The sequence below is a fragment of the Dermacentor albipictus genome, chromosome 2 (assembly GCF_038994185.2).
Source record: "Dermacentor albipictus isolate Rhodes 1998 colony chromosome 2, USDA_Dalb.pri_finalv2, whole genome shotgun sequence".
NCBI lineage: Eukaryota > Metazoa > Arthropoda > Arachnida > Ixodida > Ixodidae > Dermacentor > Dermacentor albipictus.
The window spans coordinates 207,952,589-208,082,664 of NC_091822.1; the positions used below are offsets into that span (position 1 = coordinate 207,952,589).

General features: G+C 48.7%; 2 protein-coding genes across 2 annotated transcripts in view; both read right to left on the reverse strand.

The window, feature by feature from the left end:
• Positions 1–226: 226 nt before the first annotated feature.
• Positions 227–96,446, reverse strand: LOC139056417 (uncharacterized). Its single transcript, XM_070534634.1, has 8 exons — positions 96,357–96,446; positions 90,754–90,819; positions 69,956–70,028; positions 69,781–69,875; positions 42,223–42,324; positions 17,114–17,155; positions 16,878–16,931; positions 227–411 (listed from the first exon to the last, which is right to left on the reverse strand). The coding sequence occupies exons 2-8, from the start codon at positions 90,811–90,813 to the stop codon at positions 304–306; spliced, it is 534 nt and encodes a 177-aa protein (XP_070390735.1). The 5' UTR covers positions 90,814–90,819; positions 96,357–96,446; the 3' UTR covers positions 227–303.
• An 18,293-nt stretch (positions 96,447–114,739) lies between these two features.
• Positions 114,740–130,076, reverse strand: part of LOC139055657 (uncharacterized) — a 287,082-nt gene continuing 271,745 nt past the window's right edge. Inside the window, exon 4 of the mRNA XM_070533187.1 lies at positions 114,740–115,331. Within this exon, the coding sequence (XP_070389288.1) occupies positions 114,771–115,331 (561 nt within the window). The 3' untranslated portion in view covers positions 114,740–114,770. The remainder of the gene's footprint in view (positions 115,332–130,076) is intronic.

Genomic DNA, 130,076 nt, shown 5'->3' on the forward strand with positions numbered 1-130,076 from the left:
AAGATATTTGGCAAAACGAGAAAAATAGAGCCCTGGTGGTGCAAGCCCACCGCCCCGTTTCAAAGGGGACGCTCATAGCATCCATCCGTGCTTGTGCGAAGTGGTTTTTAAAGAGAAATGGAAGAGATAAGTGCAGTGCCGTAACTGTCTCTCACAGGATGACACCTCAACAGCACTGCACGGGGAAGGGGTACGGGGAGAAAAATGATTCAAAACTGGCACAATGGTCAGTCAATGGCTACTGCAGAAGATAACAAAGTTCTCTTCTGTCAGTAGGCCTTTATTCACCTGAAATGCGTCCGACTACTGGTAGGTGCTTGTGTACACTTGCTGCGCATTCTTCTTAGCGGCTTCTGCTTCAAGCTCCTGAACAGTGGTGTAGTACGAGTAGATACTGAGCAGTATGGCTGCCTGGACAAAAAAAAAAAGAAAAAGAGGGCAAATGAGAGCGCTGCTGGTTTTAAGACGTTAATACTTCACGTTGCCTCGCCTCTGCATGCGAAACGGAAACCTCATTTGGCCCTTACTGAATCAATGAAACGTGTCGCCTTAAAATAGTATGCGCCTACAGGGTGGCGTCCCAGCTGTTACGCGCCAAGAAAGAGGCCTTTCCTGAGGTACTTTACGTAAGCATTCTGAAGAGGTGTCCAGTATCTTTTGTGTTGCTCTTGATTATTTTGTAATGACGAGTTAACTTTGTAATTATTTTATTTAGACAATATAAGAACACTGGGCTTTAGAGTACGCTTGAAGACGCCAATTTTGTCAGTTCTCGGGGTGCCCTCTTGCGTGGTTATTTTTTCTGCGTTGAAAGCAAAACACATCAAGTCTATGCAACTTCCCGTTTGCGTGCAGTGCTTCTTTCAGCACATGGAAAAAGTAAGTGATTCAGTTCGCGTAATCGACAATTCCAACCATAAATACGACTTGTTGCTTTTTGTAGAGGTGGCTGCTACATTCGTGCCTATGGTTGACTTTGCCTCACGCGGCAAATCAGTAGCGTGCGCCGCGATTATCCACAACTGCTTATGCTAGGCACGCATACCATGCGTAGCAGGGCGTGTACCATGACTACTTTTACTTTTGATAAAAAAAATATTTATATTTGCTGCCCGAGTCCCAGGAAAAAATGAAATCATTCTTAGTTCTGCGAGGAAAAATGTGAAAGCACCCGATCAGCCAGAAGTGCTTTTTCCAAATTTTGCCGAGGAAGCCCGCGAATACACGCGAAGTGCCTCGGGCGGCCAGTCGTGCGGCAATGTTGCGTGCATTGGCCGGCTTCCCTCACGCTAGGAAACACACTTTCATGCAGCACGTATCGAGCAACAGAAAGCTGTATCGGGAGTTTGTCATGTTGCTCTACAATCTTCTCATTGACACTTTTCATCTAATTGTAATATTTCAGAAGTTGATTAATTAATCGTGTAATTAGGCGGAATGCAAACAATAATCTGAGCATCTCCAAGCGACGGCAAACACCACCTTGGTTCTGTCCAGCTACGCGGCATTTGTATATTTTTAAATCTTGATGCATGCCAGTTGAGAAACCCTGTATAAACCCGCAGACCCCAGTAACGGCACAGGAAACCATTTTTATAAACACCAGTGCGGTCGACGTCGGGAAGAAAAGTTGACGGTTGCTTTGGCGTGTGCACGCTCAAGAAGACGGAAGCCAGCGTGCTCACGGTGACGTAACCTGACCTTTTCGCTTCCTATTGTTTTCTCCCACCCAAGGTCGTGCCGTTCGAGTGCCTTAATAAATATATACCTTAATTAATACGAGAAGTCGTGGGTTCGAGTGGCTTAATTAACTGTGCCTTAATTCACTTCGCCTTAATTAATACCAACGGTTTCGTCTCTGCACCTTCACTATGTCCATTGGCATCCAACTTTGAGATATGACCGGTTCTCCCCAAGCGGGTTTGACTACGACCAAAGGTCGTGGGCTCGAGTGCAACTCGTATGTTAAGTGACTGCGCCTTAATTAACTTTGCCTTAACACCACAGGTCGTGCTGACGCTTCTTCACCTCGGCTTCACGCTTTGAAGAAATTTATGGCCTAATTCACCCTAATTAACACCACAGGGCTCGAGTCCCTACAAATTTTGGTGCCATAACACCGGACATCGGATTCTTCATCCCTCGGGCCGTCTAAGGCTTACGCCTGAATAAAAAAAGTCACCGTTTCGCCCGAAAGGCGAAGCATGGATTGCAATAGCAAATTAGTGACAGCTGTACGAAGTGAGGATAGTAGTTATGTCAGCCGTACAAACTTGTAAGCATATGCATACTAACTGAATGAATAAGCATGGTTTCACGCGTGCACAAGCAAACATGAACACCTCTCACTCGGTGAACACGGAAACTCGCCGTCAGAATGCTGGAGCGAGGAAGCGTGGCAGCAGCAGTGAGCGAATTGACCTTCGTGCTGCATCAGCGCGAACTGAGCCGCGAAAACAGGCGGACTCTGTCCCTCTCTTGCGATTCCTGTCCATGGACGCACACAGTATTTTCACTACCGCATGTCTGTTTTGTCGATCTCCAAACCACGAGCACGCGGAGATCTCGACATAGTTGTCGCGGTGGTACAGTCGTTTGTAATTATGAAATAAAGAAATGACGCAACGAGATGTTTCATATTACGTTAATTCAATGGATTTAATTTGGGAAATGGTAAAAAAATCGAGGATGACTTAAACAAAAGGATTTTTTAAATATCGCTAATTTAACAATAGGCCTAGCTTTAGCACGTGTGATATTTTAGTGCCTCTTAGGGCAAATATATTTGCCTCCAATTTCAAAGAGTTTCATGTCAACAACCTGAAAAAGATTCAAAACCGTGCTCTTCACAAATAAAGAAATCTGGACTTTGGCCAAAATTGTGCAGTGTTCCATTTTAGATATCTTTCTCCTCATCATAGCGGTTATACATCGTAATAATTAGAATCAATGATATTGACCCATACTCTGTCAATAAACATTCGTAAAGTCGTAGCCACAATAACTTTTTTGGTGGGGGAGCGAACCAAAACGCAGATTCGGCGAAATTCGGAAAAAATGCTTCTGACAGGTCTGGCGCTTCCATATTTATTTCGTGGAGACGGTTCATTTTTCCTCGCAAAACTCAAATTAATTTCGTCTTGGTATTCAGCCAGCAAAACATCTTTTTATCGGAATTTAGAAGCGTCATCGGACGGCCGAACTTCTCTGAACGCACTAATCAGGCAATGCTTCGCAACCAGAAGTGCCCCACGCATGAAGTCCACTGGCTCACTTGGCGGCCGTCTGAGTGCGCATGCGTGCCGTCATCCTTAGAGTCTCGGCGACCTCAAAAGTTATACTCCAACGTAGCGCGGTGCAGCTCCACTGCGTGTGTGTGTGTATAAATAAAGTGAGCGTCTGCCGGGATCCGGTAGTTGAAAATAAAAATAAAAAATTAATAAATAAACGATGCTTTATTTCCTACGTTTCGGTCGGGGTCCGGCATTCGTCAGGAAATACATGTAACGGTCAGGTGTTGTATTTGAATACGTTGACAAAGTGGAAGCTTGGTCGAGTTGGTGATTCAATATGTACGTACATGTATGAACAGCGCAAAACACGAGGATAGAACACTACACAGGCGCTGACTTCAACTAAGCTTTATTTGTGACACCGCCAGCACTATGTACTTCAGACATGAGCAAAAGTAGAAAAAGACTTGTATGATGTCACATATTATGGAACCCTATCGCATCACAGCCAGATAATCGCGTTTTTGGTGAGGGCAGTGGACAGCATGCTAATCCACAGTTCACCCTACCGCTCTATCTTGTCAATCTCTTTGATTTCACGGGTAAACTGTTCGCGGTGTCTGGAGATTACAAGGCATTTTTCATATTCAGGGACACGAGGGCAGTCTCTGTAGTGAATGCAAAGCTGACCTTGAATGGCCGTGTGAACGTGATAAAAATTATCTCTCAGTCTCTCATTTAGGCATCTGCCCGTTGTGAAAGTCAAGGTTTTGAGCTCGCTGTCTCAGATGCTAGGATGTTAAGGCCCAGGATCCGGAGTGTGCCAACCTCCAGGATAGGGCATCCGGCTAGAGTACGGTGATGGGGGCCGTGGGGAGAGTACATGCTGAGGGGCGTATGAGAAGTATACCTGAGACTGTTCCGGGGAACAGGAGAGACAAATGCTTTCTGCGTGTTGTGCTATGTTTGCGGCGGTTTGTAAGGTTTACTCTATATCGCCGTGACTGGCGTGGGTGGCCCAGAGTGATGTCGTCTGCATAGAGGGTGTGGTGAAGGTGAGGGATATTGTGAAGAACGTGGGCTAAGAATGAGTGTGACATTGAAGAAGGGAAAGGACAGAACCTTGTAGAGTGCCCACTCCTCTAAGAGTGTGTGGAGGGCACGCATGGGCACGCATCTGAACCTCGGCCGTGCGTCCCGAGAGAAACGCTTCTATGCAGGTCTCCTACAATGCATTGAGGGGAAGAGAAAGCCGCCAAGATCGCTCGGTGTTGTACGCGATCAAAGGCGTTGGATAAGTCCAGGGCCAAGAAGGCTTTAGTATGAGCGCGGATGAGAGGATCAAGGATGTCGTGCGTCAATTGAAGCAGGGCATCTTGGGCGCAGACACACAAGCCCATCATGCTGTGCGAATATTGGTTGTGGTCGTGCATATGTTGGTAGAGTATGTAACATGCTGGAGCACTTTCCCGATAGACGATGTGAGTGATATGGGCGGAGGTTTGATACGGTGTGGGGTTTGTTTGGTTTGGTGATGAAGACAATTTTGGCTTGGCTCCAGGACTGCGGCAGGGTACCTTGTCTCCAGCATTGATTAAAATATTCTGTAATCTGTGTGATCGATTGATCATCCACGTTACGGAGCATAGGGTTTGTGATTTTGTCTTTCCCGGTGCAGAGCTTGTGCGAATGTTTTAGAGGACCGAAATATCGGTGTCCAGATCCTCGATCGGGGCTTCTGTGTAGGGGGAGAGGGGAGGAGGTGCCAGGTGCCATGCGTGCTGTCCGGAGTTGGTCGAGAAAGGTGTCGGGGGAGAGCTGGTCATGACCTGGCGTGGGGTGTATGTTGGCTGCAAAGATCGGAGGTGTGTTACGTTTTGTGGAGATGATTTCGATGAGGACATGCGGGGTGGAGGAGGTGATTGTGTGTTACTTGTAGGTAATAGTGCGATGTGAGAGTGGGGACAACCAAGGGGCGTCGGTGGTGTCTGAGTGTACGGCATGGTAACTGGGAAGCGTGGCTTGATGTTGTGTGTCCTGTAACGAAAGGAGCTTAGGTATGGCAGGGAGGGTAGGTATTAAGAGTTGCAGCGGCGCTTCCTTGCCCCGAACGCCGCGGCAGTTCTATTGAATTAGTGATAAGTGCGTAGAATTATCCAGACCCCCGATATTGGAGCGTGGATGGCGCGAGTATAGGTTATCGTGGTGGTAGTGGAAGCGGGATAGGAGGAGTAGGTGGGTGTGGGATAGAGTAGGAGATCGCTCATGGTGAAGAGCTGGTAATTATTGTATCCAGCCTCAGAAGGCGGATCTCAAATTATGTAAGCAGTTTTCGAGAGTTAGGATTAGGCGTGTGAAAAGTGTGTCTATCTGTTGCTCAAGGTGAGAACATAGCTGCTCGGCGAGTGTTGTGAATTTGGCTTTGAGGTGCGCCTGCAGAGCTATCAATTTAGCGTTAAGTTTGGCTTCCAAGTCTTTGTGATCAGCCTGATAATCGTCGTGTGAGTCCGAAGTGCATCTGTTTTTATGGGGTGGGGACGATTCTACAGCAGGTGGGAGGATTAGTTCTAGGGAGATATGTTGGGGAAGGGAGGGCGGGGGAACAGTGTCGTGAAGCCGTTTACATCCACACGCAGAGCCCGGAGCTCCTGGTCACGGGGTAAGCGGGGTGTTGCTTGCTAGTTTTGTGGTCACGTTGGGCGTCCTCTGCTTGGAGCGTCCTGTAAGTTGGCCGGGAGTTGGTTCCGGGAGGTCGGATCCTCCACTGCGTTGTGAGTGGTGGTTGTTACGATTGGCGGTTCGAAGACGTGGGATCCTCTTTCTTCGTGGAGGAGTGAGTGAACATGAGGCTGGGTCAGATATTCAGGACGATTTAGAAACACGTTTATGTTTACATATGCACAAGGAAATGCTAATACAGAAAAGTTGATGATACAATTTTAGTCGACGATCCCTGTTCCCGCCGTCCATTGCTCCTTTTTTCCCTTGCGTGATCATTGTTCAGTCGCTTCCTCAATTCGGAGTCAGGAGACCGATGACATCAGGTTCCACCAATTCGAGGTCGTTTGCCCTTTTCCACCAAGGGGAAACTTGGTCGGAAACGCACGAACTTCACTGGGCACAAACAGGGAAAGGAGGGGAACGTATGCTGACTCCGATCGTATTCTGACAAATGATGGCCGGATGATCGCACTGACCGCAGCTCCGGCTTGGACACGCCAATTTGTGACAGCTACATCATTGCCAATTGCTCAAACCTCTCCTGAACGAGGTGTTCCCGCGCTGGTCATAAAGCATCAGTGTCGAGAACCATTCGGACGAGGCCGTCGGCCCGTTCCCCATAATCGTGCGAGCCGTGACCTAGGGGTGTCGCGGAGTGAACGGCCGATCACAACAGCCCGTACACCGCCAGGAAGAGGGCCCGAAAGGGGGCAGCTCATCGGTGCCCTTTGAAGAGGTCTTGGCCGCTCAGTAGGCACAGCTCCGGCTTGAAGTTTCAAGCTCGCCGGGAGGATCGAACGGCCGATCACAATAGCCCGTCCACCGCCAGGAAGAGGGCTTGCAAAGGGGCAGCTCACCAGTGCCCCTTGAAGAGGCCTTGGCCGCTCAGCTCCGGCTCGAAGTTCCGGGATCGCCGGGAGGATCACGTACCATGGCTATCTTGGAGGAAGGGTTGGCTGCGGGTCGTAGGCTCGGAACTGGTATTTTAGCGATCAACTCCGCACAGCGCCCGAGCAGCGACAAGGCTGGCGCCCAAACCCCCTCCGACATATGCCAGGCAATCGTACCGTCTCCGTTAATTAATCCCGAGGTTAGAACCAGCGAGCGCCAGAAATGCAGCCAAAGAGGAGTACCGCACAAACGAACCTAAACAAATTAATTAGTAATCTAAATTTCAGACCCTAAACAAACTTCAAACGGTAGTGTGACTATACGTTTTAGTAAATGTCGTTTCTGTCGTCTCTCAAAGAAGACGCAACTCGCGCAGCTCTGAGGCAAGCGATAAACAATTGGAGATCGTTCAGAACAGAACAGACAAAAAACTCTATGCTTCCTATCGACGCATAAACACCTAGCAAACGACATAGCTCACGAGTCGGTTACTCTATGCCACCATTGTCCCACCCCCCAAGACCGCTGTCAATTTGGTCACGGAATGGCGAGGTTGAAATTGAAACCCTTTCCACGAGCTGTCCAATTCTAGGAGAGAACGCTTTCCGCTAACCAAACAGGTACCCGCGGGGTGCCGCCAGAGGAGGCAAGCCGTGCCAACTCACCTGGGAAGAGGGTCCGCCGCCTATCCCCGACCAGACACCGTGGGTTGCCACCAGAGGAGGCAAGCCCGTGAAAACTCACCTGGGAGCAGGGATCAGCCACGTATCCCCGACGAGACTCAGTGCATGTCACGTGACGTTGACGTGAGCAAGATCCCGCCTACAATTTTAGTGTGCCTATTTAAGGGGCCCCGCAATGTACTTTTTCAATTCATTCATTCTCTTCTTCTTAACCTTCACCAACCCTTGAATGAACAGTACAAGTTTCGCACTGGAAATCGTCTCGTCCTCGCCTGGTCGCCATGGTCTACCGGTCGCCTGCAGCCCGCCGACAACGCCACGCCACTCAATAGTAACGTCGGTCGAGGTTCGAGAAACGGCGTCGCAACAACTGGTTGGCAGCGGAGGGATACGCTACCCTGGAGACCACAACTTTGGACGACATCTAAGAGATCGCCTCCTCTTCGGCCTGGTGACAACGTTCGGAAGGAAGGTGTCAGGATTCATGACTGCATATGGCGAGTGCACGGCTTTTCTTCACTAAGATATGACTTGGCTTTACGTATTCTTTTTTGGCGAAGTACAGAGCAGTGATTTTTCTTTAACCGGGGACGGAAGTTTGGGTACGTCGAGGTTGTTACAGATTGAAGAGTTAGCAGCACTAAGGGCAGCCACGAACTTGAAGGCACTAAAGAAGCCGGAATTGTTTAGCTTGGACATACAATTGGGCCGTCAAATTGCTGAATCAAAGAGAAAGCCGGAGTACATTGAGGCGGTCGATGCGAGTGGGGCAGACGACGATGAACTGAAGGAATGCCTAGAGAGCATTGCGGATAAGAAAGAGCGTAAGCGCCTAGAAGAAAAAAAAGAGCTCGGACTGGCAGCACGCGACACTCTCGAAATGAGGCGCCTAGATATTGAATTTCTGAAAGCTCAAAATACGGAAAGACGTAGCACAGAGGCACGAGATAGCGATCGCAGAATGATAGACTTGACGGCACCCTACGCAGTAGGAGGAGACATAGATCTTTTTCTGGTACAGTTTGAGCGCGCGTGTGAGAAGGCAAAATTCTCGAGAAACATGTGGCCGCAACGCCGGCTTACGTTGCTGCCACGTGAGGTAGCTGATATGATTGCCCGCATGGGGAAAGAAGAAGCATAGGACTTCGATAAAGTCAAAGCGAATGTGCTTAAAAAGGTTCAGCAGAAGCATTCAGGTGGAAATTCAGGGAGGTCGAGAAGACAAAAGTTAGTCATACTGAGATTTCGCATACACCTTGGAGGTAAACCTGCAAGAATAGCTCAGAAAAGTGGGTGCACTCGGCGACGCTGAAAAGACAATACAGCGCGTTGCATTAGAGCAGTTCCACCGTCGACCGCCAGAAAACATGAAGTGTTGGGCTCAGGATAGGCCAGGCGCGGACACTATCACGAGAGCGGCCGATCTCGCTGAGGACTACGTAACTCGCTGTGCGTTCGAAGGCGACGAAGATCCTAAGAAGATCAATAAATACAGACCCGGCAAGCCAGAGCGATGGTCAAAAACGAGTCAGTATAAATCCAAAAAAAGGTCAGATTCGGTGAAAATTAGTGATGAGAACAGCAAGGGAAAGGAGGAGCCGCCCCAACAGAGGGAAGAAAGAAAAAAAAAGAGCTTTCGAGGCAAAGAAACCAGTGGTTTGCTACAACTGACAGCAAATGGGGTATATCTCTGCGGGGGGCAAAATCTCGAACTAGTGTTGATGTCACTAACTAGTAACGAAGAAAATCTTGAATTGCTAGAACCGTACATTCTAGACCTCGTGGTAGATGGCAAACCGTGTCGGGTGCTTCGCGACTCGGCAGCCAAAATAGACGTGGTGCATCCGTCGTACGTAGATGAAGGGCAGTTCACGGGAGAATGTGCTTTGATAAGGCAAGCCGTAGAGGCCTCCAGTATTTGTCTCCCTGTGGCAAAGATTCGTATCGAAGGCCCTTTTGGAGTACTGGACACTGAAGCCGTCGTCTCGGCACATCTCCAGCCATAGTATCCATAATTGTTTTCTAACAAATATGATGATTTGCTGCGACGCAGGGGAATCGGGAGTAGTGACGGAATAGTACAAGCCCTAACTCATTCCAAGGCAAAGGAGATCACGGCCAAGGCAGTGTACGAATGTCCAGTGGCGGAGGAAACAGGTTTGACGGAGGATTCGTCAACCACCACCAAACAGGACAGCCCTATAGGGGATATTGCGGAAAGTACACTAGCTAATGAAGAGGTCAGGAAAGCACCGGAGTCTGAAATGTCTCGAGAGGCAGAATGCAGAATAAAGTTATTGAACGTAAGCCCTGCCACATTGATTGCTGAACAGGAAAAAAGATACCACCGTGCGGAACCTAAGGCCAGACGCAAAATTAGGTGTGGCCAAACAGAACATAAATTTCCTCAGGAGGGCAGGCGTCCTGTATAGAAAGTACGCCAATCTAAAGTGAGTGAAATTCGACCAACTCGTGGTGCCGCATCCCTATCGTGAGCAGCTCCTGCACCTGGTCCACGGGGGCTTTTGGACAGGGCATCTGGGCATTCGGAAAACAACGGACCGCTCACTGCAGGAGTTTTACTGGCCCGTCTGCGACACATGTCAATGCATAGGCAAGCCCGGAGATAAGGCTGAAGCGCCAATGAAACTTGTTCCCATTATAACGGAGCCGTTTCACAGGCTCATAATAGACACAGTAGGACCGCTTCCTGCAACGCAGTCTGGCTACCGCCATATTGTCACAGTACTATGCCCCGCAACGAAATTCCCAGAGGCGGTGCCCCTCAAAGAACTAAGCTCGGTGGAGATCGTCAACGCGCTTTTGTCTATCTTCGCGCGATTAGGGTTTCCCGCAGAAATCCAGTCAGATCAAGGATTTGTCTTTACGAGCGCACTGACCTCGACATTTCTGGAAACGTGCGGTATTAAAATTATCAGTGTATCATCTGCAGTCAAACGCGGTAGAGAAAGCCCACGCAGTCATGAAACGGCTTTTGCGAGCCCTTTGTAATGAGCACAAAGCCGACTGGGAGGTTTGCTTGCCTGCAGCAATGTTCGCGCTTCGAACTGCACTGAATGAGTCAACAGGGTTTTCACCTTCAGAGGTTCTTTACGGTCGCTGCCTTCGGTCCCCTCTTCGCGTTGTTCGCCGACGTGCTATAGCTGTTAGACAGACTGCACACATCTCAAGAATTAGCAGGGCAGAAAAATGCGCAGGACCCAAAGCAATGCTAAGCGATACTATGAGAGGACGGCTAGAACGCGACGCTTTGAAGTTGGGGAAAAGGCAATGATTCGTAAACCCTCGTTGAAAAACAAACTAGGTTCAATGGCAACGACCGCTTGACATTATTCAGAAGTTATCTGAAAAAAGCTACGTAATCAAGGTACCGGGAGAACGAAGGGCACTACAAGTGTACCACAGCAATCTGCTTAAACCCTACCGGCAGAGGGAGGCCATTGTGAACATGTCCCTTAACCAACCTGAGGAGATGTCTGTCGACTTTTCGGTATTAACATCAATAACTGGGGCACAAGACATTCACGAGACCATTGACAAGCCAGCAGAGCAGGCAGAGTTGAATCCCGATCAAAGGGCTGAAATGAGGGAACTTTTGTTTGAATTTAAAGACATATTTTCAGACACACCTGGCAGGACCACTGCGATCATTCACGATATCGGGTTAACCTCATCTGACCCAGTTCGTCCGAAAGCTTATCGCGTTTCATCTCGTCCACGTCAAGTCATGGCCGCTGAAGTAAACAAGACGTTAGAGCTAGGTGTAATCGAACCAGGAGAGAGTGATTATACGTCGCCTCTTGGTTGAGGTCGTAGGAAAGGAGCCGCGACCGTGTATCGACTACCGCCAGCTCAACTTAATCACGAAGGACCAGATCTACCCAATACCACATATCGAGGAAAGGCTTTAGAAAGTGAGCAATGCTAATTTATTCTCTATGCTTGATTTAGTCAGAGGGTACTGGCAGGTTCCGTTGAGCAAGAGGGCAAGCAGGCTTGCGGCGTTTATTTCCACGATGGGAACCTTTCGGCCTAAAGTCCTGATCTTTGGATTGAAGAATGCTCCCTATTATTTCTCTAGCCTTATGGACCAGGTGCTATGGATAATGGAGGACTTTGCACTTTTGTGTCTCGATGACATGGGAACCTTTTCTTCATCATGGGCGTACCATATGCAACACCTGTGAACCGTGTTGTGTCGTCTACAAGAGGCCAACTTAACTGTCAAGGCTCCCAAATGCCAATTATGGATCGCGGAGGTAGCTTATCTAGGTCATGCAATATGGTAAGGCCATCGTCGGCCTTTCGAGGTTAAACTGACCACAATAGACAACTTCCACGCACGAAGCGGGACATCAGGTAATTTCTTGGCTTGGCAGGTTATTAACAAAGATATATCCCGCGTTATTCCGAGATTGCAAATTCTTTAAGAATGCTCTCAGAAAAACAACCGCAAATGGTAAAGTGAGATGAAGAAAAAGAAAAGGCTTTTAGTATGCTGAAGAAAGTACTAACGAGTCGGCCAGTGTTGAACGCGCCTGACTACTCTAAGCCATTCATTCTTCAGTGTGATGCCAGCGACCGGGGTATGGGGGTGGTGCTTTGTCAAAAGAGAGATGACGAAAACGAACACCCCGTACTGTACGCCAGTGGAAAGCTTTCACTTTGTGAGGAAGCATACAGTGCATCAGAAAAGGAATGCGCCTGCGTAGTATGGGTGGTGCAGAAGCTAGCTTGCTATATTGCTGGTTCAAGGTTCACTATAGAGACTGACCACTGTCCCCTCACATGGCTGCAGTCCGTGTATACGAAAAACGGCCTTCTTTCGCGCTGGAGCTTGGCTCTTCAACAGTACAACTTCGATATTCGCTACAAGAAGGGTAAACTTAACGGCAATGTCGATGGTTTGAGTCGTTGCCCCTAAAGTAACGAAAGCCTCATGCTCACTCTGGTTTCCGTGGCATCTTTACGTTGATATCTTTGTTCACACGTTCTTTAATTATCGGGAAGTTGTAGTTGATTGTTAGCTGATTTTAGTAACCACATGTTAGCGCTTTCAAGAAATGGCTGTTTTTAGTGCTTAGTGGGGGGGGGGGGGGGAGGGGCGGAGGATGCGCGAAAAGGGATGGGAAAGCAGTAGCGGGTTCTCTTTTTTTTAAAGCCTGGTGTGTATTGGGGGAGGGTGGACTTGTGCTCGCTTACTTTGTGGTTGTGGGTCCGGCACTGTTCTGGAGTGATGGTTTGACCAAACAGGAGACGAAAAGTTGTGAGACCGGTTAGCAAGTCCAGTTTCACCGGACCGGACCAGGCAAAAAAGACACAAGAGCGCCAAGAGGCCTGATAAACGACTTCCAGGAATCTACCAGCTACGAACGAAGGGTTCATTACCCCTGAGGGAAATTCTGCTGCTGAAACGCCGATCCCTCGACCAGTGGCTGCTGGCCCCTACGCGTCGGTATGTTCCTCTCCCGCCGGAGATGCTGTTACGGTTGGCGTGCAACACCCCGGGCAAAAAATTATGCTCGAAAGACCCTGCTCAACTGAAACGGAGGATGGATTCCTAATTTGCTATGGTTGTCTCGTATGGTTGTCCGTGTGGCAGGCGCCCCGCTGTGACGACAGGCCCCTTTGTGTGTATGACCAAGGGGATAACCCTTTCCACGAACTGTCCAACTCTAGGGGAGAACGCTTTCCGCGAACGAAACATGACCCGTGGGTTGCCGCCAGAGGAGGAAAGCCCGTGCAAACTCACCTGGGAGCAGGGATGAGCCGGCTATCCCCGATCAGACTCAGTGCATGTCACGTGACGTTGAGGTGAGCAAGATCCCGCCTACAATTTTAGTGGGCCTATTTAAGGGGCCCCACAATGTACTTTTTCAATTCATTAATTTTTTTCTTTTTATCTTTCACCAACCCTTGATAAAACCGTGCAAGTTCCGCACTAGAAATCGTCTCGTCCTTTCCTGGTCGCCATGGTCTACCGGACGCCTGCAGGCCGCCGACAACGCCACGCTACCCAATAGTAACGTCGGTCGAGATTCGAGAAACGGCGTCGCAACAGCTCTGCTGACCGCGTTACCTTTAAGCTAAATTAATTCGTAGAGTGGCTTGTAAGACCTAAAAAACAAAGGCTACACTCTATCTGCGCGCAAAACCTTCGCACTACACAACAAGGCCATTGCAAGGAGCCATGAATGCACATAACGTCGTGAATGCACACAACATTTATTTTATGTAGCGGAATTGGGGGGGGGGGAGGGTTGTACTGCGCTTTGTTTACACCCGAGCGCTCCCGATTAACTGATTGGTGTCAATTCTCGTACATCACGTATAGATTACAAAGCGTAAGAAGAAACACTGACCTGTACGGCGCCGGTTACATTGCAGACTTGAACTTTTATTGTATGCGAGGGGCCTCTTACGGCGCTTGTCTGCAGGCAGAGTGACTCGACATGTGTGAAGTGATTTTTAAAGAGAAATGGAAGAGATAAGTGCAGTGCCGTAACTGTCTCTCACAGGAGGACACCTCAACAGCACTGCACGGGGAAAGGGGTGTGGGGAGAAAAAGATGGAGATAGTGACCGGAAGTAAAAAGGAGAGACAGACCGGAATAGAAAAAAAGAAAAGACTACAATGTAGCTAAGCGTTTGCGGGGCCTACAGCCGCGCTCTGAGCTGTGTTGCTTCGCAGAATTCCATCAATGCCGAAAATGCACGCTTGGTAATGGAACTGTGAGCATTGGGGAAGAGTAGGCACTGCAGGGTGGTGGATGGCAAGCCACATCGGCGGTAGGAGGCGTACAGAGCCTCCCTCTCGGTCCCGAAGGCCGGGCAGTGAAGCAGAAGGTGTTCCAGTGTCTCCACGTCATCGCAGTTACCACACACGGGGCTGCCGGTTCCCGTGAGCCCGTGTGTGCGCGCCGCTGTTTTGTAGCAGCCGATACGCAGGCGGAGAAGGAAGGCGCAGTCAGCCCGAGAGAGGCCCGCACGCGGGAGCAGGCGCGGGGGCGTTCCCGCCGCGACGCGCCGATCGGGATGTTGCGCAGTGAGGCTGCGCAGAACCGCTGTCTTGGCCGCGTCGAAGCTCGTCACCAAGTGGGTGAGGGGAAAGCACTCACCGTGCGCCGCCTTGGCGAGGGAGTCAGCCTCCTCGTTGCCTGGCAATCCGATGTGTGCGGGTATCCATTGAAGCGCCAGGTCGCAGCCTTGATTCACGATGTGTCGCAGCTTGCAGCCAACTCGAACAACCAGGGGCACTCCGCCGTAGTCCCTGGCCAGCATGCAAAGCGCCGCACGAGAGTCTGTGAGAATGGCCGCTGACACAATGTTCGGATGTTCCAAAAGTAGGTCGGCAGCGAGATCAATGGCGGCGAGTTCGGCCACTGTCGATGACGCGGCAAAGCGCAGTCGGCACTGGCGCGTTTCCGAGATGTCCGGTGCCGTGCAAGCCGCAGCACCAGACCCGTCCGGCGTCACCGAGCCATCGGTGTAGACGAAAAGTCGTCCTGCCAGTCGCTCGTGCAGTAGGGAGGCGGTCTCCTGTCTCATGGCGCACACCGCAGTTCGGCGCTTTGATGCGACGCCAGGCACCGCGATGTTCACGTCGAGCAGACTGGAGTAGTACGGCAGGGAGACGAACTGTGGCGACGACCCGATGAGCTTTGAGAACTCGGTGGCGCACTTGCCCATTCCCGTGTTCGGCAGGGAGTGGAGTCTGCAAACGAGCCGCTGGCCCTGTGGTGAGCGCTGCAGGCGCTCAATGTGGTGGAGCGCCTGCTTTCGTGCACGAAGCGATGGCGGCCAGTTGCCCACTTCCGCGAGTGTCACCCCTACTTGGGAGGAGCGAGGGAGGCCGTATAGTTCTCGCACCGCAGTACGGTGCGCCATGTCAATGGCGTTCCAATTCGCCGATCGAGCGTTGGTGGTGGGGAGGGCGTAGAGTGCCCTCGGTGTGGCCACAGAGTTGTAAACGCGCAGTGCGAGTTGCGGCGTGCATCCGTACCAGCCGCACTTGCTCGTATTCCACAGCATATTATATGGCCAACGTTAAACGCAGCCTCTCCTCCTACAACACATATCTGCGTTTCCTTAGGGAGGTCAAGGATCGCGCTTAGAGATACTTGAGGCACGTAAGCCGCCTGATCCTGGAGACGCGCACGCTTTCGCGTCTCCTCCATCACCTCTATCCCCGCCATATTGAAGCGTTCTCCGCGCCACCTATAGGTGCTGAAAAGTGAGAACAGTGACCGTTCATCGTTTGCTTGAGATGTAATGCTAGTCGCTCATCAGTGACATCACTTATGTTAGAGACATTTCAAAACACCTAGATTTTGTGCATGTAAGCACGATTGCATCACTCTTGGTAATGCCGATGTGAGTGACTCCAACGTGGACGTAATGCTACCAGAAAAAAAAAAGTCAGAGCCATTCCACTCTTAGAAGATGGATGACCAGCGTAGTTGTATATAAATATAAAGAAAATGGAATAAAACAACAACAAAATATAACACAAACACGCTCGTTCTGTTTATTTGTATTGACGTCCATCTCGCGAGCACAGTAATTATGCCCTTGCGGTCGCTATGATAGACGGCCATGGGCTCTTTGACGACACTGGAGACGTTAGCGAACGGCAGGCCTATGCGCGACCGGTGGCGCGTCGTGGAGACGTTGGTCTTGATGCAACCTTCAAGGCCGAATCTTTCCAAGAGAAGCGCCAAGAACCTCTTTCCGTCGGGGGGAGACATCTTCGTTAAAGTCAACCACAATGACGACGTGATTGGGGAGCCCACCGGGAAGATCCAGCCAAATGCGCCGGTCACAAAGTCGCCTCGTTCCGGCGTGGCGAGTCTGCCGTCACGGCGCACGCGTCGGCACCGGCCGCGCTGTCCTTCTTTGCGCAGATCACAGCTCATCAAACCACCACCGGGTTTGACACACGTGGCCTGAAACGCACCTGGGACACGTACGCCTTTGCCTAAGCTATTGTAGCTCTATAGAGACGCCGCCATCGTTTTTGACTGCGCGCACATCACGAAACGCTGGAATCTATAGCCTAATGCTTCGAACTGTCTCTGTGGCGGCATTGAATTGACCTTCAGCGGACAAAGACTGGAGTCGAATGTCCCTATTGAAAGCCATATGCTGCACAAATCTCATATCCAGTAATCCGGTATGAAACATAGGTTCCCATATAAAAACCCGTTTTCCCTATCCCACATGATGTCGTTGAGTGAGGGAGCTATGACGAATATGTTTTTTTTTCAGTGGTGCAATACCTCTGGTCTTCCCCGTCAGAAAAGGAGCACGCGAATTGAAAACTGACTTACCTCCAAGAATATCCACACGTAGATTGGCACCACCTCAGCTGAATAGTGTGCGTCCTGCAAGAGGGCAATCAGTGTCTCCCATTTTGTGCGCACAGTGGTCCTTCCTTCGTCGGTAAAAATTGATGAGTGCCACACATGCAAAGTGGACACGTACGTTGCTTTAAATTTAGCGTTGTATTATTTTCTTATTGCCTAAGACATTTTTTTCGCAGTTAGCGTTGCCACTAGCCACTTACTGTTGCAATCTCGTCTTCAGTGTAGCTTTTTGACGGCCCTGCCTTTAGTGAACAACAATAACCGTTGTTAACAATCAAAGTCTGCGTACCTTTTCCCACAATATACGGATAAAATAAATGACATCACTCAAGAAAGGAAAATATTGTCATCCGTCCAACAGTAGCATCAACTACAAAGAAAATTCCCAGCAAAGAAAGCTTCGCAGTTGGAAAGTTGGTCCTGGTTCGTGGATCGAACACAATTAGCGCTTTTCCAGGATGGCCATCTCGGCCAAGTGGCAGACGGCAGAGCAAAGCCGAATTAATCAACAGCTCAGGGACGCTCAATGTCTCGAGTGTTCTCGGCAATAAAAGGACAGCACGCCGTATTGCAACAAAAGAAAATCTTTGTTTCGTCTTTGATAGCGATAGCAAAATATTAGACAAGCATACGATGGTTCGTAGATTTAACGGCCGCCTGAATTGCAGCAAAAAATTTCGTTACTAATTAGGCGTGGTGTCACGCGCGCACAGGCAAACATGGAACAGATCGAGGAACACACAACTGTCAGCGCAGGCAGAGGGGTCCTGCCACGGAGTGAAACATACGGAGTAGCCTGTCTCGCAATTCCCAGCGGTAACAGGCGGCGCCCATTGCACCGGGCCTCCTCCGCTCACCTCCCTTCGGACTCCTTTTAATTCCTCGCTGTTCGCGCCAAATAAGTCTGTGGAAACGAGCTTTGGCGAGCTTCAGCCATGGCGCGCTTTCGATGCTTTCTCGGCTTGAAGCGGTGCATCATTGCGGGAATTTTTCCCATTGCGACTGCAGTGCACTAGCGGAGATAAATGCGATGCGCCGCGCAGACACGTTGGCGTGTGATGGTGTTTGAGAGTGCGAAGGGCATTGTGCGTGTGTGCCAGCCTGCTACTCAACTCACCACCGTTGCTTGAATAAAATTGCATTTGTTTTAAGCAGAGCTACAACCTAGAGCAAGTGTGCTGCTGTTTGTGAGGGCTCGCGGTGTATGCCCTTACCAATTTCGGGGCACTGCTGCCACCAGTCGATGAAGAACCAAGCGGTGAAGTGCGTGGTATGAAGACACCTGCTGAAGGCTTCAGTTGTAGCCATAGACGTTAGCCTAGTGGCATGCTGAAGCCACGACGTAAACCGAAACGTGCCCTAAATTGAAGGTCATGACCATCGGCAAAATACAAAACACGCTCAAATAAGCAAAGCTATATATCAATTTTCTCTTAGAGGTGTACTGAATGCACACATGCGTAAGGCAGTTTACAGCTTCTCATTTGTTTTTATTGACAAAAGTAACTTTAGTGAAATCATACCAACGTGCAAAATCGAATATCTTAACAACTTTCCTTCTAAAACCTCCGGCTCGCTTGAAAAAAGGATCTTTGAAAGAGACTGATGCGGCTCGCTAGGCAGGCCGGCCGTTTGCACGCACAGAACAACTATTTCTTCGGTTTCGTCGCTGAAATCCTTGAGGCTGATAAAAATAAGGTAATCCGCAGCAAGGACTCTTTCGGCTTCGACGAAACACCACGATTATGCGCCGCAAGCAAGAAACTTGAGCACAGTACCAAGCGAAAGAGCCGCCGTGAATATAGCTGTCGTAGTCGCTTTCGTTTATTTGAACAGTGTTGTCAGCCCAAGTAACGGCTTCTGGAGTTACAGTAGTTATCATAGCATTTGCGATAGCGTACTTAAGCAGCAGCATGCGGTGTCGTCTGTGTAGTTATAAAAATACAAATTAGTGTAACAGGACACCCAAGGAATCCAGAGCGCTGCATGTGCTTGTAATTATTCTGTTGCACAACCACAAATAACTCATGACGATTGATTGGTTTTGGAAATTTCTTGTCCAACACGGCAATTGCACTTGGTGGCAAAAGAATTCTCTAACGTACTGCACGTCAGATGCTTTGTTTCACAACACTGTGTGGTTGCACTTCCGAGTGGCGTTGCACAGTACCACGCTGCGAGAAGACAACGTTTGTGAAAAGAAAGCAGTTGACGCTCTTTGGCAGCTCGGTGACTTGACAGCACTCAAAGGCTTCACACTGGTATGCAAATCATGGTCAGGTGATGCAAACCGTGTGACCACTGTTGGTTCATGCTCCTTTACGCAAGGCATTAGGAAAATGGTAAGCACCTGTTGTGTCTGAACACGGCCAAGGGCATTAAGTACATGTTTACCACGAGGCAACCCCACCCATTGGCGCCTATCCAGAAGTCAGCGCAGGGCTCACACCGACTGTTGATGGGTCCACAAAATAACCCTCCTCTTGCACCTGACAGCCTCAACTAATGATGAATAGGGCCAACGTCGAATGCTACTGTGGGAACAGCTTCGACCTCGGATTCCCAGATTGCTATGCACTTGCTAAATATGCGGGCGCATATTAGGCAACATCGGAGGCGGAGTTCGGCGGGACGGTGCGATATCATGGGTGGGATATTGTGACCGATTCGACGATTGTGGTTGGCCGCGATACAATGATCAGATTCCCTGGTCTAGCCACCTAGGCAAGGCAACGGTATTAAAAGCGGGTACCTTTCGTGCAGGGAGAGAAGGAACTGATCTGTCTTGATGTGAACTGAGACGTTTAATATACTCCTGCTGGAGTGGGCTTCCGTATCTGAAGCCAGCGTGAATGATGTAAAACAAATCCTTTTTCTTCATTCCTACTATGTGACGTATTCGTCGATTGGCTTGGTGGCAGAGACTGTTGAAGCTTGGGCAAGGTGGTGTGACATTCTTTTACAACAGCACAAAAGGCTAGGACGAGGTGAGTGCACCTAACAGTGCTGAACTTACAACTGCTTTTATTGAGGCCAATTCCACTGCTTAAATACGGTGACAACCAATCTTAAATGAATATACACAAAGACACAAAATTGGCGAGAATCACAGTACCTGAGCACAAGGTTACAGTGACACATAAACAGCTGTACACGTGTTTCCTATTTATCTTCAAGAAAACGCAGTTCATTTTCTGACAGAGCTACAGATTCAAAAACAAATGCGTGAGCGCAGCCTCAATAGCTCTTTCAGAAAAATAACTGTGTTTTCTTGAAGATAAATAGGAAACACGTACAGAGCTGTTCATGTGTCATTGTAGCCCTGTGCTCAGTTACTGCCATTCCCGCCAACTTTGCGTGTCTTTGTGTATTTTCATGTGAGATTGGTTGCCACCGTATTTAAGCAGTAGAAATCGCCTTAATAAAACCAGTTCTAAGTTCAGCGCTGTGTATGTGCACTCGTCTCGTCCTAGTCCTTGCGCTGTTGTATAGGAAAGAGCTTGGTGGATTCCTGTCCCAAACGCCACCATGAGCCGCAACTAACTGGTTGGCAATGGTGAGAGCAAGAAGGCAGTCCTCACGATCTGGGATCGACGACTTGGGAACCTTCGCAAGCTCGAGGTAGACCGCAGAGAGAAGAGCGACTTCTGTGGATACGGGATGAGCAGAGCTGCTCTTCGTTGCACAGGGAGGCACAACCGCCGCGGTAACGGCGTGGAGTCTTCGACAACTTGAGGAAACCTAGCTGCAGCAGTCAGCCCTCACGATCTGGGATAGGCGCACATCGGAACGCGGCTCCGGGAGACATGAGCTTCGGAAGCTAGAGGTTGGGCGAGTGCTTGAGCGACTACGTTTTACCAGACGATAAAGACAGGGTTCTGCCGGGCAGTTAGCTGGCATTGATCGCCATCGGATGTGCGGTCAATACAGGGCAAGCTGTAGTCGGCTCTGGAAAAAACATGGATATCCCAGTGTTAAAAAAAGAAGAGATGCTGCTGTTGGTAACAGAGCTCGGTATGGAAATTAACCATGGGTTGAGGAAGCACGAAATTTTTACTGCGATTGACGAAGTGGGTTTCGATGAGGACGAGCTCACGGATGCTTGGGAAAAGATGTTTTGCGAGAAGGAAGATAAGGAGAGGCAGGAAAAGAGGGAACTAAGGCCGGCAGAAATTGAGCTCGCGAAAGTAAGACTAGAGCAAGCGAAATTAGCGAGTGGTGCGGATGCGGCGCTGGCACAAACGAAAAGAGTGAAAATGACTAGTTTGCTTCAGTCGTACAAAACAGGCGAAGACATGGATCTCTACCTGATTAAATTTGAACGGAATGATAAGAAGCAATCATTTAACCAATGCACGTGGCCTTAGCGGTTGCTTGTGTTGTTGCCGGGAAAAGCCTCACAAGTCGTGGCCCGACTGAGCGCAGCCGAAGCAGGCGTATACAGTTCAGTGAAGTTGAGTTTGCTCGCAAAATACAAGCTTCCCACAGAGGAATTTCTGAGGACATTTTGTCAGGAAATAAAATAAAAAAGCCGGCAGATCACACAGCCTGTGCGAACAGATGTTATGCGAAACAGTGTGCTGGGAGCCTACCAAGTTAACAAAATGTTGTCTCCGTCATGCTAGAGTTCTGCGCATTCGCAGTGCACTACCGTTCCTTCTTTCCCTTCCTACTTCAAGGGATAAAAGCCATCAGACGCCCCTAAATAAATGTCTTCTTCTATGTTCGAGCTGTCTGTGCCTCGTAACTGTTCGGGCCGGCCGCGTGCCGTGGCTATGCTACAGTGGCGACGAGCCAGGATATCCTCCATTCGATGGAAGAAGACCCGGAATCGGCAACCGCGAAGGCAGTCTCGCCGACGACAAGCATGGCGCATTATATACTCCATTCATTCAACGAAGATACAGATAAGTGTAAGCCGTATGTGATTAAGGCAGATGCATACTTTGAAGCTAACGGAATCAGCGATTCGGCCAAAAAGGGAGCACTGCTTGTGGCAGCAATTAGCACGCAAACCATGCAAGTATTAGCCGGCAAGGTCGGCTTCCTTCCTTGCATAGCCCGGTACCCGCTCGGTACCGTGGATCACGTGGAAACATTCTTTTTACACGTTTCCCCAGGCGACCGGATGCGAGGCACTACGAAAGAACTTCATTGTCAACTGCTTTCTTTCTAAGGGACGATCTAAGAAAGATAGCGAGGGACGATCTACGAAAGATCGCGCCTCACGCTCAAGAAAGCCAAGGAAATCGGACGAACCGTACAGCAAGTTCACAAAGAACTTCGTCTTCAACAGCTCGTCTGTTCAGCGCGTCTCGACGCAACGCCAAGATGGCGTCGCCAGCCATCATGTTCCTCGCCCGGGCGCGCAAGATGGCTCGACCCGGTGGCTCCAAGATGGCGTTCGGCAGCATGGCAAAAAGTCGCGACCTGGGGAGGCCGGCCAACATGGTGCGCGGCCCGCACTCTGCGAAACCAGTCGAGACATCGCAGTCCATTGCTACCGATGTGGTTCATCTCAACACATCACATCCGATCCAGGCTGTCCGGCGAAGCACGTTTCCTGCCGTGCGTGCGGAAAAGTGGGACATTACGCTTCAGTTTGCCGTTCAAGGAGCCGAACGCATTGACAGTCCCTTGCTCGAATGCAGCTTGTTTCCGCTACCGCTGGTAGAGAATCAGCCACTACAGTCCCGTCTGTGCTTACAATTCAAGCTTTGGGCATTGACATTCAAGGGTCTTCGCTCAGATGTCAACAAGTGTCAGGAGTTCCAGCTGACCCAAACGTTCAGCTTCCGTCTCTTCCACGCAACGCTCCAACAGAGGTCACTCATCTATTCTCAGGACAATTGGGACTTGTAAAGGGCTTCATCCACGACGTTCGTCTCCGAGCATCATTGCAACCCGTCTCGGCGAAACTGCGTCCTCCAGCTCTGGTTCTCCGCGAGCAAGTCCCTGCCGAGCTGCAACGGCTGGAATTAGCTGATGTCATCGAGCGAGTCAGTGCATCCGAGTGGATTTCTCCGCTTGTCGTCGTTCGGAAGGACAATTCCATTCGACTTTGCGTCAATCTTCGAGACCCCAACAAGGCTATCATCATCGACGCTTTTCCGCTATCGAGAGCTGACGAACTGTTGCATCGACTCGCTGGTGCTACTGTCTTTAGTAAGGGGGACTTGTAGTCCGCTTATCATCAGGTTTAATTAATTAATTATGGGGTTTTACGTGCCAAAACCACTTTCTGATTATGAGGCACGCCGTAGTGGAGGACTCCGGAAATTTCGACCACCTGGGGTTCCTTAACGTGCACCTAAATCTAAATACACGGATGTTTTTGCATTTCGCCCTCATCGGAATGCGGCCGCCGTGGCCGGGATTCGATCCCGCGACCTCGTGATCAGCAGCCCAACACCATAGCCACTGAGCAACCATGGCGGGTCAGGTTTTATTGTCCGAGAAAGTCGTGACCTTACTACTTTTATCACTCATGACTGTCTATTTCGCTTCAAGCGTGTGTGTTTCGGTTTAGCATCTGCGCCATCCACTTTCCAGCATACCATGTCATCTGTTTTAAAATACTCTCCAGGCACCTTCTGCTACCTTGATGGTGTTCTTGTATGGGGTCACACTCAACGTGATCATGACAGAAATTTGCAAACCGTCCTGTCTAGAATAAGTAATGTGGGCATGTAGCTTAACCACAATTGCATATTCAGTGTGCCAGAATTAACTTTCCTGAGACGTAAAATTTCTGCAAACGGCATTTCGCCGATGGAAAGCAAAAGTCAGGTAACCATGGACGCATCACAGCCTAAGGACAAAAAGGCTCTATTCTGTTCCTCACGGGATATTATGCTAAATTTGTCCCGCAGTACGCCGACGTAGTGGAACCGCTAAAGAAACTCCTAACACAAGGACAAGCCTTTGTCTGTGATCGGGATACTGAATACAGCTTTCAGGCGATTAAAGACGTACTTGCATCACGCCCAGTGGTACGCATGTTTCAACCGCATCTTCCTGTTGCTGTGACGGTTGATGCTTCTGACGTTGGCATAGGAGCCGTCCTACAGCAAAAATGCGGAAATGAGCTCTTTACAGTAGCTTTTGCTTCACGTAGTTATCTTCCGCAGAACGACGGTACTCCATCGGTGATCGTGTGTAGCATTGGCATGTGTGTTTGCGTGTGAACACTGCCATGTTTACTTGTGGGGTCGGCAGTTCACTCTACGAACTGATCACCAAGCTCTAGTCGCATTGCTATCTTCAAAGGGTCCTGGACAGCTACCACTAAGAATTTCAAGGTGTAGTGCAAGATTACTATGTTACAATTTCATCATTGAGTACTGTAAAGGTGACCAAAATGTCATAGCGGACGCATTGTCACGCTTACCTGTCCCTCCCGAATGTGTACCAGCACTAGATGAGGAAATAGTGTCTTTGGTTTCATCTTGTATCACAATGGAAGAATTCCAAGCAGCTGCACAAGCAGATCCAGTGTGCCAAGCATTAAAAGACAAAATAGTAAAATGATGGAGAACTGCGGCGGACCTTCCGCCAGAGTTACAGGCATATGCTGCTGTACAGTCCGAATTTTCCTACGTGGATAATCGGCTTCTCCGAGGTGAACGTATCGTTCCTCCTGCTTGCTTACGTCAGACACCCCTGTATATTGCTCATGAAGGTCACTTAGGCATCACGAAAACCAAGCTCAGGTTGAGAGGCATGTACTGGTGGCTTTACATGGGTAGGTAAGTTGAGGAACTTGTGGGAAACTGCTTTGTGTGCCAACAAGCAAATAAATCTGCCAAACCATCTTTTGCTCCATTACAACCTGTCGAATGGCCGTTAAGACAATGGGAAAAGTTAGCCATAGACATAATAGGCCCTGTTGATCGTGCTCCACAGTATGCATGTTTTGCTTTGGTCATGGTTGACTATCATACCAAGTGGCCCGAAGTTGCTTTTATGCCTTCCGTCACATCCGATGCCATCATGCGCAGTCTCATGTCCATATTTAGTAGAGAAGGATTTCCTGATGCTATAGTATCCGACAACGGACCACAGTTTGTTTCTGCACAGTTCGAAAACTTCCTGAAAGAAAGAAGCATTAAACATTTCTTGCCTTCTCTTTACTACCCACAGGCCAATGGCCAGGTAGAAAGATTTAACCGTGTCCTTAAAGAGTTCATACAGATTGCTATTTTGGAACAGCGAGACCTCAGGATTGCGGTCTTAGACTACTTAGAAATTTACATGTTTACTCCACATATGACTACTGGTGTGTCCCCAGCTATGCTGCTCCATAGTCGACAACCACGAACTCGTCTGGACGTCGCAAACATGCCTCCGATTCATACTCACTTTGCTTCGCCAAAGTTGCGCCAGGAAGTGCACAGTATAGTACGTCAAAAACAGGAAAATACTAAAAAGTATGTGGATCGTCGTCACGCAACCAAAGGTCCTCAATTTCAGTCAGGCGATCTGCTTAGGGTACGTACTTCACGGAAATCCGGTCCTAAATACTCCGGTCCGTTCAAGATTTATCGCAAAGTAGGTCGAAGTACTTTCCAGCTTGAAAAGGGCAAGCGTTGGAATGATTCTAAACTGGTGAAGTACTCGGTACGTCAGGGTGAAACAACAAATGAAAGGAGTCATTTCAATGACGACACATCCTTTGACGATAGTTTTCCACCTGTTCTTCCAGTTCCTAGTGATACCCGTTTTCCTGCGGCAGCCACGCCTTTGCAACCGCCTGTTTCACCACCGCCATCGGGTTCACCCCCGTACAGAAAAGTCTCCTGAACGTCCGTACGACACTCCACCCCAAGAAACTGCTCGTGAAAACACTCGGGACACTGACACACCTTCCATTCCCTGTAAGAGTAACACTTCCGCTGTTCCTCCTCTACAACCTGAACCAGTCCTCCGTAGGTTTACACGTAATAGACAACCTCCGGTACGGTTTAAGGATTGTTTCCAAGTAGCTTTCTGCCTTAGGTTACTATCTACAGAGGTTTCAACCCTATGATGCGAATTCGGCTCTTAACGCCAAAACGTCTTTCCTTGCATGTTAGGTAAATAGTGCATAGGTAGTATCCTTCAAATGGGGGATTTTCTGGCAACACGAAGGGTGCAAGGGGCACACTGTACTTACTGCTATATGGCAGATTTATCAGTGGGTCCTAGTGGTAGGAACATCTTCCTTGATTTCATACATTTCTTGTACGTTACATTTCTTGCAGCATAAGCATGTAGTATGCAAATTTTCACTACGGTAATAGCCGCCATACGAATTTGTCTTTCATGCCAAAAAGTTTTGAACATTACTTAGGTCTTTAGTATCCTTACAGGGGGACTATCGCAACTTCTTGGGGAGTGTAAAATGATTTATACGCACAATCTCCAATCCACGACTGCCTCAGAGCTGTCTCGTGTCAGGCTCAGGGCGAATGAGCCACCCATCAGTGCTGTCCCAGAGGGCACACAGGTGTTCGCATTGTCTACTTGTACTCAGTGAACTCTTTTTCATGTGTGATCTGTGTGTGCAAGTGTACATCTGAAACTGAAACGGGTACTGAAACTCTCCAGAACTGTATTGCAATCATGTTTATTTTCAGGCTTCATGTGCGTTTCTCTTAAAATGGGGAAGCCAAAGATGTCATCACCAAGCACGCGTGTTACAGTGCTAACATGTGTTCTTATGTAACTCATGCCTTGCTTTTGTTGCGAAGAGAGCGAGTAGCGCGTTTTCCTCTCAAGGGAGAGGTGATGTGGTATCCTGTGTAGGCTTCCGGTTTCGGTTTTGTGTTGTTCACGTCAGGGCGCCACTCAGCGCCAAACACTGTAAGTTGCCTGCTGCGTTTCCCCTCGCTGAAATAAAATCAATCTTTGCCTGGTCTCCGACTCGAGCAGTCTGGCTCTTTTTCTGCGGTGCTGCGCGCCCCGGCCGTTTAGGCCTCATGCCGCAGGTCCTGCGTCCGGCCGCGCCGTCGAAGCTACTACACTGCAATGTTCGCAACGCCCTGGAGCGGATGCTCAGGTATCGTATTGTGTGCGGTGTTCGGTGAAAGGCCCCACAGAAGCAACTACTCGCAAAGGCCAATCTAACGCTAGCGGAGGCTGAAGCGCTCGCAATTTCAGCTGAAACTGCCGAGAATGACCCTATGAAAATGTCATCCGAGCCAAAGGCTCTATTGAAATTGCAGGCGGCTCGAAAAACGCCCTCTGAGGAAAACAGAAAGGCTAAAGAACATCTAGAATGCGGATGGTGTGGCAGCTCAAAACACGATGATGTCAGTTGCGGATGGGCAAATGCACGTTGCTATCGCTGTGGGCGACGGGAACACCTTGCTAAAAATGTCAAAGCCACTCTAACCGCGGAAGGTTAGCTGCCAGAGCGATGCACGCAAATGTACTGGCTATAACGGAAACAACGCCAATGGAAGATGGCAGTGACGAAATCCATATTGTAGAAATTGGTTTCGGAGCGCAATAATGTTCTAGAGCCAGCAATCCGCCGCTTATTTATATGGGATGGCGTTCAAGTAGCGATGGAAGTCGACACCGGGTTGCCAGTATGTGTCATTTCTCTGGAACTGTACATGAAGCATCGAAACCATTGGCCTGCCTTGAAGCCGTCACGTGTGAAGTTGTCTTGCTACGCAGGGCGGTTACCGGTGCTGGGCGACCTGACATTACGTGTGGGCTTCAAGGATGTGCACGTGGACTGTCCCCTCACAATGCTCGACTGCGAAGGGCCAAGCCTATGCGGAAGGGACCTGCTGATGCTACTGGACAACGCTGGTGCTCCAGTGCTACATGTGGCTCCGGCCTGCGGAGCCGCAGAAACAAGCGAAAGGGACACCTGCAAGGTTAAGGCCATTTTCACAGACTACCAGGACATCTTCACCACGGAACTCGGCCTAATGGAGGGTCCTCCAGCAAGCCTGCACTTCAAAGATGGAGAAATACCAAAGTTTTGTAAGACGAGATCTCTTCCTTATGCTCTACGCAACAGGGTAGCTTTGGTGCTGGACCGACTCGTTTCCCTTGGCGTCTTATCGCCAGTCAGCCATTCAGATTGGGCAACGCCCATAGTGCCGGTGCTAAAGAAAGATGGCGCGGTACGGATTTGTGGCGATCTTAAAGTTACATTGGACCCTGTTTGCGCAGTCGAACAGTATGCTATTCCTGTAATGGAGATATATTCGCAGTTTTAAGTGACGGTGAATGTTTCAACGCCATCGACTTGCGAGACACTTACAGTCAGGTGCCTCTAGACGAAGCCGCACGCACACTTTGCGCAATCAATACGCACAAAGGCTTGTTTTGCTATAATCGGCTTCCGCTCTGACTATCGTCTGCACCATCAATTTTCCAGTGAAAAACCGACACGATTGGTGGTTTACCCGGCGTTTAAGGCTACCTTGATGATGTAATCGTGTCCTAGAAGAAAGGCGACAACGGAGAGCGATTGAAAGTCGTCTTAGAGGGTTTTCGGGATCATGGGGTTAAGTTACAGTATGAGAAATGCAAATTTCGACAACTGGCAGTTATATACCTCGGACATTGCATTGACGGCGAGGGCCTCCATCCAATAGAAAACAACGTGGAAGCTATTATGCGCACACCTTATCCGCGGAACGCGACTGAACTGCGGTAATTTATCGGAATTTTGACTTTCTACGCGAAATTTCCGCCAAACATGTCAACGTACCTAGCACCGCTGTATCAACTATTGCAAAAGAACGCGCAGTGGCAATGAAAAGCACCGCAGAAAGCTGCCTTCGATGTAGCAAAAGAAAGTCTGAAGAATGCTCCAACTCTACATTTCGACCATACAAATGAACTCAAGCTAGAGTGCGACGCGTCGTCGCTCGGGGTTGGAGCAGTTCTGTTTCACTCTATCAACAACGTACATAGACCTATTGGTTTTCGCACAAGAACACTGACCCAAGCAGGGCGGAACTACTCCCAGTTAGAACGTGAAGCGTCGGCACTGGTTTTCAGTATAACAAAATTCCGGGACTATCTTCTAGGACGTGAATTTACGTTGGTCACGGATGATCAAGCATTTGTCAGCCTGCTGAGCCCTGTCCGCCAGACACCGATCATGGCGGCTGCGCGAATTCAACGGTGGGCACTGTACCTCGGAGGCTACAAATACAAGACATAAAAACTGTTTACAGCGCAAACACATGAAACCACAAGTTTGCGCTGTAAACAGTTTTTATGTCAAGTATGCACCAACTCGCCCAGAAAGAAGTTTTAATGAACTACAAATACAAGCTTCAGTATGCTCCTGGGAAACAACTACTCAACTCGGATGCTCTCAGCAGACTACCACAGCAGAACACCGGAGACGGAGGTCAATGTGAGTCCCCGGAATACGTCATCGCACTCGAAAGCTTAGATGAAGGTGTGGTCTCAACGCGTGAACTGAAAGACCTAACGGCCGTCGACTCAACATTGCGTAAGGTTCAACATCACTTAATGCGCGGTTGGCCACCAAGAAAGACAAACATAAAGCCCGATTTAGCACCTTATGAGCTTAGGCTAGAATTGTCCTTGGCCCACGACCTCCTATACTGGGGAAATAGCGTCGTCATACCAAGTGACGCCAGAGAGCGTTTCCTGCAACTTCGTAACGAAACTCGCCAAGGATCATCAGCTATGAAAGCCGTGGCACGCTCCCTATTTCGGTGGCCAAGACTTGGCCGCGATATAGAGCAGCGCGCGGCCAACTGTGGAAATTGCATAGCAAATTTACTTATGCCCCCGGCTGCACCTCCCCTAAACTAGCCGAAGACGGAAGAACGGTGGTCTCGGATCGATATCGACTTCGCAATGCCCATAACCGGGAAGATGTTCCTAGTTGCAGTGGACGCGCACTCTAAATGGATCGAAGCGATTCCTATGAAGCATGCAAACGTGGAAAGCACAATAAGGGCTCTGAGGAGCATATTTGCCCGTTTTGGTGTGCCACGTACAATAGTATCAGACAACGGCACACAGTTCACGAGTAAGGAATTTGCCACATTTACAGCAAAAAAAAACATCACGCATCTGTGCACGGCATCCTTTCATCCACAGTCAAACGGAGCTGCTGAAAGGGCGGTGCGAGCGATAAAGGAGGGTATTCAAAAAATGAAGGGAGGCGATCTCGACGAGAAATCGGTACGGCTACTGTTCAATTATAGACGTACACCTCTGAAGACTGGACCTTCAGAGATGCTCCTCGGTTATCAAATAAGGTCTTGTCTAGACACCTGATTCCCTGTGAACGTTGCAGGTCCAACTGAGGGGAGCCATGACTGCCGCCAGACAGCAGCGTGTACGTCCGCAATTACGGACCGGGAGAGAAGTGGATCGCCGGTCGTCAAATCGGCGACGGGAGCACGGACGGTAACCGCTGAGACTCCTCCCACTGCCATCGTCAAGCGGCACGTCGATCAGGTGCGCCGTCGCTCGGATTCATCACCAGGGTTTCCGGTCACCGATACGAGTGCTCGTAGTCCAGGGCCGCTATTTTGGAGCAATGCCTTCTCCGATTCTATGCTTTTTCAGGCTTTTCACGCTTGGCCAGAGGTCAGAACGACGGTCTGCACACATTATCAACGGGATCAGGCGGCCGTGTGTGGTGGATGATAAGAATAGCATAGAATAAGGCATAAGGCATCGCTACAAAATAACGGCCCGGGGTCCAATCAGACGCCAGGTACCAGCACGGCCGCCAATGAACCCTTGGAAGCGGCCGTCCGAGACACGGCCCAAATTGCGGGCATTGGACCTCGCACCCCTCCTCTCCCAGCTACCTCGAGCTTCGCCGCAAGTCCTGCGCCGGTCAACGAGGCAGCGCAAGCGAGTGTCCCATTTTTGAGGAGAGGCCAGTGTTGGGTCGCCGGCATTGTAGAGTTCTGCGCATGCGCAGTACACTTCCGTTTCTTCTTTCCGCTCCCACTTCAGGGGATAAAAGCTACCACATGCCCCTAAATAAACGACTTCTTCTATGTTCGAGCTGTCTGTGCCTAGTAACTGTTCGGGCCACGTGCCATTGCTATGCTTCACGAAACGACCATGAAAGCACTGAGACGTAGGCGGCTGTTTGATGACCTACATGACATGCATGTCAAGACATTCATGTCATGACCTGTCATTCATGATCGTCGTACACTTTTGTCATGCTATGCAAATTTTGGTACATACCCAGACGTAGGTGGCTGTTTCGTGACCTACATGACACGCATGTCATGACATTCATGTCATAACCTATCATTTCCGTTCGTCATACACTTTTGTCATACTATGCCAATTTTCATACCTACCAAGTTAGCGAAACGATCTGCTAGCATCAAGACGGAAGCGGCTGTTTTATGACCGACATGACACGTCATGATATTCATGTCATGACCGATCATTTATGTTCGTCATACACTCTTGCCATACTATGCCAATTTTTGTAGATTCCAAATTAACGAAACGACCATGAGAGCTCCAAGAAGTCGGCGGCTAGATAGATAGATACTGTCAACGTGGCAAATGTTCGCCAAGGAATGCCTCGCATTGAAAAGCCTAATGAAAGCTTTGTTGAGTTGGCATGTAGCCTGAAGAATAATTTTTTCTGAGTGGGTGATAGGGGCAGGGGCGGATAACCTCAGTAAGCTTTCAGATTTAATCTGCTTAGAGCAGTTTTACGAGACCCTGACGGACAACAGCCCGGCACAGTTGCTTACTGGGTATGGTTTTGGGCTGCTAAGCACGAGCCGCATTTCGATGGGGGCGAAATGCGAAAACATCCGCGTACTTCGATTTAGGTGCACGTTAAAAAACCCCAAGTGCTCCAAATTTGCGGAGTCCCCCACAACGGCGTTCCTCATAATCAGTTCGTGGTTTTGTCACGTAAAACTACATAATTTAATTTAAGTTGACAGATATCGTGCGCTTTTGGGTTAAGAACAGGCAGGAATGTGACCGATTAGTAGCCGTGGCTTCAGACCCGGCACCACACACCACAAGCCGGCCACAATCTGACGCCTCGAGCGCAGCAAACAAAAGAACGGCACGACACTCGCCGGCGCGCACCGAAGGCAAAGCGGAATCGCCCGAAAGGCATAGAAAGGAACCCGGAAATAATTCGCAAGAATTGAGAGTTCAGCTGGCATGCTATAATTGTAAGGAAACGGGTCGCCCGAAACTGCCCAAAGAAAAGGCCAGTATTCGCTTGCATAAGCAATCGTCCGACTAGCATCGATCTTCTAAAGCCATACATGACGGATCCAATGGTAAATGGCAAAGAGTGTAGGGTACTCAGCGACACCGCGGCCACCATGGCCGTCGTCCATCCGAAGTATGTGAATAGTGAAAACTACGTGCTCGAATGCGCGTGAATAATGCAGGCCGTCAGCAAAGACTCGGTGTGCCTACCGATGGCAAAGGTACAGGCTGAGGGATCTTTTGGAGATGTTGAGGCAGTAGCAGCAGTCTTGGATGGGCTATCGAAAGGACGCCCTTTTCTCGAACAGCTCAGAGTCGCTAACGAAGAAAAGAGGATGCGCATTTGCTGAAGGCTTTGACGAGGTTCAAAGCACGCGAACTAGCGCGGCAGGTAAGATGAACAAAATGCACAAAGAGAGAATGAAACAGCGGAAACGTAGTTCAGCGGGAGTAGAAAATTTTGCGGATTTCTCCGACGGAAATTCGGGAGGAGGGTCAGGAGAGGAGCCGTCAACGGTAAGTAAAGGAAGGCACTCGGAAATGAGCGCCACAAACAGTGCTAAGAGAAAGAGGCGTCGCAAATTCAGGAATGCGGCAGAGAAGGCAACGCGGCCTAATTAATCGAAAGCCACTAAACCATTTGGGGAGCGCAAGGAAAGAGTTGAAAAGGCGCGCTTGTCGTTGGGAATGTTTCGAGTTAGAGCGCGTCCGAGCCGTCAGACGAGGAAGAAAAAGCGACGTTCGGCGTGGAGGAGGACAAAAGCAAGGGGGCAATTATGATCCCCCTCGTTTGGTTCTTTTTGGGGTGCAACCTGAGCGCGGGCGACGCGAATGTGCATTAGCAGCGCAATAAGGCACGCCGACAGTGCGCCACCTGTCGGCGCTCTGTAGTGACAACGTGGCCTTCCCTGCTTGACAAGGTTGAGAAGAAGAGCTTTCAGATCATACCCGCCTCGAGTACGGCGTAAAGAGACGACGCAACTGTCGGCTACTCGTAATGGATAATGGCAATACGAGGCTTTTGGAAACTGTTTGTTTGTTTCTGTAATTTTAGTGTTAAGTTATACGTTTAGGTAGACAGATCGTTGCGATAAGCAAGTTTTGAGCTTCGTTTAGATTGTTAAATTTAGAAGCCCATGGATATTCTGGAAGATACGGTTTTCGCAGACATAATTTTTTGAAACTTTGCTTTCTCGATACGTTGTTCTTTCGTTTTAAGCAGATACATTATTTTTTGTGAGAAAGGCTTGCACCGCGAAGTCTAGGCTGTTGGTGAGAAAGGCGCGCTTGAGTCTCAGTCCACTTTCTGTAGGTGGTCGCTAGATTTTTTTTTTCTTTGGAAGAAAGACGCCTTACCTGGCGGAGTCGTTGTTTAACCGCGCGATTTAGAAAGTGTAGTGCTCTTCCATTAAGGCTTGCCTTGCTCGGACGCAGAGAAGCAAAGTGTTGGTGCCTGTCTCGCACGTGTATTCATAAGCGTTTTAGTATCGCTTTAGCGTTTTAGTTTCGAGCGACGCAACGTTTCTTTAAATTATTTTTTAGTGCGGCTTCTTAGGGGACAAGATCAAAAAATATTAGTGCGTGAGTCGCACGAAAGTTGCAGATTTGCGGAGCCTTTGTCGGAATATGTGGATTATGTCGTGAGGAAAGCCTTATCTTCACGGCCTGTGCTTGTCTCTCCAGACGTAGAATTCGTTCTCCAGTGTGACGTCATCAACCATGGTCTAGGCGTCGTCCTTGCCCAACTTAACGAACGTGGTGAAGAGCATTCACCTCAGTCGAAAACTGAGCAAAGAGGCGTTTAGCAATAAGACTGGTTTGACTTCACCGTGGAAAGCCTTGCGCACACTGAACGAAGACAACAAGAAAGGGACACAAAGACCAACGCCGACTGACAACTGAATTTTTATTCCTAAAAACGGCACATATATACCGTCGACACCAATCGCATAATCACCATGCATGGGAAAGAGAGCATCCGTTCCACGTGATCATAACACTCTTAAAATGCAACTTAATCGACACACTACCGTCTAATATTGGGCAAGTTGATTTCACTATCATACAAAGCGACAGACGGATGGCTAACGCTAACACACGTTCCTTGTAGTCTAGATAGGGGGTAAGCTTCTACAATTTCTTTTGTTGTCTCATTAGGACTAAATACAATATAGCGGTTTGGTCAAACAGTGACACATGCTCAATGAACATTGCGCGAAGTGCTTGCCAAATGCGTATAGGGCCCTCCCTTCAACCTGGCCGAGTACTCTCTTTACACTAGACTAGTAGACTAGACAGTATAGACTGTCTAGAATGCGCCGCTTGTAGCAAACAACGCATAGGTGAGACTGGACAACGAATTCATACAAGACTCGACGGTCACCGCATGGACACAAAACACAATTTACCCAAAGCAGTAGCCAGCCACTTTAATGAACATGGTCATATATTTGACAAAGCAAGGCTCTATATACTACAAACAAATTTCCGTTCCCCTCGCGAAAGGAAATATACGGAATCATACCTCATATACAAGTTTACTTGCCTACACTCGATGGGAATTAATTTGGTGAAAAACTTAGAATCTTTAAAAGCGGTAACTGAAATCTGAAATTCTCATATCATCAACAAAACACAAAACATATTATGCCACCAGCTAACCTTAATTCTTAACCTCACCTACTCTTCCATTTCGAAAAATTTTTCCTGCCTACTACTAAATTTATTATACTCTTTCAGGTGTTTAGGTTTATATCAACTGTAGGATCCTATTCTCCCATGTACACTTGCCCCCGCCCGCTTCTGCGCACGTCACCCTCCTATTTATTATTCCGCTTTCGGTTCCCTCCCCCTCTCTTTTCCCTTTTTTATATATTTTTTGAAACACCCTCACCAACACATTCCGAAGTCAATATGCCTTTTTCGGCGCCTCAACCCAGGGTATCGCCATTTCTGGATCCCACCGCAACGACACCTACGTTAAGCGACTGGGGCAATGCCCCTTGGAAGACCATGCCGCTGCCTTTCAGTCACCCCATACATTGCACAGCAGACTCCTCGTCGCCATCTTAACTACTTCAAGATTACTCGACGTATTGCTGCTATGCTACTCAAGTCACCCTTTCAACTCATGTGTTTTTTTGTCTTTTTTGTTACTCGCGCACTGACCGCCTGACCGGCTCTTCTAATGCCACAAGAACATGCCGCCAACGACACCCCTGAATGCTGCCTAACCTCTCGCCTCCCCAACGCGCTCCCAGGCCCCCGTCTTTCTTAAATCTTTTCTCTTTCTTGCTCTTTCTCTCCTTTTCTTCTTCTTTTTATGTTGGTGTCGCCCTCGTTTTTCTTTTTTTCTCTGCTTTTCTTTCTTTTATTTTCTCCCCGCGTTTCCACTCTCCCGCTCTTGTCCCCTCGTCTTGAGAACGAAGCTCACAGACGTCGGTCGACAGCGCTCATTACCTCTGAAGTCTCTCCCTTTAAAACCAGCCGCCAGCGACAACACCCGCACGTGACGTCACTGCACTAACCGTTTAAAACTAACATGCCGAGGATGACGAGGCCGCCTTTGACGAAGATAGGTCCACCTGTCGAAACGTTGGCCAGCCTGTCTGAGGCACCTTATCCCTGTTTACAAACTTTGTACCACAGTGTGCCGTTCCATCTGTCAGCCCCTTTCTTGATTGAAGAGAAATTGTAGAAGCTTGGCACATATCTAGACCACAGGGAGCATGTGTTAGCCATCCATCTGTCGCTTTGTATGATAGTGAAATTAACTTGCTCAATATTAGACGACGGTTGGTGTCAATTCTTAAGCATTTGATGAGTGTCGTTATAACGTGAAACGGATGCTCTGTTGCCCATGCATGGTGATCATGCGATGGGTCTCGACACTGTATATGTGCCGTTTTTAGGAATAAAAATTCAGTTGTAGTTTGCGCTGGTCTTTTTGTTCTTTCTTGTCTTCGTTCAGTGCGCGCAAAACTTTCCACAATGGAGGCGTTTAGCACCTTTAGGAAAGAGTGTGCATTCAAAAGCTAGGACGCTATATTGAAGGCATGAAATTCAAGATCGAGAGCGACCATTGCTTTCTTGCATGGCTGAAGCAAATGTCGGGGAAAAGATGAGAGGCTGCTGAGATAGTTTCATTTGGCAGAAATACAACTTCAAGGTCTAGCATAGAAAAGACAGCATAATAATTAATAATGCAGGTGGGCTGAGAGCGGAATTGTAGGCGAAATTTTCAGGGTATTTTTACAATGAATCTCTAAGGGCTAGTTTCCCCAGGGTCGTGTCCGTGTGTTAACACAAAACTATCATCATCAGGATTGGCTCAAGCGTTTTATTCCACAGCTGGATCGTTGGCGGCCCTCGATGCTGCAGCGCGAACGCGCTCGTGCCACTGCTCCCGGGTCCGTAGTCGTCAACATATATTAATTAATCAATCAAAATAATTAGCTGTTAAGGGCTAGTTCCCCCAACATCATGTCCGTGTGTGGACATAAAACTCCCCATACGTGCGCCGATCCCGAAGATTGTGCAATGCCGGCCCAACCCACAGCGGAGGTGAAGCAGGCTTAAAAACACTCTCTGTAAGTGCGCCGATCCCGAAGATTGTGCAATGCCGGCCCAACCAACAGCGGAGGTGAAGCAGGCTTAAAACACTCTCTGTAAGTGTGCCGATCCCGAAGATACCATAATAGCGCGCGGAACCGCGGCGGAGGTGAAGCAGGCTGAAAGACACTCCCCATACGTGCGCCGATCCCGAAGATTGTGCAATGCCGGCCCAACCCACAGCGGAGGTGAAGCAGGCTTAAAAACACTCTCTGTAAGTGCGCCGATCCCGAAGATACTATAATAGCGCGCGGAACCGCGGCGGAGGTGAAGCAGGCTGAAAGACACTCCCCATACGTGCGCCGATCCCGAAGATTGTGCAATGCCGGCCCAACCCACAGCGGAGGTGAAGCAGGCTTAAAAACACTCTCTGTAAGTGCGCCGATCCCGAAGATACTATAATAGCGCGCGGAACCGCGGCGGAGGTGAAGCAGGCTGAAAGACACTCCCCATACGTGCGCCGATCCCGAAGATTGTGCAATGCCGGCCCAACCCACAGCGGAGGTGAAGCAGGCTTAAAAACACTCTCTGTAAGTGCGCCGATCCCGAAGATACTATAATAGCGCGCGGAACCGCGGCGGAGGTGAAGCGGGCTGAAAGACACTCCCCATACGTGCGCCGATCCCGAAGATTGTGCAATGCCGGCCCAACCAACAGCGGAGGTGAAGCAGGCTTAAAAACACTCTCTGTAAGTGCGCCGATCCCGAAGATACTATAATAGCGCGCGGAACCGCGGCGGAGGTGAAGCAGGCTGAAAGACACTCCCCATACGTGCGCCGATCCCGAAGATTGTGCAATGCCGGCCCAACCCACAGCGGAGGTGAAGCAGGCTTAAAAACACTCTCTGTAAGTGCGCCGATCCCGAAGATACTATAATAGCGCGCGGAACCGCGGCGGAGGTGAAGCAGGCTGAAAGACACTCCCCATACGTGCGCCGATCCCGAAGATTGTGCAATGCCGGCCCAACCCACAGCGGAGGTGAAGCAGGCTTAAAAACACTCTCTGTAAGTGCGCCGATCCCGAAGATACTATAATAGCGCGCGGAACCGCGGCGGAGGTGAAGCAGGCTTAAAAGCACTCCCCATACGTGCGCCGATCCCGAAGATTGTGCAATGCCGGCCCAAGACACAGCGGAGGTGAAGCAGGCTTAAAACACTCTCTGTAAGTGCGCCGATCCCGAAGATTGTGCAATGCCGGCCCAACCAACAGCGGAGGTGAAGCAGGCTTAAAAACACTCTCTGTAAGTGCGCCGATCCCGAAGATACTATAATAGCGGCGCGCGGAACCGCGGCGGAGGTGAAGCGGGCTGAAAGACACTCCCCATACGTGCGCCGATCCCGAAGATTGTGCAATGCCGGCCCAACCCACAGCGGAGGTGAAGCAGGCTTAAAAACACTCTCTGTAAGTGCGCCGATCCCGAAGATACTATAATAGCGCGCGGAACCGCGGCGGAGGTGAAGCAGGCTGAAAGACACTCCCCATACGTGCGCCGATCCCGAAGATTGTGCAATGCCGGCCCAACCCACAGCGGAGGTGAAGCAGGCTTAAAAACACTCTCTGTAAGTGCGCCGATCCCGAAGATACTATAATAGCGCGCGGAACCGCGGCGGAGGTGAAGCAGGCTGAAAGACACTCCCCATACGTGCGCCGATCCCGAAGATTGTGCAATGCCGGCCCAACCCACAGCGGAGGTGAAGCAGGCTTAAAAACACTCTCTGTAAGTGCGCCGATCCCGAAGATACTATAATAGCGCGCGGAACCGCGGCGGAGGTGAAGCAGGCTGAAAGACACTCCCCATACATGCGCCGATCCCGAAGATTGTGCAATGCCGGCCCAACCCACAGCGGAGGTGAAGCAGGCTTAAAAACACTCTCTGTAAGTGCGCCGATCCCGAAGGTACTATAATAGCGCGCGGAACCGCGGCGGAGGTGAAGCAGGCTTAAAAGCACTCCCCATACGTGCGCCGATCCCGAAGATTGTGCAATGCCGGCCCAAGACACAGCGGAGGTGAAGCAGGCTTAAAACACTCTCTGTAAGTGCGCCGATCCCGAAGATTGTGCAATGCCGGCCCAACCAACAGCGGAGGTGAAGCAGGCTTAAAAACACTCTCTGTAAGTGCGCCGATGCCGAAGATACTATAATAGCGCGCGGAACTGCGGCGGAGGTGAAGCAGGCTTAAAAGCACTCCCCATACGTGCGCCGATCCCGAAGATTGTGCAATGCCGGCCCAACCAACAGCGGAGGTGAAGCAGGCTTAAAACACTCTCTGTAAGTGCGCCGATCCCGAAGATACTATAATAGCGCGCGGAACCGCGGCGGAGGTGAAGCAGGCTGAAAGACACTCTCCATACGTGCGCCGATCCCGAAGATTGTGCAATGCCGGCCCAACCAACAGCGGAGGTGAAGCAGGCTTAAAAACACTCTCTGTAAGTGCGCCGATCCCGAAGATACTATAATAGCGGCGCGCGGAACCGCGGCGGAGGTGAAGCGGGCTGAAAGACACTCCCCATACGTGCGCCGATCCCGAAGATTGTGCAATGCCGGCCCAACCCACAGCGGAGGTGAAGCAGGCTTAAAAACACTCTCTGTAAGTGCGCCGATCCCGAAGATACTATAATAGCGCGCGGAACCGCGGCGGAGGTGAAGCAGGCTGAAAGACACTCCCCATACGTGCGCCGATCCCGAAGATTGTGCAATGCCGGCCCAAGACACAGCGGAGGTGAAGCAGGCTTAAAAACACTCTCTGTAAGTGCGCCGATCCCGAAGATACTATAATAGCGCGCGGAACCGCGGCGGAGGTGAAGCACGCTTAAAAACACTCCCCATACGTGCGCCGATCCCGAAGATTGTGCAATGCCGGCCCAAGACAGAGCGGAGGTGAAGCAGGCTTAAAAACACTCTCTGTAAGTGCGCCGATCCCGAAGATACTATAATAGCGCGCGGAACCGCGGCGGAGGTGAAGCAGGCTTAAAGACACTCTCCACACGTGCGCCGATCCCGAAGGTAGGACAATGCCGGCCCAACCCACAGCGGAGGTGAAGCAGGCTTAAAACACTCTCTGTAAGTGCGCCGATCCCGAAGATTGTGCAATGCCGGCCCAACCAACAGCGGAGGTGAAGCAGGCTTAAAAACACTCTCTGTAAGTGCGCCGATGCCGAAGATACTATAATAGCGCGCGGAACCGCGGCGGAGGTGAAGCAGGCTGAAAGACACTCCCCATACATGCGCCGATCCCGAAGGTAGGACAATGCCGGCCCAACCCACAGCGGAGGTGAAGCAGGCTTAAAACACTCTCTGTAAGTGCGCCGATCCCGAAGATTGTGCAATGCCGGCCCAACCAACAGCGGAGGTGAAGCAGGCTTAAAAACACTCTCTGTAAGTGCGCCGATCCCGAAGATACTATAATAGCGCGCGGAACCGCGGCGGAGGTGAAGCACGCTTAAAAACACTCCCCATACGTGCGCCGATCCCGAAGATTGTGCAATGCCGGCCCAAGACAGAGCGGAGGTGAAGCAGGCTTAAAAACACTCTCTGTAAGTGCGCCGATCCCGAAGGTACTATAATAGCGCGCGGAACCGCGGCGGAGGTGAAGCAGGCTTAAAAGCACTCCCCATACGTGCGCCGATCCCGAAGATTGTGCAATGCCGGCCCAAGACACAGCGGAGGTGAAGCAGGCTTAAAACACTCTCTGTAAGTGCGCCGATCCCGAAGATTGTGCAATGCCGGCCCAACCAACAGCGGAGGTGAAGCAGGCTTAAAAACACTCTCTGTAAGTGCGCCGATGCCGAAGATACTATAATAGCGCGCGGAACTGCGGCGGAGGTGAAGCAGGCTTAAAAGCACTCCCCATACGTGCGCCGATCCCGAAGATTGTGCAATGCCGGCCCAACCAACAGCGGAGGTGAAGCAGGCTTAAAACACTCTCTGTAAGTGCGCCGATCCCGAAGATACTATAATAGCGCGCGGAACCGCGGCGGAGGTGAAGCAGGCTGAAAGACACTCTCCATACGTGCGCCGATCCCGAAGATTGTGCAATGCCGGCCCAACCAACAGCGGAGGTGAAGCAGGCTTAAAAACACTCTCTGTAAGTGCGCCGATCCCGAAGATACTATAATAGCGGCGCGCGGAACCGCGGCGGAGGTGAAGCGGGCTGAAAGACACTCCCCATACGTGCGCCGATCCCGAAGATTGTGCAATGCCGGCCCAACCCACAGCGGAGGTGAAGCAGGCTTAAAAACACTCTCTGTAAGTGCGCCGATCCCGAAGATACTATAATAGCGCGCGGAACCGCGGCGGAGGTGAAGCAGGCTGAAAGACACTCCCCATACGTGCGCCGATCCCGAAGATTGTGCAATGCCGGCCCAAGACACAGCGGAGGTGAAGCAGGCTTAAAAACACTCTCTGTAAGTGCGCCGATCCCGAAGATACTATAATAGCGCGCGGAACCGCGGCGGAGGTGAAGCACGCTTAAAAACACTCCCCATACGTGCGCCGATCCCGAAGATTGTGCAATGCCGGCCCAAGACAGAGCGGAGGTGAAGCAGGCTTAAAAACACTCTCTGTAAGTGCGCCGATCCCGAAGATACTATAATAGCGCGCGGAACCGCGGCGGAGGTGAAGCAGGCTTAAAGACACTCTCCACACGTGCGCCGATCCCGAAGGTAGGACAATGCCGGCCCAACCCACAGCGGAGGTGAAGCAGGCTTAAAAACACTCTCTGTAAGTTCGCCGATCCCAATCTTCAATCAACTTGAAGAAGGAAGTTTTTAAGAAGGAAGCCAAACACCGGATTTCATGTTGGAATTGTAGTAAAATGGTGCCTTGGGATTTAGGAATGAAATACTGTTATCCACATCTAGTAACATGAAGGTATACAAAGGAAGCTTTGCAGCTGAATCCTGGTATCATGGTCAAGTCCATTCTTTAATGGCGCTTTTGAAATAACGAGGCGGTAGAGTGAGAGTTGTCGCAAGGAGTATTGCACAAACATAGTGCAGGCAAACGTGGACGTTCCGCCTTGTTGGTTTCACATACCGATGAAAGAATGCACACACTTGTTGGTGTCGTCCTCATTGTACGTGTGCTTAACCGTGCCTAATTACGGAGGCACTGCAAATATGCGAAAGTGATCATTCACGTTCATTGTCTGGAACTATTACCAGCTAAATTTGGCAGACCACCATATAGCCTGTAACACCTGTAGCACTTCATACTGAGTCATTGGAATTAAGTGAAGTAGATTAGTTGCTTTTAAAAAATAAGAAAATTGCAACCCTTAGCCAATAAGCAGGCGTCGACTTCCTTAGTTGCATACATAGCGTGTATGACATCCCTTGACTGCTCATAGCTGTCAGCTTAAAGAACACACTCCTTGACCGACTTCTTAATCATGCATATATTAAGGTTCAGTGGCTGCTTTACTTCTACAAGTGAAGGAATGCTGCTTGTATAATACACAGAACAAAAGAAGAAACGTTCTAGTTACCAGAAACAAATCTTTGAAGATCTCCGCAATCTGTGAGAGGATGGTTGTGTTGAAGTGGACAAGGAAATAGACGAAAATCCAGCGGAGGCCCGATATGTAGCTCTGCCGGCAGATACAAAGAAACATACATGATGTGTCACGACAGTGGAAATCAGTGTTTTAACAAAGGCTTCAAGTTACGTTTTAAAGCATTAACTCGAATAAAGAAGATTTTTTCTTTCCTAACCGATATAATATTTGTGCCAGCGAATATCAGAATTCGTGTGATTGACTGTTTAGTTTAAAAAGTCGCAGTTTCGCCTGAGAAGCGAAGCATTGGTAGCCATAATAAAGTATTACCGTGCAGGCCCGTGTAAGGATCGCACCCCCAACTGGGCAGCCTAAAATTTGGAGAAACAAATTCCAACGGAGAAGCATTCGGTGCTCCGATGCCGCGCGCGAGCATCGGCAAGATTTCGCGCGCTACGTATCGTTCCGCGTGCCGCTACAAAATGGCGAGAGCCGGGGTGTACTGTACACCAGTTGAAGGGGGCAGTGGGCTTACTCAGTCGCTCCTCTGGCTCTGTTAGCGTGGCATCCAAGAGATGGCGCCACAGATAACTTCAATGGAAGCTTTGCTTGCAGAGTGACCCTAGCAGAGGCTTTCATTTTGCTTGCGCTGCTGTTGATTTCAGTTCGAAGCAGTTCACTCTTATTTGTTTTAAATTTAGTCACACTTGAGATTCTTTAGATATATTTAGCAAGCACTATATCTGTTTGGGCCAAAAGATATTTACCAGAACAGTACCTTGTGTAAAAGGGCGACGCCAATCGTTTGGCGATTTACTGCCTATCCTAACCGCTAGGTGTTTTACGCAATTAACAGGAAGCTTTAGCTCGGGCCCAACTCCGACGCGGCCTATTCAAATACATGTAAAAACGCAAAAACGTTTTTCTGAGATAACCCGTGGACCGATTTTAATGAAATGTGTTGCATTTGAGAGAGAAAGTTAAATTCTAGTGACTGTTGGAAGCGGAATTTTGATTTAGGGCTTGAATTTTGTTGAAAGGATTTTCAAAAATTCAGACGTTTGAAAAAAATAGAAGCACGAAGTTTACAAGCTAATAGCTCTACATCAAAAACAGATATCGCAATGCTGTAAACAGCATCCATTAGCCCATTCAAAGCGGACAAATTTGATATGTCATTTTACATCTTACGTGAATTTGTTACGTTGTTTACGAGGGTTCTGCAAAAGTTGTAATTACACATTACTACATTTTTTTAGGTTCATGTGTAACATATCAATTTTGTCCGCTTTAGACGTGCTATCAGGTACAATTCACAGAATTGCGATATCATTTTTTCTTGCTGAGTTACGGAGTTGTAAACTCGATAGTTTCGTTTTCTAAAAATTTGCGATTTTTGCCAGGTTTTTATAAAAATTTGACGACCTAAATCGAAAATTCGAAACCAACAGTCACTAGACTTTAAGCTTTTCTTTTAAATGCAGCAAACCTCGCCAAATTTGGTGCAGTGGTTGCCTAGAAAAACGAATTCTCCTTTTACATGTATTTAGATAGGAGCACCCGAGCTAAAGCTTCCTCTTAAGTCGTCGCCGACGGATTTTGCTTATCCGGAAGGGGCCTTAATATATTCCTAATTTTCAGGGAATCCTAAAAAATTATTTCGAAAAACAATCTTGTTGAACTGGAGGGTCGGTGACGAAATATACGGTTTCATGTCCTGTCGATCTAACCTAAAATGATTTTGTATCGAGGTTATGTCAGGTAGCCCACCAGTGAATTAGTCCGCAAACATTGCGCGCATACTTCCTAGCCGAACTAAAGGAAACGCAGGTACGTACGCTAGCCAGACGGGATGGGGGGGATGCTTAGCCTCCATTTTCACTGGTAAATGTTCCGCCAAATTAATGACGAAAGCATGTTGAAAGAATACCCGTGTAAAGTGATGAATTGTGCAGCGCCGCGCCCATGTTGCATTCCGCACACCGCGGCGGATCAGTGGCTATGGCGATCTAATCTGTTTAGCCAAAATAAAATTGTATGGCTTAAAACCTTCCGTGTTTCACTTGAGTTGTTTCACGTGTGACAGTAGCCGTCTGCATTTATTATTAATCATTCTTATGCAGTTACACTTTTGTTTTGCTTATGTACAGCAATATAAGGGTGTTTTCGACGTCGCGACATGGCTCAGTCTCTGCTAAGCGTACTCATCTCTCGAGTACTGTGTGCAATGCAGAAAGAAAAAAGAAAGTTTCACGCAGAAACTCCTGTCTCAGTACGAGTAAGCATTGTGCCACTCGCTCATCTACACGCAGCTCGGCGTCATTATCAATGTTATGGAACTTGATCCCTCATCGGTTGTTCACTTATCATGCTCGACAGCGAACATGAAGCAAGTTTAATCAGGAAAGAGTACCGGGAACCACGACCATTGGTGTCAAGTTAATTATCCCCTTTTAATTAAGTTCATTAAGGCACTCGAACCCTCGGCCTTTGGTGGAAGTCGAACACACGGCCTTTGGTATTAACCTGAATTAGGGTTAATTTTGCAAAGCTATTGCAAAAGCACCACTACATTTGCTGAGGGGTGTATGGAGTGCTTTATTGATAGTTTGGATGCTTGTTTTGAGCTTGTCATTTATTGAAACATACGCAGTGGTGTGTGTTGTATGGGTGATTTCAATGAGTATGGAATGTTCGCTTCACTTTGCCGAGCGCTATCTCCTTTTATGCGAAGCATATTACGAGAGCTCAACCAAGCTCCTCAGGCGCGGCGGTGTCGCCTTCAATGACCTTTGACCCCATGCCATACCACGTGACACCGTGACGTCACGACAGAGGAGAAACGGGGCTCCAACTCGCGCCGTCGCTCGCGGCGGTATATAAGCAGCTGCGCTTGTTTCTAGGTGGCTTTGGCTCAACTGTTGCAAGATGGGCTGGGCGGGAATCGAACCAGGGTCTCCGGAGTGTGAGACGGAGACGCTACCACTGAGCCACGAGTACGATGCTTCAAAGCGGTACAAAAGCGCCTCTAGTGAATGCGGTGTTGCCTTAGAAACGAGCTGTTTCTAAGGCTCAAGCGTGCGTCGCTTGCTCAGGCGCACATTTCGTTGCCGCGCCGAACGCTGCGTTGCTCGACGCTCACCGCGTCCAATGCGGGGCGCGTAGTCGCTGCGCCGTAGCCCATTGTCTTACACCCCTTGGCGGGTCGACGGGAACGCTGTCGCGTTCCACTCTTGAAGGCGAAGCAGAGTAACGCATGAGTTGCTTCTTCGTCTATCCGAACCAAATATAACCAAGCAACAGCAGTTCACCAGGCTAAACAGTGGTTCAACAACTAAAATAAAGGCTAGTATGCTTCGCATCCTGGGCTTAACCTTAGCTAAGCCACAGCCATTTTTTTCTTACGTGGGAATGAGACATTGCATTTTTTTGCTTGCTTGTGTGAGCCATTCATTGTCTTACGTGATGGGCAAGTTTCTCGTTGGGTAGGCATCGAAATGCTTACCCATCTAAAACCCACGCGACAACGTCCACAGCAAACCAACGCCACTCAGCAGCTTGGGCTCGGGTGTAGCGCGGGCCGCTGCGCCACCGTTCCCACGTTCCATTGAAGCCGACGCCAGCTCCGCCGCTCGGGCTGTCGGAGAAGCACACATTGTCGACGTTCGCGGCGCCTTGCTTCCGCCGCCTTGTAAGCCCAGTGCCCTCTTTTAGCAAGATGTACAGAAGTCGCGCCAGCACCATTTTTACCAAAAGGTTCGCTCCCGTGTAAGGGCCTCACCTCGTCAGACATTGTGAAAAAAAAATGCGGCCCTTACACGACTTTATACGGTATACATTACACCAAGTAGCGTGTTTACCTGCCGTATGACTTGCAGTGTAGATTCGCTTAATCATTGAATTTGTCACGCAGACTGACATGACCAGATCTAACTCGATGGCCACGAGCATTCGCTGTCAAAATGGTGGCGTGGTGAAGAACGCCGGCGGGTGAACACATTGTGCTGCCGTCCGCTTCACCGCGTCTCCTGAACTGGGATTATGCTGCGCCCAACACCAGGCGCACTGGGAGACAGCGCTTATGAAGCCATCTCGGCTCGCCTTGGTCCTCGCAGCCGCCACAGATCAGGATGCGCTGCGCGGGCCGCGTATGCGCTGTGCCGCGCGGGAAGAGCGCCCTTGATCACGTGGCTCCCAGGCACGCAGGAAGACGGCGCGCACGAAGCCACCATCTTTCTCGGCTCGCACGCTTTTCCTCGCACCCGTAGCATTACTACGCACAGTGCGCAGGCCGCTCATTCTTATTGCACTTGGACATTATACGGATCCTCATGGCGACAACGGTGAAAGTTCGATTGCAGTGTCTATATATATATAAAAAAACATTACCTATTATCTTGATTTGTGTTAAAAACAAACTTCATGCTACCTGATGGTTCTCAACTGAGATAGCTGTTTGATTTTCCTGCGAAATAATTCGCTCGCGTGCTAGGTGGTACATTTCTGTCGGGTACTAAGTTTGTGCTACACAAATAAACAGGACATGAAGGAACAGGAAACGACGCCTGCCTACGTGTTCATGTCCAGCCCATTTGCGCTGCAAAAGCTATACGCCACACAGCATAGCCTTGTTGGTCAACAGTCGTGCTGCGCTGTCACTTAAGTGGACAGTTTCCCGTCCCTCGAGGCCTGTCAAAATGTACAGTCGAATAGCCACAAAACAGCGTTTACACTTTGTCTTCAGCGATGACTGATTTTATCATTTATTGCTCACTGTCGTCACGGAACGCAAGTAACACGGGCAAATTAGGATCTAAGCGGGAGGCCTGGTTGCTACTATGTGCTACACAAAACACGGTATACGGTGGGACTGTCCCAAGTAAACTTATCCTGGTATAAACTCTCCCCATGTGCAGTAGTAGAGGTAAAGCTGAGACGGTTGCTAGAACACTCTGATGACGCTCATACTATATAGGTCAAGAATCCAAAAAAGGAAAAAAAATACTCGCAAGACACTGATACACCTGTCCAATATTGCTGCAAAAGCATTTTTCCGACGCCGTAACTCAGTGGCTGTATAATACACGTGTTGTCGCGCTGCTCAGCACGAAGTCGTGGGTTAGACGGCCCATTCCAGTGGGGGGGGGGGGGGGGGGGGGGGGGCATCACGGGAACCGCCCTCTGGGCGCACTCAGGAACCCCACGTTGTCAGAGAGGTGCTCGCGGAGAGACCTCTAGTTGGTCGCGCCCCTTGCAGTACTGGGCGGAGTCTCTCATTCCAGGACCCCGTTGGTCTTGACCGCTACGCAGGTCCGTCGAACTAGGCCTTGTTGGGGCGATAGTTCCTGGCAGCCGAGTAGGGCCGCCTCCCAGTCCTCTCGGGAAGGGGTGATGGGGGGGGGGAGAGAAGGATTTTGCCTGCATGCCCAAACCATGTGGAAGGTGTCGGCCACCTCCCCACAGAAAGAGCAGCGGCCGTCAAAAGAAGGGTCAAAGTGCTTGAGAACCGCCGGGCACAGCAGGGTGTTTGTAAAGAGCCTAAGGAGAATTCGTTCGCCAGCTTTACCCAGTCCCTTCATAGGAACCGGGTAACGGCGGTGTTCGGCCCGATAGTGCTCAGTAATGTCTTTAAAAGAAAGAAGAGGGCTGTGATCTGGGTCAAGGTCCTCCCAAGTGATGCCTGGTGCCCGGTGAGTGAGTGCGCGGGCTGCCTCATGGGCGGCTTCGATACCTGGCATGCCTTGGTGGCCGGGGACCCATATGATTGAGCGATCAGTTGGATCGCAGTCGCGAATAAAGCGGCGAAGAATTTTATCAGCGAGAGGAGTGATCCATCCCAATCGAAAGTTACGACAGGCTCCACGGGAATCTGTGAGGATGAATTTAGAGTCAGGATGGGAGGCTGCGAGGGCGATCGCCACCTCCTCCGCATGCGTTGAGTTGGGTGCTTTGAACGAACGAGAGGCCGTCCCCTTGTCTTTCCTCGTGTATGATTGCAGCCGTGTGGCTGTCCTGAAAGTTCAGGCGAAGATCAAGAAAACGAAGAGACCTATCTACCGGCATCTCATGAGTAGTTTGACGGGGGACTAAGCACTACTGAAGACTAAGAGCGTAAGCTTAGAAGCGCAAACATTACGGTTGTCCTTGGCTGGATATCCTAGGGTGTTGCTAGTGTCTGTCGCGGAACGCATCTTAAGAGAAGCGCGATCTAGTACGCAGAAGTCAGTTGCCGATGCCCCTCCTGGCATACGCCCTAAAGTAAGTGTCATACCATACATGCACGGGATATCCCACAACTTGAAAAAGATTGCCCAAAGGGTGAATGTAAGTGTTCTTTTTTTGTGTGTGTTTTTTCTGCTCCCGACAAGCTCGGCAGGCTTTGCAGGCTGACTGATCCAAATGCCGTCCCTTCCGATAAGTGCAGAAAGCATCACCGAAAAAAAATGTGTCGAGTGTGTACACCGGGTGGTGTACAACCTCCCGCTTTCATGTGGGAAGAAATATATCGGACAAACTGGGCGTTGCCTCAATGATCGGCTCCGCGAACACAGCAACAATGTAAAAAAACGGCTCCGGTGGTTTCTTGGCGATCCACTGTCACGATCATGGGTGCAAGCCTCTTGAGGATCAATGCACGATTGTTTCCCGTGGCAGTACGCAGCTCATCCGTGAGATATCTGAAGCGCAGATGATCGCAAAATTGGCTGATGCGTGTGTTAGCTTCCAGTCTCTGGCTCTCACAGAAAAAGAATTAAGTTACTTGCACGCGGCATCACATGACACGTAACCATGTTACATGACATCGCACTTCATGTCCTTGTAAGGGCATGCATGATCTACGTTGCCTGCCATGTATAAAATTACGCAGTGGCACAATAAACTTAGTTGAAAGTTTGCGCTTGGTGTGTCGTCTTCTCTCACGTCCGTGTCGTTATTTATGTCGCGCAATATCTTTTAAGCAATGAGATTTTGCATTTCGGGGAAGTTCGAATATGCACAAATTGAGACTTGCACGGGGAGCATTGGAGGCCGCAGTACGTGGCATAGTGGTCTACTATGCTCGCCGCTGCTTGCAGGCATTCCTCCATCTCTCCTATGTTTCCCGTTGTGGCCCGTTGTCGGCGTACAGCGCATGCTGAACACCATCGACACCCGCCAGCTGTGCCGGGAGGTGTGCCATGGCAATTTTAAAAAGAAGCGGGGACAACACAGCGCCTTGTGGTGTGCCCCGTGTTCCCATCACAAATTGGCCGTACTCGGTCTCTTGTAGGCGTATATAGGCCAAGCGGTCCGTTAAGAAATGTTTGATATAGTTGAATGTACGAGCGCCGCAGTTGGTCTCGCTAAGGTGCTTTAGTATGGCGGCGTGCTTAACATTATCAAAGGCACCCTTGAGATCGAGTGCCAGAACTATCTTGTCGTTATGTGAGTATTCTGTGGGTTCGAGGATCTCGTGATGAAGCTGTAAAAGGATGTCTTGTGGCGACTTATGAGGTCGGAAGCCGAACATGCTGTCGGCGAAGGTGTCCTTGCTCTCGAGATATTCCGAGAGGCGGTCACGGACCATCGTTTCCACGAGTTTCCCTACACACGAAGTGAGGGAGATGGGCCGGAGGTTGTCTATGTTTACCGATTTCCCTGCCTTCGGGATAAAGGTTACCAACGATGTCTTCCAATCGGCTGGCAACGAAGTGTCCCCCGTCCTAATGGCGTTGATGTATTCTAGTAGGGTTTCGTACGCCCGACCTGGAAGGTTTGCGAATAGTTTGATTGTTACCTTATCCCTTCCAGGCGCCGTCCCCCTGCGCATTCGTGCAAGAGCCGCGCGAAGGTCGTGAAGCTGGAAAGGCTGATCCATTTCCGGATTATCGCAGCCTGCATACGAATAATCCATCCCTCGTGGGTCTCGATCCTGATTGAGGTATTGTGAGCGCAAAGCGTTCGCTAGCTGCTCCGTGTTTCCTTGAAAGTTGTGTAGTGCGCGAGTGAGGTGTTTCTTGGTTTCCGATCGTGTTTGTGTAGGGTCTATGAGACTCCTGAAGAGCCGCCAAGTGTTGCGGCTCGACATCTGTTTTGCTGCGCTGTTACATCTATCTGCCCAGGTAGTGTCGGCTAGCTGGGCAGCGTACTCGGCTGCTTGCTGAGTAAGGTCAGAGATACGAGCGCGGAGTTTACGATTGTGCTTATGCCGCCGCCATCGTTTGGTTAAGCTGCGGCGAGCTTCCCAGAGGTGCGTCAGGTGGTTATCCACGTCCGGTGCACGTTCCGTAAGCTGTATCTGCTTTTCGTGTGAACGGAGTGTTTGCATGAGCCCGTGCGCCCAAGTGGAGTAGCCTTGTTCCAAGAGAGAAGTTACTGGGAGGGCCTGGCGGAAAGCATTCCAGTCGGGGAGTTTGGCTTGTGCAAGGGGGCGATGTATGGGTCGAGTGTAAATGATAGTGTTCAGTAAGCAGTGGTCGCTACCGAGTGCGTGCCTCCTCGTTGTTGATCCAGTCTGAGTGTTGGATGTGTTTCGTGAGGGTAAGGTCGGGGTAGGTGTCCCGAGTGACAGAATTCCCTACACGTGTTGGGTGGACCGGGTCGGTTAGAAGAGTGATGCCCAGCGTAGATATAAGTCCCGCCAACTTACGACCACGCGGCTCTTCCTTGCGATAGTCCCACATAGAACAGGGGGAGTTACAATCGCCCACTAACATCAGGGGATCGAAACCCTCGATCCTTAGCGCTGCGCTAAAGATGTTAGAAAAAGTAACGTTTTTTTAGTTTCGTGGGGCAGTATATATTAAGTATGTGTACGGGGCTATCTGTTCGGAGGACAGAAACCATCACGTGCGAATATTCCAGATTTAGGTCGAGATCAACCTCCTGCGCTGTGTAGCCTTTATTGACTAGGAGACAGGTGGACGGGTCTCGCTGAAAAGCGTTATAGCCCGAGAGCTAAACCACAGCCCCGGTTTCTTGCAGTGCAAGGACTGTGGCGGGGTATCGACGTCGATGTTGCCGTCTCGTATCGACCGGGATGAATTGCACGAGCCTGCTTTGTTCCCGGAAGCGCTCGCACTCCCCGCATGGCGGCGGCAGTGTTGGCCGGAACGCGGCCGCCAACTATGGCGGGAGACCGAGCTTGCAGTTCGCGCCACGGGTGGACTACGGTGTTGCTACATAGGGGCGGCTGGGTGGCTTGACCGTGGGACTCTTGCTCGAGATAGCCGTGAATCAACTGGAGAGGACCCGCGGGGGCAGACCTTAGGCGACGGAGGCGCATTTGCGAACGCACCGAGTACGTGTCGTGCTGCAAACGGACCAGTCTCTCATCAGCGACAAATACCAGAGACGGTGTTCTCAGTAGCGATCAGCACTGGCTGACTCTTGACATAGTAAGCATCAGTGCAAGCAAACACGTGCAACAAAAGAATAGAAACTGACAGGGGACAAGCGTTACTCCGAACTGTTTATTCCATAACTTCATGACGAAATGCCTGGTATGTGCATGTGCCGCTACGTTAATAAAAATACACGGAAGCAAATGTTCTGGTGCGCACGGGTAACACACGCCTCGAGGAACAGTAAAAAAGAATCAGTCATCCTTGTCTTTCCTTGCGTGCGAAATTGATGCGATTACCCCCCCCCCCCCCCCTTTTTTTTTGTAATTAATGCACGCGATACATGCGCATAGCACGTTTTGGTGACAATGTTGTAGAATAAACAGCAGGGGAAGCTTGTCCCCCGTCTGTTTCTTTTGAGGTGTGTGTGCGTGTGTGCGTGCGTGTGTGCGTGTGTGTGTGCGGGCGTGCGTGCGCGTTGACTTGCTGCGCCAAGCATGCACCAACAGGCCCCAACTCTTTCAATCATCACGAGCCTATTTCTATGTCCACTGAAGGACGAAGGCCCCTCCCAACGATCTCCAATTACTCCTGTCTTGCTCTAGCTGATTCCAACCTGCGCCTGCAATTTTCCTAATTTCATCACCCCACCTAATTCTCTGCCGTCCTAGACTGCGCTTCCCTTCCATTGGAACCCATTCTGCAAATTTAACGGTCCACCAGTTATCCATTACATGGCCTGCCCAGTTCCATTTTTTATGCGAAGCACATTACGAGAGCTCAACCCAGCTCCTCAGGCGCGGCGGTGTCGCCATGAAACCACGTGACACCGTGACGTCACGACAGAGGAGAAGTGGCTTTGGCTCAACTCTTGCAAGACGGGCTGGGTGGGAATCGAACCACGGTCTCCGGAGTGTGGGACGGAGACGCTACCACTGAGCCACGAGTACGATGCTTCAAAGCGGTACAAAAGCGCCTCTAGTGAATGCGGTGTTGCCTTAGAAACGAGGTGTGTCTAAGCGTGCGTCTCTTGCTCAGGCGCACATTTCGTTGCCGCGCCGACCGCTGCTTTGCTCGACGCTCACCGCGTCCAACGCGCGGCGCGTAGTCGCTGCCCTGTAGCCCATTGTCTTACACCCCTTGGCGGGTCGACGGGAACGCTGTCGCGTTCCACTCTTGAAGACGAAGCAGTAATGCATGAGTTGTTTCTTCGTCTAGCCGAACCAAATATAGCCAAGCAACAGCAGTTCACCAGGCTAAACAGTGGTTCAACAACTAAAATAAAGGCTAGTATGCTTCGCATCCTGGGCTTAACCTTACCTAAGCCACAGCCATTTTTTGCTCTTAATCTCAACTAGAATCCCCGTTTACTCTCTGATTCACACTTGCTGTTTCATAACGTTACGCCTAACATGTCTAGTTACATCGCTATTTGCGCGGTCCTTAACTAGTTCTAGAGCTTGCTTATTAACATCCAAGTTTCTGCCCCATATGTTGGCACCGGTAGAATAGAATGATTGTACACTTTCTTTTTCAACGACAGTGGTGAGCTCCTATAGTCAGGATTCGGTAATGCCTGCCGTATGCACTTCACCCCATTTTTATTCTTCTGTAAATTTCTTTCGCATGGTCCAGGTCCCTTATGTGTACTTGACTCAAGCAAACGTACTCCTGTAAAGAATTCCACACGCTGACTGGCGGTCACGAACTTTTGTTTCATTGCCAGGCTATAGAACATTACATTTTTCTTCTGCTATTAACTTTCAACCCCATTCTAGCACTTTGTCGTTTAGGGTCCTCAATCATTTGTTGCAATTCATCTACACATGTTGGTGGACCGGACAATGTCATCTGCAAATCGAAGCTTGCTGGTATATTCACCATTTATCCTCACTCCTAAGCTTCCAAGTCTAATAGTTTGGATACTTCTAAGCGCTGTTAAGAACGGCCAGCTGAGGTGCAAGTTTCGCCAGCCAGGTGCGAGAGCGGCGTCGACTTTTCCTGGAAAGCCACCGCAACCCTCTAGCCACACGGCGTCACTAAGTCTACTGTGTGCAGGGAACATTACGCCGCGTCCTCGACTCTCCGTCGCAGGAGCCGAGATGAGTTCGACGAACCAGGCTTTGTGACGGAACACGCCACCGCCGACCCGGTCTGCTGTGAGCAAGGGAGTTCGCGAGGGAACGTGGTTGGAGGCTCCGTCCCACGCACCCTTCCTGACGTAAGCCCCGAGTTCTGCGAAGACCGTCTGACCTCGGTTGGGGACCGTGAACTTGTGCGGAAGTGTGTGTGTAAGCCCTCCCGCAAAGAGGCGGCTCGTCTACGATAACTGGTCGAACCTTTTCCTCACCTAGGGATCGAGGGAGGACCGAGTGTTTATAAACCGCTGTTGTGCGGCTGCTCAGTGTACTTTCTCTCGCAGTCATGCTAGACTGATGAACTGCAATGTCCTTATGTAGATACTGTAAATAAACCCATATTCCTCGTTCTCGATGAGAAGCAGTCCTTCCCTTCAACAACGTCCTCATCGTGGATAAGTTGGACGACGGCATGGGCCAGCTACCATCTGATACATGCCCGACTCCAATCTTGACAACTGGTTACGAGCGGTGGGATTGACCTTCCAATCCTCACAGCGTGCAGTACCCGCCGTGGTTGCTCAGTGGCTATGGCGTTCGGCTGCTGAGCACGAGGTCGCGGGATCGAATCCCGGCCACGGCAGCATATCGATGGGGGCGAAATGCGAAAACACTTGTGTACCTAGATTTAGGTGCGCGTTAAAGAACCCCAGGTGGTGGAAATTTCCGGAGTGCTCCACTACGGCGTGCCTCACAATCAGAAAGTGGTTTTGGTACGGAAAATCCCATAACTTAATTAATAATTTTTTAAGCATGCAGTGAGTAGCATTGCAAGTTGTGGCTCTTTGCCTGACCCGTTTCTTGTTAGGCAATTTTCTACTTTTTCAGGGGAGAACCAGTGTAGCTGTGGAATCTTTGTAGATATTTTCCAAGATATCCACGTATGCCTCCTGTACTCCTTGATTACGTAATGCCTCTATGACTGGTGGTATATCTCCTAAATGAAGTGTTTTTTAATAATCTAAGAAAGCCATATAGATAGGTTGATTGTACTCCTTAGATTTCTCAATTACCTGATTGATGACATCGATGTGTTCTATTGTAGAATATCCCTTTCTGAAGCCAGCCTGTTCGCTTGGTTGGTTGAAGTATTTCCCTGATTCTATTGGAAATTATCCTGAGGGACATTTTAAACAATAATGAAAACAAGCTTATAGGCGCATAACTATTCGATTAGGTTTACCCAGAGCAGCCACGCTACCTTCAATGTAAGTAGTGATGAACGGGATGCAAAGGCTTTTTATATAAGTGGCGATGATATATTAAGTTATACTTTCATATTATCAAGTTATGAAATTATAACAGATGGGCCTTGCAAGACACGTCCCGGGGAAATGCGGCAGGAGAAGATGAAATAACAGTGGATTTATTCAAACATCGAGGAGATATGATTGAAAAGCTTGCAGCCCTTCATACGTAATACCTCCCGACTTCAAGTATACCAGAGAGCTGGAAGAATGTTGACATTCTTCCAGCTCTCTGCTGGAAGAATGTCTAGCTACTCCTACGTCACACACTTGCCTTTGCTTCGTGTGTTGTCGACAAATTAAACTTCGCCCTGCCATCTATAGCCGCCTGGTTAGCTCATATGGTAGAGCGGCTGCCCTGGAAAGGCGGTGGTCCCGGATTCGAGTCCCGCACCAGGACGAATTTTTCTTAAACTCTGAGGCTTTTCTTTCGAGGAACCCGTATGGGTTGCCTTTGTAGCAATTGCTACGAAACGGGTGGGTGTCTGATTTTTCCTTTATTAACTACTTCTCTCCACCTTGCGGGTTTCCGCAGAACTACTACGTCAGGTCAGTACATAACTCTTCTGCTGCTTTTACTATATCATCGAGATTGCTGATGCCCTCCTTATCTTTCACTGTGTACATCTTAATTGCCTCGTCCTGTGCCTTCATGGTCAAGCTGATGGTCACGACACTGTTTTATCGAAATGGTCAGTCGTGCCGCTTTGTGATAGTCACTGTACTACGTTCAACGGTTGCCGGGCGGACGCGTGCCTCTCAGTGTCGCTACCGCGCTCCGTGGTTGAGGCTGTCTTGCTTATAGAATGCTCGCTGTGCGGAAGCTGGATCGGTCACTTGGATTGCAGTATCTACAAATTCCAGGGTGTTCACGAGGCACGCCGTATGCTGGGGTGCTCCGGATTAAGTCTGACTACCCATAGGGCAAGGGACGCTAAAGAGCAAAAAGGTATTGCGTTGGTGAGTTACCCTACCGCGATACCAAGAAAATGCCGCGACCGCAGTTTGAAATACGCGTGGCAACGGCGCCTTCCCGCATTAGCTAGCCGTCACATCATGAACGCCGTCGGCTCGGGCGCAGTTAAATTTTTTGTCAGAAAAATTAACCACGTTGTATTCTGAAGGAGCCAAATACTGAATTTGGGAAGTTTCAAGAACTTATAGTGAACCACGATGACCGAAATGCAAAAAAATAATTTGCAATAGATAACTCACCCTGACGTACCGGCCCTGTTGAGTCGGCGCGAATTTCAAAAGTGAAACTTTGCCCCGTCTTCAACCTATTACCGTGCAGTCAACTAAGGTATAGGAATCCTTTATCAATCTGAACTGATTCAGTGTTAGGGCCTGTATGTGTCATTTACTACGTTGAGCAGTGACTGAGGGCAGTTACCAGTTGTGCTTTCTCAGATGGGACGGGCTCCCTCGAGCGGGCTCTCGCTCTCACTTTGTTTCCTCATCCTTGAGAACCAAATGGTAGTCGCCTACTTGTGACTCTAGGGGTGAAACAATGAGGGATGGGGTCCGTGTACGCAAGGAACGACGTGGGTGTGTCGGAACGCGAGAGCCGCGGCCAGTTCGCTAGCAGTGAAAGAGGGCCCCCTCTCCTACATTTTGCATTGCGTTTACAACCGCACTGCTAGGCACTCACGGACAATCTGTGAAGTAACGACACAGTGGTGGAACGCAGGAGTGGTGGTGAGGCTCCGTACTAAGTAAGTCTTAGCAGCGCCCTGGGCTGTAACCATCATCAAGGTGTGGACGGGTAAGGGCCTGCTGAGGGCTCTTGGCATTTTCTGCCCGTAAACAGAGTTGGCTCCTTCGCCCACGCCGAGCTACACCACGGGGTCCCCCGCTGTCCCTTTAACGTGAATTCTCGGTGCACGAAAGTTCTTGCACTCTGCTGCCACCAGAATGGGGCCTCGTGCTCAGCCATAGCCATAGCCACTAGGTTACCGTGGCGGGTCAGTCGAAAATAACTTCTTTATATGTGATATTTGTTAGAAGCGTAAATGGTAACATCCGTAGAATTTAACTTCGCAATGGGGTTTGTGTGAAGGGAACGCTCAATGCCTCCAACAAGCCACTAAAAATTTCTCCTACTAGCTGTTAATATTTATGGCCAGGCATCGGCTTGCCATGCTCGTACGTGACACGGGAACAGCCTTAAACTGCTTTAATGATTCCTTTCTAATGGGAGGCGAGGTCTCTGTGATGTGTCTTTATTCGAAGTTATTATATGAAGGCAGGTTTAATGGGCTCGGCGAAGGAATTACATATAATTCTGGTTACTAGCACCTGTTCGTCCAATGTGCCTTCTTTTGTCCTCGTGCCTCTACGCACTCAACCACTAAGGTGTATCAATAAGCTCATATCCTCACCCTAGTCGGCTAAATTACGGTCATTAATATGCAACCGTGCAATTCGTGTGACCATACAGCATCGACGTTTTGACTTGCCAAGGCTTGCTCCGAACAAGCACGTGTGTTCAGGCCGTGCCGTTTCGTGTTGATCTTGCTCCGTTCTCGAGGACGTTAGGAGGAAGCTCGGATTTTCCCAGCTATATTTTGGAAATGAGAAATCGTTTTATTGCAATAGATATTATGTGGACATTGCCGCCGCATTTCTGCCGTCCACGTCGCCGTGAGGCTCCGTACAAGGGCGCCGTGTGTTGTATGTGCGTTGCGAGGGTAAGCCAGCAAACGCGGCTCAATCTCGCGTGCTCGAGCAGCAGCAGGCTGCGCGTCAGTGGCGTTAGTATTGTAAAAAATTAGAAAGTCACTTTTACAGTGCTTGTCTGGCTGAGCTTAGTTACAAGATTGCGGTCATAGCTGGCTAATAATATGTCACTAAGAACAGGGGCTTTACATGAACCGATGCACACACCTTTCTTCTGTATAAAAAGCTTATCCTCCATTGAAACGAAAATGGAAAGCATATAAAACCTTAAAAGCTCTAAAAACTTGTCGACGTTGATACCACATGCATTCTGAAACCTAAGAACACCATATTTGTCAATGCAATGGCCGACTTCACTGCATACATCTTCTTGAGGCAAGGAGTAATACAAGTCCTTGATGTCCACGGAAAAGGCTCGGACAGCCTTTGGACATTCCTCACGGAGGAAGGTGGAGACAGTACCTGGCGTCTTTATGAGGAAGGGGTCATCAATGTCGAGGAGGCACAAAAACCTTTGCAGGAACACTCCCAATTGTCGTTGCCAGGTTCCACGCTCAGAAACAATGGCCCGAAACGGGCACAGTTCTTTGTGCGTCTTGGCACTGAAAAACACAGAAAGACTGGTTTCCTTGCAGGCCTTTATGGAGGAGGCCAGCTTGGAGAGTCCGGCTTTTTCGCAGAGCTGAACAGCCTTTGTTTTGACCTTCACAGGAGCCACTCCATGCACTTCCTTGAAGTTGCCTAGAATGGCCGAATCTGCTTTGCTCTTGTACAAGCCACCAGGCATCACGACAAAACCGCCTTCTTTGTCGGATAGGAGCAGCTTTGAGCCCCGCATTTCGAAGGACGGTCACTGCTGTGCGGAGCCAAACTGTGTTGCCTTTTTTGACCTACTGGGGCAGGCAGTCAACACCTTCTCTGATGCATCTGTCAGCTTCATCTGTTCTTGCTCTACCGGCAGCTGTCCTGACGAGGCTGAGCAGTTCCGTCTTGTCCAGAGAAGGGTGTTCACAAAATTTAGGACCAAGCTTGAGTAGATCGGCAACATTGTTCGGAATTGAGGCATCCCCGAATGTTGTTACCTCTTGGCCTTGCCCCGGATTCCTACGTCCTCTCCTAGGTAGTCGAAGCACCAAGCTGCCCCACAGGAAGTCTGCTGTCTGAGACGCCATTCGCAAATCTTGAAGGAACTTCTTCTGAGCACTGTGGAAATGCAGCTCGTTCTGGTTCACAACCTGCAAGCAGTCAGTGTAGAAGCGTACCTGTCGAAATGCTTCAGAGCGCAAAATTCGGCACGTTCTCTTAATGTCGCCCTCCGAAGGCATTGTAGCGGCGCGGCGATGGAGCTGCGCACCACCCCCGCAGCCATAAACAACGCCGCGGGGCATCCCGCGGGCCTCCCGTAAGCGGACCTTCGCGAGTGTTGGACACCAGGCACACGGACACATGATCCGGCTCACTGTGCCGAACGTCGTGCGCGAGCTCCCTTTTCTTATTACTTTGTTTACTGCTTTCCTTTCGCACTAGGTCCGCGCACCGCACTTCTCTATGCTCTTTTCCCCTCTTTTCTCCTCTCGCTCTCTAAAGCCCTCGCCACTTCCGGCGCTCTGCGCGCGCCCGCTCAATTCTCTATTTTAAACTAGAATAAACTAGACTAGAATAAACTAGACCTTGTTACCGAAAAGACGTGTGTCCGTCTCGTTTACCACGGCTCTACAAAGTGGTGACCCGTAGTTTTCTTCGCGGCACTGCCGAAGTTATTGTGGAGCCATGCACAGCAACGAGATGCAACCAGACCCTGAACCTACGGGCACGACCGAGCAACAAGACGTCTCCGCGGTTTCCATCCGACTCCCACCATACTGGGATCGCAACCCTGCAGTTTGGTTTCTGCAAGCGGAATCGCAATTTATTCTCTCTGGCGTTCGCACGGAACAACGCAAGTACCACCTAGTTGTTTCGGCACTGTCGCCTACTGCTGCAGAAGAAGTTGCCGACCTGCTTTCTGGACCGCCTCCCGCCACTCCCTACAGCGATCTTAAGGCTGCACTTCTCGAGCGCACAACAACATCGCATCGAGCCCGCATGCAACAGCTCATGAGCGACAACACAGCAGTAAGCGATGACCGCCTCCTGCGGGAACTGTTCATGCAGCGCCTTCCAATAAACGTTCAGATGGTACTCGCTACAGCCACGGTGATGGACCTCAACAGCCTGGCCAGCTCGGCGGACAAAGTTATGGAGGTGGTGACGCCAGCGGTGTGCAACGTAACGTCATCAAGCACCACTGCGAGTTTAGCGCCGCAAACATCATCCTCCACCGATTCTCCCATCGACGTGCTCTGCAATCGCCTTGAACTATTAGTTTGTGCTGCGGAGCGTCATCGCACTTCACCCCGTCACGGAAGGTACCGCAGCTCGAGTAGATCACGGCGTCCAAGAGAAGAACGCTCCCGGTCTCAAACGCCACCACGGGTATGCTTTTATCACCGCCGCTTCGGGCAGGAGGCGCGCCACTGCCTCCGTCCTTGTGCATGGCAGGGAAACCAGCCGGCCGACCTTTAATGGCGACAACCGGTCAGGGCCAAAGCAAAAGTCGCCTATTTCATGTCATGGACAGAACCACAGGCCAGCAATACCTGGTGGACACCGGGGCGGAGGTCAGCATTATTCCCGCACAACGTTCCGACCGAACTACACCGCCGACCTCCTATCTTCAAGCTGTCAACGTACCTGTTTATAAGTCGCGGTCCCTCACCCTGAATCTTGGCCTGCGCCGCGTGTTCCGTTGGGTTTTCCTCGTCGCTGATGTTCGCCGTGCTCTTATTGGCGCTGATTTCCTAGACCACCATGGACTGCTCGTCGATGTGAAACGCCAACGCCTGCTGGACACTGCTACGTTGCTGTCTGTTCATGGCGTCGTTTCCACTGACTCGCCTATAGTCGCCCCAACCACAACAATTGCTGGTGATCCTTTTGCTTGCCTCCTTCAACAGTTCCCCAACCTCACGCGACCACCAGACTGGACAAAGCCCGTACAACATGATGTACGTCATCACATCATAACAACTGGTCCACCTGTATTTGCTCGCCCACGACGACTCGCCCCGGACAAACTCAAAATTGCCAAAGCAGAGTTCGAACACATGTTAGAACTTGGAATCGTACGACCATCGTCCAGCAGCTGGGCGTCCCGGCTCCATTTGGTCCCCAAGAAATCAGGTGACTGGAGGCCGTGTGGTGACTACCGATCCCTGAACGCAAAAACCATCCCGGATCGGTACCCACTGCCTAACATCCAAGATTTCACGTCGGCACTGGATGGCACTACAGTGTTTTCCAAAATTGACCTGGTGCGAGCCTTTCACCAAATTCCTGTCGCACAAGAAGACATTCCAAAAACAGCGATTACTACCCCATTTGGCCTCTTCGAGTTTTTGAGAATGCCTTTCGGTCTCCGAAATGCCGCACAGACATCACAGCGCTTCATCGACACAGTCACACGTGGTCTGCCGTTCGTTTTCGCCTACGTTGACGACTTGCTTGTGGCAAGCTCATCCCACGAAGAGCACCTCCAACATCTCCATCAGCTTTTTGAGCGCCTATCAGCAAATGGTATCGTCGTCAACACTGCTAAGAGCGAGTTCGGAGTACCATCACTTGATTTTCTCGGCCATCGCTTGGATAACAACGGCATCCGCCCTCTTCCTCACAAAGTGCAAGCCATCATGGAGTTCCCCAAGCCAGCTTCAATCACTAAGCTGCCCCAGTTTCTAGGCCTGGTAAACTTTTACCGCCGATTCATTAGGAACTGTGCGATGCTGCTGGAACCCTTCGAGCGTTTGCTCTGCGGCAAACAATCGTCAACTGCACTGCCCTGGGACAGCACAACAGATGAAGCTTTCAATTCTGTCAAGCACGCTTTGGCCGATGCTACACTTCTAGCTCATCCCAACCCCAACTATCCATTGTCGCTCATGACGGATGCCTCCAGCTCTGCGGTCGGAGCGGTACTGCAACAAAAAGTAAACGGTTGGTGGTAGCCCCTTGCCTTTTTCTCAAAACGCATGACCCCCGCACAAACACGCTACCAACGTTACTAGACTAGTAACGTTGGACCAGGCTAAGTACCGCCAACCTACCCTCCCCCTCCACGCTCCTCTCCCACTCACCCCCTCAGCTTCCGGCGTCAAGCGGAACTTACGTAGCTTCAGCTTCCTGTTCCGAGTGGAAGTGACGCTATGCTTTTAGCGTTGTTTACTTTCGCGTCTACGGACAGGCTTTAATTGCACCAGCTGCGGTTGAAACTGTTGATGCGATTCCATCCAAGAACCACCGCCCATTGTAATCGGCGATCTGGTCGTGTTCGCTGCTTCGCGTCAACCTGCGACGGGCTGTGCCACGAGAAACAACGGAATGTAGTGGAATGTAGTGCCTGGGTGCTTGGAGACCGCTCCCGTTTTTCGTGCATTTGGAAAACAGCGACCGCAAACTACTACTTCAGCGGAATACAACAGCTTGTCCCCTTTTGAATTCTCCTTGTTTTGAAGCATACATCCCCTCCAGCCAGCACGTATGGAGGGACTTTAGTGAAGGAGTTCGCGACGCCAATTTGTACGGCAGACGCATAGAGTTTATGCTGTTGATTCTGAGGTTGAACTTGTCTCGTTCGGCAGTTCGAAGGTAACGAACGTCCCAAGTGCGTGCACTGCGTGAAGAACTGCAATGACGTGAAGCTATGAAATATAACAAGTTCAAATTTGCGTGGAGGGCATTCAGTGACATGGTGAAAACAAGTGTGCTTTTCTTGTGCGATATGAGCGGAGGTGTGCAGTGAATTGGTGCGTGCGCGCGTGTTGTAACGCGTGCAAAGGTGTACGGCGAATTGTGTTAGTGTTGTGACGCGAGCAGATGTGTACGGCGAATTATGTTCGTGTGTTGTGCCCCAGCCCATGGCTCTCCGCACTTTGTCAGAGAAAGGGGACGACAGGCAAAGCGTGCGGGCGCAGCGTACGCATACAAGCACGTAGATGCACACGAATGACGCTTGGTGGAATGGCTAGAGCGAGCTACTCAAATTAGCACCGGTTGCTAAGCACGGGCGTCTCACCATCGTCAGCAATCAAAGTGGAAATTCTCTCAGCGCAACTCCGGGAAGCGTAAACGCCGGAACCGGAAATCCTAAAACCGGACATGCCGGAACCGGAAACGCCGGAAGCGGAAATGTCAGAACCGGATTTGGTGTGGGGGGGGGGGGGGGGAAAGGCGGTTGGCGGTACTTAAGAGAGCGGCCGTGGCGCGCGGATGGAGGGGCTTTAGTTTGACCTATTATATATATACCGTGCCTTTTTCTTAGACACGTAGATTTATTGGATACTTATACGTATGTTTAGATATCTTGTTGCGAGGTTTTGTGCATACGTGCAGTGAACTTTGTTTCCAGTGGCGCTTTTTGCCCTTTATCAAGCTGGGTCTTCGCATTTGTATATTCCATTGTATCTTCGCATTTCTAATATACCAGGGCGAGTCAATGAAAGTGAGCCTACCCACCATGCGCAATTATGGTTCTGTTCATTATTTGCAAGGCCTACGCGTAGCACACAGGCATCTCGCATTTACAAAAGTGACACGCCGGTGTGAGTATAAATGTTCTTTATTGCGCTCATACACTGGGTTGAACATGGTTGCATGACGTAATGGACGCTCCAGAAGTTGAGCAGCGTGGTGCCGTGAGGTTTTTGACAGCTGAAGGTGTTTCCCAAAAAGAAATAGTCACCGTATGGCTGCCGTGTACGTTGAACATTCCATTTTATTGGCCACTGTGAACCGTCGAACCAAACAGTTGAAAAAGACGCAAAAGTTGCGAAGACGATCCAATACCGGACCATAGCCATCGTGCAATCACCCCCAACAAAAGTGCAAAGGTTGATGAGCTGATAACACAAGAACGGAGGATAAGCATCGATGAACTGGCAGAGCATGTGAACATCAGTCACGCTTCGGTTCACCGTCACCATTCACGCCATAATTCATGAACGCCTCGGTTATTGGCTCTTGTGTGCGCAATGGATGCCGAAGATTTTGAACCACCGCCAGAATACGGAGAAGTTCGGCGCTGCCTTTACTCATCTGACCCGGTATCGCAATAAGGGTGAAGATTTCTTGTCTGCAATTGGGATCGGAGACGAACCATCATGCCAGTACTGCGAGCCTGAAACACGACGGCAAAGCTTACAATGGAAACATTCGAATTCACCAGCCCCAAGGCCGTCATTTCTACCGGAAAGGTGCTGTTGACTTCTATTTTGTGATAGTCAGGGGCCATTACTAATAGAATTTGCTAAATCTTGAGAGACTATCAATTATTTCAGATATTGTGAAACGCCGGATCGGCTGCGTGTCGCAATCAAGAACAAACTACGTGAAAAATTGACGAATGGGGTCATCTTGTTCCACGACAATGCCCGTCCCCACATCGCTGATGTGGTTAATACAAAACTGGCAAAGTTCAAGCGGAAACGCTGCAACATCCGCCATACTGCTCAGACCTGTCGCCTTGCGACTTCCGTATTTTGGGGTAACCGAAAACACAGCTCAAGGGAACCAGATTAGTCTCGGACGATGACGTGAAAGTCAGTTTCAGACGCTTTGAAGCAACAACTCCAGGAGCTTTATGAGACGGGAATTACGCGACTCGTTAGTCAATGGGACAAACGTCTAAATGCTCATGGAGGGTACTTTTAAATAAAGTACCCCGTTTGTCATATATTCGCATTGGCTCACTTTCATTTGACTCGCCCTCGTATATTTTGCTGAACTCCTGCTTTTTATACGTGCTCTCTGTTGCGACTATAATTTCAGTGCAATTACTCACGATACACGACCGGTGACAACTGCTCCTGCGTAATACATTGGAACAAATGACAGCGTCATTGAGATTTTTCACTGGCCGTTGCATATGTACAAGAATGTAAACAAGGATATTGAATGACAAAGTTTCATTAACATATTTGTCCTGAACTTGTTCATTTCATGGCCTTTACATTTTTCATATCAGTGGCATATGCACTGCTCTGCTGGTTTCGAACTGATGTAGTTCTAAAGTTCGTGTGATATTTTGTTTACTTACTAAATAGACAAAAAACATGGAAGCATTGACATCAGTCATGTTGGGCACAATTTTTGGCACACATTTGTATAATATTTTATAAAAAAATACATATTTTACGTGTATTGACAGTGCGTAGCGTTCAAGAATTCGTTTCCAGAAATGGCAATGCAGTTATTATTCATGTATTTGATTCCTAGGCAAATTGTTTAAGAGGAAACTTTAGCTCGGGCCCAACTTTGACGCGGCCTATTCAGATACATGTAAAATGCAGAAACGCTTTTCTGAGATAACTCCTGAACCGCTTTTTAATGAAATTTTTTGCATTTGAGAAAGTTAACTTCTACTATCTGTTGGAAGCGGAAGTTCGATTTAGGGACCGAACTTTGTCTAAAATATTTTTATAAATTCGAAACTTCGAAAAATATAGAAGCACGAAGTTAACAAATTAATAGCTCTGCATCAAGAATAGATATCGCGGTTCTGTAAACGGCATCAATTACGCCATTCAAAGCGGACAAATTCGATATGTCTATTTGTATCTTATGTGAATTGGTTATGTAATGCACAGGGGTTCCGCAAAAGCCGCATTTCCATAATACTTAATTTTTTAGACTCATGTGTAACACCAATTTTCTCCGCTGTACATGTACTATTATGTGCAATTCACAGAATTGTGATATCAATTTTCATTGCTGATTTAGAGTTGTAAACTTCATTGTTTCGTTTTCAGAAAGGTTTCGATTTTTGCCACTTTTCAATAAAATATTGACGACCTAAATCGAAAATTCGAAACAGACAATTACTAGAATTTAAGGTTTTCTTTTAAATGCAATAAACATCATCAAATTAGGTGATGTGGTTGCCGAGAAAAATGAATTCTCCTTCTACATGTATTTAGATAGGAGCATCCGACGTAATGTATCCTAGGCCGAGCTGCATTGTGACCTGCATTGTCTGCATCAAGTTCAGTTGTTAGTCCAGCCACCTTCCTGTCTCTTTGTCTATGTCTGCCTCTTGATTTTTCCTACTCTCAAGTTTGCCGGCATTCTACTAGCATAACCATGTACCAACTAGCCCAACAAGCCACTCTCATGATCTCCGGAGGGGGGGGGGGGGGTTCACCACCCCCCTGGGCAATGCCGAAGCCCGCCCCCCTCCCCCCACACACACATACACCTAAAGTGCCGTTACCAGAGCATATAATACCTGAAGGAGCACATGATACCTGGAAGTTTCCTAGCATTTGCCCACAGCAGAAGGTCCCCGACTGTTGAAGCATGAAGCTGAGTGGAACGCCGCTGGACACAACATGCCTAGTATGCACCTAAAACAGTGCTGAGTACTGGAGTGAGTCGCATGCACAGACACCTTGATATGGGCTTGTAATCGCAGTTCAGAAGTGTGGTTGGACGCCATGCTCATAGATCGATGCTTGTCGACTCATCCTCACAAAGGAGAGTGACTAGCCCCTTTCTTTGAGACCCTGACAGAGTCCCTTCACCGAGTAGCCTGTCCACCAGTGATGTGAACGGCTTTCCTAACAGTGTCCAAAACAGTGTCCCCTCCCCCCCGCCGCAAACCCACCTAACATGCCGTTACCAGTGCTTTGTCACCCACATCATATGAAGATCTTTTTGACTTGCGTCGACCTTTTCACTTGAAACTTTACTCAGGCTAATAGCTTACTGCATAATTGTGGGCGTGGACGTGCACGGCTTTTAATTCATACTTTCGCTTTATTTCTGCAAATACTGACAACAGGAGGACACGCGCATTAGAAGCACTAATGGCGGCTGACGCACCCGTAATTTCTCACTTCAACATTATTTTAAATTTCCACTTTTAAGACACTGCACATGCACAATATATTTAAATATATACACAAGACAAAGTTTATTATATTTTTGAAAGAGATGATGGTAGCCAGTTGAAAATTTTCTAAAGGAATCGATAGTCTATGCCTAAAGAATGAAAACGTTTCTGCATGTTCACCACGCTTGAAATTGCTTCGCGTGCTTTTTCGACCATGAAAAAAAAAAAGCTATAGACTTCAGTGACCCCTTCGGCAGAGACTTTTCTCAATAGCATGTGAAATGGACGTGAATGTCCTGTGTCTGTTTATTGCTTCTATTTCCAGTAAGAAATGCTAATGATTAATGAAAAAATATTTTAATAATTTCTAACATTTATTAGGGATGGAAACGTCGTCAGTTGAATGCAAACGTAATAAACATATACAGGGTGTGACAATTAACTACCATGCACCAAGATTTAAAAAAAGAGAATGCGTTACTCGAAGAAATCCAAGTGCGTATTGTTTACAGTACAGTGGAGTAGCTGCCAGTAATTTTCTCGTTACTGAGATTTATTGAGGTAATTTTAATTATTTATCGAACTCGAGACGTACTATCATAACTATCAAAGTGTCAAAAGGCATTTGTAGGCGCCCTAAAATGACATCTAACTGCTGTGTTTTCAGCGACGTACTAATTACGTACAGTTTTTTTTTCCGACTGGCAAAGAAACCTCACGAAGTATGAAAAATACCACGTGAGTACGCTTCCACCCGCATCGTAAAGCACCGCCCTCAAATAAGCTGATCGAAAGCCACTGCATTGCCTGTCGCAAACCTGAAGAGACAGCGCATCACCTTGATGATGGCATGAAAGGAGTGCTAGCAGCAGCGGCTTCACAGCTATTCTAATTTCTACGTCACACTCATTATCCGATCAGTCGATAACAAAAGCCCCTTGACAACGCGGTCGAAGCGCCGCTCTGCACGGAACGCGAGAAGCAATCGCATCGAAATAGTGTTCGCACCTGAAACACACATTGAACCAAAACCAATTTAATATTACTGTTTTCTGACTGTAATCTGACTGTAATCATTATGACAGCCTTGGGAGCATAGAAATAACCGAGACGGCCATTTCACAGGGAGGGATATGAAACTCTCCTGTGAAACTCGCCCAAGGCTGTCAGAATGATTACATAGTTTTCAACTACGTCTTTTGTCATTGCGCCTCTAGTTAGAGCTCTGTTGTCGACCTCTATAAATTTTTTATGGCCCTAACGGCAAGAGTGTTAGCAAGGCGACAAGAAAACACCCTTAATGGTATGAACATTCTTACAGTGTACAGTACAGCGATACGTGACATGTCATGGCATTTGCGCATACCCGCAGTGTACCGAGAATTACTGTGGCAGTTACCGCCGGTAACTGTAATAGTCACACTAACTGTGTGATAAACTATAGGGAAATGGCAGTGTCATTAAGCGCGCACTACCGGTTTCTATCTGAATTCGCGCGTGTCACTGGCTTTCCGCCTTGCCAGCAAGAAAAAAAGTGGTGAAATCCGTCATGACGAAGCCTCGTCTCAAGCTGCGGTCAGCGCATTAGGTATGTTTTGTCGTAATTATTGAGATAGGTTGTTTCTCTTCATGCTACTAGGACTATATACAGACACGGCGCCAAGCCGTAAAACAGCGTTGATTTCTACTAGTAGGTGGCGACGCACCATCAACACTGGTGATGCGTTGACGATGCGGAACGCGATAAAGGCCTAATTGCTCAGGGCATCATTGATCTACTACCCCGCTCTAGCATGGCGCGTGATGACGGTAGCGAGCAGCGGCCAGGTATAGACGCCGAGCAAACGCTGTGGCGCAGGTGAACATTTATGAGGGCCTTACTACTTTCCAATAAGGCTGCCAGGTAACTGCTAGGAAAGCGTACAAGTAAAGCAAAGCCCCGCTGTTGCATCCGCGTAAACGAAGCTTGTGGCGTCAAAACATATTTTTCGTCAAACCACCCACCACGCAGCATGTACCGACGCGATGGCAAGACGACGAGGTGCGGATCTCGAGGCGGCCTTCGTACGGGTGAATTCGTGTAGCTTCCGCAGCCTTGCAAGGCGGTAGTGAGACAGACTATACAGTATCGTAGGGTGCGTACTTTTTCGTTTCAGTTTTCATATCAGTTGTAGTTGTTGTACTGACTATTGATCTTTCCCGATATTACGTTGTCTGACTAAAGCTTTTGTTACGCTGATATTTTTTCCTTGTTGTATAACGCTTGTTTTACGATTATGTAACCGTAGATCCTACCTTAAACAGTGCTTTTTTGGAGGCCTGTAAGGTATTCATAAATACATACATTTTCTTAAAATAAATAACGTAAGCATGCCGTAAGGAGGCATGCGGATGAGACATACGCGGACTTTTGTATTTGGTGTAATTACCATTTCAATCATACTGTTGATAATTATGATAATGCCTGCTTGAGCGGCAACTCTAATATACGAACAAGCGAGTAAATAATTGCGCATCTCACGCTTCCCGCACGGACTTCTCGCTCCGTCCAGTCTGGCAACGCAGCGGGCGAACGTTTTAAAGCTAGCTGCGCCTTAGTTGAAACATTCGTTGTGTGTTCGCACTTTCAGTACCACTGAAACTGGCACACTTATTCCTGAGAGTTGTCTTCGCTAACATAGCCAACACCAAGTTGAGGAGGTCGATCGAAGGGGCCAGTTGGCGGCGTGTCATGACGAACCCTCTCATAGCACCACTTCTGTGTACCCGTAGGTGAACGTAGCGGGAGCACAGTAGACGCATTTGAGAATAAACAGCCTTGAGCCGTTTTTCTCGCTTCAGTAAAGCGGCGTTGCCCGAGTGCGCCACAGCGTCCTCGGGTGCGAGCGCCATGGTGCCGAGGAGGAGCCAGGCGCCACTGAAATGACGCGCGAATGGGAGCAAAATCTCGGAAGCTACACACGGAGTATTGCATGATGCATGGCCTCCGCGATTGGCATCGCGTCCATTATTCAGTGTTGTTGGCGTCCCCACGCAGTTTTAACAAGAGACCGCGCCGGTTGCAAAATCCCGTTTTAGATATTTCTGCTCGCTGAGACGGCTGCACGTCTAGATACTTCGAATGGAAGGGGTTCTATTGCTCAATGAAATAGAAGGTCCTCGAAAAATGGTAGACAGCCCCTTTCAATAACACAAAGCTCCAGAATTTCTCAAGTTGATCTGGCTGTTTGCCAACTTACGATGCTGAGACAGAGAAGCCAGAAAAGACAGAAAATGATGTTTGTGAGTCGATTGAAAGCCACCAGTCCGTACTTTGCATGTACGGCAGGGCGCTCTGAAAAGGAGTTATGTTGAACATCAGGCAGTATATATAAAGATACACACATAATCGCTTATAAGGGAGTTAATTGTTACCAGTGTGATCCAGAGTAGCAGCATGGCTGGTCATGCTGCCGTATCCTACAATGATGCTGCCAGTGTTGCATGCCTGAAATGAAAAATGACAAATTGGTTGCAGGTTGTACGCGATTTCTGCTAGCTTCAGTGCAGAATTCATTAGCCATTATGGCTTCGTAACTAGACAGTGTGGTTTCCAGATAAAGCGTTTAAGTCATCTTGACACAATTAGGCACTCATTTCTCTTCTCAGAAAATCTTACCCCGGTATGTTTATTTTTTATATGACGTGAAATGCTTCAAAATCATAACATACAAAGATCTTTGTAAACCTGGTACGGAAAAAAACAATTGTCCATGTTATGCCTATATTGACTGTTATAATCATAATAATATTTGTTATCATCATCGTCATCGTCATCGTCATCCCCAGCCTATTTTATGTCCACTGCAGGACGAAGGTCCCTTCTTGCGATCTCCAATTGCCCCTGTCCTGTGCCAACCGATTCCAACTAGCGCCCGCGAACTTACTAACTTCAACACCCCACCTGGTCTTCTGCCAACCTCGACTGAGCTTCCCTTCTTTTAGCACCCATTCTGCAACCCTGATGGTCTACCCGTTCGTGTTCTGACCTCCAGATTACATGACCTGCCCAGCTCCATTTCTTTCTCTTAATGTAAATTAGAATATTGGCTATACCCGTTTGCTCTCTGATCCAACTGCTCTCTTTGTGTCTCTTAACGGTATGCCTAGCATTCTTTGTTCCATCGCTCCTTGCGTGGTCCTTAACTTGTTCTCAAGCTTTTTTGCCACTCACCAAGTTCCTGCCCCTTATGTCAGACCCGGTAGAATGCATTGATTGTACGCATTGTCTTTTTAATGATAACGGTAAGCTTCCATTCAGGATCTGACAATGTCTGTCGAATGGGCTTCAATCCATTTTTATTCTATGAATTTCCTTCTCGTGATCAGGATTCCCTGGGATTAACTGACCTATGTAAACGTACTCCTTCACAGACTATAGAGGCAGACTGGAGATCCTGAACTCTTGTGCTTTTGTACGGCTATTCATCATTATCTTTGTCTTCTGCAAAATAATTTTGAACCGCACTCTTAAACTCTTCCTATTAAGGTCCTCAATCATTTGTTGTAACTCGTCTGCAGTGTTGTTGTATAGAATAATGTCATCGGCAAACCGAAGGTTGCCGAGGTATTCGCTGTTGATCCTGACTCCTACGCTTTCCCAATTTATAGCTTGAATACTTCTTCCATGCACGCTGTGAATAGCACTGGAGAGATTGTGTCTCTTTGCCTGACCCGTTTCCTTATAGGTATCTTCCTACCCATTTTGCGTAGAATTAAGGTAGCTGTGGAATGTCTGTAAATATTTTCCAAGATATTCGTGTAAGCGGTCTGTACTCTTCGATTACGTAATGCCTCTATGACTGCTGGTATCTCGACTGAATCAAATGCCTTTCCATAATCTATGAAAGCCGTATAGAGAGGCTGATTGTACTGTGCAGATTTCTCGATTACCTAATTAATGACATGGATGTGACCCATTGTAGAGTATCCCTTCCTGAAGCCAGCTTGTTCCATTGGTTGGCTAAAGTCCAGTGTTGCCCTTATTCTATTGGAGATTATTTTGGTAAATATTTTATATAATACTGGGAGCAAGCTAATGGACCTATCATTTTCCAACCCTTTACCGTCTCCCTTTCTATGGATTAGCATAATATTTGCACTCTTCCAGCATTCTGGGAACATTGCAGCCGATAGGTACTTCTCATAAAGAGCCACCAGTTTTCCAACCATTATGTCCCCTCCATCTGATTAAATCGACTGTTATTCCATCTTCTCCTGCCGCTCTTCCCCGTTTCATGTTCTGCAAGGCCCTTATGACCGCATCGCTATTTATTGGAGTAGTTTCTGTATCCTGTTCATTACTGTTTCAAATGGTATCCTGAGTCCTCTGGGTACTGTGCAGGTCAGTATAAAATTCTTCCGCTTCTTTTACTATACCTTCGAGATTGCTGATGATATTGCCCTGCTTATCTTTCAGTACATACATCTTGGTTTGTCCTATGCCAAGTTTCCTTCTAACTGATTTCGGGCTGCGTCCATTTTTTACAGCTTGTTCAGTCTTTTTCACGTTATAATTCCGAATATCGCTTATTTTCGCCTTGATGATCAGTTTTGATAGTTCCGTGAATTCTATCTTATCTCTTGAGTTGGACACTTTCATTCTTTGTCGTTTCTTTATTAGGTCCTTCGTTACGTCGGAGAGCTTGCCTACTGGTTGCCTTGGTGCCTTGCTTCCCACTTCAATTCCACATCTGGCCCTTGCGCCAATAAACTCTACAAATCAATCAATCCCACTTCAATTGCTGCCTCTTTTGAAGCCAGCCTAGTTACGGTTTCATTCATTACCTCTATGTCATCTTCATCTCTCTGTTCTGAGGCTGCATATTTCTTCGCAAGTACTAGCCTGAATTTGTCTGCTTTTACGCTTACTGCTTCTATCCTAAGCCCCACTAGCCTATGATCACTGTGACTTTACCCTACCTATCACTTCTACATCCTGCACTATGCTGGGATCTGCAGAAAGTATGAAACCGATTTCCTTTCTTGTTTCACCATTAGGGCTTTTCCAGGTCTAGTTTCTGTAGCTACGCTTCCTGAAAAACGTGTTCATTATTCTCAGCTTATTCGTTTCTGCGAATTCTACCAGCATCTCTCCACTAGCGTTCCTAGAATCCACGCCACCAATTGCTTGTTCACCAGCCTGCTTTTTCACCACTTTTACATTGAAATCGCCCATTACTACAGTATACTGAGTTTAAACTTATCTCATCGCTAATTCAACATCTTCAAAAAACTAATTTGCTTCATCATCATTATGGCTGGATGTTGGAGCGTAGGTGTGTACTACCTTTAATCTATACATCTTATTAAGTTTTATTACGACTACTGCTACCCTCTCATTAAGGCTGCACAATTTACAGTTTGTTATAGTGTTATGTATTTAATGTCTATAGTTACTGCAATTATACGTCTATTTAATATTACTCTTTCCTCCCTGGAACTTAATCGTGAAAATATTAGATTGTAATATTTACCCGCCCATGCTATGCAAAGTACTGCAGAATACCAGCGTTATGATCGCGCTCCAAAGATGGCACTTCCCACGGGGCATCGTCCTGGGCCCGGCTGGGCCAGGTGCTGGTCTCCTTTTATTTATTTATTTATTTTTATTTATACAAGTACCTGCAGCGCCACAAGGGCATTATTGCAGGGGGGGACAAATTGAAGAAAAGTGAACATGTGACAAAAACTTGATACAGCAGAGCACAGGTGGTAAAAGTAACAAAATACGTAACATAGATGAGTCATCTCGTAGGCAAAACGGTCTTGTGAAATGCGGTGCAAATTTGCAAGACAGAAATGGAAAGGGTACACTATCGCATGAAGTGCAATGCCAGCCAAATGATATAAAGAAAACGGGATAATATACTACGACAGACTGCGTGACAATAAAGACAGAAACTCTGAACACGTTTTACATTCACCAATGCTCCTGGGAAGCCTATTCCAGTGTGCGGAAACATGCGGAAAAAATGAATTACGGTAGACATCAGTACGACAGCGCATTTCAAGGACTTTCAGCTCGTGATCACATCGCTTAGAGATGAAGTGGGGAGGGAAAATGTACAAGTTCTTGTTTATTCCTGTGAGATCAAAGTAGATTCGGAAAAAAAGTTCTAATTTTGCAGTTAATCGGCGGTGTGCTAGTGTTTTCCAACCAGGGTCCTCTTTAAGCAATGCAATACTGCTACGGAAATTATAATTACCAGAAACAAATCTTGCAGCGCGGTTTTGGACGCGTTCGAGCTTTTCTATAAGTTTAGAGCTTTGAGGGTCCCATACCTGGCAAGCGTATTCGAGTACCGGACGAACATTTGTTATGTAAAGCTGTTCTTTTACTTTCTGGGGGGCGTTATAAAAATTACGTCTAACAAGGTTTAGTATACGAGATGATTTTAAGGTTAAGTATTCAATATGTCTGTTCCATGTTAAATTTTCTGAAAAATAGACCCCGAGGTATTTGTAGTGTTCGACCTTTTCAAGAAGTAGTCCGTCCAATTTATACACTGATCTCACAGGAAAGCGTTTACGGGTGAATGACACAAGTTGGCATTTAGCATTGTTCAAAGACATGTCCCACTTAATGCACCAAGCATGAATTTTGTTTAGATCATTCTGCAAACTACTAACATCACAAACATTTTCTACATTCTTGTATATGGCACAATCATCAGCATATAACCTCACTTTGCATTCTAGATTGTGCACAATGTCATTTATAAAGACTAAAAACAACAAAGGCCCCAAAACAGACCCTTGGGGCACGCCAGAGGTTACGGTGACAGGTGTTGATTTAGTGCCGTTTATTAAAACATGCTGTGTTCGTCCAGACAGGTAATTTCCAATCCAATGTACTATTGCAGGGTGTATACCGAGACAAGATAATTTATGTAAAAGCAATGCATGAGAAACGGTGTCGATAGCTTTCCGGAAATCTAAAAATATACAGTCTACCTGAAATCCAAGGTCAAAAGAGTAAAAGAGATCGTGAGCGAACTCTACCAGTTGAGTCGTACATGACAAGCCGGGCCTAAATCCATGTTGAAAATCCGAAAAAAAATTATTGCTTTGAAGGTGTTTCATCACAGCACTGTATATGATGTGTTCTATTGTTTTGCAACACACACATGTTAGAGAAATAGGCCTGTAGTTTTCTAGTACATTTTTGGGACCGTTTTTATGTATGGGAACGACGTGGGCTACCTTCCACTCTGCAGGTAATGAAATGGTATTTAATGATTTAATAAACAGAGCGACTAAAAAATGCGCAATTTCTTGAGAGCAGGATTTCAGTACCTGCGACGGAATACCATCGGGACCACCAGCTGATTTGTTGTTCAGATTGGAAATAAGTTTCAGAACACCGTTATATGTGACAGTGACCATAGGCACATTCTCATAGACTATTTCTTGTATTTCAGGCGGTTCACCAGTGTATGTCTCATAAAAAACACTTTTAAAATAGGAATTCAGACAGCAAGCCTTCTCATAATCATCAAGCACTGTTTTCTCGCCAACTGATAAAATGGGGACAGTTGTGTCCACTTTACCATTCATTTTAACAAATTTCCAAAATTCTTTAGGATTATCCCTTAACTTTGCGTCAAGCGATGAAATATAACTTTGTTTATTCACCTTTATTTCTTGCTTAATATTGTAGTTCACATGACGCATTTCATGGAAAACAGATTGATTGCGAGTCTTCAAATACGAAGCACACAGGCGGCGTTTTTCGTTAATTAGCGAGCGAATTTTCTTATCTACCCACGGTTTATCTTTCCGGCGTCTAGTTGTCAAAAGTTTGGAAGGTATGTATTGTTCAATTAAAGCCTTTAATTTATCTCTAAAAAGAATCCAAGCTTCAGCTATGTCCACTGTCTGGCTGACCTCATAAAAAATAGGGAAGAAATTTGAAAGCTCTCGTGATAAAGAGACGTAATCCCCTCGGTCGTAGAAAAAAACCTTTCTAGGATATTTATGGGTTGGTATAACTGAAGCGGCACTAGACGTGGCAACAACGCAATCGTGATCACTGATACCAGGGATGACAGCTACATTTTGGATCAGCGACTCAGAGCTAGCAAAAAACAAATCTAAAGTGCTGGCAGAAAAATGGTCTCTTCGCGTGCATTCGGAGACGAATTAGGTTAGGTCATTAGTTATAATGAACCCTGAAAAGGCAAGAGATAGGGCAGTCGAGTCTGAGAACACAGGTTAGCCATCTTCCCAGTCAACAGCAGGCATGTTAAAGTCGTCCCCAAGTATATACTCAGTATTTACGGTAGTTAAAAAGTTTGATAGCTCGGTAAATGATTCCGGATTACAAGAACTAGCAGACCGGTAAAAAGACCCAACAGCAAGGTAATTGCCATTGCTCATTCTAACCCTGCACCATATGGATTCAGAGTGATTGAAAGAAGTAGGGAGTTCAGTACTGTGAAGGCACTCATTATTGAGAAGAAAAACGCCGCCACCATGTGTGTTTCTGTCACACCGGTAAACATCATAACCACACGGAAATACCTCGTTATTGGCGATGGATTCATGAAGCCAGGATTCAGTGCCGATCACTATGTGTGGTTGAACAGCGGAAAGTAAAGCTGCAAACTCATCGGCCTTATTTTTCAAGCTTCGGCAGTTAACTAACAGAAGATTAAGTGTAAGATAACAAGAAGTGTTATGTTCCGCGCCAGTACGCAAGGTTTTAGGTTCTGCACGATGCTTGACCTTTAGCTATCTTATTTCGGTTACCACCTTTTTCCGCTATCATAGCCAAAGATTTTGTTGCCCATGTGCAGTTTATCGAAACGTAGTTTAAATGAGAGGTTTGTGGCTAAAGTATATTCAACCAGTTTTGATCGTGCATATCTGATAGCAGGACTGAAATCCTCTCGAATTGCGTATTCCTTATCTTTCAGCCTGGATCCGCACGACAAAAGTTGTTCCTTAACTTTAAATCTACAGAAATAAACAATAATTGGCCGGTTCTTTCCCTCGCGAAACTTTCCCAGCCTATGAGCACGTTCAATATCTTCCGTTGTAATAGTCTGCTAGAGCTCAGTTTGAAAAAACGCGATGGCTTTCTTCTCAGAGTCTCTCCAACTTTCATTTTCGCAATCACATAGGCCAAAAACTATCAAGTTATTTCTGCGCGACCTGTTGTTTGTATCCTCAAGGGACGTTTTAATTTCGACCATTTTTCGCAGATTTTCTGAGGACTCTTCTTTGGCTGAAAGTAGGTCGCTTTGAAGAACAGCGACTGTGTTCTGTAGTTCTTGTAGCGAAAGAGCGAGAGCAGACTGTTCCTTCTTGACAACTTCTAGCTCGGTGAAAAAACGAGTTTGCCCTTGCTCAAGCCGGCGGACAATAGCATAAATACCTTCAATACTAGCACTTCCTTCAGCACTACTAGCATCTGTACCAGGGCCAGGGTTTAGTTCGACATCCCCGGAGAGAAGTAAATGTAATCCAGAGAAAGCATGGTAGGCAAAAGCACGTAAACTGATTTTCTCACGTACTCCAATAGGCTGTCGGGGCACGACACCGCAATTACACATCGGTCAGAACACCGGTAACAAGATGCAGGGGTTCGGTAACTAACCTGTGCAAAAAGACGAGGTAAGCTCATGTCGACAGCGATGTCGCGCCCCGGCAGTAGTCCGTCGAAGTGCAGCTTAAGTAGTGCCTCCGCCCCTCTTGTATCAGTTGACATATGCGGTTGCCAGGCCAGATGAGTGAATGTATCCAAAGTGGGCGGCTGCTCGTTGATATCCGGGAAAGGCGATGATTGAGCGGCGAAGCACGCGTCCGTTTGCCACGTAGAAACTGTAGGCGGTGGCAGATTCCAAGTCACATCGAAGAAACCACCGCCGGGCCACGGAATCAGTAGGGCTCTGAAAAGCACCTGTGCAAAAAGACGAGGTAAGCTCATGTCGACAGCGATGTCGCGCCCCGGCAGTAGTCCGTCGAAGTGCAGCTTAAGTAGTGCCTCCGCCCCTCTTGTATCAGTTGACATATGCGGTTGCCAGGCCAGATGAGTGAATGTATCCAAAGTGGGCGGCTGCTCGTTGATATCCGGGAAAGGCGATGATTGAGCGGCGAAGCACGCGTCCGTTTGCCACGTAGAAACTGTAGGCGGTGGCAGATTCCAAGTCACATCGAAGAAACCACCGCCGGGCCACGGAATCAGTAGGGCTCTGAAAAGCACCTGTGCAAAAAGACGAGGTAAGCTCATGTCGACAGCGATGTCGCGCCCCGGCAGTAGTCCGTCGAAGTGCAGCTTAAGTAGTGCCTCCGCCCCTCTTGTATCAGTTGACATATGCGGTTGCCAGGCCAGATGAGTGAATGTATCCAAAGTGGGCGGCTGCTCGTTGATATCCGGGAAAGGCGATGATTGAGCGGCGAAGCACGCGTCCGTTTGCCACGTAGAAACTGTAGGCGGTGGCAGATTCCAAGTCACATCGAAGAAACCACCGCCGGGCCACGGAATCAGTAGGGCTCTGAAAAGCACCTGTGCAAAAAGACGAGGTAAGCTCATGTCGACAGCGATGTCGCGCCCCGGCAGTAGTCCGTCGAAGTGCAGCTTAAGTAGTGCCTCCGCCCCTCTTGTATCAGTTGACATATGCGGTTGCCAGGCCAGATGAGTGAATGTATCCAAAGTGGGCGGCTGCTCGTTGATATCCGGGAAAGGCGATGATTGAGCGGCGAAGCACGCGTCCGTTTGCCACGTAGAAACTGTAGGCGGTGGCAGATTCCAAGTCACATCGAAGAAACCACCGCCGGGCCACGGAATCAGTAGGGCTCTGAAAAGCACCTGTGCAAAAAGACGAGGTAAGCTCATGTCGACAGCGATGTCGCGCCCCGGCAGTAGTCCGTCGAAGTGCAGCTTAAGTAGTGCCTCCGCCCCTCTTGTATCAGTTGACATATGCGGTTGCCAGGCCAGATGAGTGAATGTATCCAAAGTGGGCGGCTGCTCGTTGATATCCGGGAAAGGCGATGATTGTGCGGCGAAGCACGCGTCCGTTTGCCACGTAGAAACTGTAGGCGGTGGCAGGTTCCAAGTCACATCGAAGAAACCACCGCCGGGCCACGGAATCAGTAGGGCTCTGAAAAGCACCTGTGCAAAAAGACGAGGTAAGCTCATGTCGACAGCGATGTCGCGCCCCGGCAGTAGTCCGTCGAAGTGCAGCTTAAGTAGTGCCTCCGCCCCTCTTGTATCAGTTGACATATGCGGTTGCCAGGCCAGATGAGTGAATGTATCCAAAGTGGGCGGCTGCTCGTTGATATCCGGGAAAGGCGATGATTGTGCGGCGAAGCACGCGTCCGTTTGCCACGTAGAAACTGTAGGCGGTGGCAGGTTCCAAGTCACATCGAAGAAACCACCGCCGGGCCACGGAATCAGTAGGGCTCCGAAAAGCACCTGTGCAAAAAGACGAGGTAAGCTCATGTCGACAGCGATGTCGCGCCCCCAATGCAAATGCAAATGCAAATGCAATGCAAATGTTTTTACAGCGAAGCTGTGTATGCCTAGGCGAAACAGTCGTGGCCGGACCACAGAAACCCCACTGCGCGGCTATGAGGCTTTGTTCATGGGGGCGTGCGTTCGTCTTACGTGACGGACGGACAAAGTTCTCGTTGAGCAGGCCTACATATCTAAGTATTATTTCAAGGAAAGGAAGTACTAGATATGTATGCCGATTGCTTTCTATCACGTAAGTAACTGCGGAGTAAAGTTAAAGGGACACTAAAGTGAAACAATAAATCAGTTTAGACTAATGAAGCATTGTTTGAGAACCGTGCAGGCAGTCATTAAAAAGAATAGTTTGATTATTAGATGAGAAAATGAAGGTCCAAGTATCAGTACTTGAATTTCGCGCCGAAACCCCAGCGCCGGTACGTCAGCGTGACGTCAGGGATTCCAAAGTATGTTTTCGCATTTGGGCCGCGTTGCTGAATAAAGGTTCCCGAAACTTGCCATGTGTAATATTTGGTTCCTTTAGAACACAATGCAGTCAATCTGTACCGCTATATATAATTAATAGGCCCTAGAAGATGCCATGAAAATCCAAGACGTCACAGCCCCCAGGTGCGGGAACTTAAGTAGGCGTCGCCACAGGTATTTCGTCCATGCGCTTTTTCTGGCTTACCAAACGTCTTATCGTCGTAAGAGTGGTGTTTTTGGTGATGTATAACGGTAATTTACGAATGCAGAAGAAATCATTTTTCACTTTAGTGTCCCTTTAAAGCTGGGCCGGTTGTTAAAATACTTTCTAACTTCTGAAAAAATACGTTGTAACAATCGGATGTTTTTCAAAGGTCGATGAATAACGCAGCAGCAAAACTACCAGCGTGAATTGCAGTTTAAGTGCTGTATATTAATCCGCCGTGGTTGCTTAGTGGCTATGGTGTTGGGCTGCTAAGCACCAGGTCGCGGGATCGAATCCCGGTGGCGTCGTTTCGATGGGAGCAAAAATACCCATGCACTTAGATTTCGGTGCACGTTAAAAAACCCTAGGTGGTGCAAATAATTCCGGAGTCCCGCACTACGGCATGCCTCTTAATCATATCCTGGTTTTGGCACGTAAAACCAAGTAATTCATTTTTCGAGCGAAGCGTTTATTGGTTTACAAGTGGCGTAGTCGTGGTCACGTAAAAAAAAAGCAATGGTCCCGTAGCAGAGCAGCTGCGGGAAAGAGCCACTTGACGAGTTGAAAGCTGCGCCGGAGAGTGAGTCATTAGCAAGGATTCCAGCTGCATGGGCACGATTATGCCACGCGCGCAATCAGAGCCGTTTCGCCTCCACCGGGGAGGCGAAACGGCTCCCCGGTGGCTTCGGCGCCCGGTAGCTTCGGCGCCCGGTGGCTTCGGCTCCCCGGCGCCGGCTTCGTGTCCGTTCAGTTCCGCCTCGAAAAACGGTTCGGACGGCCACGCGTTGCGCGTTCCGCAGAAGAACTGGCAGCATTCGACGAGCGGCGGCGAGAACTCGCCAGTGAAAGGGCCCGCTGTCAGCGCGCCGATCCAGCCGTTAGAGCTTCCCTAGCCCTGGCAATCCGACATCAACAAGAAGACCCCGAGATCAGGGAGTGGGAGGCCGAAGCAATCGGGCACCATTACCTGCGCGTTAGTTAACCCTGAAGAAGGTCAGGTGCATGCAGGACAAACTTCGCTTACCCCCATTTTCCGATAGTGGAAGCGTTGGTCATTTCTTAAAATTTAGTGTTGGATATTAACAATATTAATGCTACGTGAGCAGAATAACTTGGCCGAATACCAAATGTTTGGGAGAAAGAATGTTAGATCTTGTCAAATATTGGTCAAATGAGTAACCATATTTTTTCAATAACATTGCGGAGGAAGGAAAGCATGGCAGTGGGACGATATTTCAAGATGAGTGATTTGTTGCCTTCTTTAAATAGAGGTATTAGCTTGGCCTTTTTCATTACGGTGGGGAAAATGCCTGTTTCAATTATTAGGTTCATTAGGGTCTTTTAGCGGTGCTACGGAAAGTATGGTACACGGTACGGTAAGTGCGTAATACCGTACCGGTCGAGGACTGCGCATGCGCGAGCTTTACCATACAGAATGACTTTCCGTGCGGCATACTACACGGTAAGGATTCGGTAAGGCTCGGCTGGCACCGTGTGTCGCGAGCCGAGCTGCACCAAGCAAAAACAGTGAGAAGCTGATGTCGGCCACAGAGTCCACGTCTCGCGTGCTTTTTTTTACCGTGATAATACCAAGACAAGAGGTTACTTTAAATCACCTTCTGCGGAGCGACGAAGTGGCAAGAAGTAAACAGTGGCATAAAAAAAAACAGGTAGGTGACGCCGTCTAGTGATGCAGAGTTTACTTAGAGGGGACGCAGAGTTTTTGTTGCAGTAACTAACTATAGTCTATTTATCTGCTGGTGTAAAGTGTCAGCAGCGGTGCAATTTACAAGAAACATACCCTTTTTTATGTATTGATTAGATAAGAACACCTATGTTACAAAAGGTTTCCCGTGTTGCAGGGCAAGTGTCACAAGATGTCGCTACCGGCCTTGTGACTGGCGTCTAAGTTGCCGTAGCCGGGCACTTCTGTAAAAAATAATGCACGTATGGACAAGGTTTACTAAAGCTTTCTAAAAGTATTCGTCAAAATGAATATTTCACGCTCAGCGCATAGTTATTGCATTCTGCATAGCCACAATGTTAGCCGCTATCATTATCATCACATTACCGTACGCATCGAGCGGCACACGTAGCTAAAAGGTCTTCGGTCATCGCGGTAAATTAGTACGGAACGGTAATACCGTACCGTATACCGCACTTACCGTACCGCAATACGGCACTGCTAAAACTTTCTAATGATGATAGCGGCTAACATTGGGGCTTTGCAGAATACAATAACTATGCGCTGGGCGCGAAATATTAGAGAGTTTTAGCAGTGCCGTATTACGGTACGGTAAGTGCGGTATACGGTACGGTATTACCGTTCCGTACTAATTTACCGCGATGTCCGAAGATGTTTTAGCTGCGTGTGCCGCTCGATGCGTACGGTAATGTGATAATAGGGACTTTTAGCGGTGCTACGGAAAGTACGGTATACGGTACGGTAAGTGCGTAATACCGTACCGGTCGAGGACTGCGCATGCGCGAACTGTACCGTACGGTATGACTTTCCGTACGGCATACGAGGCGGTAAGGCTCGGCTAGCACCGTGTGTCGCGAGTTGAGCTGCACCAAGCCAAAACAGTGAGAAGCTGATGTCGGCCACAGCGTCCACCTCTCGCGTGCTTTTTTTTACCATAATAATACCAAGGCAAGAGGTTACTTTAAACCACCATCTGCGGGGCGACGAAGTGACAACAAGTAAACAGTGGCATAAAAAAAAAAAAACCCAGGTAGGTGGCGCCATCTAGTGATGCAGAGTTTACTTAGAGGGGACACAGAGTTTTTATTGCAGTAACTAACTATATTCAACTTATCTGCTGGTGTAAATTGTCAGCAGTGGTGCAATTTACAAGAAACAAACCCTTTTTTATGTATTGATTAGATAAAAACACCTATGTAACAAAAGGTTTCACGTGTTGCAGGACGAAGTGTCACAAGATGTCGCCACCGGCCTTGTGACTGGTGTCTAAGTTTGCCGTAGCCGGGCCCTTTTGTAAAAAATGATGCGTGTATGAACAAGCTAAAGCTTTCTAGTATTCGTCAAAATGAATATTTCGCGCTCAGCGCATAGTTATTGTACTCTGTAAAGCCCCAATGTTAGCCGCTATCATCATTATCAGATTACCGTACGCATCGAGCGGCACACGCAGCTAAAACGTCTTCGGTCATTGCGGTAATTTAGTACGGAACAGTAATACCGTACCGTATACCGCGCTTACCGTACCGTAATAAGGCACTGCTAAAAGTCTCTAATGATGATAGCGGCTAACATTATGGCTATGCAGAATGCAATAACTATGCGCTGAGCGCGAAATATTAATTTTGACGAATACTATTAGAAAGCTTTATCACCATACGCGCATTATTTTTTACAGAAGTGCCCAGCTACGGCTAACTTAGACGCCAGTCACAAGGCCGGTAGCGACATCTTACGACACTTGTCCTGCAACACGTGAAACAATTTGTTACATAGGTGTTCTTATCTAATCAAAAATAAAAAGGGGTATGTTTCTTGTAAATGGCACCGCTGCTGACACTTTACACCAGCAGATAAGTAGAATATAGTTGGTTACTACAATAAAAACTCTGCGTCCCCTCTGAGTAAACTCTGCATCGCTAGATGGCGCCACCTACCTGTTTTTTTTATGCCACTGTTTACTTCTTGTCACTTCGCCGCTCCGCAGAAGGTGTTTTAAAGTAACCTCTGGCCTTGGTATTATCACGGTAAAAAAAGCACGCGAGGCGTGGACTCTGTGGCCGACACCAGCTTCTCACTGTTTTAGCTTGGTGCAGCTCGGCTCGCGACACACGGTGCCAGCCGATTACCGTCTAGTGTGCTGTACGGAAAGTCATTCCGTACGGTAAAGTTGGCGCATGCGCTGTCCTCGGCCTGTACGGTATTACGTACTTTCCGTACCATATACCATACTTTCTGTAGCACCACTGAAAGTCCCTAATACGAAGGCAAGAGGTTACGTTAAACCACCTTCTGCGGGGCGACGAAGTGGCAACAACAGTGGCATAAAAGAAAACCAGGTAGGTGGCGCCATCTAGTGATTGAGAGTTTACTTAGAGGGGACGCAGAGTTTTTATTGCAGTAACTAACTATATTCTACTTATCTGCTGGTGTAAATTATCAGCAGTGGTGCAATTTACAAGAAACAAACCCTTTTTTATGTGTTGATTAGATAAGAACACCTATGTAACAAAAGGTTTCACGTGTTGCAGGACGAAGTGTCACAAGATGTCGCTACCGGCCTTGTGACTGTAAAACGCCTCAATTTTTTAAAAGTAGCGCCATTCTTAGATCATTCCGCCACTCCCCTCACCCTGGCGCGTCCTTCTCTACGCCTACTGTCGCCCCAGCCTCCTCCGCTCCCCCATTCGCCAATCTGTGTCACGTGGAAGCAGGCGCCACGCTTTTGTATATTTTTTCCTTTCCAGTGCGGAGCACGCGCCGCGCTTTTGTATATTTCATTCTTTCCAGCGCGCGCCGACCTCCATTGTTGGGCCTGCGCGACGAAAGTATGGCAGGCGGACTGACGGAGTGCGTTAGCGTAATAGAATCTGTAAGGCGAAGAACTTGAATGCGATGCCGTGCTGCTGCGCCTTCGGTTGCCGCAACAGACACAGCGAGGGCGAAAAGCTTTTTGCTTTGCCATCCGGCGGGCACAACGCAAAAAGAAGTGTGGATTCACAGCATCGGGCGGGCTGACCTCGAGGAAGTGGCAAAGAACGCACGGCTTTGTGAAGTAAGGGCCACGGCTACTCACAACGTCTTTTTTGAGCCTAGTTCACGGCTTCCGCTTCGAAAAAGTGGGTGTTCATGCTCCGCATGGTTTTTAGCGCGTTGGCTGACTTTCTTTTTTTTTTTCGAATGTGCTCTCTTTGTTTCATGTAGTTTCATCTTGCGGTGAAATGCACGCATCTGCAGCTGGCCTGTGACATAAAAGCGACTTTATTGAGGGTGTGTTTTCAGCTCCACCAGAAGTTCGCACATTCTCGACGCTTTTGCAAGGCTCACTACGACTTACAATGCAGTCTTTTAGCTTGGAATGTACGCCCGCATGTATTGATTTGGTTTGTGGTGATTAAGGTTTTCAACGTTCCGAAGCGACTAAAGGTAGGATGGAGGTCGTAGTGGATGGCTCCGGATAATTTTGTCTAGCTCGCCTGGGGATGTTTAACGTGCACTTCGATCGTAGAGTCGTACGTGGGCCCGTAAATTTCTCGTTGGCGTTTCATAATGCTCGCGCGGGCGCGCTAGCGCTGCTTTAGAAGTTGGCGCCTCGGCGCGATGGTATTTCTTCAATAAATTTTATTTACTAGTTGTAACAACTTGTCATTATTTCGCATTATTGACGGCGCCTCCAGGGCACCAAAGCGGCAACGGGAACACCAAAACTAGAACCAGGGCTGGATGGGGCTCGCCGAAGCATGTGCATGCCAAGGGGTTATAAGTTCGCGGACAGCCAATTTTGTATGCGAACACTCCCTGCGCCGCCTGCTTTATTGTAATGTCACGCGCTCCGCAGAGGCCTCCGTTAGCCATTACATGTGCCCTCTTGGAGCAGTACTTATAAAAAAAAAGTATATCGCCACGATTACCAAAGCACCACGCAATGAAAAAAAAAAACGGCCCTGTTGCCAGGCGTTGCCGACCGCATACAGCCAGAATCTCTCACGCACCGGCCGAACAAAAGTATCCTGCAGGTACGCAAATGAACCTACGAAACAACGTACACATACTTTCACGCTGTCAACACCTGAAACTTTGGTAATTACGCGCGTGTTTGAGTACACCGCGTGCTTGCGTCGTGTTTCAGCAACACGAACTCTCAACGTCGCGCGCTTTACGCCTTAAATACGCCTTGAATAATAGTCCTTTTCTCTATTTCTTCCGCAATTCCAACACGAAATTCTAAAGGCCAGTTACCGATTGACGAATAAAGACCTCGATTGAAAAAACTGCTCCGCAGGGCTCGAACGAACTTTTCTGCGGATTTCCTCCCGTAGCGTGTTAGCCATTCGTCTACTACGGCAGGCCCACCACCGGCGGCGCCACCGTCGAGGCTGCGCCGAGCGGAGGAGGAGGGAAGGTAATGGCGCTACATTGGGAGATTGAGGAGCTTTATGTGACTGGCGTCTAAGTTTGCCGTAGCCGGGCCCTTCTGTGAATAATAATGCGTGTATGGACAAGCTAAAGCTTTCTAGTATTCGTCGAAAAGAATATTTCGCGCTCAGCGCATAGTTATTGTATTCTGCAAAGCCCAATATTTGCCGCTATCATCATTATCACATTGCCATGCGCATCGAGCGCACACGCAGCTAAAACGTTTTCGGTCATCGCGGTAAGTAGAGACATTTAGCGTGTCCGGTATTCGGGCAAGCGTGGGCGGTTTTGCGGTTTAGCGGGGGCGTCAAGGTGAGCGGCCAGGTCGGTGGCGCCAGCTGGTGGCGCAAAGCTCAACCACACAAACATAGAGCTAATTACTATATTCTGCTTAGCATCTGGCGTAAATTTTCGACAGTGGCGTAATCGTGTTCACAATTACGCCGCTGCCAAAAATTTGCACGAGTGGCGAAGCAGGATATGGTGAGTTACTGCTGTTTTAGCTCTGCGTTTGTCTGGTTGAGTTCTACAACACCAGGCGGCTTCACCGCTCCGGCCGCTCGCGTTTACGCCCCGACCATCCGGTAGTCCGCCCAAAGCGCTCCCGTTTACCGGAATAGCGTACAAGCTAAAGGTCTCTAGTACGGAACGGTAATACCGTACCGTATACCGCACTTACCGTACCGTAATACGGCACTGCTAAAAGTCTTTAGGGACTTTTGGCGGTGCTACGGAAAGTAAGGTATACGGTACGGTAAGTGCGTAATACCGTACCGGTCGAAGACTGCACATGCGCGAACATTACCGTACGGAATGACTTTCCGTACGGCATACTATACGGTAAGGAGTCGGTAAGGCTCGGTTGGCGTCGTGTGTCGCGATCCGAGCCGCACCAAGCCAAAACAGTGAGAAGCTGATGTCGGCCACAGAGTCCGCGCCGTGCATGGCCACGTGTCGCGTGCTTCTTTTACTATGATAATACCAAGGCAAGAAGTTATTTTAAATTGCCTTCAGCGGAGCGACGAAGTGGCAACAAGTAAACAGTGGCATAAAAAAAAAACGGGTAGGTGGCGCCATCTAGTGATGCAGAGTTTACTTCGAGTGGACGTATAGTTTTTATTGCAGTAAGTATATTCTACTCATCTGCTGATGTAAAGTGTAAGCAGCGGTGCAGTTTACAAGAAACAAACCCCTTTTTTATGTATTGATCAGATAAGAACACCTATGTAATAAAAGGTTTCACGTGTTGCAGGACGAAGTGTCACAAGATGTCGCTACCGGTCTTGTGACTGGTGTCTACGTTTGCCGTAGCCGAGCACATCTGTAAAGAATGCGTCTATGGACAAGCTAAAGCTTTCTAGTATTCGTCAAAATCAATATTTTGCGCTCAGCGCACAGTTGTATTCTGCAAAGCCCCATGCAATGTTAGCCACTATCATCATTATCACATTACCGTACGCATCGAGCGGCACACGCAGCTAAAACGTCTTCGGTTATCGCGGTAAGTTAGTACGGAACGGTAATACCATACCGAACTTACCGTACCGTAATACGGCACTGCAAAAACTCTATTATGTGTGAGAACGTGCCAGAATATGAAGGTGCTGTAAGTTCATGTAAACGGAATGAAAGCCGTCCAGTCCTTACAGACACGTCTATCATGTGCGACAAGGTTTATTGTCGTTGACAGCGCTGCTGGAACGCTAGGTATAGGAAGGCACTGCAAATTCTGTACGCAGCACGGGGCTCACTCGCGATCACGGCACGGTCCTTCGTCTTCCTCTTCAATCGGCACATACACAGGGGTGCGTCGGCTTCATTACGATGCCCCGGGAGCAAAGTGTAGACATCCTGGCGACTCACGGCGCAGAGAAGATGGTCGGGTCGTAATACGGTTTCAGGCGGTTGACATGTACTCTCTCTCGCCCACGACGACGCAGGTCTGGTGAGCGCCTCGACGATATAGTTGACCGCTGAAGTGGCACCGATGATACGGTACGGACCGTGATATCGCGCCAGGAGTTTGGAAGAGAGGCCAGGAATGTGGGCTGGTATCCAAAGCCAAACAAGCGAACCAGGAGCAAAGTTGTGCGGTGGTTGATGAGTACGGTCATGTCGTGTCTTTTGACGTTCTTTAGTCTCGCTAGTCAGGGCACGTGGCAGCTTACGGCAATCTTCAACATACTTGGCGACATCGGAAAGCGGAGTATACTCTGTAGCGTCAGGTTGGTACGGCAGTATGGCGTCCAAAGGGCATGAAGGCTCATGACCATACACAAGGAAAAAGGGGGAAAGGCGGTTGTCGCTTGCGTCGCGGCGTTTTATGCAAACGTAACAAATGGGAGTATGGTGTTCCAGTTGAATCTGCAACATGTCGCCAAGTGTACGAGTAAACCACTCGGTCACACCATTGGTTTGGGGCTGGTACGCGGTCGATTTTCGGTGCATGATCCTGCACTCAGCGAGGAGGGCTTGAATGCACTCCGACAGGAAGCCCCTATCACTCAGAGTTCTCGGGGAGCACCATGGCGAAGAACGAAATTGCGAAGGATGAATAAAAAAAAACAACTTCACGGGTGGTCGCTGCCGGTAGAGCTGCAGTCTCGATAGGGAGTAAGGTGATTTGCGCCGGCATAGGATCCCGGCCACGGCGGCCGCATTTTGATGGGGGCGAAACGCGAATAGGCCGCCATTGGAATCTGAACCTGGCAACGTTGAACGCTATAATTCACCGATTTCCACACCCGCTGCATGGAAGCGGGCCGTAGAGATCGATGCCGACGCGGTCGAACGGACGAGCCGGGCATCGGCTGCAACGGTCCTGTGAAACGCTGGGTCTTTCCTTGTTGACTTGAAGTATAAGACTGAATGTACTTTTGCACAAAGTTGTATATGCCTCGCCAATAATAGCGCTGACGCAACCTTGTGTAAGTTTCGGAAACGCCGACATGAGCGCTTAGGGGATCAGCGTGAAAAGACGCGCAGATGTCAGCGCATATGGCGAGGTATAGCAAGGAGCCAATTCCGATCGTCGTGCATATAGTTGCGGCGATAAAGAATGTTGTATCGTACGTAAAAGTGGGTTGCTTGGCGACGAATTGGTCGTGTCGAAGGGACATCAGACGGAGCGGCACGGCAGTCAAGTGACAAGTGTCGGGCGCTTGCGCTTCTCTGTGAGCACGTCAGGGATGGTCAACAGTGACAGGGTGGACGAGGAAGCTGACAAATCAGACGTCAGTGGGGAGCGCGAGAGCGCATCAGCGTCGGAGTGGTACATGACGCAGATGTCGTGCTCTTGCGAGCGAAGCGCGCAACGTCCCAAGCGTGCCGACGGGTCTCTCAAGGAAGAAAGCCAACAAAGGGCATGGAGGTCAGTAACTACGGCGAAAGAACGGCCCTAAAGGTATGGGCAACACTTGCTTAGTGCCCAGATGATCGCTAGGCGCTCGTTTTCTCTGAGTTATTTAATTTTGCTTTCTTTAGAGTATGGCTCACATAAGCGACGACGTATTCTTCATAGCCAACTTTCCGTTTGCCCAGAGAAATAATCGAGAGCTCTTCTGTTGCCGCTTTCACTGCCGCACTTCAAAATGTGAAATGATAGTGTCTTTTCACCAATGATCTAGCAACGTTTCATGAAAGCGTCGCACTTATCTCCTGCTTTTCTTTATTTTGATGTTTTTACAGTTATGTTTTCTTTATATTGTGCATCGCATTGACATGTATAACGCATCGAACCAAATACCCTTTTTTTCTCTTGTTTCCTTCACATTGTCAATTGTTGAGCAACGCACTTGTCAAATATGTCTTGATGTGTATTCATATATCTACTATTGCGATATGTGTGTTCATATATATAACACTTTACCATTTGAAATTATATAATTCAGTGCCGTACTTCACACAACATTCACTTTTTCTCCAGTTACATTTTTTTGTATGTGTGCTCTTTTTGTTGTTCAGGTATATTTGTACCGAAGAGTAACCCACTCCTGCTTAAGGCCTGGAATTCAGGCTAGCAGTACTTAATAAATAAATAAATAAATAAATAAATAAATAAATAAATAAATAAATAAATAAATAAATAAATAATTGGCCAGCTATTTGTGTGTGCCGACCGTGCAGCCGTGACAGTTCAACTCGGTCGCCTTGAGCATATATGTACGAAACAGAACTCCCCTGCTTGAATCGAGGGGAAAAAGAAACTTGCCCAATAAAAGCGAATTCTTAGGCGGTAATGTTCTTTAGTCGCATGCCATGACAAGAAGTTGGGGAAATTAGTTTCCTTGCGCGCAAGCGCGTACCTATCTCTTGCGGCAGATAAACGCGTCATTGCTTGTGCTTGTATTACTCTTTTGCTTACGAAAATGGGACAACAGTTCCATCTAGGATTGGGGGGGGGGGCAGGCCGCCCCTTCAGTACTTGCCTGTCTGATGCAACATAATCCTTTTTTTTTCAAGTCACCGCAAAATGCCACTACTCTCTTGTGAGATCAATTAGTGGTAGTGCATTTTTGAAGCATGATAATCAGGGGTGCGCGTTACAACCGAGAGCATTGCCCTTTCCAGTTCTGGCCATAAAACACTTGGTGCAAGTTCAGACTCAATACGATACTGAACTGAATATATATGTGAAAGACAGTAATGGGTTGAGCTTGCTGAACAAACTCGCAGGTTGAACGATACAAGAACACAGATAAGATAAACACTTGAATGTTTAGCCCAAACATAACGAATGCATCCTCGCTTCTCCAACGACTCTTCAAGATATTTCTCTCAATGTCCCGCTCCTCTACTGGTGGACCAGTGTTTCCTGGTGACCGGCTGTTGTCGTTAAAATTGGACGTCTGTTCGATCGGGGTACGCTCACAACGCTCATCTACAGCTTATAAGCTTCTATGGCTTACCACGTAAAATGCAGCGAGGACAATCAGGCTTTCCGTCGTACAGGTCGGCTTGTTGCACATGACGATCTGTTAAAGAGCGCGAAAATAAACGATATAATTCTAAGGTTCTATTTACAAAAATGCAGCATTCCAGCGACCATGTGTCTTGGTCTTCATGCGGCGTTATAAGGATAAGAACCTTCCTGAGCACCGAAAGCACGATGAGTATGGTATGGTATGGTATGGTATTCCTTATGCGATGGCGCACACCCACTGTGGGGGATTGGCCAAGATTTGGATGAAATTAGGCAATCGTTATTAAATACTAAAATTGGTAAAGCTAACTGGAGGAAATGAACAAAAATAAAATGTTCAAGAATTCAAGACAATCTCTTTGTAGCAATTATAAATTCCTCCATGGTTGAGCAAATATCCCCGTGGCACTTTCCAAGAGAGGTAACTCCAAGAGAAAGGATATTTATTATTGAAAAGCTTAAACCAAGCTGCGTAAATCTTGATTCTAGAATATTTTTTTTTTAAAGAAGTAAAACGGCGGCAGAATATAAAAGAATGATCTATTGTTTCATCTTCTCCACAGACTGGGCACAGAGGGGAGGGCACCAGACCAGCTCTGTGACGATAGAAGTTTAATTCAGGTATTCGACAACGTAATCGGGTAAAGATGACTTCAGTTTTTCTGGTGTGAAAGGAATTTTTGGGCCAAGGGAATAGGAGGTGTCGATATTCTGAAAAATGAGCTACAACTGGGTTCAAAAAGTCTTGAATAATTGTATATCTCCTGAATCTAGTAGTCATTAGGTAAGCTATTGTAGGAAGTAATGGTAATACAGGGCCACTAAGGGCCGCTGTCGCGAGACTGTCAGCCATTTCGTTCATGACTAATCCTTTATGTCCAGGCACCCAAAGCAATCTAAATAAATTTATGTGGGCAGGCGCTAGAAAATGAAATGTACGTAAAAGGTTAGTGACACCATTTGCTGTGAGCGAGGAACATAAGGATAAAGAATCTGTTAATATTACTACCGCCGACATTGACGAATTTAGTTTGCGTAAGGCTAGAACTACAGCTAGAAATTCAGCCAAAAATATGGAAAAGAATTCCGGAATCCTGATTGCAAATGACCACTCTAGAGCGGGAGAGAAAATGCCGATTCCAGATTTTTCTTCACGCTGTGAGGCGTCTGTCGCAATGACCGTACTTATAGATAAACTCGAGAAATGGTCCTGTAATAAGCCGCCAATAGCCGGAGCGAAGGTCAATAGAGGAGAAATAGCGAGCACCGTGGAGGCAGTCAAGGGCGCCATCAATCCGAGGTAGGGGATACACGTCCTTTTTCGTAACCCTGTTAAGGTGCCGATAGTCCACGCAAAAGCGCCATGAACCATCCTTCTTTTTGACCAGTACAACAGGTGACGCCCATGGACTATATGATGGTTCAATAATGTTCTTGGCAAGCATTTTGCGAACTTCCGCGTGAATAATTTGCCTCTCAGCTGGTGACACTCGATACGGGCGGCGATGAATAGGACTAATACGATATTTGACAGCTGTAGTTTGGGCCAAAGGACGATCGTTAAAGTAAAAAATATCGTGGTAGGAAAACAGAACGCGGTAGAGTTCACGAGCGTGCTCGGGTGGCAAGTTGGGCGCAATCATTTTCTGTAAGTCAGCTATGGTACAATTTGCCGACTGCAATGGTAGAGGAGCATCGGATGAAGTGTCGTCTACTGCAATGGATGGTACTGAGTGATCCGCGAATGAGCAAAGCTGGGCCAGAGACATCCCGCGTGGCAGCACTTGTGTCGTCAAGCCAAAGTTCACCACTGGCAGGCAGACGAAATTCGCCGTAATAGATAACACTGTATGAGGTACTGTGATCCCGTGTGTAATGAGGACGTCTTGCATAGGAGCCGCGATGTTGTGACCGTCGGGGACTGGTGGGGACGACACTAGGTCAACGTAGGTCAGTGCCGAAGGTGGCAAGCGAACGAAGTCGACGGAACTGAGGCGACTGGGGTGCGGTTCAGCAGGATCCAGAACAGGCAGGTCAAGGCGGAGAGTGCTGGCGGAACAATCGATGAGAGCAGAATGTGCGGAGAGGAAGTCTAAGCTGAGGATGATGTCGTGGGGACAGTGGGCGATGACTGTGAATAGCACGATTGTTGAGCGATCGGCGAAGGAGACGCGGGCGGTACACATACCAATTACGGGGGCTGTTCCGCCATCGGCGACACGGACAAGAGGCGTCGTGGCGGGCGTGATAATTTTCTTGAGCCGGTTACGAAGGTCAGCGCTCATTACGGACAAATGCGCTCCAGTGTCCATGAGTGCAGACACAGAAACACCGTCGACTTGCACGTCAAGAAGGTTCAGATGAGTGGGCAACGTCAGTAGAGGATTTGGCGGCGTAGGGAGCAATGCAGCGTCACCTCGAGGCGCTGCATCGTCTTGTTTTCCGGCTGGGAGCGGCGTCCGAAGGGAGTCGGCGAATAGGAGTGACGGGGCTGGGGAGAGCGAGATTGTAGTTGTAGGGGCGAAGGCGAACGAGAATAGGAGCGGTTCGGTGCAGGAGAATCAGCGGCGGCGTTATCGGGGCGTGCGGCATAGGGACGAGAAGGGCCACCTGGGGGGCGAGAGAAGGCGGTATAAGTAGACCGGGTCGGGGAACTCCAGCGACTGCGACAGTGCCGAGAAATGTGCCCGATTCGATGGCAGTGGAAACAAATGGGCTTGTCGTCAGCAGTGCACCATTCAGATGGGTTGCGGAAACGTGGTGGGTAAGAAGGTGCGGGACGGGGCGGAATCGAAGAAGCCGGGTGGGTATCAGGACGATGGGCCGAGCAGATGGTGTGAAGACCCATGTTTTCGAACTCTTGGCGGACAACTGCCTGGATCAGTGAGACCGTGACTGCAGATTTGTTGGTGGGACTGGAGTCGAAGGCAGCCAGATAGGCGGCCTCGATCTCACGCCGGACGAGCCTGGTAACATCGGCAGTGTTGTTGGGACGAGGAGTGTCGGCACAGGAAGATGTCGCCGGGGTGTTGGGCAGACGGGCAAACTGCTGGTCAATACGTCGGCTTTTAGCGAGTTCCAGGCGGCGGCACTCTTTTATAACAGCATCCACAGTCGCTACGTTGTTGCAAACGAGCAATTTGAAGGCGTCATCGGCAATGCCTTTGAGGATGTGGGCAACCTTGTCTGTCTCAGTCATGTGGGTGTCAACATTGCGGCACAGAGCCAAGACGTCCTGAATGTACGGGACATATGGCTCTGTTGACGTCTGCACACGGCCGGAAAGCGCCTTCTGCGCGGCAAGTTGGTGACCGTAGGGGTTGCTGAACAAGTCCCGAAGCTGTGTCTTAAGTGAATCCCAAGTGGTGAGCTCATCTTCGTGCGTGCGATACCAAACTCTAGGCGTGCCACCAAGGTAAAAGACTACGTTGGCTAGCATAATAGTAGGGTCCCACCGGTTATTGCGGCTGACGTGTTCATACGGGCTGATCCAGTCATCGACGTCTTCCCCATCTTTGCCCGAGAATACACCAGGATCACGGGGAGCGGGGAGAGTGATATAGGTCGTCGAAGTGGCAGCAGGAGTCGGAGCCGGGGGAGTGCGGTTGTTGTCGCCGGGAGCCATGAAGGAAGGCTCGACGTACCGTCCACTGCGAAGCTCCGTGACGAGGTACAGGGAACGTCCACCTCCACCAGATATGTTACGTAGGAAGACGCAAACGAAAAGCTGTGTGCAAGTATATCAAGAAGAAAACACGCTGCGCTTGGCCAAGAGGCAACAACCCGCGCTAGCTTCTCATCGTCGTCGTCGTCTTCGCACTGCTCGCCTTTTCGTGATCGCACATATTGTTCCGTAGGAATATTATAAGAGAGAAGTTTTGCATTATTTGGGTAGATGTCATCATATATAATTTGTAGGTTCTCTCGCACATCACAAATAGTCGGTATCTCCCAGAGACTTACATTTAAGGGATTGATCAATGTTTGTACGAAGACCACCTGTGGTGTATGAAAACGATGCCAGTGTACTCCAAAGAATAGTGCGGGCTGGGGAATGAATATGTATTCCAATCTTGTAATAGGGGATTCATACAATTTTAAGACGATTTGCACCGTCAGTAAACGAAATCTACACAATATTGAGGGCAACCTGACTTCTTGGTGTAGCATGTTATTTGCAACACATTTCGGTAATCCGCAACACAGTCGTGGGGCTTCCCGCTCAAGTAGAGCAAGGGGACGTAATTTATAAGCTGGAGCACCAGAAAATAAAACACATCCAAATTTTAAAATGGGCCGCACATACTTTTTGTATATCATTAAAGGTGGATTTCTTCGCATTCCGGACCGATTGTTGCACAGCTTACGTAGCATACCAACTGCTCGCACTCCTTTTTTAACTATATGGCCAATATGGCCGAGCCAGCTGAGGCAACCGTCATATACTACACCTAAATATTTCACCGATTCCACTTGAGGTATAGCCTCGAGGCGATAGGATATCGATGTGTTAACGGGATTGTTAATAGCGAAAACCAATATCGAGCATTTTCTAACGTTAGATGAAAGGCGAATTTCGTTTAACCAGGTTTATATGGCCTTGAGGTAGATCTGTAGTCGATAATATAGAGAGTGAATATCACTGTCTGATGCGAAGAAAGCAATGACTTGACATAAAACTGTTTACAGCGCAAACACATGCAACCACAAAGTAAGGGACAGGACACAAGCGCTGACTGTCAACTAACATTTATTAACGGAAGACGGGTGCCTTATATAAGGGGAAGGCAGAAGCGAAAGGGGAAGGGAATGATACAATCGGGGAAAATGATGATGCGCATCGATAAACGAACATGCCAGCAGTCAACGCATTCAGGCGCGAAGAAACAAGAAAACGATGAAACTAGACAAACACTAACAAAAGACGAGGGATACTAAGAAACAGTGAAATCAGAAAGCAGCCGCTTCCAAAAATTGAAGCTCTGCCGCAAAAAGCGATACAGAAGGGGTGCTTACGCACTTGCGGCAGAGCTTCAATTTTTGGAAGCGGCTGCTTTCTGATTTCACTGTTTCTTAGTATCCCTCGTCTTTTGTTAGTGTTTGTCTAGTTTCATCGTTTTCTTGTTTCTTCGCGCCTGAATGCGTTGACTGCTGGCATGTTCGTTTATCGATGCGCATCATCATTTTCCCCGATTGTATCATTCCCTTCCCCTTTCGCTTCTGTCTTCCCCTTATATAAGGCACCCGTCTTCCGTTAATAAATGTTAGTTGACAGTCAGCGCTTGTGTCCTGTCCCTTACTTTGTGGTTGCATGTGTTTGCGCTGTAAACAGTTTTATGTCAAGTATGCACCAACTCGCCCAGAAAGAAGTTTTAATAAAGCAATGACTATCGCGTATACGTATGTTTGTACATCTTGATGAAGAGGAAATGGAGCACATCAGAATATTAAATAGTAATGGTGAAGTGACAGCTCCTTGAGGAACACCTCGTGATTTCCTGGTGACCGGCTGTTGTTAAAAGTGGACGTGTGTTCAATCGGGGTACGCTCACAACGCTCAGCTACAGCTTATAAACTTGTATGGCTTACCACGTAAAATGCAGCGAGGACAATCAGGCTCTCCGTCGTGCAGGTCGGCTTACCGGGTCTGTCCTCTTTCTTGTTTCCAAACAATGTCGCATACCCACTACGGCGGATTGGACATAAGCAGGCGGGTTTGTTTTGTGTCACCAATAAAACTGTAAATTGCGAGGAAGCATCCGAAAAGCGTCCCTGTGGCTGAATCCCAGCGAAGATTCCCCTAGGGAGAGAATAGCTGGCGAATTTATCGACAGCCCTAGTCGGCGTAATGAACTTTGTAATAATCGCATTGTTTGTCTTAAACAGAGGCTGCAGGACAGAAAAAAGTGCTTGTTATATTCGGGCACATTGTCAGACCACTGTCTCCTGTTTTTTTCTGTGCCTGGGTGAACCACGGACCGTCGGCTCTCGTACGGCTTTTCGCCGCCACGCGCCACCGCCGGATATTAGGATCAGTAAGACGCGATTGGAGGATTGGTGGAAGGGGGGAAGCACAGTTCGCAATAAGAGATCAGAAAATTTGGGTGTGGGAGTTCATAGTATGTTTTTATTCTTTTTTTGTTGTTTAACCTAGGTAGGACATTAGGCAGTATAAGAGCAAGAGCTTGGTGGCGCAACCCACCGTTCCAAAGGGGACGCTCATAACATCCATACATCCATCGTCGCTCATGGAAACGCAGGGTGCGACTGTATTCGCAACTGTTAAATGGTCGAGCTTTCGAGTGTACTCGCATTGTTTCAAGTACAATGAAGACTTTTGTAAACTCGAACCCTGAAGCACTCGTCGCTGAGGGCAACCAGCCAGAGGCATGTGTCGTTCGCGGCTATTGCTGTTCGATGCGCTCGCGCGTCGTCTGCTGCGCCGATAGTTGAAATCCAATGCGTGGAAAAACGTTCCGCCACCGCTATGCTCGTTTATATGAAGGTCGATTTTTGAAAGCAGTGCTTTCAAAGCTTGGGCGCTGAAAGAGGCCCGTCCTAACGACTACTGGTGTAGCAGACTGCACGCAAGCCGGGTGCGATAAATGGCACGTCATGTCGTTCGGCTGCCTCTACAGCAAAACGTGATGCCGCGTTCCCTTCTTAAAGTTTTTGAGAATTACATTTGTTGCCACCGCAAAGAAGCCACAGCTGGCGTCAGAAAATGAGGAGCTTTTAGGAACTCAAAGCAGTTGAATCGTTCTGCCGCGCGCTTCCTGCAACACATGAAGCTCTGCAGAACCTGCATGCAGACATTTCTCAGCAAATAGAGAGGTTTATGTTTTCAATATCAATGAGTTGCGAGTCATGGCTTAGATTTATTTTTACCATTTAAATGGTGGAAATAAAAGCAATTATTGCGGAGGGAAACTACCACATGATATTGAAGCGTATGCGACTCTCACATTTTCACGTACTCTCGCGAAAGGGGCTTTTTTACAAAATGTTTAACTGCGTCGTGCCTATCAGTAACATTGAAGGTGTAGTTGCAGAGGAGCGGCCCCAGGAAACCAACCGATACGAGGTTCTGTGCTCGTTGCTCGCACTGCTCTTACACTTTGGCAACCTTGAAGCGCAAAGAGCTGGGACGGCGCACTCCGCTAAGGTAGCCAGTGGCTTCTACAAGGTCTGGTGCCCCTGCAAGGCACGGTCAGCAAAATCTCTTCAAGAGTCCAGGACAAAGAGAAGTTGGTCTGATGGGTAGAGCAGCCCACCTCGATCTTGGCTCCGAGTGAGCTGAAAGAGCGGCTGGTTGCTTACCGGCTTCTTACACGAAGTAACGCAGTTCTCGCAGTCAATATGCTCGCCTACAACCCTTGCCATGTATCCCCCCACACAGGCGGTAGCCGAAATCTGTAGCGATGACAGTTGCTGTGGCAAGATTGTGGTATTGAGTCTCTGCAACGCCAATCTTGCTCTCGAGAGCTGTGGCATTGCTTGCACAGTCGAAGTCAGGGGAGGCATTGGAGCTAGAGCAGGAGCTGGTTGTGCAGATGAAAGTGTATCATAGAGTGTATGTCCCGAAATCGCACCACATTCTTTGTGGGCAATATTGGAGGCTGCATTGGACGCCGCCATCCCGGTCTTCAGTAGCTTTTCGAGACCTGACAGTGCAGCCCGAACATCCAACATGTCGTTGCACCCGGATGACATTCGAAAATTTCCAAAGAGCGATTCAGTTGGATCACTGTTGAATTTTCGAGTGAGTACAAAAGAAAACTTCCCTTCTGTCAACAGATATCTGACGCACGCCACGGTCGAATAGGTGGTTGACAGAATTGCTTCATACGTTTCGGCTGTAAGGAATTCACGGGAATGTCCAGATCTTTTCTTTAATGTCTCTACGTACATAGGGAAAGTGATCTCAAGCCATTCAAGCCGCGGATCAGCACTGTAGAGTTGACCAAACCAGAGCGCAGCTTTGTAAGTAAACATGTTTATACAACAGTGGCATCGTAGTTTTGTAAAGAAAACTTGAATTTCTCTTGAGCGACTCCAATCATTATGCCATATAGTAAAGAGAGACGATGGAAGGCAGGAGACTGTGTGTATTACGGAATTTTGAGTCAAGGAGACAATTCTGGGCCTATTGGCCACACAATGGAGCGGAGTCACCTCCTGGCGGACGCTGCCTGAACCACGCTTGTGTGGATCACGAGCTGCTGAACAGATATCCCTTGCCGTGCACGCCTGGGCTAGTTCAACTGTTTTGCCGCTGAAACAGAACGTATGGACAAAGTGGCGCTGGTTATAACGTGTTCGCTGTCGTCTGCTTTCGCGATCGGTTATAATGTTCGCGCTGCCATTTCGGCAAACCCAAACCGTTTGTATTGGTGGTGAATGAATAAATCTAGAAATATAAAATAAGAACAAAATTTGCGTATGTTTTGAGTTTATGAGATAAGAGGAGGAGTATCGGTGCAAGAAACATAAACAACGAACACAGCTGCAATGCTAGACGGCATAACTTTCTCTTTGCTAGCCTCCGTAAGAGACTGAAAATAAATATTATAAAAGATTCATAAATAAACTAGCTTTGCTTACAGATAGCCTAATGCCAGATATGACATTAGGATTTACTACTGTGTGCCGTAATGAAAGGCAGGGGATTTGGTTGAAGTTCTGAAAGTTCCTGCGCCCGATGTGTGCGAGAAATTGATCGAGATTGTTTCAAGGAAAGGCGAGGATATTTTTTTTTATAGACATAGCAAATATCTGGACACTCCAAGTGCGTTTGTTGCCAGTCGCCGTGATGTTTCGTGTAAAGGGCGATAACACCGTCACCGCGCGTCGTATGCTGCATGCGCAAGTGAAAGCACGCGGAAAGCACGTGCAAAGCGGAAAGCAAACGCGTCGTTTTCCGTCGAGGGCGGCGTTGTGCACCGGCAGCGACTGCGCGTTGGCGCAACTGATGATCGCCGCCAGTACACTCGTGGCTCGACTTCGCGAAGCGGGGAGGGCTTCGACAACAGGTGCGTACTTCGTACGGCCGCACCCGGAAAGTGATCTGCAGGCGGCCTTTGTGCGCGCTGTGTGCTCGCCGCTCTTGCTTTGAAGCGCTGGACCGCACGCTGCTGCTGCCGCGTTGCTCACACCGGCGTTTTAACAGCCAGTGTCTAGAGAGTGTGATGTGTTAGCTCGCGCGCGTTTACGCCTTGTGCTCATTTAGTAAGCGAACGTTTCTAAGTTAATACGGCCGATAAAGCTACTACCCTTGCTTCGTATAGCTGTGCACTAATTTGCTATGGCAATTGATACTTCGCCTTGCGGGCGAAACTGCAACTTAAAAAAAAAAATATTGTCTGAGTTCTAGGTGAGTTGAAAGCTTGCAAAAGCGATCCATGGGCTTTAAAACGTGTTGCGCAACAGGCCTTGTGTCACAAAACTCTTTCCAAACTGCAAAGTTAGCTTTTCTGCGTGCTAAGGCGGCAGCATAACCCTCGCGCAAAAGATACGTACGCAGTGAAACTGTTTGCGTAATTCTCTTTTTGAATGCACGTCACACTCACGGGCAACCTTTAAGAGCTAAAATGGGTGGTAATCGTTCTGTCGTAGAACGTTACGGTGGTTTCCCGTTTCTAAGAAGCGCAGAAGCGTACTTTACAATGTAAGCAATAAAACTGTTGTGAACTTTATGAACTCTGCAAATTATGTGACTTAATATGCGAGGTCTCTATGGTTTCTTCCTGTGTGAAAAAGGCAATAGGAGCGGCTTTTTAACGTTATTTTAGAGAGCAGCGGATTACACGCACCGACATTTTTCGTGTTCGGGCAGTAAACCTTTGGGAGCCAAGTGACCGACCGATCAAAGCCTTGTGACTTCATGCTCGCTACAAGAGCCGCCGTTCTAACTGACATGACATGCTTGCTGTCCATAGAAGGACAGCATGTCACTAAGTGTGCGGTTAAGGTGCTCCGTTAGACCCTTCATTTGTGGATGTAAGCAGTGGGAAGTTTGTGTTTAGTTGCACACAAGTGTAGAATGTGATTGCCAACTTTAGAAAGAAAGTAGCGGCCTCAGTCGATGAGCAGCTGTCGAGGGGCGCCGTCGTGAAGGACGGCGTTCTCTAGGAGGAAGTCGGCGACATCGGTAGCACAGCTTGCCGGAAGAGCCCGCGTGATTGCATGTCGGGTGGCGTAGTCTGTTGCTACAGCAATCCACTTGTTTCCCGAAGCAGACGTAGGAAAGGGGCCTAAAAGATCAACACCTACTCGGAAGAATGGTTCTGATGTTACCTTAAGTGGTTGAAGGCGACGAGGGGCCGTATTCTATAGCGGTTCGCTTTGGAACCGGTTCGGTCTGGCTGTTACGTCGGGATTACGTCACTCGGAGAACGAGTGGAACGGGACGGCGTGAGGGGAACCAATCAACGAGTGGCGGTCTGCCGGAAGATCACGTCATCATTTGTGTATGTACTTGGGGGACGGTAAAGCAATTGAAGGATGTTGCTGGTGTGATAAAAAAAAACATTGGTTTGTACAGAACACTTGCAAATATAATTTTCAGTTATAGATGTGAGCTTGCGGCGCAGACGGCTACTGGGAGTTGTAATTTTATTTGTGTTGTTTTCTTATTTAGTCGCTAGGTGGTGTGCTATACGTTATGCAAACAACTTGCCTCGCTTTGTTTACGTTTTGGACTTGTTCGCGCGCCGAAACCGAAACGATGTCATCGCACAAAAACAGGCGGCTGAGTCGTAATATTTCAGCGAGGCAGCGCGAAATGCTCGTTTCATTTGTCGAGGAGCACCCCTACCTAGCAAAGGCGTCGTGTGTGTTGGGCCAGCAGCTGACGGCGGCTTTCGTTGCGCCGTGGATGGGAATCTAACCCATCCTTTTTCTTTGCCCACAACCGTAATGGCCTTGGCGACGGCTGTAATGATCCGGCTGACCGAAGGCTGCGACAGTGCAATCGCTTCTTCATTCCCGACGCACTGGAAAGCTTCCGGTGGCAAAAAACCGCCGCGCGCACAGCACTTTCATCGTAGTGTCGACACCACGAAATCTTTGAGGTCCGAGATGTTCTTCCAGCTCATCGCAAAGACGTCGCACTATGTCTTTAGAGAGCCTAAAATGCCTTCGCGAAACTCTTCTTCGGCCATGCCGAACGCGTCGCGTCGTTGTCTTTCGGCGCTCGCCAGCAGCTCAACCAAATGGGAGGAGCCGCCATTGCCGTCTCTGTCTCGTCTCGTCTAGGTGCCGGCTCGTCAGCTGGTGCGAGACTAGCCGGCAGCCATGGTTGCCCTAGCAACCCTCGACATCATGCTCGCCACCGCGCACGACCCTCAAGCGAACCACTTCTCCGCGGTTCCTCTCGTAGCAGGGAACCGGTTCCTTTCCAGATGATTGACAACGTGTGTGACGTCAACAAAATTTGTCGTCCCGCCCACCAGGGATGGCGACAACAAAGCGCCAACCAATGGCAACAGCCAGACCGAACCGGTTCCAAAGCGAACCGCTACAGAATACGGCCCCAGCAGGCAGTGTGGTCGGCCTTTTGCGTCGTTGACAAAGGTCACACACAGCGACATAACGGCAGACGTCACGGTATAGACCAGGCCAAATTAAGCGTCGACGAACGCGGTCGTAAGTCCGTGACACGCCAAGGGGACCGGCAGCCGGTACATCATGATGCTGGGCGCGAACAGTCTGACGCAGATGCTCAGGCTCAACGAAGAGCAAGTCGGTCAAGGCGGTCCGGACGCATATTAGAGCGGTACAATATACCATCTTGAAGTTCAAACGAGCGAAGGGAAGGATCGGGCGCCGTTGAAGTGAGCCATTGAATAAGGTGTTGCAAGGAGGCGCACCGACGTTGTTAGGCTCCAATATCGCGAAAAGCAGCCAGATAGAGAACGGTGACAGGTATGCCAACCGTAGAAGCGTCAGGAGGGTCAGCAGGATGGCGCGACAAGCAGTCGGCATCTTGATGTAATCGGCCGGTCTTGTATACAAATGAATAGTTGTATCCTTGCAGGCGCAGAGCCCATCGGCCAAGGCGCCCTGAAGGATCTTTGAGGGACGAAAGCCAACAGAGAGCGTGGTGATCAGTGATGAGTGTGAAATGGCGGCCGCACAAATAGGGGCGGAATTTACCCACTGCCCAAACGAGAGCCAGACACTCGTGTTCGGTGATAGAATAATAGCGCTCAGCAGTGGAAAAAAGGCGGCTGGCGTAGGCACTAACACGTTCTCGCCCTTGTTGTTTCTGTGCCAAGATAGCTCCAATACCGTGGCCACTGGCATCGGTACTGACTTCTGCAGGAGCTGACTCATCAAAGTGAGCGAGAATGGGCGGAGACGTAAGCAGCCCAATCAGCTCGGTGAAAGCACTAGCTTGCTCAGGGCCCCAAATGAATGCAGCGCCTTTCTTGAGGAGCTGATTGAGAGGGCGCGCAACGTTCGCAAAATTTCGGACATACCGACGGAAGTAGGAGCAAAGGCCCAAGAAGCTGTGAACATCCTTGGCACATGTTGGCACGGGAAAGTCTTTCACTGCCCGTATTTTATCGTGATCAGGGCGTGCACCAGAAGAATCGACGTGATGCCCGAGCACAGAAATTTCACGACGACCGAAGTGGCACTTGAACAAATTTAGTTGCAGCCCCGCCTGACGGAAAACAGATAGGATCGTCGATATGCATTCGAGGTGTGTCGCAAAAGTCGGAGAAAAATGATCACGTCATCCAGGTAACATATGCGGGATGGACCACTTGAAACCGTGTATGAGGGCGCCCATAATTCGTTCAAATGTGGCCGGGGCATCATATAAACCGAAATGCATCACTTTGAACTGATACAGCCCATCGGGAGAAATGAAAGCTGTCTTCTCGCGGTCCATGTCATCGACGGCAATTTGCCAGTAGCCGGAGTGAAGGTCAACGGACGAAAATATTGTGCTTCATGCACGCAATCCAGGGCATCGTCAATGCGTGGTAGCGGATAGACGTTTTTCTTTGTTAGCTTGTTGAGCTTTTGATAATCGATGCAAAATCGTCAACTGTTGTCCTTTTTAACTAGTACAACAGGGGATGCCCATGGGCCGCAAGAAGGTTCGATGATGTCTCGAGAAAACATCTTGTAAACTTCATGTTGGATGATATATCGCTCAGTAGGCGAGACGTGCTGGGGTCGCCGATGGATCGGGCTCGCATCGCTGGTGTTTACTCGATGTTTTACGACAGATGTTTATCCTAGAGGGCGCTCTCCAAGGTCGAATATGTCCCTGTATGAGGCAAGGAGGCAACGTATTTCTTGAGCACGCTGGGGCGGAAGGGTGGTAGCAATAATTTTTCTTAGGGCATTCAAGTCTGAAGGGGCCGGGGGCGAACCGAGAGATGAGCACGAGGAGCTGTCACAAGTTAAAGCCGAAATGTGGTAGTCTCTGGCTGGCGTTATTTGGTCCAGGGATATTCCGCCCCGGAGTACTTGTGTACAAAGTCCAAAGTTCACAAGCGGAAGGCAGGACGCGTTGTCCGAATGGTAATGACGGAGTGAGGAAAGTCGACGTTATGCGAGAGCAGGACATCCGGATTAGCGGATACGATGTAGTCACCATCTGTTACAGGCGGAACGAGGGAGACACCTATGTAGGTAACGGCACGGTGAGGGAGGCAAATATGTTCTGTGGAACATAGCCGTATCGGAGCGCTATCGGGAGGGTCAATAGCAACAGGTAGAGCGAGTTTCACAATACCAGCAGAACAGCCTATCAAATCGGAATGTGTAGACACAAAGTCAAGGCCCAGGATGAGGTCGTGAGGGCAGTGCTCTAGAACGTAAAATTAAACAGAAGTGTTATGTGCGGCGACACTCACGCGAGCCGGACACATACCAATAACGGCTGGTGTTCCACTGTCGGTGGCTTGGACCACAGGCTACGGGGCAAGCGTGAGGACTTTCTTGAGACGATTCCGAAGCTAAGCAGTCATCACAGATACGTGCACGCCAGTGTCAATCACAGCGGTAACAGGTGCACCGTCCACGTTCACTTTAATGAGGTTCCAATGTGTGGGCAATGTCAGAAGAGGATGTTTGCGTCGGGTTGGTTTGGCAGCATCACCACCAGGTGCTGCACCCGTTAGTTTTCCGGAAGGGTGCGCCGGAAGGAGCTAGGGGACGGTGATCGACGAGATGGGGGCGATCGGGAGAAGCCGCGACGTGGTGAAGGAGAGCGGCTAGAGCGGGTAGGAAGAGAAGTGTCGCCAGTATATACTGGCTGCGTTTCCGGGGGGAACCGAGGAGCAGCATGAGGGCCGTGGATGGGAGGTAGGACCAGGGGGTCCAATTCCACGAAGACAGGCAGTGACGTGAAATGTGACCGGAACGGCCACAAATGAAGCAGATAAGCCAGTCGTCTGGAGTACGCCATTCGGCCGGGTTGAGATACCGCGTTGGGGAATTCAGGTTGCGGGTGCGTATGACAGTGCTGGACGGAGTGTAGTCAGGCCGATTAACTGAGCAGACGTTGGTCAAGCCAACGTTCACCAATTCTCGGGCACGACGGACTGGATCAATGAGATGGTCGCCTTGCAATTGTCGGGGCCATGGGTTGGGGTCTTGACAGGAGATGCGGCTTCTATTTCAAGGCGGATGATAATTAGGATGTCATCAGAGCGATGGGGCGTGGGCGGACTGAGGAGGTCTTGGCTGGTGGACGTAGCAGCCGGGTTGGGAAGGCGGGGAAATGGCTGGACAATGCGGCGACTCTTGGCTTCTTCAAACCGCTGGCATTCGGTAACAATGGCTTGCACAGTAGAGGAATTCTCGAACACAAGGAGATGGAAGGCATCATCTGCTATGCCCTTAATGACATGTGCAACTTTATCAGGTTCAGACATCTTCGGATCCACTTTGCGGCATAGAGCGAGCACGTCCTGGATGTACGTGAGGTAGGATTCAGTGCACGTATGGACACTCGAAGCTACGTCTTTTTGGTCGGCGCGCTGACGTCCGACAGGCTTGCCAAACAAATCTTTGAGCTTCTGTTTAAAAATGTCCCAGCTGGTAAGTTCCTCCTCGTGGGTCTGAAACCAGACGCGTGCCGTGGCCGCGAGGTAAAATATCAAATTAGTGTGCATGATGGTCTGGTCCGAGTGGTTGCTGGCGCTCACCCGCTCATGTAGTTGAAGCCAGTCTTCAACATCAGTGTCGTCGGTGCCAGAAAAGGTTCCTGGGTCGCGGGGTTGTGCAAGAACGACGATGGGCATGGCTGCCGACGGGCACGAAGCATCCTCGCCTTGAGCTGGCATTGTAGATGCAGCCAAGGAGCGCCCACTGCGTAAATCCGTCTTGATAATGATCCCGCAACCTCCACCAAAAATGTTACGGGGGTAAAAACAGTCAGACGTATCTTTACAGGATATTTACAATAATTGTAGCAGCTGACATGATGGTAGGCAGTGCGCATAGTCCAGAGCTTCGTCTTCTTCCGACCAAGATGAAAACAACTTCGTCAGCGTGTCACAATATTGACACATGTACATGTTTATCTTTACCGGGTGACCACGTTTCACCGCCTAGCAAATGTTATCGCACAGCGCAGGAGGCGCCTGCATGTATAGGAAGTTTCCGGAATGTAATCGGTGGTTTCATCCGCTGTCTGTGACCGAACCTTGTGTAATCTGATTGCACGTGTGCGCCACGCGAATAGTGTAGAACTTTGTGAAGGCACGCAGGTCCCAGTGATTCCTCTGGAACATTCGACGACCGATGTATAAAAGCCGACGCGCTGGACCCGCTGATCAGATTCTCTGCGACCGCCGAGTGTTGTCGCCGCTGTCGTTGTTCTTTGAGTGTAGCCTGCTTTCGAGGTCACAAGTCCGCCCAATAAAACGCTAGTTTCGTTAATCACAGTTTTGCTGCCTTCTTCACCGTCACTGCTACGAGACAATATGGCATCTCTCTCTAGTAACATTAAAAAAAGTACTGAAATATAGGTTGGACATTACCTTTGTACGTTTTGAAGCAGCTCCTTGGGAGATTTATAATTGCCAAAACTGCAGCGGGAACTGCAGTTCATCGGCGTACGCAGCAGAACTGCATCGGCGATACGGCACTGGCACGCGCTCTTATTAAACAGCGCGTTTGGTGACTTCGCTGACTTCGTTTCCATCAATAACTTCTCAATCACTCTACTTGAGGCCATAGTGACTGCACTTATTCGGCGATGTCACATGTATTCATCGGTAGAAAGATCACATCATGTGCCGACAATGCAAGCAATGAAATTAAAGCTGCAAGCATGGAGAGAGAATTATGGCATTTTGGGGGAAATTGAGAAGGGCTTCAGAATAGGTAGGCGTCTTAATGATAATTTATTTGTGCTTGCTCCGTGCATTGAAATATCCAGAATAGAAAGGAACCCGTTATATGTGGCCTTTTTATATATTACAGGAGCGTATGAGAAGATAGACCGCAACATTTTGTGGGATATTCTGGAAGGGGAAGGCCTAGGTGACGATTATTGTCTACAGTTTTTGAGAGAAATTTACCTAGAAAACACCGATTGCGTTGAATGAACACCGTTGCGTTGAAAGCGAGGAGAAAGTTGATATAAATAAGGGACTGAAGCAGGAGTGCTCTTTGTCCCCTCTGCTGTTTATGATGTACATGGTGAGGATGGAAAGGGAGCTAGAAGGAAGTGATATCGGGTTTAATCTCTCATACAAACAGGCGGGTACAGTAGTAGAGCAGTACGTCGCAGGTTTATTTATGTGGACGACATTTTGTTGCCAGCTAACAAGCAAAGTGATATTCAACGTCAGGCTAATATCTGTGGACAAGAAGGCGTGAATTTAAGTTAAAATTAAATTAAATTATGAGGTTTTACATGGAAAAACCACTTTCTCATTATGAGGCATGCCGTAGAGCAGGACTCCGGAAATTTGGACCACCTGGGGTTCTTTAACGTGCACCTAAATCTAAGTACACGGTTGTTTTTGTACTTCATTCCCATCAATATGCGGCCGCCATGGCCGGGATTCGATGTGCTGCACGCCCTGCACGATGATCAGACAGGCGGGCACCTCGGGTTTTCCCATACACTTACAAGAATAAAGTATTACTGGCGACGCCTTACCGCCGACGTCGCCTGTTACGTCTAGACTTGCCGTGACTGCGAACAACGCAAGACATCGCCGACGAAGCCCGAGGGACTACTACAGCCGATCGAGCCACCTTGCCGACTGTTTCAGCAGATCGGGATGGATTCGTTGCCACCCTTTCCGATGTCAACATCTGGAAACAAGTGGATAGTCGTGCCTCACCCGCTTCGTTGAAACCAAAGCTCTGCCGAAAAGTATGGCCGCAGAAGTGGCAAAATTCTTCGTCGAGAACATCCTGCTGCGACATGGCGCCCCAGAAGTCCTCATAACGGACAGAGGAACGGCCTTTACGGCGGAGCTCAGCCAAGCCATTCTACAATACAGCCAGACAAGCCACAGGAGGACAACTGCCTACCACCTGCAGACGAACGGTCTTACGTAGCGCTTGAATAAGACCCTCGCCGACATGTCAGCAATGTACGTCGACGTAGAAGACATGACTTGGGATGTCGTCCTGCCGTACGTAACCTTCGCTTACAACACGGCGATGCAAGAAACAACACAGATCACACAGTTCCAGCTGGTTTACGTAGGGAACCCAATGACGACTTTCGACGCCATGCTGCGCACCTCACCGACGAAGAGAATATCGATGTCGCCACCTTACTCCAGCGCGTCGAAGAAGTCCGATGACTCACCCGCTTGCGGATCAAAAACGATCAGAGGACCGACAGCCGACACTACAACCTGGGACGACGCTGCGTCGAGTACCAGCCCGGCGACCGTGCTTGTGTTTGAACCCCAACACGCCGACGAGGACTTATCGAGAAGCTTTTACCCCGCTATTTAGGACCCTAAAAGATCATCCGACGCATTGGCACTCTCGACTATGAGGTCGTGCCAGGTGGCATTTCGATATCACAGCGGCGTCACTCACGATCTGAAATAGTCCACGTTGAGCCATTTATGCTGTTCTACCAGCGCTAACGAACCTTGGCACTTTGCATAGCTGAACTCTAGCCCCCCTTTTTTGGAGTCTGTTACTTTGGACTTTGTTTCTTAGTCGTTTTGTTACTTTTGTGTATTAAGTGTCATATTGTGTTTTGCTCTCCTGATATATTTGTAGCATCGGGACGACGCTTCTTCAGAGGGGAGTATTGACACGTGTACTTGTTTATCGTCTAGCTTGGCCTCCTCCTCAAGAGAACGCGTTATCTCGGATGCTCCTAATTTAAGTACATGTAGAAGGTGAATTAGTTTTTCTCTGCAACCACAGCACAAAATTTGATCACTTTTGTTGCAATTAAAAGAAAACCTTAAATTATACTGTCTTCTGGTTTCGAATTTTTTTATTTAGGTTGTAAATTTTTTATTAAACATTGCCGCAAATCTCAAATTTTCAGAAAACGAAACTATCATGCTTAAAACTCCGTAACTCAACAATGAAAAATAATATCACAGTTATGTGAATCGCATCTAATAGTAAATGTACAGCAGACAAAATTGATATGCTACAAATGAATCTCAAACTATTTAGCATCATCAAAATACGGCTTTTCCAGAACCCTTGTACACCACGTAACTAATTCACGTAATACACAAATGGACATACCGAATTTGTCCGCTCTGACTCTTATAATAGATGCCGTTTGAAGAACCGCGATATCTGTTTTTGATGAAGAGCTTTTAGTTTGTAAACGTTGTGCTTCTATTTTTTCGCACTTTCAAATTTTTCAAAATATTTTAAACAAAATTCAGGCCCTAAATCGAACTTCCGCTTCCACAGATACTAGAAGTTAACTTTCTCAAATTCAACAAAGTCGATTAAAAGTGATCCAGGGGTTATATCAGCAAAGCGTTTCTGCGTTTTATATTTATTTGAATAGGTCGCGTCGGAGTTATGCCCTAGCTAAAGCTTCCTCTTAAACAATTTGTCGGGAGATCAAATACATGAATAATAACTACATTGCCATTGCGAAAAATGCTGCAGACGAATTCTTGAACGCTATGCACTGTCAAAACAAATAATACATGTATTTTTGTAATAAAAGATACACTCGTATGTGCCAAAAATTGTACTCAAAATAACTGATATCAATGCTTCCATGTTCTTGTCTATTTAATAGGTAAACAAAATATGACACGAACCTTAGAACTATATCAGTTCGAAACCAGCAAAGCAGTGCATGCCACTGATATGAAAAATGTAAAGGCCATGAAATGAACAAGTTGAGGATAAATATGTTAATGAAACTTTGTCATTCAACAACCTTATTTACATTTTTGTACATATGCAACGGCCAATGAAAAATCTCAGGGACGCTGTCATTTATTCCAATGTATTACGCAGGAGCAGCTGTCACCGGTCGTGTATCGTGAGTAATTGCACCGAAATCATTGTCCCAACAAAGAGCACCTATATAAAGCCGTTCTGCAAAATATACGAGGGCGAGTAAAATGAAAGTGAGCCAATGCAAATATATGACAAACTGGGTAATGTGGAAGTCGCAAGGCGACAGGTCTTAGCTGTATGATGGATGTTGCAGCGTTTCCCAATTGAACTTTGCCAGTTTTGTATTAACCACATCAGCGACGTGGGGACGGGCATTGTGGAAAAAATAAAAATTAAATTACGGGTTTTATGTGTCAAAACGACTTTCTGATTATGAGGCACACCGTAGTGGAGGACTCCGGAAATTTCTACCGCCTGGGGTTCTTTAGCGTGCTCATAAATCTAAGTACACGGGTGTTCTCGCATTTCGCCCCATCGAAATGCGGCCGCCGTGGCCGGGATTCGATTCCGCGACCTCGTGCTCAGCAGCCCAACACCATAGCCAGGTCGTGGAACAAAATGACGCCATTCGTCAATTTTCCACGTCGTTTGTTCTTGATTGCCACACGCAGCCGATCCGGCGTTTCACAATATCGGAAACGATTGATAGTATCTCCGGCTTTAGAAAATTTTGTCAGTAATAGCCCCTGACGATCGAAAAAAACATAGTAAACAACACCTTTCCGGCGGAAATGACGGCCTTTGCTTTCTTTGGGGGCGGTGAATTCGAATGTTTCCACTGGAAGCTTTGCCGTCATGTTTCAGGCTCGTAGTAGTGACATCATGGTTCGTCCCCGATCACAACTGCAGACAAGAAGTCGTCACCCTCATTGCGATACCGGACCCGATGAGTCAAGGGAGCGCAGCACCTTCTTCTGGCGGTGGTTCAAAATCTTGGGCATCCATTGCGCACACAAGAGCCGATAACCGAGATGTTCATGAATTATAGTGTGAACCGAACCGCGACTGATGTTCACACGCTTTGCCAGTTCATAGATGTTTATCCTCCGTTCTTGTCTCATCAGCTCATCAACTTCTGTACTTGTGTTGGGGGTGATTGCACGATGGCTTCGGCCCGGTCTTGGATCGTCTTTGCAACTTTCACGTCCTTTTTCAATCGTTTGCTCCAATGCTTCACAGTGGCCAATGAAATGCAATGTTCAACATACACGGCAGCCATACAGCGGATAATTTCCTTTTGGGAAACACCTTCAGTAGTCAAAACATTCACGGCACCCCGCTGCTCAACTTCTGAAGTGTCCATTACGTCACGCAACAATGTTCAATCCAGTGTATGAGAGCATTAAAGAACATTTACCTTCACTCACATCTGCATGACACTTTTGGAAATGAAAGATGCCTGTGTGCTACGCGCAAGCCTCGCAGGTAATGAACCGAACTATTATTGCGCGGGGTGGGTAGGCTCACTTTCATTTAACTCGCTCTCATTCATTAGAAATGCGAAGATACAAATGGAATGGAATATACAAATGCTTGATAAAGGGCAAAAATTGTCACTGGAAAGAAAGTTCACTGCATGTATACACAAAACCTCGCAACAAGATATTTAAATATACGTATAAGTCTCCAATATACCTACGTATCTAAGAAAAAATCACTGTATATAATGCGTCAAACAAGGCAAATAAGGATGTAGCGCAATCACAGATTCACAGAATCCTAGATCCCGCGCCCCATTCCATACACTCCCCCCTATGTATCGCGTGCGACAGAAGGCGGCGCGCTTACTCCCCGCTTTTCTCCTTTGCGCAGACAAGACTGAGCCACCATCGTCGGCTCATCCATTCCATCCCCACCTCCTACGCTTTCAATCGCACGCACAGCATGCGGCGCGCGGTCACGACGTTATTGCCCTGAGACTTCATACGAAACAATAGGGCGATGGCGACAGCAGGATTGCGCCTGTAGTCTTCATATAATTGCTATCACAATAATATTATAATAGTTTCCGGCAACAGAAGCCTGCCGTGGTTGATTACTTTCCACAAAAGAAGTAACAAACTTTCACCATGCGACAATTCGCTGCGCCGCAACAATGTATATTTTTTTTTCCTCTTGTGGGGTGGGGGCACTGAAGTTAAAAAAAGAACGCAAAGCAGAGTATGTTGGCCACAATCCAATGCCTACTTAGGGCACCTAATGTGGCTACCGAATGTATATTGAAGAAAACGTGAGACGCTTGGTCCACCGAGAACCATACGCGTAGTGCTCGGTCTCTTACACCGGCGAGACAAGACTTTCAGGAGAGGTTGCGGTCAAGCGAGCACGGTGTGATCCGTCAAGTCTTCACAGTGATGGCGGTGAGCGACCATTGTTTCTTTTTCTCGTCTGCTAGCCAGAAGGCGTCCAAAACTCTGCCAGGCGAAAATGCACTCGGCCAGAGAAAACCACACGTGCACCGAAGTACGCCGCGCGGTCGTTTCGGGGCAACACAAGAAAAACGCATGTGCTCTGGCTGGCTGCCAGCCCGCGGGTATGGTTGCGAGAATAAAAAAAATTTAAAAGGCTCAATGTGCCTTCACGAATAAAAGACAAAGTAGAAAAAATAAATAAGAACGTAGTTACCCGGGCTGGCTTTAGTGTCTTGACAGGGATGCTTTGGGGTAGGTGAAAAAAAATGTGGGACTGAATCCCGGCCACGGCGGCCGCATTTCGATGGGGACGAAATGCGAAAACACCCGTGTACTTAGATTTAGGTGCACGTTAAAGAACCCCAGGTGGTCGAAATTTCTAGAGTCGCCCACTACGGCGTGCCTCATAATCATAAAGTGGTTTTGGCACGTAAAACCCCATAATATAATTTCAATTGTTTTATGCGACATGACGGCACAAATGAACCACAACGCTTCGTCTCATCGTATCTCGCTGCGTGTTTTGTCAACTTCTTTGAAACTGTGTTGATTTGGCTTGTCTCGTTGTATGTTCCGATCTGAGACTTTAGAAAAGTCAATGCACCTTTCGCGTCAAATGTTTATAACAACATTAAGCCCACAAAGTTCCGGAATTGAAAATCTAAAGTACGACTTTGGAAATATCAATGCACCTTTAGCATCAGAAGTTTATTAGAACTTTATACCCATAAAGTTTCAGAATTGATATCCGAGCGCTCCTTAGATTCTGCGGCCTCAGCGAGATGCCACGACGAGCCCACCCGCCACGCCTTTGCAACTTCGTGCTCGGATGGAGCTCCTTGCGTTACGATATGTGACTCCCGCTGCATGGGCGTTGCCACGAAATCCAGCCCGATATCGCAATGTTCGCGCTAAAATGTTCTTTGGAGCGTGAAAAGGACATTCTAGATAAAATCGAGCATGATTTCCGGCGCCGGGGGTTGTTTGGGCCGGCGGCGCGTGGACAGCACGAAAAAATTTCGAGGGGGGGGGGGGCTGTAGAGCCACGCACCTCTGTACTTACTCTTTGTTTTGAAGGTTGCCAAGCTTCGTGGAATGCGGTTGCGGAAGAGCTTTCTCCTTATGGAACCGCCGTATCATTAAGACGACAAACTGGATTTTTCGTGCTTATGTCCGCCATAGCTTTAGACACTTCGAGTCAAGAAACTTACGTGAGTGAGTACTTGCCGTAACCTGCCAGGGCAAGCCACCGGAGGGTCAACCAACGGAAATAAAGCCGTGCCAGTAAGACTTCGCGGATGTGCAAGTCTTGTTCTCGTGTAGAATACATTATTCAGTAACTCAAAATAATATATCGGTTTTAGCAGTTACAACGGTGACTTTGTTTGCACGTGGGTTACTCGATTATAGGTAAATTTGTCCTGATGTGAAAATCTGTAATACATAGTCGCATGTTAAGCAAAAGTGATGCTTCTGAAAGTAAGACAATCGAAAGCTTAAGTTCGCGTTTCTTGCTTGCGTGCAGCTCTCGGTGCCTTTTGCAAGATAGCGCCGGCACGGCTTCATTTTCAGTCCGCCTATTATAGCGGCATGACTGCCTCGACGCACTCCCGGCGCTCCAGAGAGCGCATCGAGACGCCCTAGTGGCTAACACTTAGTATAGCGTCCACTCGAGTGCACCCCTGCGGCCGTTATTTGAGCTCTTGCGTTTCCGCTGCTGCTCGTACGGTGAAAAATAGTCTTGCTTCTGAACGCCTTGCACCTTGGGGAAGTTAAAGCAGGCCAAGGAAAGAACTAACTACTTTGTTTAAGACTAAAAAACAACTAACGTCGATTTCGATAGAGATCGCTTTGTTGCAATGTATGGAGGCACAGCATCCATAAGTGCGCAGCAGACGACATTTCATTAGGCTACCTATTTTTGCCGCAATTATTGAAACCTGGAGGGTAGTACACCAGAAACGCCATTTTTTTCTCTTAATTGCCACCCAGTATAGTGCTTGCCGCTGGGCGATACCACTAGGTGCCATTCGAAAGCGCTGAAAGTGAATTTTCTAATGCCATATGGTCGATATCCCTGTAGTTCTCGTGGCTGCCACCTTAAACGCAACGAATTGACATGGCCGAAGGGCCATCTGAGTACTCAGGAGCCGGTTTGGAGCATAGTGCGACTACGATCGCTGCATTTTTATTGTCAGCCAACACTGCTCGTATCTTCGGCACTGAAGACGTGCGGTGTAACAGAGCGGGACTGATCGCTGGACTGGTCGGTGGCCCAGACGAATGTGCCGATATTCGTCACAGGAGACAACTTGTCAGCGACCCGTGGCGCATTGTGGCTGCCGCGGCAGACAATATTCCGGCGCCGCGTCATGTCTCTACCAGTGGCCGAAGACTGTCTTCTCGGGCGGCGACCGGTGTTCGGGGCGAGCAACGTGCCTAGTGGGGTACAGCTGCCGTTCCGCACGAATCCACGCACGCCATGTGGCGTCTGCACGCAGATCCAGTCCCTGTGCCGGTAGAGGGCGGTGACGAGGGTGCCCATGGGTAGCACTGACGGTGGCGCACCCGTGCCACCCAGATGGAGCTGGACGCACTGCATCACCACCATGGCCTCCTGCGTGCCACTCGCGGTCGTCCGGTCAGGCAGGCGGTATGCCGGATTAGCCTGGCCGCAGCAGCAACAGCAGCAATGGCAGCAACAGCGCTCACAGCAACAGCAGCCGTCGAGTGAGCAGTCACTGCTGTCGTCCTCCTGCAAGATGGCTGTTTTCAGTGGGATTCCGAGAATGGGAACGCTCGCCGCGCACGGGGAGAGGGGGGCGGCTACCGGATATGAGCGCAGCTGCTTCGGTTTTCATGACAACCTCAGGCTGATTAATTTACTTGTCGTTGCGTTGTCGCATGTATGTGGCAGACTTATTTATTGAGGCACTAACTGAAATAAAGTCAGTTGACACTAAACACGTCTTCTGTGCTCGTTGTGACGGCAGCTATCACGGTTACCAGAACAACATCGGCAGGACAACTGCTGTTGGAGAGCGCTGTTACCGGCCTATAGCCAGGGCGCCTCAATACCTCCTTGCTCGATTCCATGCTTCTCCGTGCAGGGTGGTGACACGTCCAGCTAAGCCGCCATATTGTGTGAGAATGCGCAAAGGCGTGCTCAGACGGACAGCGGGAATTTCGGTGCTGCGCTCACTGACGGTCTGAAAATGTGAAGATTTTGCAGTTTATGTGTTTACGTTCAGTATAATATTTACATCTCTCCTTAAAAACGGTGGCAAAACACGTACAGTAATATAGTTCTGCAGTTATCAGTTTCGAGCGCAGCGGATAACCAGGCGTCCTTGCCGCGCTTCTAAATGCCTAAGCGTTTCTATGCTTAGCCAACAAAAGCCGTTTATCCATCCATCCTTCCGTGGCGTAAGATGACCGCCTTCAAGATAGAGCCCGCAGCAGCGAGCGGCTTTACCTTCGTGCTGCTTGTCGCTTCAACGCTTACGAACCAGTGAGAACACAGCGCCCACGAAACTCTCAGCACACGCCACACATTGACCCTTTCAAAGATCGCTTTCTAGATGTGGGCCCGTGCGTCTGTCTTCAACGCAAAGGGGCGAAAACAGCGCGCGGAGCTACCAGCAGTCGGCACTCACTGTCCGCATCGCAGATTGCTTTCAAGGTACGCTCCGCGCGGCAGTGCCATATGCGCAGCCATCACCGGAGCACGTTCGATCACGGTTCAGAATGGTTCGACGCGGATGAATAAGGCGCTCAAGAGCGATAACGGCTTGCAGACAGCGGAACGACATCAGCGCACCCGGCACCGCCACCTGCAGTCCTTTGCTTGCATTATCAATGTACAGTCACGTTGATGAATTTGGTGACTATGCGAGCCCACGGCCGTGTGCATGTGCGCGCCGTTTCGCGGCTTGGTGCCCATAGAGTTAGTAGAAAAACTCTAGAGGAAAAGCTGGGCCGGAAAAGTGGGAATCTCTATAGGGCGCCGCCCTGTTGCTACTGGTCAATGTGGCCAGCGCAATTACTGTTGAAAGGGCTGAGAACAAGTACAGGTCACCTTAAGCTTTGTCATCTAAAAACGCATACCTGATGGCTTTATGAAGGTGGTACGTTAATATTAAGCCTACAGAAAGCGATCGCTAAGTCCGTGACTTATGTAAATCACGATGTATGCATTTATGCAATAAAGAATGACGCGAATTTCGGTTTCGAATCTGTTTTTTGGATGCGTAGTAGTTTCGTACAGTTTAGGTTTGACATGCGATCGCGCGTCGACGTCGGACGCTATGGCACACTCGTGCCTTATGTGCCACCGAAGCCCCGAAGTGGTCTGGCATATACCTTCACATGTAAGTAAACATATGTATCTCCTTGTTGAGAATATCACGCGAGTAGGCAGCTCTTGTGGTACATCACAATCGTTTGAGAAGCGTCACAGTAGAACGTTTTTCTGCATGCGGAGCGGTGTTTTTATTTGCAGGTTTCCCTTCAGTAGGAAATTGCTGGACAGGCGGACCAGCGCACCGGAATTGTATTGGCGAAGCCACAAGCTACTCAAAGAATCTGTTTAATTGTTGCACTTTGAACAATCATGCTTCTACAAAGGCCACAGCAGAAAAACAGCCTGATGCCGAGTATTTCTGTGCCACGAAGTAATCAAGAGGCGAGTACCTAATGCGGACGAAATCGAGTGCATCGAGACTTAGAACGACAGAAAGCTGAGCTAGTTCGTAAGGATTCATTATGCAAAACAGAGGTGAGGCGTGCAGACAGGACACAAGAGTAGAGAAGTGGGCGGCGCTCGTGTTGTTTGCTTGTAAATAGTCTACTCTTGTGTCCTGTCTGCACGCCTCACCTCCGTTTTGCATAACGAGTGCATCAACCCACATATTAATAGCTTAGGCGTTTTATTAACTGTGCAATATTTTCAACACTTCCTTGCATGCCATTTCATGTGGAATATCTTTTCTGGTCACAAATTTGTGCAGCGAATCTATTTGCATGATCGACTCCGGGCCTGTGGGACCGTTCACTTGCACTTGATGCTGGGTCTTTTACATGTATCCATAAACTGCAGATATGCACATCAGATCCCTGCGAGCATTTTGAAAATTCCATTATTTTCGACAACAGGCACATATGCAATACTGACATAATCCTGAATACCACTAAGCAGCTGGGACACATTTTTGTTGACCATACTCGCAGGTAAAATAAGTACATCATGTGGACAGCTCCAGCTCATTTTCCTTAAGTCAATGTGTACAAGGGTTATGCAAAAATATTTTTTTTCTCGCGCACCGATTATTTTGCTGTATAAGCAAGAGAACCCACCACATTAGTGTAACGTATCTTGTGCATCACACTAATATGTGCTTTCATTTACCAAGTGAGATGAGTTACTTTTATGGCTCATTCAGTCATATCACACTGCAAGCTGCATTCATCAATCTTCAATTGGATTTGGCAAATATTTAATGAAACATGTTTCCCTTTTATGCAGATATGCAATGGCAAGCCCTTCCATGTGTTCCAAAAGTAAAATTTAAGCTCTAAATTAAAGAAGATATTTCTAGTCAGAAACAAGCAAAAATGGTGACTGCAGAGTATCAGAAGCCCAAGGTACAGAAATTATGAGAACTGTCGAATGATTTTAAGGAAAGAGTCGTATTTGAAAATGCAAGACTCTTTAGTGAAGGTCAAGCAAGTCAATATAGGTAGAATACTCTGCAAAATTATGTGAGTGAGGGGATGTCAAACAATGGGTCAGGAAATGCATTGTTTTTCTGCAAAACAAAAGCTGATTGCCATTACATAAGTCACTTTAGCATCATGATAAATTCAGAAATTAACCAAAAAACAAGACACGCAAAAATAAGAAAAAAACCATTTAATGATATTCCAGCAGAACTTTTTGTTGGGCTAGTTGGTGCATATTACTGAAGTACTATAGCGCCAAACAGACGATGCAGGAAGAAGAGACACGGACATAAGCGCTCGTCCATGTCTCTTCTTCTTGTGTTGTCTGTTTGGCGCTATAGTACTTCAGCCATTAAATGATGCTCTCTCCACACTGGGATAAATAAAAACAAACACATCACATCTAATGTGGACATATCAGATGCCTTGTGAAACACTAAAGGAACAATTCAGTTTCGAGCTATGGCACTTGCCGCATAGATGTGGGGGGGCCTTGCACCCATAGTGATAGTTACCACTGCATTTAGAAATTGAAAGCATTCGTGCAGACAAGGATGATTCTTTATATTTTTGGCTACCACTTCAAATGCCTCCACCAAGTGTTACAATGCTGCACGCAGCCATACTAAGGATCTCGCAGCGACACCTGCAGGTAAAAAGCAGAAGCAGTCAAAGTGCTGGTGTGTTCTGGACACTATGTTTGAAAACCTTTAGGCAAGAAGAGTGCAGGAAGTAGACATAACAACTGCATTTATTTCCATAATTCCCCATTTAAATGGCCTTTTCTTTTTGCTTAGACAATGCCTACGCTTAGCCACAGCAGCTCCCTCATACAGACTCCGCAAGCCAAGAGGCCGTGGAGGCAATTGCAGGTAAGAGGCAATAAGCAATAGCACTGGTATCGACATTCATCTAATTTCTTTTTATTTCGTTTAGGCAGCCAGCACACCTCGAACAGCCACCTAGACTGCGGGTGTGTCACCCTAGTCGCCAAGGAAACATTTGAGGGAAAGTGACAGGCAATGTGAACAGCCACTTCTCCATGTAAACAATACTCTTTCTCTCGGATGACTCTTACGCCTCGCCACGCCAGCACACTTGTGCCCAAAGATGCCGCAGACGTGTGCAGGTCAGAGGCAAGAAGCAGTGGCGCTGGTGTCGACATTTACCCAATTTCTTTTTTTGACATTGAGGCAGCCAGCACACCTCGAACAGCCACCTTGACTGCGGGTGTGTTAGTAGATTCCTGTTGTAAATATGCTCATAATAAACTTCAGTAAACTTGAACTTCATAATAAACTTGAAGGCAAATGGAACATTGATTCATTGTATTTTTGAACATTTATTGTACACATACAATATATGTTATACTTTGCAGTGCTACAGAGCGTATTGTGAAGCTTCCGCCTATATTTTGCACCTGTAATTACATATGTGTTGTGTGCCCCTCAATGCAGTTCATGTTGTAGCAGCTGCTTTGTCTGTGTATCACACATTGGCTTAAGCTCGTGATATCCACATACTTCTCTCACATATACAAAATACAATTCTATGTAGTCCTCAGTGTTACAACAAAAAAAGAAAGTAAACAATCCGATCGTGGAATTGTGTTTATTACAGTGATTCCTACGTCAGTTACTGACAAGTTGACAATTTGAACTGGTCAATCGGTCCATAGCCTCCTCTATTTTTCAAAAATAAAGGAGGCTATGATCCGTCATGGCAAGGAATTGTATGTATACATAAAAAAGGGGGGTATGTGTGTGTTTGTAGGGGGGTATAGGATTAGGGCGGTACAAAAAAATGTACCAACACCGTCCTCTAGACTCATTCCGTTAAGGTACCGTAACAAAGCGTATTATGCGTAAAGTTCATACAACCAACTCTGATATTACTACAGACGCCAGGCGACGCGAGCTACATTTGTCATGATGCATTCGCGACTGCACCGGATGCCCTCCACATTATTCTCGTTAATCGTGATCACTGCGCCGAGGCAAAAGAAAGATCATGGGCGCAGGTGCCTTTAAAGTATCTCGACCTTGCGAGGCACGGCTGCGCGGGCCAGGGGAGCTGTCCGTGCGAACACTCCCTGGCACACACCTGCCTCGGCGGCCCCAACCTACGTACCGTTCTACTTCGAGGTTTGATACCCCCAGTGTCCCTCGGGTGCCCTGGAGTTCCTGCGCCGCCTGCTCTACTATCATCTCAGGTGCTCTCCCGAGACTTCCGTTTGTCGGTTACATGTGCCCGACAGCTGGATCATTACTTATAATAATAAAAAACCTGATCTATCGTAACGACGATAGATCGCGAAAGAGGCTTTTGCAACATACCGCGCCCGTGCGAAGAGAATTACGGAACGCCAACGAGGAATCTGACCACAGCTTCGAGCTCGTAACGTCGTCGAGTGACACTCCTGCAACAGGCGTGACCTCTGAAAACCGCATACCGCCGGAAACTTGAACAGGATCATCCCTCGGTTGCATAACTGCCAGCTGTACGGCCAACACGGACCACACCCACACCATCCCGCAACATAGGATAAAGAACCGCGTCTCAGGAGCTGGCAACCTCGGCGCGTAGCAACATGGCGGCGCTCTTGCGGTTCCCGATTTTAATGCATGGGCCCTATGGGTAGCTTGTCCTCTAGAGTCAGTATAGTAACTCTATGTTGGTGCCCGCTGTCGAGAGTGTCGCAGGGCGCATGCGCGTCCATCCTATCTCGCTGGCCTGCTCGCTCGCTCGCTGCGTACCTTCAAGCGCGCCGTTCACAGGAATTTGCGGCCGGCGCCGCCAGTAGCGTTGTTCGTGAAGCAGCGGCGCGGGTATCTTCGATCCCCTTGGTCCGATCTCGGCGCTGTTTTGGACGATCTCGACATGCTCTGTTCAGTTGCTGCAACATCACAAAGTGGCGGTATGCAAAATTTGTGAGAATGGGAGTGAGAGTGCAGCCAATCAGCAGGCGGTGAACCATTTGTGCTATGCAAACCCGATCTCGTAGCGAGTGCAAGGTCGATCCAAATAGTTCGCGAAGCTTCGCGCGAAAAGCGGTTCAGTACAGATTGTCACCGACATCAGCATGGGGGGTTATGGGAGCAGCGATTGAAGCGCGACTATGTTTGGAGGGAACAAACATTGGGAAAGAAAAACGCGTTTTTTGATTCAAACGAGACACAGTTAGATTCATTCAACGAAAATAAAATTCCTAGTCAATTTTATATATTCGTGACGAGTTAAGAAAATACAAGTTTTATTTCATTATTATTTTATTAAATGTATTTCTTTTTAGCGCCCATCGCTACAGGGGGCGTTGACGCCACTATCACTCGCAATGCAATGCACGCTTGAAATGGGCAGAAAGGCGCACTCTATCGCCTGTTGAAATACGCCCCCCTCACAGTTTGTGCTTTCTTGCTTGTCGAAGTTTGTCTGAATTTGGTGACGCGGGTAGCTCCATTGCTTCTTAATCTTTTCAGTCAAAAGTAGTGAGTTACGACCGCCAGATAATTGTGTAGTTGTTTTCGTGCGACTGCGCTGGCCGACGGGTTTGGCATCCAACAATAGCATCAGCTCTCTACACCTAAAGCTTTCGTCGGCCTCCAAAGAAAGTATGTTTGTGCAGGGATGCGATTTCGACAACCGTACGGCTGGCCTTTTCCTGCATCGCTTTCCACGCTGAAAGCTCGAAACGCCCATCAAGTCGAATGGCGGGGCATTTGAATATATAGCTCCAAAGGAAGAACAACAAAACAAATTTCGCGCCTTCGAAAACAAAATGACGTCACTGCTTTTAACGGACATGACGTCACATTATTTTTTCTTCCGCCGGAAGTGTTCCCACCACATACAGATGGCGCTAAGCCCCACGGACCTCCGATGGACAGCCATGTTTTGAACGTATGGACTTCTATGGAAGCTTCGCTACCAGGTACATTTACCTTGGCGAGTGGCTTACCGCTCTACCTTCATATCTCTAGTCGCGTTCTGCTCCTAGCAGACGACGTGCTCGTAATCAAAATGACGGACAAGAGTCTGCCGTCATTTTGACGCCACCAAAAACAACGACAACCTCCCCGGACGTTTGTCGTACGGGAGTTCCCTGCTTGCCGATTGGCAGCTCTCTTGCTCCCTTGTCAGAAATTTTACATACTGCCACTTTGTGACGTTGCAGCAGCTGGACAGAACGTGAAACGAACAAAGACCTCCGATAAGGCCCCTGGTGGCAACGAACGCATATTACGATAATCGGCCCGCACGCCCGTGAGCAACGAGTGAGCACGCAGGCCAGCGAGATAGGACGCGCATGCGCACTGCGATACTCTTGACAGCACGTACCGGGCCGCCAGACGGCGCGCGCATACACACGGCCACGGGCTCGCATGGTCTCCAAATTTACGAACGCGACTGTACATAGCGCCGCCGTCCGCACCAATTCGTGTCGCCGCGTCTGCAACGCGATCGTTTGTACTGTCCGGATCAAGTTTTGCAACATTGATAAAGACACAGGGCTGCGTGGAGATAAGCAAGTGGCACAGTGCTTCCACGCATACTTAGACAACTCCCAGAGGAGTCTTCGCGTGTTTTTTTTTTTGCTTACGCTCTCAAATATGATTCGAAAACTAAGTTGACGCGTATACTTCAGGTATTTGAGCTTTCCCTCTAAAAAGACTGCCGCAACTTCTCACATCAGACCACAGTGACCGCAAAGCTATAGCTGCCTGATGTCGTGAAACAGGCATGTCATGAAAGGCTGGAAGACTAAACGTAGTGAATAAATATGGCAGCGTTACCAATAACTGAAGGTACTGCAGTTATCGAGATACAAATCGTGCGTGTCAAAAACAAGAATAAACGAGCCCTGTTGGAATCTATAGCCTTCGAAGCTTTCTGCGTATGCACAAATAGTGCCGAAACACGTGTTGTTGTGTCTTCAAGATGGCTGCAAAGTGAGACCTAACGCTATAATCATGTTGGCAAAGAATGCAATGCACATTTGAATACAACGAGCGTTTTAGGGACTGAAAAAGGCCAGCTGGCTTTCTGCGCCGTTTGTTTTGGTTTACTAACTGCCCTCGGAGGCGCAGATGCGACCGTCCACATGGTTGCCAGGCGGCGCAACGTGAGGCCATCTCCGCTGGTGTCGTCTCTCATCACGGCGCTTCAATCACGGCCCCATCGCCCTCTCCACCAGCGGCCAATGACCCGCATGCGCACGTCGGCTTCGCCCTCTACTATAGTGTGTACTAGAGTGAGACATTATTCGAGTACACTATACCCTCTGCCTTCCACTGCTGCGGGCGTAGCATAGAAAAGGGCTTAACAAGAGCGGACACTCCCATAGAGCCCAGCGGCTGAATTGACTGCAGCGCACCAAGCCACGGGCATTACCTGAACCACACTTCCGGTTTCGGTTTTGTGCGCGCACGTTTTGAATGCTAGCTGGAACGCGTTATGCCAGCTACGCTGATCGGCGCGGCATTTTTTTTTTATTCTACTGCTCAATCGCTCGCGGTCATGGTGCGGAATTGTTTCATTATTATGTAAAAATGTTAGCGAATGGTCTGCACAAGCCTCCGTAGAATATGTGCCACGTGCGATTTCATAGAGAGAGGCAAGACGCCCGTTGTAATGACGAAATGTTTATTTCGCTCTATATAAATGGTCGTTCCAGGCTTTATGTGCACTCATCCAACATTGTGGCACCTGGTAAGCAGCAGTATTCCCGTACAAAGCTCCACCAGACGACTGTCAGCTGAAAAAAGTAAATTACAAGCATGTGTAATTTTCGCATTAACACCCTATAGGAATAATGCGTGTAGAGGCGAAACGTGCGAAAGTGGTGAATGGGTGGCATTACAAACAAAAGCAATTCGCTTTTACACACATGGCGCAGAAAATACGTGACTCATCACAAGAAATACCATACATATCACGAAAACATCCAATTTTCAAGCATTTCTACATTCGGGCCTGCACTTTACCATCACAAATACACGCGCATTTGCAAAAGAACTTGGCATCAACCGAGGCGATAGTACGCTAGCTATACACAGAGGTGGCCACAACACACGCTCTTAACCAGACCATGAAGGACGCTCGCAGAATTTCTTGCAAGGCCTGTCTGAAATCATTCAAAAGACAGAATTTCCGAGTTAAAAGTTCCTGGTGTTTGAACTCCTTGGCGTTATCTTTTTCGCGTTCTGCCGGCGCAAGCAACACTCCCTGTTATCACTCTTGGCAATCGCTCGTCGCACTTTCGACAACCGTGAGCTCCGAAAGAAGTTGTATGTTGTTGCTGGGCCATAAAACGCGTCACAAACTGGTTCCACTAAGACTCAGTAGACGCCAAACTAGCTTTGTCACCACTGCCGAGCTGATTTTCGCTAGATCACGACAGGCGCGGCGAGTGTGCCTCAAAATTATCCCGAAATGCAACGATATTAACTACAATCATGTTGGAGGTCAGAGAAAGCGCCATGAAGTTGTCCCAGTAAGGTTTTGCACACGCGAAAGTATCTGCGGCTCACCGCCTTACGGCTTTTCGCTAACTGCGTCACAACAGCAGGCGCGCCGAGCACGCTATAAAACTACCGAAATTAGTCACAATAATGTGGGACTCACAGAAAGAGTCGCAAACACCTACCAGTATAAGTCATTAACTCAAATTAACTGCGGCAGTACCGCTGAGCTGTTTTTCGTTAATTGCGTCACAAGTCTAGGTTCCGTGCAGTCAGCTTAATTGCTCTCGAAATGCGTCACAGACTGCGAGCAGAATTTCTCGCCTTACCGTAGTCCAATAGTGCAGTGGTGCCGTGTCAAAGTGCAGAAGGAATGCAATAATACGCCGGGAGCCCCGAAAACCAGGCTAAATAAATAAATTAATTAAAGGAACAACAGGCAGATGGGTTGCCGTACAGGCCAACGCTCACACGCGCAGCAGACCTCGCTCGCTTCGACGGCGTGACTGGAGCATGCCTCATTGGCCTGTCGCTAGGTAAGTAAATCCCTAAGTATACCTTAATTTTTGCGCAGATATTTTTAGCTTTACCGGGAAAAAATAAAAGGAATAGAACAATATCTGTTGACTTCATTTCAAATTCTTTTTTTTTCGATGCTCACGGCAGCAAACGGTCGACATTACGACTAGCGTGATGTGTTTCGCGTTGATAGTTTTCGCCAAGTGTCCCCTGAAGGTCAAAAGCGTGGCAGTTTGGGCGAGTTGGTATGTCATGACTGTTTTAGGCTTGTAGCGCAGCTGAGGAATTGCAAAAAAGGGAGGAGGTAATCAAAGGGAACGGATAGCGCTCACTCTGTTTTCCGTTCCCCCTACCTCCTTCCTTTTTTGCTCTTCCGAGCTGCGCTACAAGCCTAAAACTGTCCCCTGAAATCCTTTCCTAGATGGCACCGCCAAGACGAAGAGTTCGCGACATGGCCCAATCCGGGTGGTTGCGTTCCTGCACGTGACAGCTGCCCCCTTTTACGTGGTCTCCTCCCAGAATGTCTAGATATGGCGCGGGTCCTTGAGGGTTCTGGCGAGGTGCCCGTCTGGTGGGCTGCCCACATGGCTGTCTTCTGTGCGTTTCTTGAGTTTAGCTGATGCCTTTAGCTTTCGCACTCATTCAGTCTTTCACTTCGGCCAGGCGCGGGCGTCACGCGGTCTTCACCGCGATTGCGGCCCCATCCCGGCTTCGTCCACTGACTGACTTCGTCCAATGGTCGTGTTCCTAAAGGCACGACCATTGTTGATGTTTGCAAGGTGCTTGTGCAGCGCTTTTTGCAGTCCGAGTTCGAGTCTGTTCAGGATTTTGGTGCGGGTCGTTTCGAGGTGACTTTCATGAGTAAGGCCGACGTCGGTCGCTTCTTAGCTGATGCCACATGTTCGCGATGTTGTCGTTCGGTTCGAGCATCGGGGTGTTCGTGCGAAGATTTTTGGCTACCCCACGGATCTTCCAGACGAAGCTCTTCTCACCAAGCTAGAGGTCTTCGGTAGGGTCCAATGAATCGCCGAAGAGTCCGTGCCGGGGTTCTCTGGCGTTGGTACAGAGAACCAGCGCATTCGGATGGAGATGACGCGGCCCGTTCTTAGCCTTCATTGCGTAGGTGAGCTTGTCGTGCTGCGCAAATACGAGGGAGTCATTCGGTTCTGCGGTAGGTGCAACCTACGGCAGTGCAGGTGCAGGCATGCGACGCCGCGTGCGTGCGATGGGGCTGAGCCCACACGGTCTCGGCGTGTAGTTTCCGCGCCTACTCGTGAGTAGCCGTGCGGCCAGAACAGCAAGAATCTGCAACCGAGCAGGTGGTTGCTTCGCGCGTAGAAAACCCAGCAGTTGAGTCGGCGAACAAGGACAGCCAGGCTGCTTTGAGCGAGGTAGACACTGCCGCGGTTCCGCGGATTCCGACGTACCCGATCGGGGGGTTGGCGAGGAGGTTGACGCGGCGCTCACTGGCACCCCAGTAGTAGAACCGGAGCCCGCTGCGCCGGCCGTGGTCTCTGGCGAGCCGGAGCCGCTGACTGACGCGACCGACGGTGTTCCATTGGACGCTGAAACAGGGAGGCGACCGCGCAGCGGCCGTAGGACTCGGATGGCAGTTACTCCCATGGCTCGGATCCTAGCCCTCCTGTACCTAAGCGCACTGTTGTGGCACTTTCAGACTCAGATTCGGAGACTGACGTTCCTTCGAATAGTGAGGATAATTTTCTTTGTGTACACACTGTAGGTGCTTCGGATGCGACTGCTCCGAAATGTCACATAACTCACACGCTTACGCCTGACGGGTCTATAGTCTCGGAGACTACCTCATGGGCAGTTCTAGCTTTTGGATCTCATTCGGCTAGTATTACTCAATAATATAGCCTGTTCTTTCTCTAGCCTTTACGAAGCGAAGCTTTCTTTGCCTATCCTTCGACTTTCCCACTGCTGCTGCTGCTGCTGTGGGCTGCTACTGTCGCGCACAAACCGTCGGCGGGTGGTTCACAGCGTGTATGTAGATGACAGGCGTGAGTCAGAGAGAAAAGGCGACGGGAGAAACTCGTTTTCACCCCACCACGTCGAATGTGCACAATACCCTCTGGGGTTACCTGGCCATCGTCACATTAGCCGCTTGACAGCTGTGATTATCCGTGACTCTCCTCAGAAGCATTGCAGAAACTGAAGTAGTTCCCTTTCCATTAGCATGCGAGGCCAGAGTGAACGCAGAAAGAACTGTAGAGAGGAGAAGAGGAGAGGAAAGAGAACAGGCAGTTCCCATACAAGAGATGGGGGAAGGTGACGTGAGAAGGCAAAGAAACGCCACTACTATACGACAGCGATTGCGGGGACACAGCATAAGCTTAAAGGGCCCCTCACCAGGCCCCATAGAAAATTTTAGTTATAGGCTGGAATTTATTACGTGTCCTCTAGGGAGCGTTCTGCCACAAAAAAATATTTCATATCAGCTCATTAACAAGCGAGATAGAAATATTTCAGTGCCACGAACCCTTGATTTCAGCAGGCGGGCTCCACTACCAAGCAAGACGCTCTCTCCACTCGCCCCGTCTAGCCTTCGCAAGCGAAATTCCTTCCCTGCGTTCTCCCATACCAGACTTCGAGGATCGCGTGACACATACGTCACAGGCTCCGCCTTCATTTTTTTCTCCTCGCTTTTTTGTTGGGCGCTACGTACTACCGCTGACGGTGCCGTGCGCGAGCTGTTGTCTCTTTCGCGCAGCGCATGATGTTGCGCGCTGTGCCCCAGGGCACATGAATGGCGGTGTAATTCAGTGCTACAAGGATACGGAGGTAGAACAAGCGGATCGCAGAGCATGATCACGCGCTGGAGCACGGTAGAAAATGGCATAGTTTCGGTATCTATGCGCGTGACCGCACGACCGTGGGAACAAGCAGACGAAGCGGAAATACATCTCTCTTGCTTCGGTGCGAAGTAAAATAAAAAACACGCAGACATTCCGTTCGTGTGTTTTACTGTTTTTCTAAACTGCAATTCGTCAATTCAAGTAACAGATCGAGCAGATAACAGATGTTGTCTTGAATAATTCTCAAAGTCATGTGTCACCACGAGCGACGTCACACTGCGGACTCAAGTACGTAGGCGTAGGGACGCGAATACGTCATTCTCCGGCTTAGAGCGCGGCGGCCGCGAGAAGGAAAAATGGCGTTCGGTTTGAAATTTCAGATCTTTCCGCGGCGCGTAGCGACGTATTACTCTGCAGACACGTTCGTTATCGCTCAAATATGCTCTGCGCTTGTCAGCTCAAGATGGCCAGGCCTAGTGTGGGGCCTTATAAGAGAAAAAACAAATGGTTAATTTGAGTAACTCGGCGACTGCAGATTGCATCCAATTCACCATGGATAAGTGTAGGATCTGCAAGCAATCAAATATTCGTCTCATGCAAGTATTGCGAATCCCTTCTAACGTGACCATGGCTCTACACTATGAGCGCTTTCACATTATTGGGAAGAGTACTAGCACTCTGTTCTGAAGGAGTTCAATCTCTCTGTTAGGAGTACAAGCACTCTGTTTTGGGAAATAGAAGCAGTCTGTTTGGAGGAGTAGAAGCACTCGGTCTGGGGAAGAAAGGAAGGAAAAAGCGGCGAAGGAAAGGCAGGGAGGTTAACCAGTTTGGCTTAACCGGTTTGCTACCCTACACATGGGAGCGGGATGGCGGGATGAAAGATGGGGAGGAGAGAGAGACAGCACATAACACAGCACATACATCGTCAGTCACAGTCCGTCACTCTTGCGCGGTACGTGACATCACTGTCACAGCCGCTTGTCCAAGCTCGTCTATTTCAAAAACCGAACTAGTCCCTTCGTCGCCTTCAGCTGCGATGACTTCTGTCGGTGATATGTGAAAATAGTTGCATCTGGCAATGGTCTATTGTGAAGGTGCGCTAGAACGGACGCCAGAGACAGTCTGAGAACATTATATTCAGGACAGTCGCACAGAATGTGTTCTAGCGTCTCTTCGCAAAGACAGGCATCGCAGAGAGCGGTGTCGGTCATTCGAACGCGAAATGAGTAAGATTTTGTGAAGGCCACCCCTAGCCATAAGCGATAAAGCAGGCTGACCTCTCTTCGGCGGAGTCCAGTTGGCATACAGAGATGCATCGAACAGGGCAGGTCTTATTGACGATTGCTCCGGTTGGTCTGGCTGCTTTGTGTGCATCATTGAGAGAGGGTGATCTCATGTGCATGCACTCGAAGTTGAAGGAGGAAGAAGACGACGAGCGATAGGCTCGCTTCCGAACGCCCGTCTGTAACTTTAAGTCTTTTTTTAGCAAGTGTAGAGCTCATGTTTACGCTTTGTGCCACTCTCTCTCCCACCGAACGCCAGTCTGAGGGTCACCGTCCTGCGAGAGAAGCACAGCAAGCAGCTCACGAAGCGCACCGGACCGAGGCAGCGCAGCGAGCCTCCGCCGTCGGCCGACCTTCGTGATGCTCTGATGGCATCCATCGCAAGCAATCAGCAATCAGGTCAGCATGTTCCTTCTGTAGACCACAGAGAAAATGAGCAAGCAAAGAAAAGGCTACGTGAAGGCGAGATCGACACAAGGGAATCTACAGGAGGCAACGAAGAGATGGACCAGACAGCTTTCACTGTTTCTTACTAAAAGCAAAGAGCCTCAGGTGTTCCTCTTATATTCAAGCCAATTCAGCCTGACAGCAGCTTATGGAAAGTAAACCCAAATCCTCTGGCTTCTGCGGTCTTGACAACAGCCCAAGAAAAGATACTCAGCCACCGTCTCAACAACGATGGCAGCCTCATGGTGACAGT

Bases quoted from the DNA above. Each gene is read 5' to 3' on its own strand.
- LOC139056417 (XM_070534634.1), bottom strand. From the start codon at position 90,813: ATGTGCAACAAGCCGACCTGTACGACGGAAAGCCTGATTGTCCTCGCT. The intron at 70,029-90,753 runs GTAAGCCATAGA...TTTTCATTTCAG, and splicing joins TCCTCGCTGCATTTTACGTG to GCATGCAACACTGGCAGCAT. The intron at 17,156-42,222 runs GTAACTAGAACG...TGTTCACTAAAG, and splicing joins TCTTCAAAGATTTGTTTCTG to GCAGGGCCGTCAAAAAGCTA.